The 144,179-nt window shown below is 33.3% G+C and overlaps 1 protein-coding gene across 1 annotated transcript; it reads left to right on the forward strand.

Annotated features, from left to right (window-relative positions):
- Positions 1–6,780: 6,780 nt before the first annotated feature.
- Positions 6,781–102,255, forward strand: LOC127557049 (ferritin light chain-like). The gene is given in 4 exon segments (XM_051990530.1): positions 6,781–6,972; positions 98,806–98,894; positions 101,637–101,802; positions 101,805–102,255. Coding segments are annotated over 4 exon segments (846 nt in total). The 3' UTR covers positions 102,204–102,255.
- The last annotated feature ends 41,924 nt before the right edge of the window (positions 102,256–144,179 follow it).

The raw sequence follows: 144,179 nt of genomic DNA on the forward strand, positions 1-144,179 counted from the left end.
TTTTAAAAATGATAAGTAAGCTTCATTTTGAAAATTTGCTTCAATTGATTATAAAAAATGATACTTATGACAATATTAATAGACTAGTAAGTTTTGCACAGTCAATAATTTATTTGGATGAAATCTTTTAGGATATGATCAGGGCCAAGATGGAGTGTTATACTTGTACGTAGTCAAGTTACATGGATTAAAAAATGGGTGAAAGACATGATGTAAATAGGACTGATTCATGAATCCATAACAGATTGAAGGAAGTATTTGCTGGTCCAACATATACTGTGCCTGGCTAAATTTTATTCAATATGTTTACTTGTGACTCAGATACAGAGATAACAATTTTATTAATAATATGAATTATAAAATTTAATATGAATATGGAGATTTTCGGTTGTCATCTATAGACATACTATTTTCTTTGATGACTCTAGCACCTGTTTGACATTTGCCATCTCCTTTTCAATCACTAATATTAGTTTGGCCATTTTAATTCTCTCTCTAAGCCAAACATCCTAGTAATAATACCATATATTTTCTATTGCTCAAACTGCTCCAATTATTATTTACTTATTCAATAAACAATTGTAAAGAATTATAATAGACACATCACTGTGCCAGTTATTGGAGAAAAATGATCCAGTCTATGAATAAGAATGACTACTGGGGGGAGGGAGGGAGGATATACTAGTGAATTGGTTAAAAAGATGGCTAAGAATTAAAGAGTGCAATAGGAAATAGTGGACCAGCTGACACTATCACTTGACAAGATATGAGAAGAACTGGGTAGCACTACTAGAAATGGAAGGAATAAAATATGCAGGGTACAGGTATGGAAGGGGAGCAGAGAAGATACATAACCTGTATGAAAAACTGATATCCAAGATGCACAAGAAATTGTTATCACTTTATTAAAAATACAGACTATTTCCAATAGATATGATGAATAGACAATTTTTTAAGAACATAAATTCAACTTTTCATATTAGTCCCTCAAAAGATCCAGCAATAAGAACAATGCAATTTAAAACAACTATAATGCACTACACTCTTTCAATTTGCCAAATAAACATGCAAAAATATGGAACAATTAAGTATTTGAAAAATTACAACAAGATGGGTGAAATAATCCACTTCTGCTAGATAGGTGAATTAATTCATTTGCTCTAAGAAATAATTTGATATTACACCAAATTATTAATATATATTATATACCTTTTAATCCTGAAATCCAATGACTGACATTATAGGGAAAAGATGTTATTGACAGGGTGGAGGGAACTGGGATGGCATAGTAAAACCCAAACCTGTGAAACTCTCCAAATATCTTTAATAATTACTTTAAGCAAATTCTAGAACAGCAGAACCCACAAAAACATAGAAGGAAAATTTTTTTCTGGTTCAGGACAACTTGAAAATTTAGTAGGAAAGCTCTGTCACACACCACAAAACAGATCACAATCCAGCAAAGGTGGAGCCAGAATATCCCAGACCCAACAGACCAGGAACAGAACTCAAAGAAACTTAAAAAGTGTGAACAGGGTAGAAAAAATGTTTTACAAATTAGAGGCCAAGAGAGTGGTAAACACATCTTTTTATGGTTTAACAACTTGGATGAACTAAAAGTTTACAATTTCCTAGAAGTATCTTTTTTATTATAGCTTTTTATTTACAAGATCTATGCATGAGTAATTGTTCAACACTGACCCTTGAAAAATCTTCTGTTCCAACTTTTCCCCTTCTTCCCCTTACCCTACACCCCTGCCCCCCCAAGATGGTAGATAGACCAGTACATGTCAAATATGTTAAAATATATGTTAAATACAATATATGTATACATATTTATACAGTTATTTGGCTGCACAAGAAGAATTGGACTTTGAAATAATGTAAAATTAACATGAGAAAGAAATAAAAAATGCAAGCAGATAAAAACAGAGGGATTGGGAATTCTATGTAGTGGTTCACACTCATTTCCCAAAGTTCTTTCTCTGGATGTAGCTGGTTCTATTCATTACTGAACAAATGGAACTGATTTGGTTCATCTCACTGTTGAAGAGAGCCACATCCATCAGGACTGATCATCATATAGTATTGTTGTTGAAGTATGTAATCTCTTGGTGTTGCTCATTTCACTCAGCATCAATTCATGTAAGTCTCTCCACGACTTTCTGAAAACTTCCTGCTGGTCATTTCTTACAGAACAATAATATTCCATAACATTCATATATTAAAATTTATTCAGCCATTCTCCAATTGATTGCCATCCATTCAATTTTCAGTTTGTAGCCACTACTAAGAGGCCTGCCACAAATGTTTTTGCACATACAGGCCTCTTTCCCTTCTTTAAGATCTTGTTGGGATATAACCCCCGTAGTAACACTGCTGGGTCAAAGGGTATGCACAGTTTGATAACTTTTTGAGGCATAGTTCAAATCGCTCTCCAGAATGGCTGGATTTATTCACAGTTACACTAACAATGTATCAGTGTCCCAGTTTTCCCACATCCCCTCCAACATTCAGCATTATCTTTTCCTGTCATTCTAGCCAATCTGACAGGTGTGTAGTGGTATCTCAGAGTTGTCTTAATTTGCATTTTTCTGATTAATAATGACCTGGAGATTTTTTCATATGGCTAGAAATAGTTTCAATTTCTTCTGAGAATTGTCTCTTCATATCCTTTGACCATTTACCAATTGGCGAATGGCTTGATTTCTTATAAATTAGAGTCAATTCTCTATGTATTTTGGAAATGAGGACTTTATAAGAATCTTTGTAAAAATGTTTTCCCAGTTGAATGCTTCCCTTCTAATCTTGTCTGCATTACTTTGTTTGTACAAAAGCTTTTCAATTTGATAAAAATCAAAATTTTCTATTTTCTGATCAAAAATGATCTCTAGTTCTTCTTTGATCACAAATTCCTTCCTCCTCCACAAGTGTTTCCTATGTCTTTCTAATTTATTTATAATCTCATTCCTTATGCCAAGATGATGAGCGCATTTTGATCTTATTTTGGTGTACAGTGTTAAGTGTGGGTCAATGCCTAGTTTCTGCCATACTAATTTCTAATTTTCCCAGGAGATTTTGTCAAATAGTGAATTCTTATGCAAAAGCTGGGGTTTTGGGATTTGTCAGACTCTAGATTATTAAAGTTATTGACTATTTTGCCCTGTGAACCCAACCTATTCCACTGATCAACTAGTCTATTTCTTAGCCAATACCAAATAGTTTTGGTGACCACTGCTTTATAATATAGTTTTATATCTGTTACAGCTAGGCCAGATTTCATTTGATTTTTTTTTTTTTTATCCCTAGAAAATCTTGACCTTTTGTTCTTCCAGATGAATATTGTTGTTGTTTTTTCTAGGTCATTAAAGTAGATTTTTGGGAGTTTGATTGGTATAGCACTAAATAAATAGATTAATTTAGGTAGTATTGTCATCTTTATTATATTTGCTCGACCTATCCAAGAGCACTTAATATTTTAACAATTGGTTAGATCTGACTTTATTTGTGTGGAAAATGTTTTGTAGTTTTGCTTTTATAGTTCCTGACATTCCCTTGATAGATAGATTCCCAAATATTTTATATTATCGGCAGTTATTTTAAATGGAATTTCTCTTTGTATCTCTAACTGTTGGATTTTGTTAGTGATATATAAGAATGCTGATGATTTATGTGGGTTTATTTTGTATCCAGCAACTTTGCTAAAGGTGTGGATATTTCTAATAGCTTTTTAGTAGAATCTCTAAGGTTCTCTAAGTATACCATCATATCATCTACAAAGAGTGATAATTTGGTTTCCTTATTGCCTACTCTAATTCCTTTAATCTCTTTCTCGACTCTTATCGCCAAAGCTAGCATTTCTAATACAATACTGTATATAATGGTGTGAGTAGGCAATCTTGTTTCATTCTTGATCTTATTTGGAATGTTTCCAGTTTATCCCCATTACATATGATGTTTGGTGATGGTTTGAAATAGATGCTCCTGACTATTTTAAGGAGAACTCCATTTATTCCTATACTCTCAAATGTTTTTAATAGGAATAGATATTGAACTTTATCAAATGCTTTTTCTGCTTCTATTGAGATGATCATATGGTTTTTGGTAATTTGGTTATTGATATAGTCAATTATGCTAATAGTTTTCCTAATATTGAACCAGCCCTGCATTCCTGGTATAAATCCTACTTGGTCATGGTGTATTATCCTGGGAATGATTTTCTGTAATCCTTTTGCTATAAGATTTTAGCATCAATATTCACTAGGGAGATTGACTTATAATTTTCTTTCTCTGTTTTCAATCTACCTGGTTTATGTATCAGCATAATGTTTGTGTTATAAAAGGAATTTGGTAGGAGTTATTCATTCCGTATTTTTTCAAATAGTTTTACATAACATTGGAGTTAATTGTTCTTTAAAAGTTTGGTAGAATTCACATGTAAATCCATCTGGTCCTGGGGATTTTTTCTTAGGGAGTTGATTATTAGTTTGTTCTATTTCTTTTTCTAAAATGGGACTGTTGAAGCAATTTACTTCCTCCCTTGTTAATCTGGGCAATCTATATTTTTGTAAGTATTTTTCCATTTCATTTAGGTTATCAAATTTATTGGCATAAAATTGGGCTAAGTAACTCCTAATTATTGCTCTAATTTCTCTTCATTGGTGGAAAGCTCTCCCTTTTCATTTTTAAGATTAATGATTTGATTTTCCTCTTTTCTTTTTCTAATCCGATTTAACGAATGTTTATCAATTTTGTTGGTTTTTTTCATATAATCAACTCTTAATTTTATTTATTAATTCAAAAGTTTTTTTTTTACTTTCAATTTTATTACTTTCTACTCTTAATTTTTGAATTTCAAGTTCTTTTTTTAAATTTTTAAAATTTTTTTAAAAATGTGTTCTTTCTTCTAGCTTTTTATGTTGCAAGCCCAATTCATTGGTCTTCTCTTTATTTTATTCAAGTAAGCCTCTAAAGATATGAAATTTCCAATTATTACTGCTTTGGCTGCATCCCACAAATTTTGTTATGTTGTCTTATTGTTGTCATTCTCTTGGGTGAAATTATTAATTGTGTCTATTATTTGCTATTTCACCCATTCATTCTTTAGGATGAGACTATTTAGTTTCCAATTACTTTTTGTTCTATTTACCCCTAGCTTTTTGTTAAATGTAGTTTTTATTGCATCATGATCTGAAAGAATACATTTACTATTTCTGCCTTTTTGCATTCAATTTTGAGGTCTTTATGTCCTAATATACAGTCAATTTTTGTATGGGATCCATGAACTACTCAGAAGAAAGTGTAATCCTTTCTGTCTCCATTTTGTTTTCTCCAGAGATCTATTATATCTAACTTTTCTAGTATTCTATTTATCTCCTTGATTTCTTTTTTATTTATTTTGTGGTTTGATTTATCTAATTCTAAGAGTGTAAGGTTGAGATCTCCCATTATTATAGTTTTACTATGTATTTGTTCTTGCAACTCTCTTAACTTCTCCTTTAGGAAGTTAGATGCTACACCACTTGTGCATATATGTTTAGTATTGATATTGCTTCATTGTATATGCTACCTTTCAACAAGGCATTGTGCCCTTCCTTATCTCTTTTAATTAGATCAATATTTGCTTTTGCTTGATCTGAGATAAGGATGGCTACCCTGCTTTTTTGACTTTACCTGAAGGTTAATAGATTCTGCTCCAATCTTTTACCTTTACTCTATATGTATCACCTTGTTTTAAATGTGTTTCCTGTAAACAACATATTGTGGGATTCTGGCTTTTGATCTAGTCTGCTATCCACCTCTGTTTTAGGGAGAGCTTATCCCATTCACATTTACAATTAAAACTACTAATTCTCTATTTCCTTCCATCTTATTATCCCCAGATTTTGCATTTCTTTTTCTTTCTCCCTTTACCCCTCCCCAATGTTAAACTTATGTGCACAACTTGCCTCATGCAGCACTTCCTTTTTACAATCATTCCCATCCTCTTTGTGTCCCTTCCTCTTTCTTATACTTTCCCCTTATTACTATTTTCCTTTTCCCTTTTCCTCTCCTACTTTTTTATGAGGTGAGAGAAGTTTCTCTGTAAACAAATATGCCTGTTATTTTCTCTTTGAGTCAAATCTGATCAGAATAAGATTCACACAATGTTCCTCCTCCTCCCTAAATTCTCTCAGATATGATAGTTTCCTTTGCCTTTTCATGGGATGTAATTTCCCTCTACTTATCCCCCCTTTTCCCTTTTTCTGATACTACCTCCTTTCCACTTCTACTTCCCATTTTTATATTATATCAGTAAAATCAAATTATATGTGTACTCTTTATGTGTTTCCATAACAGAAATATGGTTCTCAAGAGTTCTTTTTACTTTTTATGCTTCTCTTGAGACCTATAGTTGGAGGTCAATTTTTTTGTTTAGCTCTGTTTTTTCATTGGAAACAAATGGAATTCACCTGATTTGTTAAATGTCCATCTTCTTCCCTGAAAGAAAATGCTTAGCTTACCTTGGTAGTTTACTTTTGGCTGCATTCCAAGTTCTTTTGCCTTTTGGAATATCAGATCCAGGCCCTTTGATCCTTTAATATCGAAGCAGCTATATCTTAAGTGATCCTTATTGTGGCTCCTCGGTAGTTGAATTGTTTTTTGTTTTTTTGTTTTTTTCTGGTTGCTGGTAATATTTTTTCCTTAGTCTGGTAGTCTGAAATTTAGCCACAATATTCCTTGGAGTTTTTATTTTAGAGTCTCTTTCAGAAGATATTTGATGTCACTGCCCTGGGAAGCATGGCCATGAAGCAAAAGTTCCACTTCCCCAGGCAAAGCCCTCCTTTCCCCATGCCCCTGAAGAATTATGGTTGCCCTGGGAAGAGTACCCCTGCTGTACAGAAGTGTGGCTACCCTGGGCAAAAACCCCTCACTGCAGAATGTGGCTCTGCAGCTGCGCTGCGGTTTGTGCTGAGTCACTTCCAGTGCTGGGTGTGTATAGTCAGAACTTGTTAAGCTCTGGGGTTTTGGGTACACGCTGTCTTTGGCATTCATGTAACTTCTCTGCTGATCTACTGATTTGCAACCAAAGCAGAGCAGCCAACTTGTGGTAGAATTTTCCCTGCAAATTCTCCATTCACTGAGACCACCTGCATCCCAGGTCTGCTCAGTGTGCTAGCTTCTGTGCCTCCTTACCTGTGCTGGCCTCCTCCCTCCCAATCAGGACAAATCTTTTTTGGTGATCTTCCAGATTATCTTAAGCTGGCAATTTGTTGTACTCACAATATTTGTGGATTTTTACCAGTTAAGCACTATTTCTGAGCCTGAATTTGGTAATTAGTACTGAGGGTAGAAGAGGAGCTTAGGATGACTCGTATGTCTTCTCCACCATCTTGGCCTAGAAGTATCTTTAAAAGCAGCTGTACAAAACTTTTAAGCATGAAACAGTACAAACTTCACCCAGAAAGCAGATCTCTTCTTTTACAAAAGAATGAAAAGTCAAGCAACACTCAGGGAAAATGAACAACAGGAAAAAAACTCTGAATATAGAAAATTACTACAGTGACAAGAAAGATTGAGACACACAAGCAGAAGATAACTTATTCAAAGCTCCTATACCCTAAGCTTCCAAGAAAAATATAAATTGACCTCAGGCCATAGAAAAGATTTAACAAGATTTTTAAGATCAAGTAAAAAAGTACAGGAAAAATGGAAAGTAAAATAAAGTGATGAAATAAAATCATAAAAAAATGAGTCAAGAGATCAGTAGAGGAGACACCAAAAATATTGGAGAAAATAAGAGTTTAAAAAAAATTCAGGTTGGGCGTAGAACCAAAAAGGTGGAGATGTCACACATTTCTCTCTGACCTCTACATCCCTGACACTAATTACAAAATCCAGCCTCTGAATTAGCTCTGGACTGTCAGAACCCACAAATATTGGGAGTGCAACAAATTATCCACAGAAGATAATTTTGAAGATCACCAGAAAAGGTCTGTTTCAATCAGAAACAGGAGGGAGGCAGCAAGGCACAAGCAGCTGACCACAAACATCAGCACAAACAGCACAGAGTCCCAGAACAGTGTACAGTCTGCTGGTCAATGGACTCTACATGGCAAAGAATCTACAGGGAGGAATCTATAAGAATCTACAGCAGTGTTGGCTAGTCTGCCCTGGTTGCAAGCCTATAGATTGGCAGAGAAGTTATAAAACATCCAACATAAACACAAAAGATCAAAAGAGAACCCCCAAAGCCAGAAGCTTATATGACCGGCTATACCCCCTCAGTACCAGAAGTGAATCAGCACTGACCCACCACTGCTGCAGCTCATTGGAAAACTTCCCCATTCTAAAAACAGATCTTAACTTTTTTTTTTTAATGGGTAAAAAAGTAAAGAGGACCCTAACAATTGACAATTTTATGGAGAAAGAGAAGAACGGATTTAAAACCCTGAGGAGACTAAAGGCAACTTGTCTCCAGATGAAGCCCCAAAATGTGATATAACCTGGTATCTATCATACAAAAAAATTTTAAAAAGGAGCTTTAAAAAGAACTATAAGAAAAATGGGGAAAGAAAATGAAAAATTGCAAGAAGGTTGGGACAAGACAACAAAGAAAGTATCTGAAGAAAATTCACTACAAAAGAGACTTAATGAAATGGCAAAAACATATAACTCTTTAAAAGATAAAGATGATAAAATGTAAAAAGAAAGCAACTCCTAGAAAAACAGAATTTGTGAAACAGATAAAGAAAATGACTCCTTAAAGAACAGAACTTTTGAAATGGAAAAAAAATCCCATTGAACAAAACAACCCACTTAAAAATTCAATTGTACAAATACAAAAAGAAATAAAAAAGTACATGAAGAAAATAATTCACTAAAATTCAGAGTAGAACAAATGGAAATGAATGACTCAATGAGACAACAAGATTCACTCAAACAAAACCAAAAAATGAAAAAAATAGAAAAAAATGTAAACTATCTAATTGGGAAAATAATCAACCTGGAAAATAGATTTAGGAGAGACAATATAAGCATTATTAGATTCCCTGAAATACATGATTTAAAAAAGAGCCTAGATACTGATTTTCTTTCATGGAAGAAGATGGACATTCAATGAAACTGTAGAATTCCATTTATTTTTCATGAAAAGACAAGAGCTAAGCAAAAACTTTGACCAACAAATATAGAACTCATGAGAAGTATAAAAATGTCAAAAGAAAAAAAAAACTTTTGAGAACTGTATTTCTGTTATGGGTATACATAGAGAAATCATGAAATAAAACTGCTTGGATATTAAAAAATTAGAAGGTAAAATGACAATTGAAAGAATTCAATGAACACCTCCTGAAAGAGACCCAAAAATTAAAACCCCAAGAAATATCATGGTTAAATTTGCAAACTATCGGATCAAGGAAAAAAATATTTGAAGGAGCCATAAAGAAACAATTGAAATACTGAGGAGCCACAATAAAGACTCAGGACTCAGCAGCTTCCACTTTAAAGGATCAAAGGGCCTGGAATCTGATATTCCAAAAAACAAAGGAACTTGGAATGCAACTAAGAATAAATTACACTGCTAAACTAAGCATTTTCTTTCATGGAAGAAGATGGACATTCAATGAAACTGTAGAATTCCATTTATTTTTTATGAAAAGACAAGAGCTAAGCAAAAACTTTGACCAACAAATATAGAACTCATGAGAAGCATAAAAATGTCAAAAAAAAAAAAACTTTTGAGAACTGTATTTCAGTTATGGGTATACATAGAGAGTACATGTATTTTCTGATTTTGCTGTTATAATATAAAAAGAAACTAGAGGTAGAAAAGTTATAGTGATAGAAAAAAGGGGAAAGTAGATGTAAAATGAGGGAAATTACATCTTAGGAAAGGGCAAAGAAAGTCTATTATAATTGAGGAAAATAAGGCAGGGTGAAGAATATTGTGTGAATCTTACTTTCATCAGGTTTGGCTCAAAGAAAGGATATTAGATATATATATTGCTTTCACCGAGAAACATCTCTCAACTTGTAGAAAAGTGGGAGGGGAAAGGGGAAAAGTAAAAGGATAAGTGAAATAGAAAGGAAGGGGGGAATAGTAGGGAAAGACATAAGAAAGGGGAAGAGTGTCTAAAAGGAGAAGACTGCTTGAGGCAGGTTTTGCTCATAAGTAAAATACTGGATAGGAGGGAAAAAGGGAAAGGAAAGTATAATTTGGGGTTAGTAAGGTAGCAGGAAATACAGAGTTAGTAATTTACATTGTAAATGTGAATGGGGTGAAGTCTCCCATAAAACATAAGCAGATAGCAAACTGAATTAAAAAAAAACAGACTCCTACAATATGTTGTTTACAAGAAACACATTTAAAGCAAAATGACATACAGAGTAAAGGTAAAAGGCCGAAGAATAATCTATTATATTTTGAATAAATTAAAAAAGAAAGCATAGCCATTCTGATCTCAGTTCAAGAAAAATCAAAAATTGATCTAATTAAAAGAGATAAGGAAGGAAACTGTATCTTGGTAAAGGGTACTATAGATAATGAAGCAATATCATTATTAAACATATATGCAACATGTGGTGTAGCAGCTAAATTCCTAAAAGAGAAAGAGGGTTAAAAGAGATTCAAGAAGAAATATACAGCAAAACTATAAAAGTGGGATATCTCAATCTTGCTTTCTCAGAACTAGATAAACCACAATACAAAATAAATAAGAAAGAAGTTAAAGAAATAAATAGAATATTAGAAAAAACTAGATATGATACATCTTTGGAGGAAACTGAATGGAGACAGAAAGGAGTACACTTTCTTCTTGGAAGTTCATGGAATCAATACAAAAACTGACCATATATTAGGACATAAAGTCCTCAAAATCAAATGCAGAAAGGCAGAAATAGTATATGTATTTATTTTCAGATCATGATGCAATAAAAATTACATTCAGTAAAGGGCCAATAGTAAATAGACCAAAAAGAAATTGGAAACTAAATAATCTCATCCTAAAGAATGATGGGTGAAACAGCAAATCATAGACACAATCAACAATTTCATTCAAGAGAATGACAATTATAAGAACCACCTGCCAGTGGCTACTCAAGGTCTAACTCAGACCTATAGAATGGATCTCTTCATGTGAGAGGATGATGATGGTGATACAAGGAGACTGAAAGGGATTTACTATAGTCACATTGTCTGACATTTCTCCTCTTCCCTCTGCCTCCAATTTATTTCATTCCCAATCTATTAAGCAACATCTGTGCCAGTAAAGGCTGCTTTCCAACTTCTCCAAATGTTATGATCCACAGCTCTGGAAGCTCTTGGGAAATTAACCTGCCCCTTCATTTACACATAGTCCTTAATACACAATAATGAGACAACATGCCAAAATTTGTGAGATATAGCAAAAGTGATAATAAGTGGAAATGTTATATCTCTAAGTGCTTAATTATATAAAATACAGAAAGAGAAGATCAATAAATTGGGCTTGCAACTAAAAACTCTAGAAAAAGAATAAATTAAAAAAAAGCCATGAAATACCAAACTTGAAATTCTAACAATAAAAGAGATATAATTTAATATATATTTATATATTTATAGGATATATACATATATATAATTGAATATATAATTGAAACAAAAAACCCTATTTAATTAATAAATAAAACCAAAAGTTGGTTTTATGAAAAAACAACAACAACAAAATAGATAAACTTTTAGTTAATTTGATTAAAAAAGAAAAGAGGAAAATCAAATTGTTAGACTCAAAACTGAAAAGGGAGAACGATCCACCAATGAAGAAGAAACTAGATTAATTATCAGGAGTTACTTGCCTAACTTTATGCCAATAAATTTGACAACTTAAGTGAAATGGAGGTATACCTACAAAAATACAGATTGTCCAAATTAACAGAGGAAATAAGCTACTTAAATAGCCCCATTTGAGGAAAAGCATTAGAACAAGCTAGTAATCAATTCCCCCAAAAAAATCCCTAAGACCAGATGGATTCACATTTAAAGAACAATTAACTCCAACACTACATAAATTATTTGAAAAAATAGGGAATGAGGAACTCCCACAAAATTCTTCTTATGACACAGACATGGTACTGACACCTAAACCAGGTAGGATGAAAACACAGAAAAAAAAATTATAGGCCAATCTCCCTAATGTATATTGATGCAAAAATCTTAAATAAAATATTAGCAAAAAGATTACAGATAAACTCCCCCAGAATAATACAACAAGACCAAGTAGAATTTATACCAATAATATAGGACTGGTTTGATATTAGAAAAGTGTTAACATAATTGACTATATCAGTAACTAAATCAACAAAAACTATATGATTATCTCAGTAGATGTAGAAAAAGGCATTTGATAAAATCCAATACCTATCCTGTTAAAAAACCCTAGAGAGTATAGGAATAAATGGAGTTCTCCTTAAAATAGTCAGGGGCATCTATTTAAAACCATCAGCAAACATCATATGTAATGGGGAAAAACTAAAACCATTCCTAATAAGATCAAGAATGAAACAAGGATGCCAACTATCACCATTACTATTCAATATAATATTAGCAATGCTTTTGCTAATAAGACTTGAAAGGAGTTCAAAGAAATTAGAGTAGGTAATGAGGAAATCAAATTATCATTCTTTGCAGATGATATGATGGTATACTTAGATAATCCTAGAGAATCAACTAAAAAGCTATTAGAAATAATCTACAACTTTAGCAAAATTGCAGGATACAAAATAAATCCACAAAAATTATCAGCATTCTTATATATCACTAACATAATCCAACAGCAAGAGATATAGAGAAAATCCATTTAAAATAATTGTTATAATATAAAATATTAGGGAACTTATCTGCCAAGGGAAAGTCAGGAACCATATAAGCAAAACTATACTTTCCATACAAATAAAGTCAGATATAAGCAATTGGAAAAAAATAATGTCAAGTGCTCATGGATAGTTCATGTGAACATAATAAAGATGACAATACTCCCTAAACTAATCTATTTATTTAGTGCTTTACCAATCAAACTTCCAAGAAACTATTTTACTGACCTAGAAAACAACAACAAAATTTATCTAGAAGAACAAAAGGTCAAGAATTTCAAAGGAATTAATGAAAAGAAAAGCAAATGTAGGTGGCTTAGCTCTAACAGATCTAAAACTATATTGTAAAGCAGCGGTCATCAAAACCATTTGGTACTGGCTAAGAAATAGAAAAGTGAGCCAGTGAAATAGGTTAGGTTCACAAAACAAAATAGCCAATGTTATATAACAATCTAGTATTCAACAAAACCAAAGGCCCCAGCTTTTTGGAAAAGAATTTGCTATTTGACAAATACTGCTGGGAAAATTGGAAACTAGTATGGCAGAAAGTAGGCCTAGACCCAGAACTAACACCGTATACCAAGATAAGGTTGAAATGGGTTCATGATCTAGACATAAAGAATGATATAAACAAACTAGAAGAACACAGGATAATTTACCTCTCAGATTTGTGGAGAAAGAAATTTGTAAACAAAGAAGAACTACAGACCATTTTTGATCATAAAATATATATTTTTGATTATATTAAGTTAAAAAGTTTTTGTACAAACAAAATTAATGCAGACAAGATTAAAAGGGAAGCAATAAACTGAGAAAACATTTTTACAACCAAAGGAAATGATGAAGGCCTCATTTCTAAAATATATAGAGAATTGACTCAAATTTATAATAGTTCAATCCTTTATCTAGTTGATAAATGATCAAAGGATATGAACAGTTTTCAGATGAAGAAATTGAAACTCTTTGTAACCATATGAAAAGGTGTTCCAAAGCATTATTAATCAGGGAAATGCAAATTAAGATAACTCTGAGATACCATTTCAAAGCTGTCAGATTGGCTAAGGTGACAAAAAAAGATAATGACAAATGTTGGAAGGGATATGGGAAAACTGGGACACTGACATATTGTTGGTGGCACTGTGAATGGATCCAGCCATTTTGGAGAGCAGTTTGGAAATATACTCAAACAATTATCAAACTCTGAATACTTTTTGATCCAGCAGTGTTTCTATTGGAATTATAGTCCAAAGAGATCATTAAAGGAGGGAAAGGGAACCCCATGTGCAAAAACATTTGTGGCAGTCCTTTTTGTAGTGGCTAGAAACTGGAAATTGGATGGATGCCCATCAATTGGAGAATGGCTGAATAAATCATGGTGTATGAATGCTATGGAACATTTTTGTTCTGTAAGAATCAACCAGCAGGATGATTTCAGAAAGGCTTGTAAAGACCTACATGAACTGATGCTAAGTGAAATGAGCAGAACCAGGAGATCATCATACATGGCAATAACAAGAGTACATGACGATCCATTCTGGCGGACATGGCTCTCTTCAACACTGAGATGATTCAAACCAGTTCCACTTCTTCAGTGATTAAGAGAGCCATCTACACCCATAGAGATAACCATGGAAGTAGTGTATGGAATACAACATAGCATTGCCACTCTTTCTCTTGTTATTTGATTGCATTTTGTTTTCTTTCTTAGATTTTCTTGTGTTTCCTTCTTGATCTGATTTTTCTTGTGCAACAAGATAACTGTATAAATATGTATACATATATTGTGTCTAACATGTATTTCGACACATTTAACATGTAATGAACTACCTGCCAGATAGGGGAAGGGGTGGGGGGAGAAGGGGAAAATTTGAAACAAAATGTTATGCCAGAGTCAATGTTGAAAAAATTACATATGCATATGCTTTATAAGTAAAAACTTTTAATAAAATAAATCCAGGTCAAATGGTAAAGGAGATAGCAAAAATGGTGGAAGAATGCTTCACAGTGCAGAATTGTTCAAATGGAAAGAGAAGAACAAAAATTACTAAGAAAAAAAAAAGCTTCTTTAAAAAGTATAATTAGCCAAATAGAAAATGATATACAAATGTTTCCTGAAGTAAACAATTACATAAAAATCAGAATTCAGCAAGTGGAATCTAATGGCTTTATTTTTTTGGTTTCTTTTATTGAAATTTTTTATTTTCAAATCTTATGCAAAGATAATTTTTCACCATTGACCCTTGAAAGATCTTGTGTTCCAATTTTTCTCCCTTACCACCAGTTCTTCTCCGAGATGGCAAGTAATCCAATAAATGTTAAATGTGGTAAAAAAAAAAATCTATACATAAATACAATATAGGCCTACATAGTTATACAGTTATCTTGCTGAACAAGAAGAATCAGCCCAAAAAGTAAAAAAAGAAGAAGAAATCAGAAAGAAAATAAAATCGGCTAACAACAAAAAAGTGAAAATGCTATGTTGTTATTGACAGTCAGTTCCCAAAGTTCACTCTCTGTGTGTACACAACTTCATCATAATAAGATCACTGGAACTCACCTGAATTGTCTCATTGTTAAAAAGAGCTACATCCATCAGAACTGATTATCATATAATCTTGCAGTGGTCATGTACAATGAAATCCTGGTTCTGCTTATTTCATTTAACATTAGTTCCTTTAACTCTCTCCACACCTCTCTGAAATCATCCTGCTGATCATTCCTTATAGAACAATAATATTTTAATAATAATATTAATATGAATAACATTCATATACCATAATTTATTCAGCCATTCTCCAATTGACACGCATCCACTCAGTTTCCAGTCTGTTGCCACTATAAAAAGGGCTGCCACAAACATTTTTTCACATGTGGATCCCTTTCCTTCCTTTAAGATCTCTTTATATAATCCCAATAGAAATACTGCTAGATCAAAGATTATGGATAATTTTGAACTTAATTAACCTTTTGAATTTTTCCAAATTGCTCTCCATAATTGTTATCCATTCATAATTACAGAAACAATGTCTGTGTCCTATTGTTCCCACATTCCCTCCCACATTTGCCATTATCTTTTCCTGTCTTCTTAGCCAATCAATTGGATATGATACTACTAGTGGTATCACAAAGACATCTTAATTTGCATTTCTCTGATCAATAGTAATTTGAAGCCCCTTTTCATATGACTAGAAATGGTTTCAATTTCTTCATCTGAAAATTATCTTTTCATATATTTTTACAATTTTTCAATTGGAGAATGGATTGAATCTTTGTAATTTTGAGTCAATTTTCTATATATTTTAGAAATGAGGCCTTTTTCAGAACTCTTAAAGGTCAAAGTGTTCTCCTATTTTATTGCTTCCCTTCTAATCTAGTCTGCATTAGGTTTGTTTGTTTGTACCAAAATTTTTGACATAATATAATCAAAATCATTTTTTTTTTTTGATGTTCAATAATTATTTCCAGTTCTTTGGGCACAAATTCCTTTCTTCTCCACAGATCTGAGAGGTAAGCTATTGTATGTTCTTCTAATGTGCCTATAATATCACTCTTTAGGTCTAAATCATGAACCCATTTCAAATTTAACTTGGTACATGGTGTGAGTCATTGCCTACTTTTCACCATACTAGTTTGCAATTTTCACAGCAGTTTTTGTCAAATAATGAGTTCTTATCCTAAAAGCAGGGTTGTTTGGGTTTGTCAAATAGTACATTTCTGTAATCATTTGTTATTTTGTCCTGTGAACTTAACCTACTATGCTAATGGACTTCTCTTATTTCTTTTCCAGTACCAAATTGTTTTGATGACGCTCCTTTATAATATAGTTTTAGATCTAGCACAGCTAGGGTATCTTTATTAGCACTTTTTATCATTAATTCCCTTGATCTTTTGTTCTTCCAGATGAACTTTGTTATTATTTTGAATAGGTCTGTAAAATAAATTCTTGAAAGTTTGATTAGTATGACACTAAGTATATTAATTGAAGTAGTATTGTCATTTTTTATTATATTGGTGCAACCTACTCTTGATCACTTCATATTTTTCCAACTGATTAGATCTTATTTTATTTGTGTAGAAAGTGATTTGTAGTTTTGCTCATATAGTTCTTGACTTTCCTTTGGGAGATAGATTTCCAAATATTTTACATTATAGACAGTTATTTTGAAGTGTGTTTTTTTTTTTTAATCTCTTGCTGCTGGACTTTGTTGGTAATATATGAAAATGCTGGTGATTTATGTGGATTTATTTTGTGTCTTGCAGTTTTACTAAAATTGTGGATTGTTTCTAGTAGTTTTTTTTAAGTTGGTTCTCTAAAATTCTCCAAGTATATCATCATATCATCTGCAAAGAGTGAGAATTTGGTTTTCCCATTGCCTGTTCTCATTCCTTTAGTCTCTTTTTCTTCTCATTGCTAAAGCTAAAATTTCTAATACAATATTGAATAGCAATAGTATCAGTGAAACAACCTTGTTTTATCCCTGATCTTATTGGGAATGGTTCTAGTTTTTCCCCATTACATCTGATGCTTGCTGATGGTTTAAAATAGGTGCCACTGATCATTTCAGAAAAACAGTCTGTTTATTCCTATGCTCTCTAGAGTTTTTAATAGGAATGGGTGTTGCATTTTGTCAAATGCTTTTTTGCATCTATTGAAATAATCATATGATTTTTGTTAGTTTGATTATTGATAATAGTCAGTTATACTAATAGTTTGCCTAATATTGAACCAGCCCTGCATTCCTGGTATAAATCCCACTTGGTCATAGTGTATTATCTTGGTGATGACTTTCTGTAATCTCGTTGCTAATATTTTATTTAAGATTTTTGCATCCATATTCATTAGGGAAATTGGCATATAACTTTCTTTTTCTGTCTTTATCCTGCCTTATTTAGCTATTAACACCATATCTGTGTCATAAAAGGAATTTTATAGGACTCCTTCTTTCCCCACTTTTTCAAATAATTTATATAGCATTGGAATTAATTGTTGTTTAAATATTTGTAAGAATTCACATGTAAATCCATGGCCTTAGAGCTTTTTTCTTAGGGTGTTGATTAATAGCTTGTGGTATTCCTTTTTCTATAAGGGGACGATTTAAATAATTTATTTCCTCTTTTGTTAACCTGGGCAATCTATATGTTTGTAGCTATTCCTCCATTTCTCATAGATTATCAAATTTATTGGCATTTAGCTTGGCAAAATAACTCCTAATTATTGCTGTGATTTCCTCTTCATTTTTGAGACTATCAATTTGGTTTTTCTTTCCTTTTTTAATCAAACTAACTAAAAGTTTATCTCTTTTGTTGATTTTTTTCAAGGCTGCACTTTGAAGGGCAGCCAGCACGAGGAGGAAAGGGGAGGGGTACTGGAACTGCGTTGTTCTCCCAACCTGAATCTTCCTTCTCCCAGTCCTTCTCCTGGACATCACTTCCCATCCTTTTGAAAACAAACCCCACGAACACTCTTTGACCGCATTCCTTCTGAAGGGTGCTGCAGACCTGACTTGGATCTAGCCATGTCTTATGGCCTATGACAAGCTCCTCCTGAGAGGTGAGCTGTGTCAGGCTCAGGGGCAGTGATGTGGACCCTTGGCATAGCCTCCTCTTCTGAATGTATAGGGAGTCCATAAAATCTTGACTCCACATATCTTCTTTCCTGTCCCCTGTCCCCATAAATGCATGGAAATTAGTTCTGGTTTTGAAATACTGGTGCAGTTTCCCCTTTTCCCTCTGCATGTGTCAAGATTGAATATTTTTCATAAAATTATTTCATAAAATTTCATAAATTTTTTCATAAAATTATTTCATAAAATTATTCATAAAAATCATGACTGACTTTTTCACAAAACCAACTCTTAGTTTTATTTATTAGTTCAAACACTTTCTTATTTTCATTTTATTAATCTCCCCTTTTATTTTCAGAATTTTATATGTGGCATTTAAACAAGGGTTTTTAACTTGTTCTTTTTCTAGTGTTTTTAGTTGTAAGCCCAATTCACTGTTCTTCTCTTTGTTTATTTTATGCAAGTAAGCATCTAAAGATATAAAATTTCCCCTACTAACTGCTTTGGCTGCATCCCAGAAATTGATTGCTAGGTTATTATGGTCAGGTCTTGTGTTCTTCCAAGTCTCAATGACTTATAATTTGTCTTTTGTATTTGCTTTTGGGTGATTTACAATAAATCAGCTAAATCTCTTGCTTGCAAATAGGACAGAGCAGCCTAAGAGCTCACAGAAGATTCCCTGATGCATGGAAGGCCCAAAGCTCTGGCTCCCTATCTCAGCTATTTGCCCCAGGCACTCTTTGTGTAGTCTTGACTCAGCAGACTTTCCCCCTGCCAGATTGAAACAGACTTGCTCTGAAGTTCTTCCAAAGTATCTTCTGGAAATGTGCTGCACTTCAAATATTTGTGGCTTCTGTCATTCCTGAACTAGTTCAGAGACTTAATCTGCTGTTGGTTTGAGAGAAGGTCAGAGGAGGTCAGATAGAGATTTGTCTACTCTGACATCTTGGTTTCACCCCTTAACTAAGACTTTATGAGATATCAAGAAACAATAAAGTAAAAAACAAAAGAATGGAAAAAAGTAGAAAACTGTGATAAAAAAAAAAGGCCAGATATAATTTGTCAAGAAATTATCAAGGAAAATTGTGTTAATATTCTAGAACCAGAAAGTAAAATAGAAAATAAAAGAATCCATTGGCTACCTGCTGAAAGAAATTCCAAAATGAAAACTCCCAGGAACATTATAGGCAAATTCTGGAGTTTCCATGATCAATGAGAAAGTAATGCAAGCAGCCAAAAAGAAATAATAAAGTATAGGGGAATCAGAGACTGAATAGCAGATTTGACAGCTTCTACATTAAAGGACTGAAGAACTTGGATTGCAATTTTCCAGAGTACAAAGGAACTAGTATTTCAAATAAGAATCATGTAACCCAGCAAACCTGAGTATAATATTTCAGGGGGAAAAATACACATTCAGTGAAATGGAGAACTTCTATATTTTCCTAATGGAAAGACTAGAGCTGAATAGAAAATTTGACTTACAAATGAAAGATGCAGAAGATACATTAAAAAGTAAACAGGAAAGGTACTTAATAAATGACTTAATAAAGTTAAGCTATTTACATGCCTACATGGGAAAATGATACTTGATATTCATAATTTTTTTTTTTTCACTATTAGGGAAGCTAGCAGGAGTATATGTAGATAAAGGACACATGTGTGAGTTCAATTTGAAGGAATAAAAATGCAAAGAAATGGTAGAGTATAATAAATAATTTCACATAAAAGAGTCAAGAATTCTGGGATCTTCTCAAAGTCCCCCAGTTTCCCTCAAAAAATCACATGAAATCGGCTCCTGACTTCCGGTCAAGATGGCGGAGAGGAGGCACACTGCTGTGTAGCTCCACGTTTTTCTCTCACTATCCATTTCATTACAAGCCTCTGAATTGATACTTGACTGAAAAAAACCCCACAAATAGTTACCAAGAGAATCCATCCTTGAGATTTGCCAAGAAAGGTCTGTTTTTGCGTGAGGGCTGGGATGGTTTTGGATCAGGCACAGGGTGCAGACAGGCAACTGAGAGCATGGGAGGTGGCTCACAGCCAAGCAGACTGGAGAGGGGGTGGGGTGTGATCGCAACCGTCTCTGAGGAGAGAGCTTTGCTACAGGTTTGGATACTTTGCTCCGGCAGCAAGCCAGCAGCCCAGCAGAGAAGCTAAAAACACCGGGGTGAAGAATACAACCCCAAACAGCTGGAGTCTCTTGGGACCTGGCCACCACCCCCACCCCCCCAGTGACTCAGCACGCTCTGGGATCTCAGAGTGCAGGTGCAGCACAGTAGGGCTAGTGCCTCACTGCTACTGCCCCCGCTGTCTGTAGAGGAAGCTCAGTAACACACAACCCAGCCCCTCCCCCCAAAAAGCAGACTCCAAATTAGGGGTGATTTCTTTTTCTCTTTTTGCTAGTTTGTCTTTGATTCTTTGACATAATGAGCAAAAAACTGAAGAGGACTTTAACCCTTGACAGCTTCTATACAGAAAGAGAGCAGACTCCAAATCCTGAGGAGACTAAAAACAGACAGTCCCCAGGTGAATCCCCAAAGGAGGAGATCATCTGTTCCTCAGCACAGATGAACCTCATGGAAGTAATTAAAAAGGGTGTCACAAGGGAACTAAAAAAAAAATGGGAAAGGAGAGGGAGGCTTGGCAAGAGAGTCTGGAGAAGTCATCCCACTCAGTTAAAGAGAGACTGGATAAATAAATAAAATCCTTAAAAAATAGGATTAGTGAACTGGAAACAGAAAATAGCTCTCTAAAAAACAAAATTGGTGAAATGGAAAAAAATTCCACAGAACAAAAGAACTCAATGGGACAATTAGAAAAAGATTTTAAAAGAGTAAGTGAAGAAAACACTTCATTAAAAATCAGAATCGAACAATTGGACTTGAATGACTCGAGGAGACAAGAAGAACCAGTCAAGCAAAGCCAAAAACATCAAGCAATGGAAAAGAATGTGAAATACCTTCTGGGGAAGACGACAGACCTGGAAAACAGATCCAGGAGAGACAATCTGAGAATCATCGGACTCCCAGGAAAGCATGATGAAAAAAAGAGCCTGGACACTATTTTCCAGGAAATTATCAAAGAGAACTGCCCAGAAATCTTAGGAACAGAAGATAAAATAGACATTGAAAGAATTCATCGATCACCCACTGAAAGGGATCCTAAAATCAAAACACCAAGGAATATAGTGGCCAAATGCCAGAATCTTCAGACGAAGGAAAAAATATTGCAAGCAGCTAGAAAAACCCAATTCAAGTATCGAGGAGCCACAACAAGGATCACTCAGGATCTGGCAGCATCCACATTAAAGGATCAAAGGGCCTGGAATATGATATTCTGAAAGGCTAAAGAACTTGGAATGCAACCAAAAATAACTTACCCAGCTAGAATGAGCATCTTTTTCCAAGGAAGAAGATGGACATTCAACAAAGTAAGTGAATTTCCCCTATTTTTGATGAAAAAGCCAGAACTTAACAAAAAGTTTGATCTACAAATATAGGAATCAAGAGAAATCTAAAAAGATAAAGATTAATCTTGGGAACTATATTTCTGATATAAAGAGGTATAAAGAATACATGTATACCTTGTGCTAGAAAGTAGATGTAGAAAGGACATTGTACCACAAAAAGGGTAAAGTGGGAGTACTACATCTCATGAAGAGGCAAAGGAAACCTATTATATCTGAGAGAAAGAATGGAGAGGGATGAATATAGTGGGTATCTTACTGCCTTCAGAATTGGCTTTAAGAGAAAAATTTTAGACATATTTAATTTATGGTGAAACTTCTCCCACTTCATTGAGAAGTGAGAAAGGAAAAGTGAAAAGGGAAGGAATAAGCTAAGTGGAAGGGAATACAGTAACTGGGAGGGAAAGGGTTTAGATGGGGGAGGTAATCTAAGATGGGGGGGAGATACTAAAAAGGGAGGGCTGTGAGAAGCAAGTGCTCACAAGCTTAATGCTGGGAAGGTGGGTAAGGGGGAAAGAAGGGAGAAAGGCATTAAACAGGGGTTAACAAGATAGCAAGTAATACAGAATTGGTCATTTTAACCCTAAATGTGAATGAGGTAAACTCCCCCATAAAGAGGAAGTGGTTAGCAGAATGGATTAAAAGCCAGAATCCTACAATATGTTGTTTACAGGAAACACACCTGAAGTGGGGAGATACATGCAGGTTAAAGGTAAAAGGTCGGAGCAAAATCTACTATGCTTCAGCTGAAGTCAAAAAAGCAGGAGTAGCCATCCTGATCTCAGATCAAGCTAAAGCAAAAATTGATCTAATTAAAAGAGATAAGGAAGGGCACTATATCTTGCTAAAGGGTAGCATGGATAATAAAGCAATATCACTATTAAACATATATGCACCAAGTGGGGTAGCATCTAATTTCTTAAAAGAAAAATTAAGAGAGGCTGCAAGAAGAAATAGACAGCAAAACTATAATAGTGGGAGATCTCAACCTTGCACTCTTAGAATTAGATAAATCAAACCACAAAATAAATAAGAAAGAAGTCAAAGAGGTAAATAGAATACTAGAAAAGTTAGATATGATAGATCTCTGGAGAAAATGTAATGGAGACAGAAAGGAGTACACTTTCTTTTCAGCAGTTCATGGAACCTATACAAAAATTGACCATATATTAGGACATAAAAACCTCAAATTCAAATGCAGTAAGGCAGAAATAGTAAATTCATCCTTTTCAGACCACGATGCAATGAAAATTACATTCAACAAAAAGCCAGGGGAAAGTAGACCAAAAAATAATTGGAAACTAAATAATCTTATACTAAAGAATGATTGGGTAAAACAGCAAATCATAGACATAATTAATAATTTCACCCAGAAAATGATAATAATGGGACATCATACCAAAATATATAGGATACAGCCAAAGTGGTAATAAGGGGAAATTTCATATCTCTAGAGGCCTATTTGCATAAAATAGAGAAAGAGAAGCTCAATGAATTGGGCTTGCAACTAACAATGCTAGAAAAGGAACAAATTAAAACCCCCCAGTCAAATACTAAACTTGAAATTCTAAAAATAAAAGGAGAGATCAATAAAATTGAAAGTAAAAAAACTATTGAATTAATTAATAAAACTAAAAGTTGGCTCTATGAAAAAAACAATGAAATAGACAAACCCTTAGTAAATCAGATTAAAAAAAGGAAAGAGGAAAATCAAATTGTTAGTCTTAAAAATGAAAAGGGAGAACTCGCCACTAACGAAGAGGAAATTAGAGCAATAATTAGGAGTTACTTTGCCCAACTTTATGCCAATAAATTTGACAACTTAAGTGAAATAGAAGAATACCTCCAAAAATATAGCTTGCCCAAACCAACAGAGGAAGAAGTAAATATCCTAAACAGTCCCATCTCAGAAAAAGAAATAGAACAAAGTATCAACCAACTTCCTAAGAAAAAATCCCCAGGACCAGATGGATTTACATGTGAATTCTACCAAACATTTAAAGAACAATTAACTCCAATGCTAAATAAACTATTTGAAAAAATAAGGATTGAAGGAGTCCTACCAAACTCCTTTTATGACACAGACATGGTACTGCTACCTAAACCAGGTAGGTTGAAAACATAGAAAGAAAATTATAGACCAATCTCCCTAATGAATATTGATGCTAAAATCTTAAATAAAATATTAGCAAAAAGATTACAGATAATCATCCCCAGGATAATACATCATGACCAAGTAGGATTTATACCAGGAATGCAGGGCTGGTTAAATATTAGGAAAACTATTAGCATAATTGACTATATCAATAACCAACCAAACAAAAACCATATGATCATCTCAATAGATGCAGAAAAAGCATTTGATAAAATCCAACATCCATTCCTAATAAAAACACTTGAGAGCATAGGAATAAATGGACTTTTCCTTAAAATAGTCAGGAGCATATATTTAAAACCATCAGTAAGCATCATATACAATGGGGAAAAACTGGAATCCTTCCCAGTAAGATCTGGAGTGAAGCAAGGTTGCTCACTATCACCAATATTATTCAATATCGTATTAGAAACACTAGCCTCTGCAATAAGAGTCAATAAAGTTATTAAAGGAATTAGAGTAGGCAATGAGGAAACCAACTATCACTCTTTGCAGATGATATGATGGTATACCTAGAAAACCCCAGAGATTCTACTAAAATGTTATTAGAAATAATTCACAATTTTAGCAAAGTAGCTGGATACAAAATAAATCCCCATAAATCCTCAGAATTTTTATACATCACCAACAAAATCCAACAGCAAGAGATACAAAGAGAAATTCCATTCAGAATAACTGTTGATAGCAGAAAATATTTGGGAATCTATCTACCAAAGGAAAGTCAGGAATTATATGGACAAAATTACAAAAAAGTTTCCACACAAATAAAGTCAGACTTAAATAATTGGAAAAATATTAAGTGCTCTTGGATAGGCCGAGTGAATATAATAAAGATGATAATACTCCCTAAACTAATCTATTTATTTAGTGCTATACCAATCAGACTTCCAAGAAAATATTTTAATGATCTAGAAAAAATAACAACAAAATTCATATGGAACAATAAAAAGTCAATTCTCTCAAGGGAATTAATGAAAAAAAAATCAAATGAAGGTGGCCTAGCTGTACCTGATCTAAAATTATATTATAAAGCAGCAGTCACCAAAACCATTTGGTACTGGCTAAGAAATAGATTTGTTGATCAGTGGAAAAGGTTAGGTTCACAAGACAGAATAGTCAACTATAGCAATCTAGTGTTTGACAAACCCAAAGATCCTAACTTTTGGGATAAGAATTCATTATTCAATAAAAACTGCTGGGATAACTGGAAGTTAGTATGGCAGAAATTAGGCGTGTACCCACACTTAACACCATATACCAAGATAAGATTGAAATGGGTCCATGACTTAGGCATAAAGAACGAGATTATAAATAAATTGGAGGAACATAGGATAGTTTATCTCTCAGACTTGTGGAGGAGAAGGAAAATTGTGACCAAAGATGAACTAGAGACTATTACCGATCACAAAATAGAAAATTTTGATTATATCAAATTAACAAGCCTTTGTACAAATAAAACTAATGCAAACAAGATTAGAAGGGAAGCAACAAACTGGGAAAACATCTTCACAGTTAAAGGTTCTGATAAAGGCCTCATTTCCAAAATATATAGAGAACTGACTCAAATTTATAAGAAATCAAGCCATTCTCCAATTGATAAATGGTCAAAGGATATAAACAGACAATTTTCAGATGATGAAATTGAAACTATTACCACTCATATGAAAGAGTGTTCCAAATCATTATTGATCAGAGAAATGCAAATTAAGACAACTCTGAGATACCACTACATACCTGTCAGATTGGCTAAGATGACAGGAAAAAATAACGATGTATGTTGGAGGGGATGTGGGAAAACTGGGACACTGATGCATTGTTGGTGGAACTGTGAACGAATCCAACCATTCTGGAGAGCAATCTGGAATTATGCCCAAAAAGTTACCAAATTGTGCATATCCTTTGATCCAGCAGTGTTTCTATTGGGCTTATATCCCAAAGAAATACTAAAGAAGGGAAAGGGACCTGTATGTGCCAAAATGTTTGTGGCAGCCCTGTTTGTAGTGGCTAGAAACTGGAAATTGAATGGATGCCCATCAATTGGAGAATGGCTGGGTAAATTGTGGTATATGAATGTTATGGAATATTATTGTTCCATAAGAAATGGCCAGCAAGATGAATACAGGGAGGCTTGGAGAGACTTACATGAACTGATGCTAAGTGAAATGAGCAGAACCAGGAAATCATTATACACTTCAACAATGATAGTGTATGAGGATGTATTCTGATGGAAGTGGATTCCTTTGACAAAGACTCAATTTCAACTGATAAATGATGGACAGAAGCAGCTACACCCAAAGAAAGAACACTGGGAAACGAATGTGAACTATTTGCATTTTTGTTTTTCTTTCCGAGTTGTTTTTTACCTTCTGAATCCAATTCTCCCTGTGCAACAAGAGAACTGCTAGGTTCTGCACACATATATTGTATCTAGGATATACTGCAACATATTTAACATATATAGGACTGCTTGCCATCTAGGGGAGGGGATGGAGGGAAGAACAGGAAAAATTGGAACAGAAGCGAGTGCAAGGCATAATGTTGTAAAAAAATTACCCTGGCATGGATTCTGTCAATATAAAGTTATTATAAAATAAAATAAAATATTAAATTCAAAATAAATAAAAACATGAAATCAAGCCTATGAAAAAATTATGATGAAACATTCTTCATCTCAACATAGATTGAAAAAAAATTTAAGAAAGGTCAGTCTCACAGGGGTGAAAAGGACATTCAGCTCAGTTCCGACAGAGTCTGGAAAGCTGGTGAGAGGATCATACATTGAATACCCTACAAACAGAAGAGATCCTTGTGCTCAAAGCCATAATTGGTCATATCAATAACAAAAACAATCAAAATCTTATGATAATCTCAGTAGATGCAAGAAAAAAATCTTTTGACAAAATATGGCAACCATTCCTACTAAAAAACATTAGGAAGCATAGGGACGAAGGAATCTTTATTTAAAATAATAAGCAGTATCCTCTAAAGCCAACAGCAAGCACTATTTCTAATGGAAAGAATCTTAATACATTCCCAATAAAGATCAGGAGTGAAACAAGGATGCTCATCATCACCCCTAATATTTAACATTGTACTAGAAATACTGATTTAGCAATAAAAAACAAACAAAAAAATGAATTAGAATTGGCAATGAGGAAAAAATATAACTCTTTGAAGATGATGTGATGACATAGAGAGAGTCCTAGAAAATCATCCAAAAACATACTTTATATCAACTTAGAAAAAACAAATGAATTGCTTCTGGTCACACAATTTAAAATTCTCATAGGATTAATTCAAAGCCAGTTATTTCTTCATCTTAAGTCTAACCAGATTTCTACTTTACATAGCTAGATTTGGCAATTAATGAAATTTTCTGCACTTCCTGTTACCATTACAGAATCAAGGAAGGATATAACCAGAAAGAAATTCAATAATAACCTCTAAGAAGAAGCAGTCAGGTAAACAAATGTAAGCATGTTTTAAACTGAAGTAGGAGAGAGAGAAAAAAATGGAGATAAAGAGGAGACAAAATGAATTATAAAGAAGATTCATAATAATCCAGTTTAAGAGCAACACACTTGGAAACAATAATAGTATGAAGATTCATTTAATGTTTTTTTTTTAAATTTAATTTTATTTAATAATAACTTTGTATTGACAGAATCCATGCCAGGATAATTTTTACACAGCATTATCCCTTGAAATCACTTATGTTTCATTTTTTCCCCTCCCTCCCTCCTCCCCCCCCAAGATGGCAAGCAGTCCTATATATGTTAATTATGTTGCAGTATATCCTAGATACAATACACATTTGCAGAACTGAACAGTTCTCCCGCTGCACAGGGAGAATTGGATTCAGAAGGTAAAAATAACTCAGGAAGAAAATCAAAAATCAAATAGTTCACATTCATTTCCCAGTATTCCTTCTTTGGGTGTAGCTGTTTCTGTCCATCATTTATCCAATGAAACTGAGTTAAGTCTCTTTGTCAGAGAAATCCACTTCCATCAGAATACATCCTCATACAATATCGTTGTCAAAGTGTATAATGATCTCCTGGTTCTGCTCATCTCACTTAGCATCAGTCCATGTAGGTCTCTCCAAGCCTCTCTGTATTCATCCTGCTGGTCATTCCTTACAGAGCAATAATATTCCATAACATTCATATACCACAATTTACCCAGCCATTCTCCAATTGATGGGCATCCGTTCATTTTCCAGTTTCTAGCCACTACAAACAGGGCTGCTACAAACATTTTGGCACATACAGGTCCCTTTCCCTTTTTTAGTATCTCTTTGGGGTATAAGCCCAATAGAAACACTGCTGGATCAAAGGGTATGCACAGTTTGATAACTTTTTGGGCATAATTCCAGATTGCTCTCCAGAATGGCTGGATTAGTTCACAACTCCACCAACAATGCATCAGTGTCCCCATTTTCCCGCATCCCCTCCAACATTCATCATTATTTTTTCCTGTCATCTTAGCCAATCTGACAGGTGTGTAGTGATATCTCAGAGTTGTCTTAATTTGCATTTCTCTGATCAATAGTGATTTGGAACACTCTTTCATGTGAGTGGTAATAGTTTCAATTTCTTCATCTGAAAATTGTCTGTTCATATCCTTTGACCATTTATCAATTGGAGAATGGCTTGATTTTTTATAAATTTGAGTCAGTTCTCTATATATTTTGGAAATGAGGCCTTTATCAGAACCTTTAATTGTAAAGATGTTTTCCCAGTTTGTTGCTTCCCTACTAATCTTGTTTGCATTCATTCTGTTTGTACAAAGGCTTTTTAATTTGATATAATCAAAATTTTCTATTTTGTAATCAGTAATGGTCTCTAGTTCATCTTTGGTCACAAATTTCTTTCTCCTCCACAAGTCTGAGAGATAAACTATCCTATGTTCCTCTAATTTATTTATAATCTCGTTCTTTATGCCTAGGTCATGGACCCATTTTGATCTTATCTTGGTATGTGGTGTTAAGTGTGGGTCCTTGCCTAATTTCTGCCATACTAATTTCCAGTTATCCCAGCAGTTTTTATCAAATAATGAAATCTTATCCCAAAATTTAGAATCTTTGGGTTTGTCAAACACTAGATTGCTATAGTTGACTATTCTGTCTTGTGAACCTAACCTTTTCCACTGATCAACTAATCTATTTCTAAGCCAATACCAAATGGTTTTGGTGACTGCTGCTTTATAATATAATTTTAGATCAGGTACAGCTAGACCACCTTCATTTGATTTTTTTTTCATTAATTCCCTTGAGATTCTCGACTTTTTATTGTTCCATATGAATTTTGTTGTTATTTTTTCTAGATCAATAAAATATTTTCTTGGAAGTCTGATTGGTATAGCACTAAATAAATAGATTAGTTTAGGGAGTATTGTCATCTTTATTATATTTGCTTGGCCTATCCAAGAGCACTTAATATTTTTCCAATTATTTAAGTCTGACTTTATTTGTGTGAAAACTTTTTTGTAATTTTGCTCATATAATTCCTGACTTTCCTTTGGTAGGTAGATTCCCAAATATTTTATGCTATCAACAGTTATTTTGAAAGGAATTTCTCTTTGTATCTCTTGCTCTTGGATTTTGTTGGTGGTGTATAAGAATGCTGAGGATTTGTGGGGATTTATTTTGTATCCTGCTACTTTGCTAAAATTGTGAATTATTTCTAATAGCTTTTTAGTAGAATCTCTGGGGTTTTCTAGGTATACCATCATATCATCTGCAAAGAGTGATAGTTTGGTTTCCTCATTGCCTACTCTAATTCCTTTAATCTCTTTCTCGACTCTTATTGCAGAGGCTAGTGTTTCTAATACAATATTGAATAATAATGGTGATAGTGGGCAACAAGATTCATTTAATGTTGTCAGCCATGCATACATAACCTAAAAAAAAAGGATAAGTGACAGTGGATCATCAGCATCATATTTCAAGGAGCCAAAGACTTTGAAACCTTTTCCACAGGGTTTTTGCAATAGAATAATTTATGATTTGTCTCTAATGGCTGTATGATTATTCGTTTTTAATACCTTTCAATTACAGAAATATAATTTAAGTTTCCACAATATGCAGAATACTGTTCTGTAGGAGATGCCAGAAGAAGTAACTACAACCATGGTCTTTGCTTTATCAAGTTGTCAAAATAACAGATGAACATGTAAACATGAAACAAACATAAAACATATGAGGAGGATATTAGAGAGAGTATGTATTCTTTTTGAGATTTGTAAAAAGAAACATGATTAACAACTGGATTGTTGTTGGAAGACTTCATAAGAGTCAAGGGACATGAGGAAAAACTTGGGGGATGAGTAGAATCTTAATATGTAGAGACAGAAAATGAAGAGTCATCTCAGGAATAGAAAATGACTTAGGCAAAGATATTGTGGTGGGAAAATTGGTAGGAAAAAGTGGGAGATGCCTAAGGAGTAATTAGTTAAATAATTTGGCAGGGAGATTGAAAATGTCTATCGAATATATTAAGAAAAGTGTGAAACAGGGAATAAAATAGTATCAGAACAATAAAAAGTGAAGGACCATAGATGTGGATCTAAATAATTTCAGATTTACTCAGAAATTATAATCGATAATATATAGATAAATAGATATAGATATAGTAACTTAAGATTTGTAACTTATTTTTCATATATTTGTTTTACATATACTCCATTGTGCAGGTATTATTGTGTAAATTTAACAAAGGGAGATCAATGGTTAAGTGATTTAGGAATGGTCATATTGCCATGAAGTGTCAGAAATCTGAATCAAACACAAGTCTTTTGGGTCTTAAAGACCTTAAAGACTGGTTCTTCTAGGATACCAAGGTAGAAAAAAGGCAAAAATTAACAACAACAAGAAGGAAAAAAAAATAATTTAGTGATAGAAGAGAGAGAAGAAACTAAATGTGCTTAAGACAGATTAACAGGGCAGTGCTTTGAATAATAGATTACAGAAAAAAATGGACAGTGGGGAGGCTGCTTGAAAAGATATTACAATAGCACACAGAACATTAACAGTAGGAAGTTGAAATAAATGATTAAGAACTTTTCAGTAATAATTAAAATCCAATATTTATGATTTTAATATATAAATTTAAATTTCACCTCTTAATTCAAATGTTTATAAAGTATATTTTCCCAAGAAATTTTTCATTTGATTTGATTAATACATGATTTAAATATATTGATATTTTCTGGCACCTCTCAGAGTTGTTCTACCTTTGTTGTATTGCTTATAATGCTAGATTTTCAAAGGTTGCTGAAGTACAATAAATATTACAAACATTATTATAAACAAGGCATCCCTCACTGTCATATCTAGAAATATGAGTTATGTACCATGTGTAAAGATTCCATTCCAAAATATAGATTTTGATCTTAGATAAATGAGCATACAGTGCTTTTTTCCATTAGAAAATTTTTGCAAGATATCAGGTAAAGCATGCCTTACTATCTGAATCCAAAATCTTTTACTTTCAGATAATACTCATTTTAATCACTTCAAAATAGTTTCTATTCTATTCTATTCTGTTCCTCCCTTACCCCTTACACACAACTTTTCTGCATCTTATGTTAAAGATTTTAATTTTTGCTCAAAATTTCTTTTGGACTATTTCTAGAATTTCTTCAATTTAAAAACCTAGAAAATTATAGATACGATGTTAAGACCAAAGTACAATTGCCTTCAGTAAGATCATACTGAAAGAAAGAGAATAAATTGATGAAAAACTGATTCAGCTTCAGATATGGCCAACACAAGTGTGTATATGGGTTCAGGTAACATGAAAATCTTGATACTGTACTGAGAATTGCTGAAGTACAACATTCTAAATAAGTTAAGATCAAATTAAATTAGGACTGTAGTTATTCTATATAAGGACTGTAAAAGTGTTCATTTTCTAAATACTATTAATCCTTATACATTAAATCTACATGAATATGAATAGTTTTTAAAAGCCAGAATGGGATTAGAGTTTCTGCCACTATTCAATATCTCTACTGTTCAGTGTCAGATCAACATATTCCCTTATGTAATTACAGAAGGAAATGCACACAATGAAAATTCCTGATTTTTAAGCCACATTGTTATTTATTTCAAATTGCTTTTCTTACTTTGATAGATAGCTGATGGAGCCAAATGAAGTCATCACCTGCTGACCAACCTTCTGGTAATGAAACTCTCTAGCCTAAATGCTAGACTGGCACATTGTTCATAAGAATTTTTCCCATTTATTCACTGACATGTTGCCTATCACTGGGCCAATATTACAGATCTTCCAACTTGGGAGGATATCTCAGACTTTGTGCTTTTCTGGCATGACATTTAAGAAACTCAAACCTGTAAGTCATCTTCTTGCCACAGTGAGATACTGGCCTAGCAACCATTAATCTTTAACTCCTAATATCTAAACCCTGATCCAACAAGTATGGATTCTGTTTTCTAGATGGGCAATTTTTGGTTTGGAAAAAAATCCATAAGCTGCATAAAAAGATAATATTTTTCATTCTTATGTTTTCAGATTCTGAGGCAAGAAATAAATGAAATACAGAGCTTTCTTCAATGTCACTAACATTGTAATAACATTTTTACAATAAGATCAAGATGCTCAGTAGCCCCTGAGATGTGTAACTCTGAATATAGTGAATAGTAATATATCTACATAATCTCCAACATCTGGATGAAATGTGCAAAAATACTATGACTTGGATGAGTTTAATATGTAAGTATTCTTAATGACCACACAGAATCTGTCAATTTGAGCCTTCATTCCAATTGGCTCTCAGACAGAGAAATGAGCATGCTATTGTTCTTATCTGCTCTCTATCCCTAATTCAGGGTACAGATGAATCCTTGCTGATTAAAACAAACAATGGGCCTTTTTTTTTCTCATCCAGGCTCCTAAAAGGAGCCATGTGGCTCCTAAAAGGGCTTGACTATGTACAACCACAGTTCCCTTATGTGAAGCTGTGTCATTTCCTTTTTAATTTGATTTTATTCTGGTTAAGTTTCTAGGTAGAGCAGTGTGTATTTTCCTAAAAGTTAATGAATCTGCATCTCAGATGAATGTCACTTTTTGATTTTATTTTGGTAGCATTTTGCCTCTGTTGATGGCTTTCTGGTTGAAGGTAGCATTGTCAAACTTGTCTCTTTATATTCAAATTGCTTTGAATTAACAGCAGAAATCTCTAATGTTTGTTTCAACATGATGTATTTCCTTTACAATACTATTTATGTTTTGCATTATTTTTATAAATTTTAAAACATTCTAAGGAGATCATAGGGTTCTCTCTATTGCCAAAGATATCCATCACAAACACATATGTGAAAAGTAAAAGCCATGAATCAGAAATCAAAGTTAAAAATTAAATAGAATTATATAAGCTGAAAGGATCAACACATAAGAAGTTCCAGAGGCATTTGTTGAAATGGTATAAATTTTTGCTCACCAGACAATATTTGGTACTTTTGCCTGTCCCTAAGGCATATGTATTTGATCAATATCTTCTCTATGAATATAGGAGGTAAATTAGGAGCAATATTGATACTCAATCACTATTGATACTCAATCACTAGTACTTTATGTATTCTTAAATGAAAGTCAAAGAGATTAAAAAATCCTTTCTGAATTTTGAAATCAAGTACTACTTCTGCTGCTCACAAAAGATGGGTATTTCCAAATGGGTTGTGTTTTAGATAACAAAAAGAAAGCTATTAGAATGACACATTCATATTATAAACCTACTATCTCCAAACATATCTTCATCCGCTGGCTGCTCCTCATATTATGTGAGTTTCTTGATGTTTTCAATATTTCTTTGCATTATCAGTAGCTAGCATAGTCATTTGCATATTATAGGTTCCTAAAAATATTTATTGATTTGAATTGGAATGATTGGATATAAATATCTTTTTGTTTGTTGTCTTCCCACATTAAGTGATATGATCCATCAGGGTAAATACTGTCTTTTAGTTTATATTTGTTTGCATTGAATTTAGTATACTGTCTGCCTCTTAATAAGTGTAAGCTCTTAATAAATAAAAAAATTATAAATTTTGCCTTATTTTGCTTATGTTCCTTTACTCATGCTCTGTCTCCCTTTTAAAATTAAAGGGATGATTTTGTTTTTGTTTATTTGTTTGTTCTATTTTGTTTTTCCTTATCCTTTGATTCTATCATAGTGCTTAACATCTACTAAGTTTTTAAATGCTTGTATATCCATTGGTTGAAAATGCACTGCATTCTAACTTCATTTATTTATTTCTAGAAATCATTCAGACCCAATTCAAATGCCACTTCCCTGTGTAGTGTTTCTGATAAATTCCCTTTGAGAAATGAGCTTTTCATCTTCTGAACTAATTCAGTGACTTGGGTCTTTCCTATTATACTTTCACATGAAACTTTACATTATAATGATGTAAGGATGTTCATAAGTTCTTATATCCTCTTCTGCAATTTAGACTCCTGATGGATAGGCACTATATCTTACATTATCCAAGACATTTAGTACAGTCCCTTGAATATAATAGATACTAATATAGTAGATATTCAATAAATTAATCAAATTAATTCAACAGATCTATAAAGCAAAGAACAACATGGTGTTATAACAATATTTCTTACCATTTTGTTGATTATCCCAATTGGAACAAAACAATGATTCTGAGTTGTAATCATCTTAATTATCATTGTGGAATTCAAAATATTCTGATTTTTTTTTATTTCTCTTCTAACCCCATTGTTAGTTTTGAAATTGATGAGATTATGTTATCATTTTTTAAGTAGTGATTTTTAAAACAGATTTTTGTTTGTACCATTTTGGTTTGGTCTTCTGATGAAGTTCCTTAGACAGCCATATAAAGACTGGAAAAGTTAAAATTCTATTTGGACCATTATTAAAATATTTTAAGTAGTTCATGACTTGCCCAAAACTATTTCAGTCAACCCAATTGTTAGCATTACTTCTAAAACTGGCACTGGCAGAATTTTCCATGAAAGAATTGATACTCATGAATACAGTATACACACACACACACGTAACATACCCATCTATAATATATATATATGTATATATATATATACATATATATATATCCATCTATATTACATATGCTGTAGTCCACGTATTATGTGTACTTGTATACATACTGCTATATATAAAAGTTATAACATAGTTAAACTATAACTATGCACATAATTATATACAAAATAGGGGTAGATTTCATTATATTTATTCTAGTTTATGGTCACTATATTTGACTCTCAAAAACCATTACTAAATTTACATAAACACCCTTTTCAGTGTTTAGGTATTCTTAAAAACAAAATGAATAGAGAGAAATAAGCATCCAAAGGCAATATCAAGTGAATTTCAAGCAGCAATGTCCCAATTAGTTACTTTTAATCCATCTCTTTTCCCTTTTTGTAGGTCTTAGAAGGAATATTCATGTGTAAAAAATTATAGACAATTACTCTGATTATTGAGTATTAATAGTTAAAGTAACACTTGCTGCCAGTCTGCTATATCCACCTCCAGCCTCTTATATAATCTAGTAACTCCCAGGATTTTGAAAACTGGCGACTCTTTTATTAATATAACCTTTCAATTTCTCATGATTCTCAACTCAAAAATATTCTCCTGAATTCAAAGTTCTGACGTGACCAGACTTTAGAGCTCACCAACTCCTCAGAAATAGAATATGATAATTTTCAGAGTTTTGAAATTTAACTTTTCAAACTTATCCTACCTTCCTTCTAATTCCATCAAGTCTATTTTTGACTATGATTCCTGGCTTTTAAGAAAATAAAGAAAGAGAGAAAAGAGAAGACAGGATAACACATAAATGAATCGATGCAGCCATCTTCCCTGAGAAATTCATTTAGTGTCTTCATAGGTCATGAACCATTTTTGCTCAAGAGAACAGTCTATAGGCAATTTCCTGTTGGTATCTAAAATATGGATGTATTATGAAATGTTGTCAGATTACTCTGAAAATAAACTAAATGCAAGATGCAAAATTGAAACAAAAATGTAAATGTGCTTAAAACCATATTGTGCTACTATAGAATTATTCTGACCTAAAGAGGTCTTCTTCTATAATGCCATTTTAATATTATTTATGATATTTGTAGACTTCCATTAGTCTTCAACTCATTCTGGGGTAGAATATTCACTAAATATTTAAATAAGATGGATGATTCTGTGAAAGTGCTATTGAGTTTAGATTCTGCCTAAAAGAATCATATGAAAAAAATTTTGTTTGTCTGGGGCAGCAGTCTCTCACCATGGAATCGAGTAGAATGAAATATTACAGGCACAGCAGATGTATTGGAATGCTTAGCAGCAAAGCACATTTGCTCAAATGTCAAGTATGATGCGCCAACTCTCGTTAAGTGCTGCGTGCTAAATGAAGGATAGAAGTTCTGTAAGTGTTTCAGATCTCTCTCTAAAGGACAGGTCTGGGCAGTTTATGGGTGACTAGACTGATGATATGATGGACTTTATAGTCCTTGCCTCGTTATTGCAGTCACGCTCTGATTTCAATTTCACTTCTTTGGTCTTCTTAAGGGATCTGGCTTCAGACATTAGGAAAACGGTGTAACTCCTTTCTAGTGACATTGAACTATTTTGGCTTGTGCTAAGTTCATTTTACATTATTGGCAGAGTCTCTTTTAAGGAATTTTGTTTTATAAGTGACTATGTTCTCAGTCAGATGATGTAACTTCATTTCTCAAAAGCCCAACCTACCTTTCCTTATTTCAATACTTGGTTTCATACTTCCTTTTATTTTCAATTAGAAATCTAAAGTTACCATCTACAAATGCTTTCAAAGCCAGCTTGGCTTTTAGCTTACCCTGTAATTGGCACTGGACATATTGATGAATTAATCTAGCCATCTTGAGTATGTTTATTCACTGCTGGCTTCCCAATGATTCCAAACTCCATCAAAGTAGTTCTGATTCAGGGATGTTATGGTGAAGCCCTCTGGTTGGTATGAAGGATGCTTAATTACCTGCCCCAGCTGCACTTACTAAATGTAATGATTACAACATCTGTTCTTCTATTTGTAAAATATGTTTTAGTACTCAGTCTCCAAGAGTAATATTATTGGATGGATACTTGTTTATTTCGGTCTCTATTGGATGGAGCAATCTTCTCTAATTAACTTCCCTGCTGATATTTACTGGCTGTGTGTCACTGGACTACAGAAGTAGAATACTGCATAATAATCAACAGTCCAAGTTCCCTGCAGTGTTCTCTGAATATAATTTTGTGAAACATCAATCCAGAATAAATGTATTGTTCTATTAGATAAATAATGATTTAATTCCTACTCTAAGTATTACCAATATAGTATTGTCCTGTATTCATTTCATTTCTTTCTGTGTTTTCCTTTTCCAATGTCTCAATTTCAGTTTTATATGATAGTGATGATGATGATGATAAATTTGACTATGCAATGAAATTGTACATATTTAAAAGTTAAATATCAATCATGTGAGTATCAAAGTTTATCATGGATCTATGTATTATTTCTTTTTTATAGAAATCAGTGTCTTAATAAAAGTAAATTCAAAACTAAATTTGTTTCCAATAAATGAATTACATTGTGGCTCCAGGAGACTTTCTTTTTGTTATTGTTGTTATTGCTGCTGTTGTTGTTGTTGTTGTTTTCTACATTTAGCTACTAGAATTAACATGACTCCATTATTTTCTCTGAAAATTCCAGGTTGACATTTTGAGATGATGACAAAATAAATGTTAAAGAACAGTTCTAATTGTTCGAAAAGAGTGCTGTATTACTTTCCTTCAAGCCATGACTTAACAAAAAAAAAAAAAAAACACTTGGAAGCAAAGAAAAAGTAATAATCATCGCTATAAATTAATGAGTTAAAATCTGAAGAATATGTTTAACTCTTCAAATAAACTTTTACAAAAATTATAATCTACTGGCATCTCAACTACACTTCTCTACAGAAGAGAAATTCTTGATTTTAAGACCATAACATGACCAAATTATAATACTGCAAAGTGTGAAACTTTTTTCTTGTGGCTTGAGATTAGCTATGTTTTTATTCAGACCTTCACATTTTACCCCACAAAGCCAAAGTAGCCACTATCACTACTTTTATTAAATATGTCACTAAAAATTCTAGCTATGAAAAAAGACAAGAAAAAGAAATTGAAGTTATTTAAAAAAGCAATGAGGAAACAAAGATATCACTTCTTGCATATAATGTGATGGTACACTTAGAGAATCCTAGAGAATCAACTAAAAAAAGTTGAAAATTTTAATAAAATTAGATGATATAAAATAAGCCTACATGAGACATCAGAATTTTTAATCTTCATATAACAAGTTTAAAGAGAGAAAAAAACAGAAATTCAAATTTATTCAAAATAATTGCAGAAAATAGAAACTACTTGGGAATCAACCTGCCAAAAGAATTCCAGGAACTATATGAAGATAATTATAAAATAATTTTTACACAAAGACATATACAGATAATTATAAAATATTAATTGCTCCTGAGTTTGATAAGCAGATAAATGATATTTTAAATTAATTTACTTATTTGGTGGCATCTCAATCAAGCTATCAAAAACATTTTATACAATATATAAAAAATTTAATAACAAAATGTGAATGGAAGAAGAAAAGGTTGAATATCAAGTGAATCAACAATTATGAAGGTATGTGGCCTAGAAAAAAAAGCTTATCTCAAACAATATTACTATATTTAAAAAAAGGCAAACAAACAAACAATGTGATACTAAAAGTTAGAGGAATAGGTAGGATTTATAAGAACAATAGCAATGACAAGGGCCCCAGACACAGTTCCATGTAGAAAAGGGTGGTTGGGATCATTCATAGATAAAAGCAAGATACCACCTTGAAAGAATTGAAACTTAAGAGATTCCCAGAATTAGCTCCAAAAACTTTTACTCTTCTGAGACCTGAGAGTAATTTATTTTTTCTTCTTTGAGACTTTCTCTGTAGATGCTTTCATTTAATTTTCTTCTTCTTAGTTTGTGTTTTGTTCTCCTCATCACCAAAATAATTTTCTATGATCTATTTTTTGTTGTTGTTGTTGTTTGCTTTTGTTTCAGCCTATTTCTTCATTTTTTAACTAAATGTTAAGGTTAGGCTGTGCTCCTTAGGGTAGAGAGGACTTTGCCACAAATTTCAGATTTTTTTACAACAGTTCATTTCTTTCAACAGTTACTCACCATTATAGAGAATATTTGCTGATGATTTTTGATAGATATTGCCTATAATTTTATCCCTATGTTCTATGTGGTGTTTTTAATATGAATTAAGTGCTATTTCTTATTAAAGGCTTTTTCAGCAACCAATGAGCTAAGCATATGATTTTTACTGATTTCCTCATTGATATGGTCAATTATGTAAATGGCTTTTCTTAATACTGAACCAATCCTGCATTTCTGTTATAAATCTAATCTGTTCATAATGTATAATTCTTGTGCTATATTGTGATAATTAATTAATTAATTTGCCTTGCTAAAATTCTGTTCATTTTTTGTTTCAATATTCATTAGAGAAATTGGTTTAATATTTATTTCTCTGTTTTATCTCTTCCTGGATTAGGTATCAGCATCATATTTGTGTTTTAAAAGAAGTTTGAAAGGGATTCAGTTTTGCATATGTAATATTAGAATTAATTATTCTTTAAATGCTTGGCAAGATTCATTCATGAACCTATCTGGCCCTACAGAAATTTTCTCAGGGAGTTTATTAATGGCTTTCTCGATGTCTTTTTTTAAGATAGGACTATTTTGGGTTTCTATTTCCTGATCTTATAATCTAGGTAAGTTACATTTTTGTAAATACTCATAAATTTTGCTCTGATTTTTACCTTTATTGGCCTATAATCAGCTACAGCGTTTTCTAATATTGGAGTTGTAAATTGAAGCTTACTTTTTTAAAACTTTATTTTTCTTATTTTCTGCCTCATTTTTTAATGTGGGCTTTTTTTTTTCTTACAAAATGACAAAATGAAGCAAGGAGGAAGGAAGGGAGAAAAACAATTTGGTACCCATAAGATTAAAAAATTTTAAAAATTACATGAAATTGTAAAAACTAAAATATCATGATGGATCAGTAGAATAGGTTAGGGCACAGTGCACAGTAGTGACATAAAATCTAATATTTGAAAACAAACAAATACCAAGCTTTTGGGAAAAGAACTCACTGTATCCTAGAAAAATTGGAAAGAAATTTGCTAAAAATAAGGAAATATAATATAATATCAAAATGGGCACATGATTTAGACACAAAGGGTGATATTATGAGCAAAAGAGAAGAACAAAAAATTGCCCCTCAGAACTATGGAAAGGGAAGAATTAATGATCTAATAAGGGATATAATGGATCACATGAAGTAAAATAAATTTAAAAGATTTTGTATAAACTGTACTAATGCAAACATAAATTATAGGCTAAGTGGGATGTGTGGGAGGAGTTTTTCTGATAAAAAGTTTTTTCTGATAAAAGCCTAGTTTCTCAATTATATAGAGAACTGATTCAAATTTATAAGAATATGTAACATATTTCAGTTGATAGTAGAGATAGTCAAAGAATATGAACAGGCATTTTCTGAAAAAAGAAATCAAAGTAATACATAATCATATAAAAATTCTCTGCATTACTACTGATGAAACAAATGCAAATTACAACTCAGAGGCACCACCTCACAGCTACCAGATTGTTTAATATAATATAAATGGAAAATGAGAAATGTGAGAAATGTTGGAGGGGATATGGAAAAATTGGGACACTAATGTACTGTTGCTGGAATTACACACACAAGTCTGTGCATATGTATGTGTCTGTGCATTTATGTTCATCTTTTTAAGATTTTAAAAATAAATAATAAAAATAAATGAACAAATACATAAATGAATAAACAAATAACTAAATCTAACCCCACTTCTTCAGTAATCACTTAGGGTTATGTATCAAATTTGTTGTAACATGAGAGTGATGCAATGTAGAAAGCAAATCAATTTTTTTCTCAATTTTTTAAAATAATTGCTTTTTATTTTCAAAATGTATTAAAATATAGTTTTCAACATTAACTCTTGTAAAACCTTGTTTTTCACATTTTTCTCCCTCCCTGCCTCTTACCCCCCTTCCTAAACAGCAAGTAATCCAGTATAGGTTAAACATATGCAATTCTTCCAAACATATTTCCACATTTATCATGCTGCACAAAAAAAAAAAAAAAAAAAAAAAAAAAAAAAAAAAAAAAAAAAAAAGATAAAAAAGCGAAAATAATAAAAAAAGGTGAAAATACTATGTGGTGATCCACATTAAGTCTTCATAGCCCTCTCTCTGGATGCAGATGGCTCTCTCCATAACAAATCTGTTGAAATTGGCCTGAATTACATCATTGTTGACAACAGTCAAGTCCATTATAGTTCATCATAATTTTGTTGTTTCTGTGTACAATGTTCTCTTGGTTCTGTTCACTTCACTTAGCGTCTGTTAATATAAGATTCACCTGGCCTTTCTGAAATCAGGCTGCTGAAGCAAATGAGATTCTAAGAAGATGGAAAATAGAGAACAAGGACTTGGAACAGGGCTGTTAGAGGTAGGAATTATGTATATATTCCAGGAATTCAATTAAATTCAGCAAGCATTTGTTAAGTAACTATTATATAACAAGTACTACTCTAGCTGTAGATGTTACCATGAACAAAAACAATACTTTACCTCAAAGAAATAACATTGAAGTGAGAAAGAAAATGAGTAGAGTGGGAAGGAAGTAGGAATGTGCACATAAGTGTAAATAAAGCATAAATAGAAAGTAGATTCAGGGAAAAGGGATTATTCTATCAACTAGAGGATTAGGAAAAGTTTAATTTAATGAGGGGGTAGTTAAGCTAAGATACAACAGGAGTTAACAAATGTTATAGTTCTAGTTTGGAACATATGGGATGACAGAAAAAAATAGTACTTGCTCCTGATGAAGAAATAAGTCCTGATGGAGAAACATGACTATACCAAATTCTTGCTGAGTTAAGAAAAGAAAAGATTCTTATTCAAATGCCCCTTTTATTGCATCTAGCTAATTTGGCCTATGCATTTTTATTCTAAAAATGTTTTAAGTTCTTTGATTGTAGAAGCCATGCATTATTTAATCCTTTTTGCCCCTTAGCCCCTCACAGAAAAGAAAATAAAGTCACAATTTTAAAGTGACAAGGGAAGTTGGGTCATCAAGTCTTTTCCTCTCACTTTATAAATAAGGAAAATAAAACCCCAAATAAGTGATATTTTTTAACATTACATTATTATTTAGTATCTTAAATGGAATTTGAAATAAGGTCTTCCTGATTCTTAGTTTAGGGCCCTAACCATTAGGTATAGTTTTTTTTTTTTTTTTTCATACTGTTGAAGTGAAAAGTGTGGTATAGTAATAAAAATATTGATTTGATATTGAGAAGATATAGTTTCAAATCTCATTTTTAAATCCCCATCACTGCTGCAAATTTGAGTCCAAAACTTCAAAAGTTTTAATATTTTCTGTAAAACAAGAAATTTGTATTTCAATACCTTTATTCACTTCTATCAATGAATCTTAATATCCTAATAATCCTAATTATCAATGCCTCGTTGAATGATAAATGAATATGGCTTATTAAAGCAAATCATTTCAATAGAATTTTAGATAAAGGAGATCAAGTCATCAAAACCTAAGCCTTAAAAGATAGTCCTGATGGATAAAGTACCAGTGGCAAATTCAAGAAGACTCGAATTCCTTTTTCAGACACTTAATGGCTATGTCACCTTCCAAGTCCTATCACCTCTTTATATCTCATTTTTCTCAATAGAAAAATAGGGATAATGTTAGTGTCCACCTCTTAAGATAGTTCTGGAGATCATATGAGATAATGTTTGTACAGCATTTGGAATAATGCCTAGCACATAGTAGGAACTACATAAATACTAGCTATTGTTAACAAGTTGCTGTGCTCAAAATTTCTTCAGAAAATGCATGCCTTCATTTTTGGTCTGCATTGCAAGTATCCCTGCCCATCATATAAATTACTTTAATCTACTTTGATGAACAAAGATGCTGATGGTTTTACACTGTAATTATAAACATCCGCAGCTTGACTCTCTGGTGTCCTAAAAAACAAGGGACTTTGATGAAGACAAGGCAGCTGGCATGATTAAAATGACTTTGGACATTTTAAGCAAAGAAAATGGGTGCACCTTACTCTGACCTTCACTCCTCTGCAGGTATCCTTTTGTTAGCAAAATCCAGTATGTTAATCAAAGCTACCTTAAAAAACATTGTATCATTTATGGTCCTTTCAACAGATCTATTCTGATTTACTAAGGTGCAGAATCCTGTAGTCAGAATCCAAGAAGCATCTGGAATCCAAGAGGCAAAAGAAACATGTCCTCTTATTTAACTGGAATTTTGGGGGTTTTCATATGTGATCAATGAAGGCCAATGCAACAATTTATAGTCCTGTTACTTTTGAGCACATAATCATCATTGATTAGCACCTGCTATGTGCAAGGCACTGTACTAAGTACTAGGATACAAAATATTCTATATATACTGAATTTACTTATGTGTTTGTATGTAGGGGTATGCTGGTGATATTTTCTACTATTCTAATATACCATGGTAGAAATACAATTGTTTTAGAGCAGGAATTATTTCAACTTTCATTTTTTTGGCTCCCAAGTGCTTGGTAAAGATTTTTGAGTATGCTAAATACTTAATAATTGTTTGTTATTTTTAATTGAATGTTCTGTTACCACCCCAGCCCTCTTACTTATCTTCTAAGTATTATGTGTATTAAGTCTAAGTCAGCTATATATAAGTACCCTATATATCCACAGTATTCTTCTTAGCATAGTTCTCAGTATGCAATCCATGGAGACCCAAAAGAGCCATCAACAGATTTCAAGAGACATATGGACAAAAATTAGAAAAAAATCACTTAAATATAATTATTTTATTTTGTAATATCCTGTATTACAATGGAAACATTTAAAAATATTATTCTTAGGAAATGCTCAAGGATTTCACTAAACTACCAAAGGGGTCCATGCCAAAACAAACAAACAAACAAGCAAACAAAAAGAAAACAGTTTAAAGACACATTATTTAGACATATGTTTCTTTTCTTTATCCTGGTTGTTTCTATTAGATGATGTTTCTCAAAACATTTTAGGTAATAGAATTGTGCTTTCATGTTCTCTATATAATATATAATTTGATATTTTGAGGTGTGTGTCAAATTATGCTGGTTTTCCTTCCTTCTCTATCATGAATTTTAAGATGGACAGGTTATTTAATATCAAAACGTCCTCAACTGCCTCAGCAAAATATATATGTGTGAGTGTGTGTGTGTGTGTGTGTGTGTGTGTGTGTGTATCTCAAGAGGTCCATCATTTCTATTTTAGGAAACAGTTTCTCTTTTTTGTCTGGAATCAGATCCAGATAAGATATATTTTTCATGGATGCTTCATTTAAAGAACTAATGACATGAACTTCTAACTTCTTAAAGGATCAGAATCTTTTTTTCCTTGAAGAATTAATGATATAAATTTCCTACTTGCTAAATGATCCAAATCTCTGATATATACCAAAGATTCTGCTCTGTATATCAAAAAGAAACCTTCTTCTTTCTAGCCTTCTGACCTTAGATTTGGTTCTACTAATGAACCACTCCCCCTATTTTCTTTGTTTATGAGACCAGTATTAGAGCAGACTAAGCCTAAATAGAACTTAAAATTTTCAAATCCAACTTTGTATGACAGTTTCCAGGTACAATAAATATAATTGTTTTCCATGACAGTAAGAACCAATCCCCAATATGCCATAATTTTATGTAATGGGCTGAGGCTTGAGTTGATGCACTGAGGTCCCAAGAACATGAGGCTAAATAATAATTGGACCATACTCTATTAATACATATGCTTGGAGAAAGAATGGCCCCTGCCCACTCTTTGTGCAAGTCCTGATGTGTTGTATAGGAAATTACGTTTTTGGTGGGTGGAGGCAGGGGAGTGGAAAAGGAAGGGGAAAGAGAGACTGCTGGCTGGCGTCTTGTCACAGCTGCTCATATTGCTATTGCGACCGCCCTTGACCTCTGATCCCCCTCTGCTAGCTGGCTTCCTGTCACAAGCTGCCCATATTGCTATCACAATTTTATACCCTGAATAACTTTTAAAAATTTCATGGTTTGATATAAGTATCCAGTAATGCTTTAAACAAAATCCTGATAGAGACAAATATTCTCTATGGCTATCAAACTGGCACTTTATTGACCAATCTTATAGTTATCATATACCTATATTTTTCTAGACAGCACATTTCTTTCTTTCACTCAATGTCAAGAGCCTAACAGAAGAATCTTTTCATAGTTTTTGAAGTTTCAAACATATTGAATTTTCTCCACAAAGCTTTTGGATTCAATAAAAACCATACAAAATCAATATGAAAGACATATTGGATATTCCGAATTTATTGTTAAGACCTACTAAATGATTCTCCTTTGCTCTTTTCAAAATCTTTTTTTCCTGGGGACTTAGATCCCTGCTTATATTCATTCTACTGAAAAAGAGGTGTTCTATATTCCCCCTATTTTACTGCCCTAAGTATGTTTCATCACTTTTTCTCCAATTTTTTGTATCTTCAGTCTGTCCTTATTAGGAAGTTTCTCTCCTTCCTTCCTATAAACATATTCTAGTTGCACTTATATTTTTATCCTTTTCTAGCTGAAATGTACTTCAACACAGTTTTCATTTTCTTTCTTTTTTCCCCACCAGCAGTGCCATATAAACTCTTTGCTCCTTCTTCCTCACCATGACTTCTTTGCTTCTTTCAGACTGACTTTGCTTCCTACCTTTCACCTTTAAGCACTCTACTGAGTTTGGTCTCATGGAGGTTTTCTTTGATCCAATCTAATCATGTTATTCTCTTTGATTCTCTGGCCCTTCTGCTAAAGGCTAGATATATAACATTTCAGTCATCCCCACTTGGTTCCATGGATTCCTATTTAGATTGGAAGATCTCTTGTTATTGCCATATCCTCAAACCCTTATTGATCTTGTCCCTTCCCAATTTTAGGGAATCTAGACTACTCCATTCCACTTAATTACACACATCAAATTAATCCTTTAATTTTTTTTTTTTTTTTACTTCAGAAGCACAACAAGAATAGATATACAGACATTCTCCTTAACATATAAGGCACATGACTCTACCCTGGCACTCACACACAAACACACACACACACACACAATTTTGAGTATACAGCCAATTTAGTTCCTACATAACATCATTGCCACTGAGTTCTATTTGCTTCCCCAACCCCAGTCTTGCTTCCCAGGTCCTGATTTCTCTGTGCTGGACTGGTTTCAACATTCAGCCTAAAATTCTAATATTTCTATAGCTCCAGTTCTGGGGTCAGGAAACAAATCCCTATATCTAGAATTAAAAAGGAACAATGAAAAATAAAACAGAACAAAATATAAAAGACCTCACTTATGAGGACTTACAGATCAAAATTTCAAGCCCACTTCTCTGGCTATTCTGGGCTGGGGGAAGGAAATAATGGATCTGGACTTTCTACTATGTGTATTGTATTCACACCAATATTTTGTGAGGTTTTGTATTCATATCCTTCATCCCTAGGAGCCACTCTGGAAAAAAAGCAACAATGCTTTAGCCAGTTTCAATTCATTCAGTTTCAATAAAAACAAATGAAAAGATGCCACTAAAATATTTTGATTGGCTTCCCACTCCTAATACCACTCTTATTTTTTTCCTGAATCTTTCCTTTCCTCCCATTTAGTAAACTTTAGATATGCTTCAATGTTCAGTATGTCATCATCTTCTATTGGTATTTGTCTGCCTATACATGTATGCTATCCCTCAATGATTATGGTCATTTCTGTGGCTTTAAACTATCTAACTGCCATATGAATAACTTGCAAATTAACATCTTCACTCATGACTTCTCTACTAAACTTTAATATTCTGTTCTCTACTATCTTCTAGATTTTTATTTCTCTTGGATTTTTACCACAAATTTAAATTGTCTATTTTCCTCACTGGATTTTTATGAGGAAATATTTTAGTCATAAGTTGCTGCATATATGAATTATGATTAATATGTTAATAGCTTTTTATATACAAGTTATATGTATGGATAATTTTACAACATTGACAATTGCCAAACCTTTTGTTCCAATTTTTCCCCTCTTTCTCCCCACCCGCTCCCCTAGATGGCAGGGTGACCAGTAGATGTTAAATATATTAAAGTATAAATTAGATACACAATAAGTATATATGACCAAACCGTTATTTTGCTGTGCAAAAAAAAATCAGCCTCTGAAATATTGTACAATTAGCCTGTGAAGGAAATCCAAAATGCAGGCAGGCAAAAATATAGGGATTGGGAATGCAATGTAATGGTTCTTAGTCATCTCCCAGAGGTCTTTCGCTGGGTGTGGCTGGTTCAGTTCATTACTGCTTCATTGGGACTGATTTGGTTCATCTTATTGCTGAATATAGCCAGGTCCATCAGAATTGATCATCATATAGTATTGTTGTTGAAGTATATAAGGATCTCCTGGCCCTGCTTGTTTCACTCAGTATCAGTTCGTGTAAATCTCTCCAGGCCTTTCTGAAATCATCCTGTTGGTCACTTCTTACCAAACAATAATATTCTACAATATTCATATGCCACAATTTATTCAGCCATTCTCCAATTGATGTGTTTCCAGCTTCTGGCCACTACAAAGAGGGCTGCCACAAACATTTGTGCACATACAGATCCCTTTCCCTTCTTTATGATCTCTTTGGGATATAAGCCCAGTAGTAACACTGCTGGATCAAAGGGTATGCACAGTTTGATAACTTTTTGAGCATAGTTCCAAATTGATCTCCAGAATGGTTGGATGTATTGACAATTCCGCCAACAATGTATTAGTGTCCCTTTTTCCCACATTCCCCTCCAACATTCCGCATTATCTTTCCCTGTCATTCTAGCCATTCTGACAGGTATGTAGGGGTATCTCAGAGTTGTCTTAATTTGCATTTCTCTGATTAATAATGATTTGGAGCATCTTTTCATATGGCTAGAAGTAGTTTCAATTTCTTCGTCTGAAAACTATCTGTTCATATCCTTTGACCATTTATCAATTGAAGAATGGTTTGATTTCTTATAAATTAAAGTCAATTCTCTATATATTTTGGAAATGAGTCCTTTATCAGAAACTTTGAATGTAAAAATATTTTCCCAGTTTATTGCTTCCCTTCTAATTTTGTCTGCATTAGTTTTCTTTGTACAAAAACTTTTCAATTTGATTTAATCAAAATTTTCTACTTTGTGATCAGTAATGATCTTTGATTCTTCTTTGGTCATAAATTCCTTCCTCTTCCACAGGTCTGAGAGATAAACTATCCTGTGTTTCTCTAATTTATTTATAATCTCATTCTTTATGCTTAGGTCATGAACCCATTTTGACCTTATCTTGGTGTATGATGTTAAGTGTGGGTCAATGCCTAGTTTCTGCCATACTAGTTTCCAATTTTCCCAGCAATTTTTGTCAAACAGTAAGTTCTTATATGATTAATATTTAAAGAAAAATATCATTTTAAGATTTTGCATATATAAGATACTTAATAATGTTTGTGAATTAGAACTGAATATTCATCCAAGTAGCTCTTTTTCATTGAAGTCCCTATTCCTATCAGTTTGTGTTCATAACCTCCAAGTCATATTTGATTCCACTCTTCTCAATCCAATCAATAACCAAGTTCTAGAGATTCCTATTTAGTAGTACTACTTGCTTCTATCATATCCTTAAATTTTTATTGCCTCCTTAATTTGGGCAAATATTGTTTCATAGATGGATTGTTAATATAACCTTATAACAAATTGTGGAAATATTTCCTAAATACATAATAATGCCGTTTGCACACCTAAAATTCAATTAAATTTTTTTTAAAAAAAGAGATAATACACTTTCCTGAAATTCTGGATTTACACAACATGGCCTTTTTTTTTCTATCACTAACATATTACTTATACCCCATAATTAATTGATATTCATAATATAAATTTTCTTTGTTTCCTTTGCTCCTTCCATTCCCATTTATTGGGGAGGATTGAAGAGGGGAAAGAATAGAGAAAAGTACAATCTAAGGATAATAAGACAGCAAGAAAAAACAGAATTAGTAGTTTTAACCATAAACATAGGTTTCCCTTCCCATAAAAAGGAAGCAGATAGCAAACGGGAGTAAAAGCTAAAATTATACAATATCTTGTTTACAAGAAACACATTTAAAGCAGAGTGATACATACAGAGTTTTTATTGAATCAAAAAGGGAAAAGGCTGGAGCAGAATCTATTATGCTTCAGGTGAAGTAATAAAAGTAGGGGTAGCCATCCTGATATCAGATCAAGCAAAAACAAAATATGATCTAATTAAAAGAAATAAGAAACAAAATTATATTGTGTTAAAGAGTAATGAAGCAATATCAATATTAAATGTAATAATGAAGTAATGAAGCGATAACAACATTAAACATATATGCACCAAATGGTATAGCATCTAAATTCCTAAAGGAGAAGTTAAGAGAATTGTAAGAAGAAATTGATAGCAAAACTATAATAGTGGGAGATCTCAATCTTGCTCTCTCAGAACTAGATAAACCAAATCACAAAACAAATAAGAAAGAAATTAAAGAGGTAAATAAAATACTATAAAAGCTAGATATGATAGATCTTTGGAGAAAATTGAATGGAGACAGAAAGGAGTATAATTTTGATTTTGCAGTTCATGGAATCTTTACAAAAACTGACCATATATTGAGATATAACTTCAAAATCAAATGTGGAAAAGCAGACATAGAAAACATATTTTTCAGATCATGATGCAATAAAAACCACATTAAATAAAAGGCCAAAGGAAAATAAACGAAAAAGAAATTGGAAACTAAATAATCTCATCCTAAACAATGAATGAGTGAAACATATCATAGACACAATCAATAATTTGGTGCCAGAGAATGACAATAATGAGACAACAAACCAAAATTTGTGTTTAAAATGGAAATTATATATCTATATATCTATACATAGATATAGATAGGTTGATAGATTCTTACTTGCATAAAATAGAGAAAGAAATCAATGAACTGTGCTTGCAACTAAAAAGGCTAGAAAAAGAATGAATTAAAACCCCTCATTCAAATAGCAAACTTGAAATTCTAAAAATAGAAGGAGAAATCAATAAAATTGAAACTAAAAAAAATGATTAAATTAACAAAACAAAGAGTTGGTTTTATGAAAAAAAAAAACAACAAAAAAGATAAACCTTTAGTTAATTTGATTAGAAAAAGGAAAGGGGAAAATCAAATTGTCAGTCTCAAAAATGAAAAAGGGAGAACTATCCACCTAATGAAGAGGAAAATAAAGCAACTATTAGGAGTTACTTTGCCCAACTTTATGCCAATAAATTGGCAATCTAAGTGAAATGCAGGAATGCCTATGAAAATATACATTGCCCAGATTAACAGAAGAGGAAATAAATTACTTAAATAGTCCCATATTAGAAAAAAGAAATAGAACAAGCTATTAATCAACTCCCTAAAAAAATTTTCAGGACCCAGATGGATTCACATGTGAATTCTAACAAACATTTAAAGAACAATTAATTCCAATACTATATGAATTATTTGAAAAAAATAAGCAATGCAGGAATCCTACCAAATTCCTTTTATGACACAGACATGGTACTGATTCTTTCTTAAAATTTTTTTAATGGCTTTTTATTTACAAGTTATATGCATGGGTAATTTTATAGCATTGACAATTGCCAACCTTTTGTTCCAATTTTTCCCCTCTCTCCCCCCACCCCCTCCCCTAGATGGCAGGATGACCAATACATGTTAAATATATTAAATATTTTAAATTAAATTAAAAAAAAAACAAAATAAGTATACATGTCCAAATTGTTATTTTGCTGTACAAAAAGAATTGGACTCTGAAATATTGTACAATTAGCCTGTGAAGGAAATCAAAAAAATGCAGGTGGGCAAAATATAGGGATTGGGAATTCAATGTAATGTTTCTTACTTATCTACCAGAGTTCTTTTGCTGGGTGTAGCAAGTTCAGTTCATTACTGCTCCATTAGAGCTCATTTGGTTTATCTCATTGCTAAAGATGGTCAGGTCCATAAGAATTGATCATCATATAGTATTGTTGTTGAAGTATATAAGGATCTCCTGATCCTGCTCATTTCACTCAGTATCAGTTCGTGTAAGTCTCTCCAGGCCTTTCTGAAATCATCCTGTTGGTCATTTCTTATGGTACTGATTCCTAAATCAGGTAGGACACAAACAAAAAATTAAATTATCGACAAATCTCCCTAATGAATATTGATGCAAAAGTCTTAACTAAAATATTAGCAAAAAGGATTATAGAAAATCATCCCCAGAATAATACACAATGACCAAGAAGGATTTATATCAGGAATGCAGAGCTGGTTCAATATTAAGAAAACTATTAACATAATTGATTATAACAATAACTAAATTAACAAAAACCATGATTAACTCAATAGATGGAAAAAAAGCATTTGATAAAATGTAACACCCATTCCTAAAAAAAAAACACTAGAGAGTATAAGAATAAATGGACTTTTCCTTAAAACAATTAGTAGCATCTATTTATAACCATCAGCAAGCATAATATGGATATACTGGAAGCATTTCCAATAAGATCAGGGGTGAAACAACATTGCCCACTATCACCATTACTATTCAATATTGTATTAGAAATCCTGGCTTTGGCAATAAGAGAAGAAAAAGAGATTAAAGGAATTTAATTAAATGTACTTAAAAAGATGATGAGGCTTTTCCCCTCTCTAACAGAGAAATGAAAATTGATCATTAAAATGTAGTTGGTGCCAGGCAAAAATGGAAGGACAAAATGCTTAAATATAATAAAGGAAGTACTCCTTTCCATATTCAGAGGCTAATACTAATTACAACTAATTACATATTTCATAACCTCTAGGAGTGCAACATCCAGTGAAACATTTAAAAATCTATATTTAAAATATATTGTATACAAATCAAGATAAAATCCAAACTGTTTCCGGGTTTGTCACTAACCTTCATCAACAAGGTCATCTGTTAAGAGTTCAAATGTTGGAGTTTGTTCTCAGAGGACAGCCGGTTTAGAGGCTTAGAGCCCTTCGGATGTCTCCAAATCCAAAGGTTCTGTCCTTCAGCCTCTGCCTCTGCCTTCTTCTGCCTCCAACAGAGATGGAAGATCTCTCTTATCTCCTTCTGGGGGGCCCAGGCACCAATTTGCCGCGGAGAGAGGGCTTCTGGCGTAGCTCCACTGAAGTCCGTCAAAAGTGTTCTCTGCAGCAGAGTCGTTTCTCTTGAGTCTAGCGCGATCAGCCAGCCAAGAGGAAAAAATGTATTCTGCCATAGATCCTTCATCGCTGGCTTTTTATCTGCCTCTTCTGAGAGAATGGGATTATGGGTTTTCTCCCATAGTGCTCTCTGGCCCAATGACTTTAAGGGAGGTGTGAACTCTCTTGAAGTTAGAAAGTGTACTTTGTGAAGCTAGCATACTTGTGGAGTCCAATGAGTAAAGGTGGGAACACAAGCCTTGTCTTGATTAGTTCTACTTAGTACCTTGTTTCAGGTTCTGGCCAAAACAACTTCTTGTAAGATTAGATCAACTCTAATTACTTAGCAGTTAGTAAGGATTCCAACATCTCCCCCTTTCTTTTGTTTTAAAACATAGGGGGTTTCTGAGGGGGTACACATAAATCCATCAATATGGGCCAGAACTTTGTAACAGATATACATGGTATACATAAATCCATCAATATGGGAGGCATTATACATAATTTACATGAGCACATAGCAATATAACACAGGCTAGTAGTAATGTAACAAATAACAAGAATCAATCTGAAAATTTACACATGTCCATAAGTCCTAGAAACAGTCCAATAGGATTCCATTGTCCATTAGTTCATGTGCCAGGAATCTAATAATTCTTATGAGCACAATCAGCAACAGAACCACCCGATATTTCTTGGGTCTTCTCCTTTGTTTCAAGGGTCTGCTCCATCTTTCTGCGATGGACAAGGCGAATGCGGCTCGTAGGCACCCATCTGATTCCTTCTCCACCTGTAGAGATGCAAGCAAATCCTCTCCCCCAAGCAGTTAGTCTATCTGGTCCCTTCCATTCACCACTTTCTGGGTCTCTCCACATCACCTGACGATTATCTAAAGATAGTGGAGCTGCTCGCACTGGACACTGCTCTTCTGGTGGGTTATAAAATCTGTCTGCTGGAGCCAGTGCATCTTTATCAAAGATTAAAAAATTAATGGTATAGAGAACTAAATTTAGAAGTTCTCTAGGGTTACCCGTGGCTCCTCCTTTCTTTTGTTTTTGGAGGAGTGTCTTAATGTCTCTGTTTCTTCTTTCTACTATTGCTTGACCTTGAGGATTGAAGGGTATGCCAGTAGTGTGTAGAATCTTATACTGTGCACAAAAGTGTTCAAAATGTTTGGAGGTATATGCCGGTCCATTATCTGTTTTTATTTCTTGTGGCACACCCATAATTGCGAATGCTTGAATGAGGAATTCAGTGACCACTCGGGCTGTCTCTTTTGCTGCTGGTATGGCAAAAGTGAATCCTGAAAAGGTGTCTACCACAACGTGGATAAAAGACAGACGACCAAAAGATTTATAATGAGTCACATCCATTTGCCAGATTTCATTGGGTCTCAAACCACGAGGGTTCTTCCCTGGAGGCAGTGTAGGAGCGTGGAAGGGAAGGCAAGCTGTACAGCTTTTCACTATGCTCCTAGCTTCTTCTTTTGTAATCCCAAACTGTAAACGCAAAGCTCGAGCAGCCTGATGGTATTTAGAATGGGATTCCTGGGCCTCCTGAAATAAAGGCGTACTGGCCAACATAGTTAAAAGGCTATCTGCCTTTGAATTTCCATCAAAAATAGGACCTGGAAGTCCACTATGTGAATGGACATGCAGGATATAAATCTTTCCTGGATGCTTTCTCACTTGCTCTTGAAGTTCCTTAAAGAGCTGATATATATTAGAAGCTGCAAATTTTATTTGGGCTGTGGCAGTTCTTTGTACCACACCTACTGAATAGGCTGAATCAGATATTATATTTATGTCGCCTGGGTAATAAGTGAGAGCTAGCATGATCGCATATAATTCGTTCTGCTGAGTGGACTGAAAAGGAGTTCTGACTACTCTTTTTACGGTTAGATCATGAGAGTATACAGCACAAATATTTTGTTTGGCTGCATCTGTAAAGATGGTTGGTCCTTCAAGAGGAACCTTAGAAACCTTCTCTTCAAAAATCCATTGCCAATTATGCAGTAGTCTGGTTATCTTTAATGGAGATCCATGTGCAAAATTTGGAGCCATGGCCAATAAAATCTGCCACTCTGGGATGGTTTCACAGCATACATTAATTTGTGCATTTGTATAGAAGGTATATATTTTGTCAGGTCTTGTCCCAGATAATTGTACTACTCGCTTAATGGCCTTTAATAGAATTCTAGCCACAAGCACTGGGTAAGGCGTAAGGCTTTGTTCTGGTTGTGCTGGGAGGTTCACCCACTCTATCACACTGTCTCCTTGATGAAGGACTGCTGTGGGTGCTTCTTTTGTAGCAAAAACGGATATTTCCAAGGGTTTTTGAGTTACTCTCTCAACTACATTGGATAAAGCCAGTTCAACTTCTCTCAAGGTCTCTTGAGCTTCTTTTGTAAGCCGGCGTGGTGAATTTAAAGCAGTGTCTCCCCTTAAAATGTCATATAGGGGTTGCAATTGATTGGTAGTTAAACCTAATACTGGACGCATCCATTGGATATCTCCTATTAATTTTTGGAAATCATTTAAGGTGTTCAACCTCTCTGTTCTTAAAGACAGTTTTTGTAGTGTAAGTGCCTTAGGATATATTTCATATCCTAAATATTGAAAAGGAGCATGTCTTTGAATTTTTTTCTGTGGCGATATGAAGTTTGTAGTATCTTAGTGTTTCTATGGTTTTTTGTAGACATGCTTCTAGAATTTGTTCCTCCAGTGCACATCCCAAAATATCATCCATATAATGTAATAGCATAACTTTTGGAAATGCTTTTCTTATTGGAGCAAGAGCAGCAGCAACATACATTTGACACATAGTGGGGCTGTTCTTCATACCCTGTGGCAAAACTGTCCATTCATATCTTTTATAAGGCTCAGCTAAATTGACACTGGGCACCGAAAAGGCAAATCTCTTCATATCCTCCTTATCCAGAGGAATGGAATAGAAACAATCCTTGATGTCTATAACCCAAAGAGGCCATTCTCTAGGAAGCTGAGTAGGAGATGGAAGTCCAGGCTGAAGAGTTCCCATAGTTTCCATCTGTTCGTTCACTTTTCTTAAATCAGTGAGCATCCTCCATTTTCCCGATTTCTTTTTTACAACGAACACTGGTGAATTCCAAGGACTTAGAGAAGGTTGTAAATGCCCTTGTTCAAGCTGCTCCTGTACTATATCTAATAAGGCCTGAATTTTATCGCTACTTAAGGGCCACTGTTCTATCCACACTGGTGTATCAGTTTTCCATTGGATAGGAATAGGTGAAAGTGTTGGCAGGCCTTCAACAGCAGCCCTGCTTAAAAAACCGAAGTACTCATTTTTAACCCTAATTGTTGTAAAACGTCTCTTCCCCACAGATTGATGGGGATTTTTTCAACTATAAAAGGAGTAAAAACTCCTGTTTTGCCTTCAAAAGTCCATCTCATAGGGGCAGCACTAACTTCAGCTGCTATTGATCCTCCTACTCCAGACATATAGGTATCTGCTTTAATCTTTGGCCAGTGACTGGGCCAACTGGCACCTCTAATAACTGTACGATCCGCACCTGTGTCTACCAATCCTTCCAATGGTAGGCCATTTATATAGATAGTGAGCATAGGTCGGTCAGCCGTTACTGCTGCTGTCCAGTATATTTCTGGTTTTTGTGGTCTGGAGTCAGAACCTGGGTGACTATCACGAGGCTGCTTATTAGGATTCTGTATGAGTAACCCTGATGCTACTACGTCTCCTGGGTGATAAGTCACACATTGACTACCTGTATTAGTGACTGGGATATTATCTACACATTCCCCAGTTTCCCACATCAGTGTGTGGATGGACACTGTTTTGTACATACAAGAAGGTGAAATGGTCAAGCCTACTGTGCCTGGAGGTAAGGGATCCATAGGCTGGAGAGGAACAGATTTCACCTCTCCAGGGGGTATCTCAGTTGTCCCAGCTGCATATAGCTCTATTCTCCCCAATTGTAATTCCCTTCTGCCATCAGGTTGCTTCCTGGCTGGTTGACTGTGTAATCCCCTTCTCCCATCGTATGGCTTTCTGGCTGATTGGTCATGTCTGGGTACTGGACTTCTAGGCACTCTCTGGGTGCACCATTGGCTGCCATCATGCCCCAAGTATTTTTTGCCTTGGGCCCTGGGGCTGGGCCCCTCATCCCGTTTCCCTGAATCTGTCTGCATTCTGAGGCCCAATGGAAGCCTCTGTTGCATTTTGGACATGGGGTTTGGGGTCTTGTTCTCCCACCTTGTCTTCCCATTCTATCTCTATACCAACATTGAGCTTTCAGATGTCCTACTTTTCCACACTGAAAGCATCTACGAGTCTCTCTGGAAGTCCCTTGCCAAGAGGGATTCTGTCTTCTCATGTTTGGATTTTGGGAAGTCTGCATCATAGCCTGGCTATAAAAGGCACCTGTGTCCACTGTGGCACAGCGTCTTATGAGTTCCTCTAAAGGAGCATCCTTGCGCAGTCCTAGTATAATTCTTCTGCAAACCTCATTAGCATTTTCCTTAGCAAGTTGCCTTATCAAGATGTCTGTTATTGCATTTTCTCCATTTGTTCTTATGATAGCTGTCTGCAAGCGTCCCACAAAGTCAGCGAAGGGTTCATTTGGCCCTTGTGTTATTTTTGTGAAGGCCCCCCCTTTGTCGTCTTTATTGTGAAGAGAAGCCCACGCTTTGATAGCATTATCAGCAATTTGCTGATATGCTGCTACAGAATAACCAATTTGTGCTGCGACATCTGCATAAGGACCTGTACCTGTTAGTAGGTCACAGGTGATTGCAGTATGAACTCCACTTTGAATATTTTGTTGGGCTTGTATCCTACAGAGCTCACTATATTCAGAAAGCCACAAGTAGTTCTGTCCAGGTTCTAGGCATATTTTTGCTATCGATTTCCAGTCATTAGGGGTCAAGATTTCAAAAGACAAATTTTGCAATAGCATCTTAACATAAGCTGATGTAGCCCCATAAAGAGTGCAAGCTTTTTTCAGGTCTTTGAGGATTTCTATATCAAAAGGTGAGTATCTTCTACTTTCTTGACCTGAAGAATTAAACTGTTGAATTACAGGAAAAATGTGGTGTTGAAATTCTGCTACATTTTTCCCTTCTTCTCTGGCCTTAATTAGTCCCTTTTGCAATCTAGTCAAAGGAGCAGCTGGATGCTGGGGGGGAGGTGCTGGATGCCGGGGAGGAGGTGCTGGATACTGGGGGGGAGGTGCTGTTGCTGTCACTGCCCCCCCCACTACCCCTCCTCCCTCCATCCAGGAGGGTGGAGTTGATGAAGGAAAGTCAATTACCTGCTCCTCAGGTGGGGCTGAGGCTGCCTCAGATTCACCCCACCCTTGAGCCTCACTTAAGTCTCCCTGCCCTGTGGGGATATGGCCATTAATCTGTTCTTTGTCTTCCTCCTTTATCTCAGGCTTCCCCTTTTGGCTATTCCTAGAGTTTTTTCCTTTTTTCCTAGAACAAGTACGGTATTTTAAGGCCATCTGTATCGTATTATATAAAAAGAATACTTCAATGGAAACTGAACGAGGACCGTTTTCATTGTAATATGCGGAGAGCTGTTGACCAACCAATGCCCAGTTTTTTAGAGAGATTTTCTCTTCCTCTAAGAGCCAAGGGGAGGTGCGTTTTAATGTAGCCAGAAGTCTAGCTGCTTGTCCCCAAGTTACAAGTAGCCCTTGATCTTCTATCAGCTTAAGCAGGCTTTCTATAGCACCACTCCTGGGTGGGTCTGGGGTTGGGGGGGTTGGGGTGGGGGATGGAGAATCTTTACCTAGGATCTGTCCCATTTCAGCCAAAAAAGGTTGTACTCACTCAGTTCCTGGTCACTGGAGACTTCTTGTGAAAGTAGGGTCCCTGTTCGGGCGCCAAATGTTAAGAGTTCAAATGTTGGAGTTTGTTCTCAGAGGACAGCCGGTTTAGAGGCTTAGAGCCCTTCGGATGTCTCCAAATCCAAAGGTTCTGTCCTTCAGCCTCTGCCTCTGCCTTCTTCTGCCTCCAACAGAGATGGAAGATCTCTCTTATCTCCTTCTGGGGGGCCCAGGCACCAATTTGCCGCGGAGAGAGGGCTTCTGGCGTAGCTCCACTGAAGTCCGTCAAAAGTGTTCTCTGCAGCAGAGTCGTTTCTCTTGAGTCTAGCGCGATCAGCCAGCCAAGAGGAAAAAATGTATTCTGCCATAGATCCTTCATCGCTGGCTTTTTATCTGCCTCTTCTGAGAGAATGGGATTATGGGTTTTCTCCCATAGTGCTCTCTGGCCCAATGACTTTAAGGGAGGTGTGAACTCTCTTGAAGTTAGAAAGTGTACTTTGTGAAGCTAGCATACTTGTGGAGTCCAATGAGTAAAGGTGGGAACACAAGCCTTGTCTTGATTAGTTCTACTTAGTACCTTGTTTCAGGTTCTGGCCAAAACAACTTCTTGTAAGATTAGATCAACTCTAATTACTTAGCAGTTAGTAAGGATTCCAACAGTCATCCTAAAAGGGTTTAATCAGGGTAATTCATACTGTGACCCCAAACCAAAATAACAACATAAGATTTTCAGAGTTTGAATGTAGGTAATGTGGGTAATGAGGAAACCAAATTATCACTCTTTGCAAATGATATGATAGTAAATTTAGAGAACCCTAGAGAATCAACTGAAAAACTAGTAGAAATAATCTACAACTTTAGCAAAACTGAAGGAATCAAAATAAATCCACATAAATCATCAATATTTTTATATATCACTAAGAAAATCCAACAACAAGAGAAAGAAAGAGAAATTCCATTTAAAATAACTGTCAACAGTATAGAATATTTTGGAATCTCTCTACCATGGGAAACTCATGAACTACATGAGCAAAACTACAAAACACTTTCCACACTAATAAAATCAGATCTAAGCAATTGGAAAAATATCAAGTACTTGTGGATAGGTTGACCAAATATAATAAAGATGATAATACTCTCTCAACTAATCTGTTTATTTAGTACTATATCAATCAAACTCCCAAGGAACTATTTTATTGAACTAGAAAAAATAACAACAAAATTCATCTTGAAGAACAAAAGGGCAAGAATTTCCAAGGAATTAATGAAGAGAAAAGCAAATGAATGTGGCCTAGCTGTACCAGATCTAAAATTATATTATAAAGCAGCAGTTATCAAAACATTTGGTACTGGCTAAGAAATAGAGAATTTGATCAGTGGAATAGGTTAGGCTTAGAGAACAAACTAGCTAATGATTCTAACCATCTAATATTTGACAAACCTAAAGGCCCCAGCTTTTGGGATAAGAATTCACTATTTGATAAAAACTGCTGGGAAAATTGGAAACTAGTATGGCAGAAAATATGCATAGACCCACATCTAACACCATATAGGAAGACAAGTTTGAAATGGGTTCATGATTATAAACAAATAAGAACATAGGATAGTTTACCTCTCAGATTTGTGCAGGAGGAAGTAATTTGTGACCCAACCAAAAAAAAAAAAAAAAACTAAATTATTGATCACAAAATAGATAATTTTGATTATATTAAGTTAAAAAGTTTTTGTACAAACAAAACTAAGGCAGGCAAAATTAGAAGGGAAGCAATGAACTAGGAAAACATTTTTTCATCCAAAGGATCTGATAAAGGCCTCATTTCTAAAATATGTAGAGAATTGACTCAAATTTATAATAGTTCGAACCATTCTCTAATTGATACATGGTCAAAGGATATGAAACAAACAATTTTCAAATGAAGAAATTGAAACTATTTTTAGTCATATGAAAAGATGCTTCAAATCACTAATGTTCAGATGCAAATTAAGAAAACTCAGATACCACTGAACACCTGTCAGATTGGCTAAGATGATAGGAATTGATAACGATAAATGCTGGAGGGGATGTGGGAAAACTAGGACACTGATACATTGTTGGTGGAACTGTGAACCGATCAAACCATTCTGGACAGCAGTTTGGAATTATGCTCAAAGTTATCAAACTGTGTATACCCTTTGATCCAGCAGTGTTTCTACTGGGGTTATATCCCAAAAACATCTTAAAGAAGGACAAGAAACCCATGTGTGCAAAAATGTTTGTGACAGCCCTTTTTGAAGTGGCAAGAAACTGGAAACTAAGTGGATATCCATCAATTGGAGAATGGCTGAATAAATTATGCTAGATGAACACAATGGAATACTATTGTTCTTTAAGGAATGCCAGCAGGATGAATACAGAAAGGCTTGGAGAGACTTACATGAATTGAAGCTAAGTGAAATGAGCAGAACCAGGAGATCATTGTACACAACAACAAGAGTATGCAAGGATCAATTCTGATGTACATGGCTCTTTTCAACAATAAGATGATTCAAACCAATTCTACTTGTGCAGTGATAAAGAGAGTCTTCGACACCCAGAGAGAATAATGGGAACACAGTGTAAAATACAACATAGCATTCTCTCTCTGTTTTTATTTGCTTACATTTTGTTTTCTTTCTCAGTTTTTCTTTTCCTTCCTTCTTGATCTGATTTTTCTTATGCAGATAACTGTATAAATATGTATATATAAATGTGTATATATATGTATAAATATATGTGTGTTTATATATATATATGTGTATGTATATACATATTTATTGGATTTAACATGCATTTCAAGATATTTAACATGTATTGCACTACCTGACAGTTAGGGGAGGTGGGGGGGGGGGGGAGAAGAGGAAAATTTGGAACAAAATGTTTTCCAAGGGTCAATGTTGGAAAAATTACCCAGGCATATGCATTGTAAATAGAATAAATTAATTAATCAATTAATTAAAACAAAAAGAAATGTGAATTCTATTTCAAGTTATGGTCTATCTACCATCTCCATTAGCTTTCTTTCTTTAGTTCACTTTATTCTGGTGAATTTCCCCTATGCACTACTATCCTTCCTGTGGAAGGATAATCTCATCATTTAATATCACCATACTTCTAACCAAATTATACACACTACCTCCCTCAGCCTCCTTTTTTGCTCAGATTATTTTAGAATTCTTGCTCTGAATTATTTTAGCAAAATGCATACATTTTCCACCAGAAATGTCACTATTGGGCATGTTTTCCCAGGAGAATAAGTCAACAAGAAAGTCCTTATCTTTCCAAATGCTATTTTTTTTAATAGTAGATAGTTTTTATGCTTTTACAAAACAAGCAAAACTCATGCCTGGAAATTAGAAAATGGCAAATCAATTTTTGCTTTTTTAATAAATGTAATATTATTATGTTATAAGGAGATGACAGGAAGTATTCTAAAATTTGAGAGGAGAAATATGAATTCAGAGGGAGTGAATACAAGGCAGAAGATAAAGTAAAGATAGAGAGATGGTAATATTTAATTAAAAAATGAATGTTATTACCAAAAGTGGTCTTAGAAAAGAAATAATTATACACTGTTTGCTGATGGAAAAGGGAAGGATTAATTTTCAGGATCATTTCATATGCCATTAGACTAGAATATTTGTTGATTGATTTTGTTTTCTTTTATTGTTGCATAGAAGTTGTATGAGGGAGTGTCTTAAGAAATTTAAGAATGTTTGATTCGCTCCTATAAATAACGCTCCGAGACTCAAAGCATAAAAGTGAAAGTAAAAAAAACCCAATCTATTCAAACAGGCAAGGGCACGGATAGCTTTGATTTACACACACACACTATACTATAATACAAATGATTAAAAATACAATAATTAGAGATAGAAATATAAGAAATAGAGGAAGGTCATACTTCAACAATTCAAAGAAACCTTTAATCTCAGAGGGCTGGGAGTCCCGTTTCAGCCTGATCAATTTGAATTGGGACAAGATTCCCACGCGAAGCATCCTTCCATGGGTGAAGCTCGGCTGTGGCTTGGAGCACAAGCTTTTTATATGTTTTTTAGACAAAAAAGGCCCTCAGCCAAAATTAGTTACCTAAGGGGTTTTAGCACGTATCCACAACATATGCAGCTAGCGTAACTAAAGTTAATATTTTATCCCTATCCATATCCCGATTGACGTATTCCAGACCCTGGGCTTGACAAGTCATTTATTAAATGTCTATGTTCAAGGGAGGAGCCACCTACCTTTGAGCATAAATAATTCCAGGAGTGGCGAGTTCCTGATATTAGTGCCAAGAACATACAGGGTCCAAGGAACGATCAAATTAAGGACTCAGATCTATTAGATTTGAATGATATTACTATTTTTAATAAGAAAGCTTAATTTCTTATTCAGGAAGTATAATAGAAAGTGATTATGGGACAAAAACTAAAAAAAAAAAATCCACATTTTAATAAATAAATAAATAAATATTAATTTCTAAAAAAGTTAAGAAACAAACAGATAAATTAAAAATAGATAGTAGATGATTAGTATAGTTAATTTGCCTCCAAAAAAACTAACTCTCAAAGATCTGGCTGATAAGTATCATCATAACAAACGTGATGAGTCCTAGATGAACAGAATATCCTCTATGCCATATTATTATGTCACAAAGAGTTAAGTTTTTTTTTCTTCTCTAATAATGGAATTGAACTCCTTGATCTCTAATATTCCTTCTACCTAAACATATGACTGTATGAATGAAAAAAAAGGTCGTATTATTTGATAGGGCCATTTTATATGAATACAAGGACCCCTTGATTTCTTAAGGTATGAATGATTCTTTAAATCTTTATCTTAACATTTTGACTTCATGGAGAAAATAAAATAAATATTGAAAATAAATAATTTTCAAAAAAGAGAAAATGTAAGTATAAGAAATGATGCTTTGAAAATATTCTTAAATTGCCTAGACCCCCAACAGATAAAGTATTATATTTATAGATAAATAATTAGAAAAAGTAACATGGTAAATATTATTAGATTTAATTAAAGAGGGGGAATAATAATAATCTTAACTAACTCTACAATTTTGCTATAAAATTACTAGAATGCATTAAAATAGTCTATTCTTTAAAATAAAATAACATTAAAATAATACCATAGGTTATTAATTCCATTGGCATTTAATGTGATAACATTAATCATGGTATTTTCAATCATATTGATAGTACTTTCACAATACATTCAATAATATTTTCAATTTAACATTAATCAACTGAACTATTATTTTAAATAATAAATGATGGAATTTTGCTCAATATAACATGAAAATACACATAATTGTGTGTATTTGTACATATAGCTGGGATTGTTTGCTCTTATTTTAGCAAAAGATTTTAAGTGGTATTGGGGTTTTATATCTCATAGAAATAAAACTAAGACGTTTAGGGAATAATTGCTTTTAGAAGAATAATCTCATGAGGAATGAGCTTGTGTTTTTGTAAGTACATAGGAAATATGCTTTAAATTAAATATTAAAAAGAAATATATATCTTTGTGGAATAATTAAAATAATTAGATGTTGAATGAAAATATTTTGACAAGCTCCAAAGTAGAAAGCTTTGGCTCTATTTCCCACTGATGTTGTTTATTTCCCAGGCACTAACCTAGATACTCTTTTTTTCCCTCTACTTAATTTAGTAACTTCATCATCTTCCTTTTGATTATTATCTGTATGTTAATCCAACTTTTACCCTCTCAAATCACTTCTTCTACTGTCTTTTAGAAGTATCAAACACATGTTCTATAGATATCCTGAAAAATGTTAAAAATTGAATTCCTTATCTTTCCCTGAAAATCTTTCTCTTTCCTAATTTTTCTAGCTCATCTTTTATCTTATCCATACCACATACTCTGTGGCTTCTTGAAACTGTACTTCCTGCTCTTTCTCCCCCCCCCCCCCAAAAAAAAAGCAAAAGAAACAAACAAACAAAAAACACTCCATTTCCTTACCTGATGAATTTTCATTGGGTGTTCCATATGTGTGGGATATCTAAGGGCTGCTTTTTTTTTTTTTTTTTGCCTTTTTTTAATCTTCCAAGCTTAGCAGGTATCTGATTCATCATAGTTGCTTAATAAATGTTTATTTTCTGAATGGCTGCATTACATTGGCAAATACAACCAAAATAATCTAATCCTTTAACATGAAACAAATAAAAGCAAAAATAAAAGAAAAAGAAAGAAAAGAGATTTTATATTGGAAAAAAGAAAATCTGACATCATTTTCTATTAAAATGTTCATTGGAGAAATTATAACTTGCAAAGTATGTGACTTATTTAATATGTTTTTTAAAGTTACAACTAAGAAGAATGGGAAAATTACATAGAGGTGCATTTTGACTCAATTTAGGGCCAGGTTTTCTAATAATCAAAGTAATTATAAAAGTAAAAATTAGGTTTGGAAAAATAGGAAGAATCACAGATAGCATTTATGAGTGACTAGATGACCACCTATCAAAGATGTAGTAAAACTAAACGCTTCTTTGGAGGGACACTGAGAAAAAAATTACCTTTAAGATAACTTCTAATAATATGACTACAATTTTGTAACCATTTAATTAGTGAGTTGCTATAATATATTATCTGACTCATCATGCCATTAGAGTACATGATTTTAGACAAAAATACAGAAAAGAAGGTCTTTCTTTAAAAAAAAAAACTTTAAATAAATTTAACTTGGGTTCTTTAGGATAACATATCATTAGTTTTAATATCATCTTTGTGCAACATTGTCAAAAATAGATTGTTGCATAATAGAATACTTTTAGAGTTTGAAGTGATCACAGCAGCCATCTGAGGCAATTATTTTTCTTCTATAATCTCAAGTTTTAGCTCAATATAAAGGCTAAGGGGTGGGAAATATCTCATTATGGGATCTCTAAGATCCTTTTTAGGTATAAAGCCTATCATCTTTTGAATGTATCAGTGGAAGGGGAGAAGCAAAAGAGGAAATAAGCAGTTTTGATGGATTCATCAGTTGATGCCGAGAGGCACCCACAGTGTCAGACAATATATGTTCCCAAGTCTGCCTGATTTCAAACCCTGTTGCATATCTATTTTGTATAGAAATAAGGAAAGAGTAAAATATTTGGAGAGCAATAGGCATCTCTTTCATTATATATTTTCTCTCCAAATCATGTCTATATATTTATATCTACATCTATATTGTTATTGGATGTTTTTAATTGTTTTGAAAAAGAATGATCAAATTTTAATAGAGGAATTAAAATGAATTACATATATAGACAAAGAGAATAAATAAAACACAAAAAGACTAGAACATTAGAAATACTTTTAACCAGCATGAATTCCCTTTGACCTGGTATATTCTTCCTTATCTTGACTGTGAATGAAGATACAGAAAGAGAATATGGATTTTTGTAACATCCCTAATGATGACTTTCAGAACAGTCATGTTTCTAAAGGTAATGTAAAAAAAATTGTTTTGCATTTTTCTATATAAGAACTTAGGTAGAAGTCACAACCTCTTCAAGAAAAGTCACCAGAAAACTATTTCAAGTAAATATTACACAGAATTGTAGTGGGATTCCCAGAATCATTATCTAATTATCATAAGATAAAAGACTGGTGATTATCTGGTCTGGTAGATGATATAATGTTGCTATTTATCTATAAAGTTGTATAAATATAAATTGTAGGAAATATTAAAGTTGGTGCATTCAGTGTTACTATTTTGGTGGAAATTCATAAAGTCAGGGTGATGGAGTATGAAGTGATAGTTGAAACTTATTTTGTCTTCATTCTGAAAGAAAAAATTTTTTTCTATGGGGAGGGGAGGGCTACAGGACCATTTCTCATTTCTTTTCAGTATATATATACATATATATATATTCTACAAAAATACTCAACCACTTTTCATTTTTTATGTATTTTTAGATTTTAGAAATGTAATAGTGCTTTGTAAGTGACATAGTTTAATTATATACAGTGCTGATGTCTCTGAAAAAGACTTGGAGTGAAACAATATGATATTTTTAATTTAGAGAATTCTTTTGTTTCTTTAATTTAGTTTTATACATATATCAGATCTTGACTGATATATTCTGTCAATGTACTTACATTCATGCCGCTATTGGTGTATAGTCAACCAAAGGAGTAAGGTTACACTGCCTTGCCTATATCATTAACTGTATGTTATTTGTTGATCTTATGTGCATTGATTTTCAACTCTAATATTTCATGGTTATGTGCCTGGCCTTTGACTTCTCATTGACTACATTAGCAGAGTGCAAATTACATAGCCCTATGGATAGAATGATTAAAAATATTACATAAAGAATTTTTCCTAAAGTATTTGAAGGCTCATTACACACACAAAAAAAAATATGGTTAACAAATAATTATTTTTCTCCCTTCTGAGCACTTAAAGGATACTTATTAAGGTAAGGTAAAGAAGGCATGGGCATGGAAGCAGAGATAAGATGGTAGAGAGGATACACCTTACTTTCTAACCTTTTCTCATGACCATAAGACTAATTACCAAATCCAGCCTGTAAAGTAGTTCTAGACTGGCAGAACCTGTGACTATTGAGAGCATAAAAATTACCAGCAGAATATAATTTCGAAGGTCACCAGAAAACATCTGTTTCAATCGAGCATGGAGGGAAGTGGGCCAAACACAAGCAGGCTGAGCACAGATGCCAAGTGAAGGCAGAGAACAGACCCGAGGCAGTGGGAGCTCTGCATGATGGAGAATCAATGGGGAGGAATCTATAGCAGTGTTGGCTACTCTGACTTGGTTGCAAGCCAGTAGAATAGCAGAGAAGTTATAACACATCCAACACAAACACAAAAGGTAAATAATGAACACCAAAAAGCCAGAGATTCACAAGCCACATGCACCCAGGTAACCCAGTGAGTTAGCATGGACTCAATGCAGCTGCTGCTGCCTGTCGAAAAAGCTTGAACAATCTCTCTTACCCTAAAAGCAGATCTCAACCTTAAAAATAAGTAAATAAATGAAAAAGAACTCTGACTATAGTTTTTTTATGGTGAAAGAGAACATATTTCAAACTCTGAGGAGACTAAAAGCAGATCATCTCCAAAATTGGCCTTCATCACACAGGGCTCACCTAGAAGAAATTGAAAAAGATCTTAAAAGAGAAATGGAAGAAAAATGGAGAAAGAAAATGAGAACTTTAAAAGAAGGATGGAAAAGAAATTATCTGAAGAAAATTTGTTACAAAATAAATTTAGTGAAATGGAAAAAAGCATATAACTCCTTAAAAAATAGATTTGACAAAATGGAAAAAGAAAACAGCCTCCAGAAAAACAGAATTTGTGAAATGGAAAAAGAAAATAATTCCTTAAAAATAGGATTTATGAAATGGAAAAAAATTCATAGAAAATAAACAACTCATTTAAAAATTCAATTGGACAAATACAAAAAGAACTAAAAAAGTAAATGAAGAAAACAATTCACTAAAAAACAAAATTGAACAAATGGAAATAAGACATCAAAAATCAGTCAAGCAAAACAAAACAAAACAAAAAAAAAATAGAAGTAAATGTAAAATACCTTCTTGGGAAAACAACTGACCTAGAAAATAGATCAAGGAGAGACAATGTAAGGATTATTGAACTTCCTGAAAACCATGATGACAAAAAGAGCTTAGACATTATTTTTCAGTTAATCATCAAAGAGAACTGCCCTAATATCATAAAAGTTAAAATAGCCACAAAATGAATTCACCAAACACCTCTTGAAACAGACATCAAAAGTAAAACTCTAAGGAATATTATGGCTAAATTTCAGAATCATCAGACCAAGGGGAAAAAATAGGGCAAGCAGCCAGAAAAAAAAATCCTCAAATACCCAGGAGTCACAATAAGCATTACTCAGGACTTAGAAGCTTCTAACTTAGAGGATTGAAGGCCCTAGAATCTGATATACCAAAGACAAAGGAACTTGGATTGCAGCCAAGAACAAACAACTCCACTAAAGTGAACATTCTCTTTCAGGAAAGAAGATATACATTCAACAAAACAGGTGAATTACATTTAATCCTGATGCAAAGCCCAGAGCTAAACAAAAAGTTTGACCTCCAAATATGGAACTCAAGAAAAGCATAAAAAGTTAAAAAGAAAAGAACTTTTGAGAACTGTATTTCTGTCATGTATATACATACAGAGTGACTGTATAATTTTATTTTACTGTTATAATATAGGAAAGAAATTAGAGATGGAAAGGGGATAGAACTGAAAAAAAGGGGGAATATGCAGTTAAAATGAGGAAATTACATCTCACAAAGAGGCAAATAAAATCTATTGTAACAGAGGGAAAGAAGGGAGGGGAATGAACATTATGTGAAGCTTACTCTCATCAGATTTGGCTCAAAGAGAGAATATTAGACATATTTGATTTACAGAGAAACGTATCTCACTATATTAAAAAGAGGGAGGGGAAAGGCAAAAGGAGAAAGGTGGGCTAAATAGAAGGGAATACAGGAATAGTAAGGGAAAGGTATAAGGGGGGATTACAAAGGGGGAGGGCTTGAGCCAAGTGATGCTCATAAGTTAAATACTGAAGAGGAGGGAAAGGAGAAAAGGAAAGAGAAAAGTATAATTTGGGGTTAATAATATGGTGGGAAATACAGAATGAGTAGACTTAACTGTAAATGTGAATGGGGTGAACTCTCTCATAAAGCATAAACAGATAGCATACTGGATTAAAAGCCAGAATTCTACAATATGTTGTTTACAAAAAACACATTTAAAGTAGAGTAATACATACAGAGTAAAAGTACAAGCCTGGAACACAATCTATTATATTTCAGGTGAAGTTAAAAAAAAAAAAAAAAAGCAGGGATAGCCATCCTGATCTAAGATCAAACAAAACAAAACAAAACAAAACAAAACAAAAATGACCTAATTAGAAGAGATAAGGAAAGAAACTATATCTTGCTAAAGGGTAACATAAATAATGTATATGCACCAAGTGATATAGCATCTAAATTCTTTATCATTATCATCATCATTATTATTATTATTATTGTTGTTATTATTAAAGTTTTTTTTATTTACAAAGCATATGCATGGGTAATTTTTCTAAAATTGACCCTTGTATAACCTTTTGTTGCAAATGTTCCCCTCCTCCCCCCCACTATCTCCCCTAACTGGCAGGTAGTCCAATATACATTGAACTGCATGTAAGAGCCAATATATATCTACAAATTTATACAATTATCTTGTTACACAGGAAAAATCAGATCAAGAAGGAAGAAAAAGAAAAACTAAGAAAGAAAACAAAATGCAAGCGAATAACAACAGAAATAGTGAGAACGCTATGTTGTGTTCCACACTCTGTTCCCATGGTTCTCTCTCTGACTATAGATGGTTCTCTTCATCACATACAAGTGGACCTGGTTTGAATCCTCTCATTGTTAAAGAGAGCCACATCCATCAGAACTGATTGTTGTATAGTCTTCTTGTTGTTGTGTATAATGATCTCCTACTTCTGCTCATTTCACTTTGCATCAATTCATGCATTTAAATTCTTAGGGGAGAAGTTAAGAGAGCTGCAAGAAGAAATAGACAGCAAAACTATAATAGCAGAAGATCTCAAACTTGCTCTCTCAGAACTAGATAAATCAAAAAACAAATAAATAAGGAAGAAACTGAAGTAAATAGAATACTAGAAAAGTTTGGTATGATAGATCTTTGGAGAAAATTGTATGGGGACAGAAAGGAGTACACTTTCTTCTCAGCAGTCTATGGAATCTATTCAAAAATTGAATATATGTTAGGACATAAATGACTCAAAATCAAAAGCAGAAAGGCAGGAATAGTAAATACATTTTTTTTGCATCCCAATGCAATAAAAATTGCATGCAGTAAAAGGCCAGGGGAAAATAGACCAAAAAGTAATTGTAAACTAAATAATTTTATCCTAAGAATTAATAGGAGAAATAGCAAATCATAAACACAATCAGTAATTTCATGCAAAATAATGACAATAATGAGGCAACATACCAAAATTTGTGGGATGGAGCCAAAGCAGTTTTAAGGGGAAATTTTATATCTCTAGATGCTTATGTGCATAAAATAGAGAAAGAGACCAGTGAACTGGGCTTGCAATTAAAAAAAGCTAGTAAAAGAAAAAATTAAAAACCACCAATGAAATAACAAACAACATTCTAAAAATAAAAGAAGAGATTAAGAAAATTGAAAGTAAGAAAATTATTGGATTAATAAGTGAAAATAAGTGTTAGTTTTATGAAAAAAAAAACAACAAAATAGATAAACCTTTAGTTAATTTGAGTAGAAAAAGGAAAAAGGAAAATAAAATTGTTAGTCTTAAAAATGAAAAGGAAGAACTTTCCAACAATGAATTAGAACATTTAGGAGTTATTCTGCCCAATTTTATGCCAATAAATTTGATAACTTAAGTGAAATGGAGGAGTACCTACAAAAATATGCATTGCATAGTGTAACAGAAGAGGAAATAAATTACTTAAATAGTACCAATTCAGAAAAATAATAGACCAAGCTATTAATCAAATACCTAAGAAAAAAACCCCAGGACCAGATGGATTTACCATCTGTTACATGTGAACTCTATTATTTATTTAAATTACAATTTACCCCATTTAAGAACAATTTTTTAAAAGAACAATTAACTCCAATACTATATAAACTATTTGAAAAAAATAGGGAATGAAGTACTCTACCAAACTCCTTTTATGACAAAGATATGGTACCTATATTTAAACCAGGTAGGATGAAAACAGAAAAAGAAAATTATAGACCAATTTCCCTAATGAATATTGATGGAAAAATTTAAATAAATTAGTGGCAAAGAGATTACAGAAATTCATCCCGAAGATAATACACCATGATCAAGCAGGATTTATATCAAAAATGCAGGACTGGTTCATTATTAGGAAAATTATTAACATAATTGACAATAACCAAATTGACAAAAACAATATGATTATCTCAATAGATGCAGAAATAGCATTTGAGAAAATCCAACACCCATTTCTATTAAAAACATTAGAGAGTATAGGAATTCATGGACTTATCCTTGAAGTAGTCTCTAGCATCTATTTAAAACTATGAGCAAGTATCATGTGTAATGGGGATAAATTGGAATCATTCCCAATAAGAGCAAGGTTAAAACAAGTTTGCCTACTACTGCCATTATTATTCAATATTGTATTAGAAATGCTAACTTTGGCAAAAGGAGATGAAAAAGAGATTAAAGGAATTAGAGTAGGTAATGAGGAAACCACATTATTATTCTTTGCAGATGGTATACTTAGAGAATCCTAGAGAATCAACTGAAAATCAGCTATTAAAAATAATCTACAACTTTAGGAAAATTGCAGTATACAAAATAAATCCACATAAATCATCAGCATTTTTTTACATTACTAACAAAACACAACAGCAAGCAATAAAAAAGGAAATTTCATTTAAGATAACTGTCAATAATATAAAATATTTGGGAATCCATCTGCCAAGGGAAAATGAAAGTCAGGAACTATATGAGAAAAACTACAAAACACTTTCCACACAAATGAAGTCAAATCTAAACAAATGGAAAGATATCAAGTGCTGTTGGATAGATCAAGTGAATATAATAAAGATGACAATACTGCCTAAACTAATCAACTTATTTAGTGCTATACCAATCAGACTCCCAAGAAATTATTTTACTGACCTAGAAAGAATAACAACAAAATTCATCTGGAGGAACAAAATGTAGGGAATTTCAAGGGAATTAATGGGGAAAAAAAAAGCAAATGAAGGTGGTTTAGCTGTACCAGATCTATAACTATATTATAAAGCAGTATTCATCAAAACCATTTGATACTGGCTCAGAAAGAGAGCAGTTGAGCAGTAGAATAGGTTAGATTCACAGAGCAGAATAATCAATGACAATAGCAATCAGTACTGCCAGTAATGGCAGTAATAGGCAATTTAAATAAGAAAGAAATTGAAGAGGTAAATAGAATACTAGAAAAATTAGGTATGATAGATCTCTGGAGAAAACTGAATGGTGACAGAAAGGAGTATACTTTCTTCTCAGCAGTTCATGGAACCTACACAAAAATTGACCATATATTAGTTCTTTATGTCCTTTATTAGGACATAAAGACCTCAAAATTAAATGCAGGAAGGCAGAAATAGTAAATGCTTTCTTTTCAGATCACAATGCAATAAAAACTACATTCAACAAAAAGTTAGATGTAAATAGACCAAAAAGTAATTGGAAACTAAATAATCTCATCTTAAAGAATGATTGGGTGAAACAGCAAATTATAGACACAATTAATAATTTCACTCAAGATAATGACAACGATGAGACATCATATCAAAATTTATGGGATACAGCCAAAGCAGTAATAAGGGGAAATTTCATATCCTTAGAGGCTTACTTGAATAAAATAGAAAAAGAGAAGATCAATGAATTGGGCCTGGAACTTAAAAAGTTAGAAAAAGACCAAATTAAAAATTCCCAATCAATTACTAAACTTGAAATTCTAAAATTCAAAGGAGAAATTAATAATATAGAAAGTAAAAAAAAAAAAACTATTGAACTAATAAATAAAACTAAGTTGGTTTTATGAAAAAAACAATAAAATTGATAAACTCTTGGTAAATCTGATTAGAAAAAGGAGAGAGGGAAATCAAATTGGCAGTCTTAAAAATGAAAAAGGAGAACTTTCTACTGATGAAGAGGAAATTAAAGAAATAATAAGGGGTTACTTTGCCCAACTTTATGCCAATAAATTTGATAACCTAAGCAAAATGGATGATTACCTCCAAAAATATAGGCTTCCGAGATTATCAGAGGAGGAAGTAAATTGCTTAAATAGTCCCATTTCAGATAAAGAAATAGAACAAGCTATTAATCAACTCCCTAAAAAAAAATCCCCGAGACCAGATGGATTTACATGTGAATTCTACCAAACATTCAAAGAACAATTAGCCCCAATGCTTTATAAACTATTTGAAAAAATAGGGATTGAAGGAGTCCTACCAAACTCCTTTTATGACACAGACATGATACTGATACCTAAACCAGACAGGTTGAAAACAAAGAAAGAAAATTATAGATCAATCTCCCTAATGAATATTGATGCTAAAATCTTAAATAAGATATTAGCAAAAAGACTACAGAAAATCATCCCCAGGATAATACACCATGATCAAGTAGGATTTATACCAGGAATGCAGGACTGGTTCAATATTAGGAAAACTATCAGTATAATTGGCCATATTAATAATCAAATTAACAAAAACCATATGATCATCTCAATAGATGCAGAAAAAGCATTTGATAAAATCCAACATCCATTCCTATTAAAAACTCTGGAGAGTAAAAGAATAAATGGACTTTTCCTTAAAATAATCAGTAGCATCTATTTAAAACCAGCAGTAAGCATCATATCTAACAGGGACAAACTGCAACCATTCTCAATAAGATCAGGAGTGAAACAAGGTTGCCCACTATCACCATTATTATTTAATATTGTATTAGAAATGCTAGCTTTGGCAATAAGAGTTGAGAAAAAGATTAAAGAAATAAGAATAGGCAATGAGGAAACCAATTATCACTCTTTGCTGATGATATGATGGTATACTTAGAGAACCCCAGAGATTCTACCAAAAAGTTATTAGAAACAATCCACACCTTCAGCAAAGTTGCAGGATATAAAATAAACCCACATAAGTCATCAGCATTCTTATATATCACTAACAAAACCCAACAGTTAGAGTTACAAAAAAAATTCCATTTAAAGTAACTACTGATTGTATAAAATATTTAGGAATCTATCTGCCAAGAGAAAATGAGAAACTTTATGAGCAAAACTACAAAACACTTTCCACACAAATTAAGTCTGATCTAACCAACTGGAAAAATATTAAATGCTCTTGGATTGGGCAAGCAAATATAATAAAGATATTACTGCCTAATACTACCTAAATTAATCTGCCTAAATTAATCTATTTATTTAGTCTTATACCAATCAGACTCCCCCAAAAACTACTTTGATGAACTAGAAAAAATAACAAATTTCATATGGAAAAACAAAAGGTCAAGAATTTCAAGGGAATTAATGAAAAAAAAAAATCAAATGAAGGTGGCCTAGTTGTACCAGATCTAAAATTATATTATAAAGCATCAGTTACTAAAACCATCTGGTATTGGCTAAGAAATAGACTAGTTGATCAATGGAATAGGTTAGGTTCAAAGGACAAAACAGCCAATAACTGTAATAATATAGTGTTTGACAAACCCAAAGACACCAGTTTCTGGGATAAGAATGCATTATTTGACAAAAATTGCTGGAAAAATTGGAAATTAGTATGGCAGAAACTAGGCATTGACCCACACTTAACACCGTACACCAAGATAAGATCAAAATGGGTTCATGACCTAGGCATAAAGAATGAGATTATAAATAAATTGGAAGAGCATAAGATAGTTTACCTCACAGACCTGTGGAAGAGGGAGGAATTTATGACCAAAGAAGAACTAGAGATCACTATTGATCACAAAATAGAAAATGTTGATTATATCAAATTGGAAAGTTTTTGTACAAACAAAACCAATGCAGACAAGATTAGAAGGGAAACAATAAACTGGGAAAACATTTTTACAATCAAAGGTTTTGATAAAGGCCTCATTTCCAAAATATATAGAGAATTGACTCTAATTTATAAGAAATCAAGCCATTCTCCAATTGATAAATGGTCAAAGGATATGAACAGACAATTTTCAGATGATGAAATTGAAACTATTACCACTCATATGAAACAGTGTTCCAAATCACTAATGGTCAGAGAAATGCAAATTAAGACAACTCTGAGATACCACTACACACCTGTCAGATTGGCTAAGATGACAGGAAAAAATAATGATGAATGTTGGAGGGGATGCGGGAAAACTGGGACACTGACTCATTGTTAGTGAAGTCGTGAACAAATCCAACCATTCTGGAGAGCAATCTGAAATTATGCCCAAAAAGTTATCGAATTGTGCATATCCTTTGATCCAGCAGTGTTACTTCTGGGCTTATATCTCAAAAAAATACTAAAGAAAGGAAAGGGACCTGTATGTGCCAAAATGTTTGTGGCAGCCCTGTTTGTAGTGGCTAGAAGCTGGAAAATGAAAGGATGCCCATCAATTGGAGAATGGTTGAGTAAATTATGGTATATGAATGTTATGGAATATTATTGTTCTGTAAGGAATGACCAGCAGGATGAATACAGAGAGGAGTGGCGAAACTTACATAAACTGATGCTAAGTGAAACGAGCAGAACCAGGAGATCATTATATACCTCAACAACGATACTGTTTGAGGATGTATTCTGATGGAAGTGGATCTCTTCGATAAAGAGAGTTTTAATTGATCAAAGATGGACAGAAGCAGCTACACCCAAAGAAAGAACACTGGGAAATGAATATAAACTGTTTGCATTTTTGTTTTTCTTCCCGGGTTATTTATACCTTCTGAATTCAATTCTCCCTCTTCAACAAGAAAACTGTTCGGTTCTGCACACATATATTGTGTCTAGGATATACTGTAAATTATATGCTCGTTTCACTTAGCATCAGTTTAGGTAAGTCTCGCCACTCCTCTCTGTATTCATCCTGCTGGTCATTCCTTACAGAACAATAATATTCCATAACATTCATATACCATAATTTACTCAACCATTCTCCAATTGATGGGCATCCTTTCATTTTCCAGCTTCTAGCCACTACAAACAGGGCTGCCACAAACATTTTGGCACATACAGGTCCCTTTCCTTTCTTTAGTATTTTTTTGAGATATAAGCCCAGAAGTAACACTGCTGGATCAAAGGATATGCACAGTTCGATAACTTTTTGGGCATAATTCCAGATTGCTCTCCAATCAACATGTAAAGGACTGCTCACTATCTGGGGGAGGGGGTGGAGAGAGGGAGGGGAAAAATCGGAACAGATGTGAATGCAAGGGATAATGCTGTAAAAAATTACCCTGGCATGGGTTCTAGCAATAAAAAGTAAAAAAAAAAAAAAAAAAAAAAAAAAAAAAAAGACAATAGCAATCTAGTATTTGACAAACTCAAAGACCCTAGCTTTTGGAATAAGAATTCACTAGGCACTGACACATACCTAACATTGTATACCAAGATAAGATCAAAATGGGTTCATGATGTAGACATAAAGAATGGTATTCTAAACAAATTAGAAAAACATAAGATAGTTTACCTCTCAGATTTGTGGAAGAGGAAAGAATTTGTGCCCAAAGAAGAACTACATACCATTATTGATTATAATTACAGAATTATTTATTATAATTATATATACATAATAAATTATATAATTTTGATTATATTATGTTAAAAAGTTTTTGTACAAACAAAACTAATACATACAAGATTAGAAGGGAAGGAATAAACTGTGAAAACATTTTTACATTCAAAGGTTCGGATAAAGGCCTTGTCTCCAAAAATATATAGAGAATTGACTCTAATTTATTTCAAGCCCTTCTCCAATTGATAAATGGTCAAAAGATGTGGAGGGACAATTTTCAGATGAAGAAATTGAAACTATTTCTAATCCAGAAAAGATGGTCTAAATGACTATTGATAAGGGAAATGCAAATTAAGACAACTCTGAGATACCACTACATACCTCTCAGATTTGCTTAGATGACAGGGAAAAGATAATGACAAATGGTGGATGGGATGTTGGAAAACTGGGACACTAATACATTGTTGATGGAACTGTGAAGAGATTGAACCATTCTGGAGAGCAGTTTGGAACTATGCTTAAAAAGTTATCAAGCTGTGTATACTCTTTGATGCAGCAGTATTACTACTGGGCTTATATCCCAAAGAGATCTTAAAAAGGGGAAAGTGACCCTTATGTGCACAAATATTTGTGGCAGTCCTCTTTGTTGTGGCAAGAAACTGGAAATTAAGTGGGTTCCCATCAATTGAAAAATGGCTAAATAAATTATGGTATATGAATGTTAGGGAATACTATTGTTCTGTAAGAAATGGCCCACAGGATGATTTCAGAAAGGCCTTAAGAGACTTACATGAACTGATACTAAGTGAAATAAGCAGAACAGGGGCAGCTAGGTTGCACAGTGGTTAAAGCATTAGCCCTGAAATCAGGAGGACCTGAATTCAAATCTGACCTCAGACACTTAATACTCCCTAGTTGTGTGACCCTGGGTAACTCACTTAACCACAATTTCCTTCGGGGGAAGGGGGAAGGAAAGAAAAACAAAAAGAAATGAGCAGAACTAGAAGATCATTATACACAGCAACAAGAAGATTATATGATGATCAATTCTGATAGACATGGCTCTCTTCAACAATGAGATGCTTCAAACCATTTCCAATTGTTCAATGATGAAGAGAGACATCTACACCCAGAGAGGATTGTGGGAACTGAGTGTGGACTGTAACATAGCATTTTCACTCTTTATTTTGTTGCTTACTTGCATTTTCTTTTCTTTTTTTTTTACTGGCTTTATTTGTTATTTTTGTGCAGCATGATAACTGTATAAATACGTATTCATATATTGAATTTAAGGTATATTTCTACCATGTTTAACACATATTGAACTATTTGTTATCTATGGAAGGGTGTGGGGGAAGGGTGGAGGAAATTGAAACATAAGATTTTGCAAAGGCTAAGGTTAAAAAATCGTCCATGCATGTTTTGAAAAATAAAATGCTTTAATTAAAAAAAAAAAAGCATGAACACTGATGAAATCCAAAGATCAGTGATGTACTGACACATAATTATTTTTATTTAATATTTGATTTAATTTAAAAACAAATAATTATTAATTACATAGCTATTATATACTAAACATCATTTTAGATATTGGTAATACAAAAAAGACAATCCACTCCCTCAAGAAGCTATAATTAAAAACAGTGTGTTTGTTGGTGGTAATGAAGATCATATCTTTCAATCAATTTGAAAATTATGTGGAAGTATGTATTTGCTTCAATTCAACTATTTTACCTCATAAGGAAATTTATGAGAATTATAATGACTAGAACACTAGATCAAACATTAGTAGGGGAAAATAACTTGTTGAATCATTGTTTTTTAGCAATAATTTTTAAATTTTGATTTTGTCCCTTTGTACAAACCCACATTCACACAAGAATGCTGCTATTTCATCTTTATAATTAGACACTATATTTTTTCCTCTGTTACTTAGTTTCCTAGATTTTCTCACAGTATATCCTACAGTAGTTTTTAATTGTTATAGAACTACATGTGCGAATTGCTGACTATATAAAATGTTAAAATTATTTTGAATGGGTTCACGAATCGAGACTTTTGACTCATAACATGCTGCAGCTTTGGACCACAGGAAAGCCAAGGAGAGATCCTGAGAGCAAGCACTCAATAGTATGAATAACATGGATCTTTAAATTACAATGGATTTTCTGCAAACCTAAAATTGATTTATTCTCTAGAAAGAGAAAAAGCAATAAGAAGACAATCCATGAAGATGAGAAGAAATACATGGAATATGATGTTCAGAATTTTCTCTTCCAATCCAAATTTTATCCCTTTTGTGGCAAATTTGAAAAGTGGACATTGAAAAGCATCTTGGCTGTTAGATAGGCAATCTGTTGCTCTTGATTTTGTTATTATAGTTCTTGGCTACAGCATCAATGTTACACTATCAACATAAATATATTTTATGCTGTTGAGTTATAGATTTTGTCCTGGAAAGGACCTTAAAAGGAGATGAACAATTTCCCTTCATTTTGGCTTTTTATTCCCATGATTCTATTGAAACAGGCTTTTCTCAGGCCTTTAATGATTACCTTATTTTCAAATCAAAAATATTTCCTTATATATACTATGTAATATCTCATTCTTCTTGGCTCCCATTATTATGATGATTTTATTTCCCCCTTAAAATCCTCATTGATCTCTCTCAGTCTGTCTGTCTCAATTTCTTCCCTTCCCTTTTCTCCTCCCTTTGTCATTCAATGTCTGATTTCTCTCAGTCTCACTCTCTGATTTCATCCCTCATGTTTTTTTCCTTCTCGTTAATTCCATGCATTCAATCATCACCATGACACAGATGACTCATAAATCTATATCACTATCATTTTAATGTTTGTTAAATTTCAATAAAACATCTTTTTTTCCTGTAGAGTTTGATGTTTTTATTTCATGTAGTTCAAAAGTACAATGGAAAACTACCATGTCTGTGAGACTAAATTTTAGGCCTTATTTTTATATGCTCTATAATGGGTGATTCTGTATTTCTTGATCTTTCAATTTACCACTGTACATATTAATGATTATGATGTTTTGCAGTACCCTTTAAAAAACAGGATGAACCATTTATTCAAAAAAAATTTAAATAATTAAGATATTTCATTCATTCTACAAGTATCTCGTGGTACAAAAGTATTAAAACATTCTAATTATCAATTATTTCTCAAATACTTGCTATGTGCCAGGTGCTGGGAATTATTAATATAAAACTGTTTTTGCCTTCAAAGAGCTTACTTACTTTCTACTATACCTTAGAGTCAAATACATTTCTAAAGTTAAATGTTTCTTAAATTATGTAGAAAGATATCTTCCACACTAGCTAAGTCTGATCATTTTTAAAAGATGCAAAAAAGTGATTCAAGTAGTGATAAGAGAGTATTTAAACTTTAGAGGAATTGAATCATTTTCATCTTTATCATCAGTCTCTAACAAGTGCCAAGAATATGGTAGGCATTCAAGTATTTGTCAGACTATGTAAAGAGAGATGAAAACCAAAGGTCCATGAAGGCTAGAGAACCTAATTCTATAATAAAATTTTGGGCAACAAGATTTCATAGTATGTAAGTTTAGGAAAGATAAAGAAAACTGAGTTCTGAAGATCAGTATAAATGGGAATGGAGAAACAGTATGCTCTTTATTGATAACCAGAACATGTGAAAATCAAGGAGAATGGCAAAAATAGAAAGGAGTAGAACAGAGGTATACAAAATTCCTAATAGGAGACTGAGAAAGAAAATGAAAGAAACTTGGTGTTAGGAAACTCACAGATAGGGATTCCACAATAGTCATAAAGAAATATGACAAAAAGAGGAATAGAGACAATGAGATATTGGTTATCATAGTTGAAAGTACAGACTTAGAAACTTGATCCTGAGTCAATAGCATTTGAAGTGAGAGTCTTTTAGTGTTCCCTGCCTGTTTGTTAAATATTTCTCCTTAATCTAAACATACAATCAATCCTAATGAAGTATCAATGTGATAAATTTTAAAAAATTATAGATACCTATTACCTAATCCCTAAACTACATTCCTCAATTGATACTCAAGTTTTGATAAAGTTGCAAAAAAGTACTGATGGATTGTTACTTTGGGCACACTCAAAAATTCCCCTATAAAACTGCTATAATTTATTCAAACTAACCATGTCCTATGTTTCCACTTTACAATTGTGAGACTATAAGCAACAAACCTTAACTTTATATATTTACTATGGCCCTGTGCAGCAAGGTACCAGCAAGGTACCAGAGGTACAGCATGCTAAGAACGGTATCAGGAAAGGGCCCAACGGTGTGGCTAAAGAGAGCAATGGTCACTTAGTCATAGAAATTAGCCACAAAAGGAAAAAGGGAAGGGAACCCATATGTGTGAAAGGCTCCACCAAGGCTAAGGGAAACAGGACTGATATAAAACTGAAATCAGATCTGTTCCTCCATCTATTCATCTAAAACTCATTTGTAACAGATGTTAAGATTAATGAAAGTGGGAGGAAGCTGAGATTAATAACTTTTGGATCTAGTTCTTTGGTTAATCCATCTTGAAAGGTAAAGAAATCAGAAAATAATGTGGGAAAGACTAAAATTTTCAAAATTCTCAGAAATGAAAAACCTTGAGCATAAGCAAGTAAACTAACAGGGGAAAATAAGAGAATATTTTCTTTAGATAATCTAAGTCAGGGTTTCTTAAATGGTTTTCTACTCCTGATACATTTATTCCCAAAAAAGTTTATGTGGCACCAAGTAGAGAGGGAAAAATGTAAACAACTCAAACATTTTACTGATAATTAATCATAATGAAATTTATTTTAAAACAATTCCTTACACATATAATTTTACCATTTATTACAAAACAAAAGCACATTTACATACTAATGAGTTGACTGGACTTTTTGCATAAATAATTAAATCTTGACAGAATATTTGATACTGAAGAAGACAGTGAATTCAGAAAGTTTTTACTGCTGCCAAATTTTTCATGACCCTTACATTCAGTTATGTGAACCCATATGGCATCATGCCCAACAGTTTAAGAAGCTTTGATCTAAATGAACCTAAACATCTCTGAATAAACATTGCAATAAAAAGGAAAACATATAACCTGTTGAGACAAGTGTCCTGTGGATTACCCAAACAAAGTATGGAAGCAAAGCAAAATGTTATGAAAAAGTTCTAGAGAAAAATGAGATTCGTGAAAGAACAGTGGAAGGCAACTAAGAAACAAAGGAGAATTGCTGATTTGGGGATAAAAAACCCAAAGAAAATAGAGAACAATAAATAAGAAGGGAAGCAAAAAGCAATTCTATTAAAATAGAAAATGTTATCTCCAAAAACAAAACATGATTTCTGAGAAAATATACATAGATACAATTGTCAGAGTAGAGTAGGAACAAAATGCCAATTTAAACAATCCATAGATTGCTTCCAGATGTTCCTGCACAGTTCAGCAACTATTGGAGGTAGTATTGAGGACATAGATAGAATCAAGTAGTAGTACATTACTAGAATAAAAATGGAGACAAAGGTGGTTTCAGAAAGAGAACATTGAAGATTGAAGAAAACAGTAAGCAATCAGATCATTTCTTCCCAGAACATCAGGGTTTCTTTTTATATTTGGCTGGAGAAATATCCCATCATTATTGGTGTTGATTGTTACAAATAGGGTCATTTTTTAGAAATCATTTGGTCTTCTGAGGAGAATGACAAGATACATTGCCTAAGATTATACTGTACTGTTTTAAAATAAGTATATACCTCCTTTCTCAGAAATGACAATGTTTCCTGAGCCAGTTGCTTTTATAATTCCCAGCATTATTTCTCATAGAATTCTAAAATTTTCAATACATTTTATATGCACTAATTCATTTGATAATTTAGATAAACCTATTCTTTAAATTATAATATTCTTGCAGGCAGAGACTAATTTTTACTTCTTTTGTATGCCTAAAATTAGAACAAGTTCTGACATATATTGCAGTAGGTGTTTAATAAATGTTTATTTACTGATCAACTAATACAATCACATAATTTGCATCTTAAAACGAGGAAACTGAAACTTGTAGAATTGTTATAAGCCTAAAAAATACACTTTTTTATTATTGTCATGACAGTTTTATAGAAAAATGAATCCTTTATGCTGTTATACTTATTATAATTCTCAAGCTCTAATAGAAAGACACTCAAGTTATTATCGAGCATTTATATAATGGCCCCTGCATAATTTGGGTATTGTATTGAATATTTTAAACATAATCTCTGCAGCAAAAGAGAGCATGAAGAACAGAAGAATATATATTGAGTAAGCACAAAATAAGTTAGAGAAATGTTTTCAATTCAAACATCATAAAAGCACATTCTGAATCATGCTGTTTTGTACCATGAGCAATGCTGTAGCTTTGAAATCATATACGTTTTAGATGAAGTAGCTCTGAAGGAGTTCTCCAATACTGAAATTAGTGTCATTTTGGCATATCAATATTACCTCTGATGACATTAACTGACCTCTACTTTAACATCAGAACTCAGCATAACCTTTCAGCTGTGGTTTGGAGCATTAGACTGATAGACTGAATAACTTCAATTTGTCTTTGAACACAACCTTTGCAGAATGAACACAAAAATGCTCCCAGGCTTCCTTTCTATCCCTTTATCACGGATGAATGACTTAAAGATCACATCATCATAAGCCTCAGAAACAGCCTTTAACTGAGTGGTAGATAAAGCCTGCATAATTCTCCAGCTCAGTTTCTATATGAAGTATGCATAAGTGCCATTGATTTCAGGTTTTTTTTATTATCTAAAATTTAATTTAGGCAGCTGAGTGATCATCAGGGCAGATTCAAGTAGACTACCCAGCATTCCTCGCTTTATGTTAACATAGTTTATATATTTTTCTTTGCTCTACTTATTTTAGGCAGTTTTTAATGCAGATTTTATTCAATAAAAGAAATCATCATTTAAAAAATAGTCAGGAATAAATAAAACTTAGAATAACATTTTCAATTTTATGTAGTATATAGCCTTCTCCATCAGAAAAAAAAAAAAAACTATGTAAATAAACATCATTCCATGTGTACAAAGACAAAAATGTTTTGATGTTAGCCTTTATATTCTGGGCTTGGATATTGTTTCTTTTTTGAAAATTGGAATAATTTTGCCATTTAAAAATGTATACTCATATTTGAAATAGAGGAACAAGAAGATTTTAGAATCAATAATTCTAAGTTTTTGTAGCAAAGGATTGATGTATTTTCCTAGGTTTTATTTACATCATATTATCTTTTCTTTATACTGAAGTGGTCAAGCTTTTAAAAATTATTTCTTAATAAATTAATACTTTAGTACAAAGTATTAAAAATACAGACCAAAACAAACAAACAAAAATTACATAATTATAGCAGCTATGAACTTCTCTACCCAAGCCTAGGTCTGCAACACACACACACACACACACACACACACACACACACGCACGCACACACACACGCACGCGCACACACACACACACAAAGATTGCACAATTCTGTAGAAATATTGAATTTAGTTAAGCCAGGTAATAAAAGGTGCCTCAAAAGCAACAAATGAAAGGCTCTGAGCAAAACCCAACCACAAGTCATCCCTGCAACTTCAGGGAAGAAGACAATGATCTCAGCAACTAGAGGAATGTGTAGAAAGTCAGAGCCCATTAGATTAGGAGGTAGAGAGAGAATTTGAGGAAAATACAGAAGGATATGAATAAGAAGTACTCAAAAAATTATCTAAGCTATCAGCCACAAAAAGATATGCTTAAATTAGTAATTATTACCAAAAATACAAATTAAGGAGCTTCTCGTGATTTATGCGTAACACTGACAAAGATGACAAAGGAGGAAAATGCTAAATAGTGGAAAAGAACTCTACAATTTTTTCAAGAGAAAGAGGAGTATCAAATGATCTACTATTTAAGTTAAAATTAAGGTAAGAATATGTAGCCAGAAGCTGAAGGTCAAGAAATTACCCTATCAGGTGACCTGCCCTAATTTTTTTTTCACAATTTTTTTATTCTGGTTTCACTGTAAAAGTAAAAAAAAAAAAAAAAAGAGTCTGAAAAACGACATCAAAAAAAATTGTATTTGAATGGCATCCTTAAGGCAGGGACAGACTTCCAGAGAACCACAATGAATAATCAGGGAATTCCCATCTTGCGGAATATTAATAAAGGCACAGAGTGGAGAAATGAAGTAAAATATATGGGAAACAGAATACAAAATAGATTTACTTGAACAAAGAATACAAAATAGATAAATGTGATATGTAATCAACCTAGAAAGATTTTTTAAATTTAAGTATGAGATTTTATAAGTTGAAGATTTAAAATTACCAAACAGATAAGTTTAATATTTTAGGAATTAAAATACAATGTGGTTGTTTTTGTTTGTTTGTTTAAATCTGTCCTCAGACATCTATGAGGTATGTGCCCTGGCCAAGTCACTTTTCTTAATCAAAACATGGGAATTATAATAGCCTTCCTGCCAGGGTTCTTGTGAGGACCAAATAAAAAAATACATTTCTATTTAATAAGGTACTACATTATTTGATTCTAATAATAATAGCTTTTTATTTTTCCAAATACATGCAAACATGGTTTCCACAATCATCTTTGCAAAATCTTGTGTTTCACATTTTTCTCCTTCTCTCCAGCAACCCTCCCCTAATAGCAAGTGATCCACTATAAGTTAAACATAGGCAATTCTTCTAAACATATTTCCATACTCATCATATTACACAAGTAAAATTGATAAAAAGGGAGGATAAAACAAGAAAAAGAAAAAAAAAAACAAGCAAGCAAAAAAAAAAAACAAACAAACAAAAAAAAAAAAAACTACACCACCATGAAAAGGTGAACTTATTTTATTGTTATCAATTAAGGGATGGCTTGTATTCATAAATTTGAATAAATTCTCTATAACTTCTAGAAATAAGGGAAGGATTCTGATAAGATGGTGGAGTAGGTTAATAAATTTCAAGCTCTCCCAATCCCCACTCCCCCCAACAAATAGAACAAATTTGTGCCTAAGGACAAACATAGATTGGTGAAAAATCAAGAAGACATTTCACAACAGAAGTCTTCCTGATACATCCCTAAAATATCAGAAGAAAGAGCCCAGGCAGGGATTAATATGACTTAAGTGCAAACACCTCCAAGCTGGCTGCACAAAAATGCCATGTAGGGATCCCTTGGAGGAGCTGGGTGTGGCTGGAGCCTGAGCAGGAGCCACAGAAACGTTCACCTCCTAAATTGTTTGTGAAGTGGGGGGTTGACTACAAGAGGACTGACTGTACACACACACACACACACACACACACACACACACACACACACTTTCTTGACCTAATAATTTGTTGTTATATATTTTGAATCCTCCCTGATAATCTGCTGGGCACATAACAATGCTCCCTCTTGCTTTGTTTTATTTTGTTTGTATTCCTTTTTTGTTTTACTTTTTTTTTTCCACACTGTTATTTAAAATAAATTATATGAAAAAAAAGAAGTGAGATTAGAAGAGAAACAATAAACTGGGAAAACATTTTTACAGTCAAAGGTTCTGATAAAGGCCTCATTTCCAAAATATATAGAGAATTGACTCTAATTTATAAGAAATCAAGCCATTCTCCAATTGATAAATGGCCAAAGGATATGAACAGACAATTCTCAGATGAAGAAATTGAAACTATTTATAGACATATGAAAATATGCTCCAAATCATTATTAATCAGAGAAATGCAAATTAAGACAACTCTGAGATATTACTACACACCTGTCAGATTGGCTAGAATGACAGGAAAAGATAACATGGAATGTTGGAGGGGATGTGGGAAAACAGGGACACTGATACATTGTTGGTGGAATTGTGAACACATCCAGCCATTCTGAAGAGCAATTTGGAACTATGCTCAAAAAGTTATCAAACTGTGCATACTCTTTGATCCAGCAGTGTTTCTATTGGGCTTATACCCCAAAGAGATACTAAAGAAGGGAAAGGGACCTGTGGCCAAAATGTTTGTGGCAGCCCTGTTTGTAGTGGCTAGAAGCTGGAAAATGAATGGATGCCCATCAATTGGAGAATAGTTAAGTAAACTGTGGTATTTGAACGTTATGGAATATTATTGTTCTGTAAGGAATGACCAGCAGGATGAATACAGAGAGGACTGGTGAAACTTACATGAACTGATGCTAAGTGAAATAAGCAGAACCCGGAGATTATTATATACCTCAACAACGATACTGTTTGAGGATGTATTCTGATGGAAGTGGATCTCTTCGATAAAGAGAGCTAATTCAGTTTCAGTTGATCAAGGATGGACAGAAGCAGCTACACCCAAAGAAAGAACACTGGGAAATGAATATAAACTGCTTGCATTTTTGTTTTTCTTCCCGGGTTATTTATACCTTCTGAATCCAATTCTCCATGTGCAACAAGAAAACTGTTTGGTTCTGCACACATATATTGTATCCAGGATAAACCGTAACCTATTTAACATGTAAAGGACTGCTTGCCATCTGGGGGAGGGGGTGGAGGGAGGAAGGGGAAAAATCGGAACAGAAGTGAGTGCAAGGGATTATACTGTAAAAAATTACCCTGGCATGGGCTCTGTCAATAAAAAGTTATTAAAATGAAAAAAAAATAAAAAAATAAAAAAAGAATGTGACATATATTTTGACACAAAAAAAGAAAAAAATAAATGAGACCTTTATCAGATACACTGACTATAAAATATTTTCTCAGCTTTCTACTTCCCTTCTAATTTTTGTTGTTGTTTGTTCAATTTTTTTAATACAATCAAAATTATCCACTTTTGCATTTTATAATGTTCACCAGTATTTCTTTGGCTATAGATTCCTCCCTTCACAGATCTAAGAGGTAGAGTATTCCTTTTTTTTCCTAATTTGCTTATGACATGTCAAGAGCTTTTGCTCAAAATCATGAACCCATTTTGCCCTTATCTTGGTATAGGTTGTTAGTTGTTGGCCAATGCCTAATTTCAACCAAAGTATTTTCCAGCTTAAACATAAATAGTGAAATCTTATTACAGAAGCTTGAGCTTTTGCATTTATCTAACATCAGATAACTATAATTATTGACTATTGTGGCTTGTGAATCTCACTTATTCCAAGTACTCACTACTCTACATTTTAGTTAGTGCCAAATGGTATTGATGACCACTGCATTCTAATATGTTTCTAGGTCTGGTATAGATAGGCCAAATGTTGTTTCCATTTTTAGTTGTTAATTTCATTGAAATTCTTGATTTTTGTTCTTCTGGATGAATTTTGTTATTTTTTCTTGTTCTGTAATTTCTTGCAACTTTGATCAGTATGGGAGTAAATAAGAATATTAATTTAGGTAGAATTCATTTTATTTTATTATATATAATATATTATATCATATTAGAATGAGCTTATTATATTAACTCATCTTACACATGAAAACAAGATATACTTCCAATTAGTTAGATCTAACTTTAGTTGTGTGAAAAGTATTTTATAACTGTATTCATGTAGTTTCTCTCTTTATTTCAGCAGACAGAATCCCAAATATTTTATAATATCTACAGTTAATTGAAATAGGGTTTCTCTTTCTAAATCTTACTGATGGCCTTTGTAAGTAACATAAAGAACTTCCTATGAATTATGAGAGTTTATTTTGTATCCTGCAAACTTGCTAAAGTTTTTTTAACTGTTTCTAGTAGATTTTTAGTTGAATCACTAGGATTCTCTAAATACATCATCATATCATATGCAAAAAGTGATAAGTTTGTTTCTTCATTACCTAATCTAAATTTTCAATCCTTTTTCTTCTCTTATTGCTAAAACTAACATTATATTTTCAGTGCAAATATGTTTGTGGCAGCACTCTTTATGGCAGCCAGAAACTGGAAAGTAAGTGGATGCCCCTCAATTGAAGAATGGTTGAATAAATTGTGGTATATGAATCTTATGGAATATTACTGTTCTGTGAGAAATGACCAGCAGGATTTCAGAAAGGCCTGGAGAGACTTACATAAACTGATACTGAGTGAAATGAGCAGGACCAGGAGATCATTATATACTTCAACAATAACACTATATGATGATCAGTTCTGATGGACCTGGCCCTCTTCAACAATGAGATGAACCAAATCACTTCCAATGGAGCAGTAATGAACTGAACCAACTACACCCAGTGAAAGAACTCTGGGAAATGACTAAGAACCATTCATAGAATTCCCAATCCCTCTATTTTTTTTTGCCTGCATTTTTGATTTCCTTCACAGATTAATTGTACACTATTTCAAAGTCTGATTATTTTTGTGCAGCAAAATAACTGTAAAGGTATGTATACATATATTGTATTTAACATATATTTTAACATATTTAACATGTATTGGTCTACCTGCCATCTGGAGGAAAGTGTGAGGGGAAGGAGGGGAAAAATTGGAACAAAAGGTTTTGCAGTTGTCAATGCTGAAAAATTACCCATACATATATCTTGTAAATAAAAAGCTATAATAAAAAATAGAAAAATTTTTCAGTCCAAGATTGAATAGTAGTGGTGATAATGGGCAACCTTGTTTTGCTCCTGATCTTATAGAGAATACTTCTATCTTATACCCATTACATATGATATTTGCTGGTTTTAGAGAGATGCTGTTTATCATTTAAAAAAATCATTCCTATTCTCTCTACTCTTTTTTTTAAATTAAAGCTTTAAAAAAAATTTACAAAGCATATGCATGGGTAATTTTTCCAACACTGACCTTTGCAAAACCTTTTATTCCAAATTCTCCCCTCCTTCCACCCAACCCCTCCCCCCCGTTGGCAGGTATTATGTTATGTTAAATATGTTGAAATACATATTAGATTTAATATATGCATGCATATTTATAGTTATCTCTTTGCCTAAGAAAAATCAGATCAAGAAGGAAAAAAAAGAAAAACTGAGAAATAAAACATAATACAAGAAAATAACAACAGAAAGATTGACACTTCATCATTGAGCAAGTGGAACTGGTTTGATTCATGTCATTGTTGAAGAGAACCACGTCCATCAGAATTGATCTTGTTGTTGCCATATATAATGATCTCCCATTTCTGCTCATTTCACTTAGTGTCAGTTCATGTAAGTCTCTCCAAGCCTCTCTGTATTCATCCTGCTGGTCATTTCTTATAGAACAATAATATTCCATAACATTCATATACCATAATTTATTCAGCCATTTTCCAGCTGATGGACATCCATTCAGTTTCCAGTTTCTCACCACTACAAAGAGGGCTGCCACAAATCTTTTTGCAGATGTGGGTCATTTTCCCTTCTTTAAGATCTCTTTGAGATACAAGTCCTGTAGTAACATTGCTGGATCAAAGGGTATGCACAGTTTGATAACTTTTGAGCATAGTTCCAAACTGCTTTCCAAAATGTTTGGATACATTCACAGTTCCACCAACAATGTATCAGTGTCCCAATTTTCCCACAACCCCTCCAACATTCATCTTTATCTTTTCCTATCATCTTGCCAATCTGAGAGGTGTGTAGTGGTATCTCAAAGTTGTCTTAATTTGCATTTCTCTGAATAGTGATTTGGAGAACCTTTTCATGGGCTACAAATAGTTTTAATTTCTTCATCTGAAAATTGTCTGTCCATATCCTTTGACCATGTATCAACTGGAGAATGGATTGAACTATTATAAATTTGAATCAATTCTCTATATATTTTAGAAATGAAGCCTTTATCAGAACTTTTGATTGTAAAAATGTTTTCCCAGTTTATTGTTTCCCTTATAATCTTGTCTGCATTAGTTTTGTGTATACAAAAAAAATTTAACAATATAATCGTTATCTATTTTATGATCTATAATGATCTCAAGTTCTTCTTTGGTCACAAATTACTTCCTCCTGCACAAATCTGAGAAGTAAATTATCTTATGTTTTTCTTATTTGTTTACAATATCATTCCTTATGTTTAGATCATGAACCCATTTCAAACTTGTCTTGCTATATCATGTTAGATGTGGGTCTATGTCTACTTTCTGCCATACTAGTTTCCAATTTTCCCAACAGTTTTTGTCAAATGGTGAATTCTTATCCCAAAAGCTGGAACCTTTGTGTTTGTCAAATACTAGGTTGTTAGAATCACTGGCTATTTTGTTCTTTGAGCCTAACTTATTCTAGTAATCAAGTTCTCTTATTTCTTAGCCAATACCATATGACTTGATAACAGATGCTTTATAATCTATTTTTAGATCTGGTACAGCTAGGCCACCTTCATTTGCTTTTCTCTTCATTAATTCCTTTGGAATTCTTGCCCTTTTGCGGATATTCCAGATGAATTTTGTGGATATTTTTTCTAGTTCAGGAAAATAGTTTCTTGGGAGTTTGATTGTTATAGCACTAAATAAATAGATTAGTTTAGGGAGTATTATCATCTTTATTATATTTGCTCGACCTATTCACAAATACTTGATATTTTTCTATTTGCTTAAATCTGACTTTATTTGTGTGGAAAGTGTTTGGTAGTTTGGCTTATATAGTTCCTTACTTTCCCTTGTCAGATAAATTCCCAAATATTTTATATTATCAACAGTTATTTTAAGTGGATTTTTTCTTTGTATCTTTTACCATTGGATTTTATTAGTGATGTATAAAAATAGTTACGTTAAATGGAATTTTTCTTTTTATCTCTTATTGGTGGATTTTGTCAGTGATATATAAAAATGCTGATGATTTATGGGGATTTATTTCATATGCTACAACTTTGCAGTGTTTGAGTTAATTGTTCTTTAAACATTTGGTAGAATTCACATGTAAAGCCACATGGTCTTGGGGATTTTTTCTTCAGGAATTGATTAATAATTTGTTCTATTTCTTTTTCTTAAATGGGACTATTTAAGTAATTTATTTTCCCTTCTGTTAATCTGAGCAATCTATACTTTTGTGGATATTCCTCCATTTCACTTAGGTTGTAAATGGGCAAAGAAACTCCTCATAATTGCTCTAGTTTCCTTATCATTGTTGGAGAGTTCTCCTTTTTCATTTTTAAAACTAACAATTTGATTTTCCTCTTTCTTTTTTTAAATCAAAATTAACTAAATATTTACCTATTTTTTTTTCATAAAACCAACTCTTAGTTTTATTAATTAATTTAATGTTTTTTTTTTTTACTTTCAATTTTATTAATCTCTTCTTTTATTTTTAGAATTTCAAGTTTAATGTTTGATTGGGGGGGAGGTAATTAGTTCTTTTTCTATCTTTTTTAGTTGCAAGCCTAGTTCACTGAGTTCTTTCTCTATTTTATGCCACTACGCATTTAGAGATATAAAATTTCCTGGTATTACCGCTTTGGCTGCATCACACAACTTTTGGTATGTTGTTTTTTTGTTGTCATTCTCTTGGATGAAATGATTGATTATGTCTATGATTTATTGTTTCACAAATTCATTCTTTAGGATGAGATTATTTAGTTTTCAATTTCATTTTGGCTATTTTCCACTGTCCTTTTATGGAATGTAATTTCTATTGCATCATGATGTGAAAATAATGCATTTACTATTTCTGACTTTCTGCATTTGATTTTGAGGTCTTTATGTCCTAATATATGGTCAATTTTTGTATAGGTTCCATGAACTGCCAAGAAGAAAGTGTACTCCTTTCTGTCTCCATTCTATTTCCTTCATAGATCTATCATATCTAGCTTTTCGAGTACTCTATTTATTTCTTTAACTTCTTTCTTATTTATTTCATGGTATGATTTATCTAGTTCTAAGAGAGCAAGGTTGAGATCTCATATTATAATTTTGCTGCCTAGTTCTTCCAACTCTCTTAACTTCTGCTTTAGGAATTTAGATACTACACCACTTGGTGCATATATGTTCAATATTGATATGCTTATTATCAATGGTGCATTTTAGCAAGATAGAGTTTTCTTCCTTATCTCTTTTAATTAGATCAATTTTTGCTTTTGATTGATCTGATATTAGGATGGCTATCTCTGCTTTTTTATTTTACCTGAAACACAATTGATTCTGCCCCAACCTTTTACCTTTGCTTTGTTTGTATTGCTCTGCTTTAAATATGTTTCTTGTAAACAATATATTGTAGGATTCTAGCTTTTAATTCAGTCTGCTATCCACTTAAGTTTTATGGGAGAGTTTACCCCATTCATGTTTACAATTAAAACTACTAAGTTTGTATTTCATGCCATTTTATTTACTTCAAACTTTACTTTTCCCTTTAATTTTCTTCTTTCCCTCCTTCCAAGTATTTTTTCTAATGAGCACTACTTGCTTCAACCAAAGCTCCCCCTTTAGAGAACCTCCCACTTCCTTATACCTCTTCCCTATTTCTCTTTTCCCTTCTATTTAGCCTCCCCTTCCATTTTCCCCTTTCCTCTCCCACTTTTCTGTAAGATGAGAGATGTGTCTCAGTGAAATCTTATATATCTAATAGTCTTTCTTTGGGCCAAATCTGATGAGAGTAAAATTCACACAATATTTGTCACACTCCTTTTATAATGTTTTCTTTGACTCTTCCTGAGATGAAATTTCCTTCGTTTTACCTCCATTTTATCCTTTTTTTCTTTTACAATCCCCTTTCCATGTCTATTTTCTTTTTATAACAGTAAAATCAGATTATACATGTGCTCTCTATGTATATTCATAACAGAAATGCAATTTTCAAGAGTTTTTGTTTGTTTGTTTTTCTTTTTATCTTTTTACACTTTTCTTGAGTTCTATATTTGGAGATCATTTTTTTTTTTTAGCTCTGGTCTTTTCATCAATAATAAATGGAATTCACCAGTTTCATTGAATATCCATTTTCTTCCCTGAAAGAAAATGCTCAGTTTAGCATAATTTATTCTTGGCTCCACTCCAAGTTCTTTCCCTTTTCAGAATATCAGATTCCAGGTCCTTCATTCCTTTAATGTAGAATCTGTTACCTTATCATAGCTCCTCAGGATTTGAATTGTTTCTTTCTCACTGCTTGGACTATTTTTTCCCTTGGTGTGATAGTTCTCAAATGTAGCCACAATATTCCTTGGGGTTTTAATTTTGGAATCTCTTTCAGAAGGTGTTCAGTGAATTTTTTCAATGGTCATTTTACCCTCTGATTCTGTGACGTCCAGGCAGTTCTCTTTGATGATTTCCTGAGAGATAGTGTCTAGTCTCCTTTTTTCATCATGTATTTCAAGGAGTCCAATAATCTTTAGTATGTCTCTCCTAGATCTGTTTTCCAGGTCAGTTCTTTTGCCAATTACATATTTTCCATTTTTTCCTATTTTTTTATATATTTTCTTTTTTGGTTTTGCTTGACTGATTCTTGCCCTCTCATTGAATCATTCATTTGCATTTGTTCAGTCCTGAATTTTAGTGAATTATTTTCTTCATTTACTTTATTTACTTCTTTTTGTATTTGTCCAATTGAGTTTCAATGAGTTCTTTTGTTCTATGGATTTTTTTTTCCATTTCACAAATTCTGTTTTTTAAGGAGTTATTTTCTTTTTTTTGTTTTCTAATTCACAAATTCTGTTTTTAAGGAGTTATTTTCTTTTTTCCATTTTATACACAGATTCTGTTTTTCTGGGAGTTGCTTTCTTTTTCCATTTAAAAAAAATCTATTTTTAATTAATTATATGCTTTATCCATTTGACTATGTCTATTTTGTAGTGAATTTTCTTCAGATAGTTTCTGTGTCACCTTTTCCAAACCCTCTTGCAGAGTTTTCCTTTCCTTTCCCCACTCTTTTAAGCTCTCTTTTAAGATCCCTTTTAATTTCTTCTATGGGAACCTTGTTTGATGGGGACCAGGGGCTTTAGGGGCTTCATCTGGAGACAATCTGCCTTTAGTCTCTTCAGGTTTTGAAATTTGTTCTTCTCTTTCACCATAAAAGCTGTCTTTCTTCAGAGCCCTCTTTACTTTTTTACTTATTTTCTTTTTTAAGTTAAGTTCTGCCTTAGTGTGGAGGAAGTTTTTCAAGAGGCCACAATTGTAGTGGGTCAATGTTGATTCACTTCAGGTGCCGGTTGGACTTGGCCATTTCATGTGAGATTCTGACATTTTGGGGTTCATTATTGATCTTTTGTGTTTGTGTTGGATATTTTCTAACTTCTCTGCTCTTTATTTTTTTCTTCCAATTTTTCTTCAGTCTCTCTTTTAAGGTCTTTTTTTTTTTTTTTTACCTCTCCTAAGAGAGCCTTTTCCACCTAAAGGCATGCATTTTCCTTTGTTGTCTGTTTCTGGGTTTGTGTTCTTGTCTTCCCTATTTCCACAGTATCTTTTTATGATCATGCCTCTTGTTTTGTTCATTTCTAAAAGCTCTGCTTCCAGGGCACTGGAGAAATTGTCCAAGACTTTTTTTGCAAGTAAACAAAGACCTTTCTCTGGCTGCACTGGGCTGGGGCTGGGACTGGGATATGTGGCACTGTAGGCTTTCCCACTCTGCTATGTGGGTCTGGCCAAGTTCTGCCTGTTATGCTGGGGTTTGGAGGCTCAAAATTTGCTTTTTGTACTTGCATTAGAGGTCTCACAGTGGTCTGCTAACTACCTGGCTTTCTGAAACAGGACTAAAACTGCTGGACTTTGCCTAAAAGTCTTTTTGCTAGATTCCCTGAACTAGGCCTACCCACATCCAGCCTACCTACAGCCAGGCCTCTCTATGCTACACTTGCACTTAATTATGTCCCCGCACCCCACATCCAAAGAGATAGACTTTTCCTAAGTCCCTCCTAGCTATCCTAATCTGAAATAGCATCACATTTTGAATGCTTGTGTATTCTGTCATTGCCAAATCAATTCAAAGCTTGATATAGTGTTGATTTTGAAGGAAGTCAGGAAAAGTTCAGGGAATAACATGTCTCTTCTCTGTCCTCTTAACTCTGTCCCTGAGAAAATATTTGTAAGGTTATCATATTTAATGAAACATAGTAAGTGCATAATAAATCCTTTCTCCTTTTCTTCCTTCCTCCCTCCCCCTCTCCCTTCCTCCCTTCTTCCCTTCCTTCCTTCCTTCCTTCCTTTCTTCTTTCTTTCCTTCCTTCTTTCCTTCCTTCCATCCTTTCTTTCTTCCTTCCTTCCTTCCTTCTTTTCTTCCTTCCTTCCTTCTTTCCTTCCTTCCTTCCTTCCTTCCTTCCTTCCTTCCTTCCTTCTTTCCTTCCTTCCTCCATTTTTTCCTTCTTTCCTTTCTTCCTTCCTCAATCACACCAACTAATTGGGTTCTTCTTCATTTGATTATATGTCTATGATTAAAACCTGTAAACATTAAGTCCATTTAGTAGGGCTCTCTGTGTATGAAGAATATTCTATTCTTCATAATTGAAAAAACAAAAAAATTTTTTTTTGGAAAAAATTGCCCCTAGCAATAAGAAGTTACTGTCTTCCATTAAAATCACTTTACCTGATAATGTTTAGTCATGGTTATGGTTTGATAACCTCACACAAACAATCATAGTTAAGAAAACAAAGTTGCTGTAACTGGTATGATAAATGGTATCAGTATTCAAAAATTTGTCTATTTACTGATCTGAAAATAGCTAAATCACTATAGCCAAATTCAGAAAGCCATTTAAACACATTCAGTATCATTAGGACTATTATCTATTCTTTGAGGTTCAGCTAAGGAAGAAGATTCACTTTTTTGACTGGAAATGATTTGTCTTGCCTTCTTCTGTCCTAGAAAATCATCAAAAAACAAATGTATTCCCTGAGTCATTTTTGATTTTTTTCTTATGAGGTCACTATTAATATTTGTTCTAGTTATCACACATCATAGTTAATGTGACATTTGCATTTCTCACATTCTTTTCTCAACACATGTTGATACTTACCTTGATTTTACATGAATGGCCACACAGAGTCTTTACTTTGGACAGCACTAAACTAGATATTATCTGTGTGTGTTTAGGTGTGCCTATGTGTGCAAGGTAAATTCATTTTATTAATGGATAAAATAATTTACACAATGCCAATATATCATTACAAAGATTTTATATTATTGATATAATCAAAACTATCAAATACTTTTAATTGTATATACTATGTATAAGTGTCATTTATGGAAAAGAATGTGATTTGTATTTTTTAAAATTTCACTATACTGTAAATACTAACATTGTTTTTTAGCCACCTCTATTACCTTTCTTTCTTTCAGTCTCATGTCTTTTAACTATGTAAAAGACATCTAAAACTTGGTATCTTATACATATCTTAAACTCATTATGTCCAGAACTAAACTCAGGAAGTATTCCTTTTACCATTCCCTCTTCTGAACATCCCTATAACTTTTATCTTCATAGTTCCCAAAAATTATAATCTATGTGACATTTTTGACTTCTCATTCTCTCTCTCACTCAACCAAACTCTTAAGAAGTCCAGTCTATTCTGTTTTCAGGTCCATTTTCATATATGTCCCTTTATTTTCTTTGACATAGCCATCACACTGTTTAGACTATGCTCAAGAGTAATAGACTTCTGGTTAATCTATCTATCTTATACTCCCAATACTGTGTTATTGATCTTCCTAAGACAAAATTCTGACCATGTCACCACTCCGTTAAAAAAATTCCAGTGTATCACACACCACACTCCAAGATTAAATAAAATTTCATATTTGTTGTTCAAAGAACTTCATAATCTGACCACTTCATACCTTTCCAATCATGTTATATGTTCCTCATCCCCATATACTTTGTCATCTAATGTCATTAGCCTCCAAATTCTAGGATCCATGAATTTTCACTAACTTTTCCCATGCCTGTAATTCTCTTCTTCCCCTTCTGCCATTCTTGGCTTCTTCCAATGACTAGCTTAATTGTTACCTTCTACAAGCAGCATTTCCATATCTCTCCCATTTCTAATATTATGTCTCTCTTTTCATCTCCAATTTCTCCTGCCTATATCTTTCTTTACTTTTCCCCATCTCTTCCCCTCTTCTCTGTTCCTCTCTACTCCCTTCCCCTCCCTTCCCCTCTCCTCCCTTCTCCTTTCTTTCCTTCCCCTCCCTTTTCTTCCCCTCCACTCCCCTGCCCTCATTTTACCTCCTTTAACTTTCCCTTCCTCCCTCTACTTGTCTGAGTTCCTATTCATTTTAAGATTCAGATTCCCCAAATAATGAACCTGACTCTAGATGAATTACATATTGATGGGTAAAAGGAACAGACAGTTAAAATGTACAATAATTTATTTAGTTTTAAAGATTTCCATGCATTTATGAATGTACTTGTGTATGTGTGCATGAGTATGTGTGTGTGTTTATGCATAGAAACACAGTTACTTTTTTTTTCTGTAAACAAAAATAATCACACAGTGTCTCTACTTGAGAATCCCTTTGGCCTAATTTGTAATGTGATATTTCACCAGTGTTCAGCTATGAATAGCACATTGTGAATTGGATCCACTTTTTCAAATGAAGCTATTCAATCACCTGTTTAATTCTTTTCAGTTGTCATTCTTATGAAGTTGTAATTGTATTTGAAATTGTACATGCATTTTAACTACTGACTAATTTGTGTATTTTATGTGTGTTTATCATTATTTAATAGCCTAGAATAACTAAAACATAAATAATACATTGGGGGGAATAAAAATATCACCTCAGAATATTTTAACTGAATAATTTTAAGTAAAATTATTCTAGAAACATAATAACAAAAACAGTTAGGAAAGCAAAGTCACATTATTTTTCATACTGTTTGGAGAAACATTTCGCATATACAAATACACAGATATTTATGCATACATATACGTATATGTGTCTATAATTATGGATATATATATTATATATAGCTATACATATATATGTATATATGTGTGTGTATATATATATATATATATAAAATAAGATTTTTTTACTCAAACCTCCAGGAATATATGCTATTGTGAAATGTATTATATTACAGAATGGATAAAATAACAACTATAAAAAAATTCTTTAGTTTTGTAATAGCTAATATTTAGTAGCTATCCTTTCCATTTCCAGTCTGTTTTTATAATGTCAGGACACCGCTACTTAATGTTGTTGTTCTAATTATATGTTATTGTTGTAGCTGTGTGTGTGCTTTAAAAAAAAAATCAAGCACTCCATTTTCCAAACATAGTTTGCATTTTGGGGAGTAACCTCCTGGAATGTTCAAAAGTTTCTTTTCCAAGTATTGTTGTTTTTGTCCCTAAGAGAAAGCTTGCTGTGCTCATTCATAGAGGCAAGAATTGCATCCTTGAAAAAACAAGAAGTCAGAGGGAGCAGAAGATTGGCAATGGAAGGTATGTGTCCGTTTCTCTCCAATATACATTGTCAAAACAAAGGTCTATTCAGCATACACTTGGCATCTGCTTATTACTGTTTCATTTGAAACTTATTTTCAGTTTATGTGGTCCAGCTTTCTTTCTACTTTTCCATTGTTTTATTTATTCTATCACTTTTCTGTCAGCTTACCTACTGTGGCTTCTAGCTGTTTCATTTTCAAAACTTTTTTGACTTTCCCTTACATGCTATGTTTACTACATTTGGATTCAACCTGCCTCCCCCAAGTTTCAATTTCCTGGCAAGGCTAAACCTTTACTGGTATTCAGTAAAGCAGTTTCTAGGACTGATAAGGATACTGAGGGAAGAAGAGCAATACTTCATTATTATCTGCCCACACTGAGCTATACATCTCTAATTATGAATATCAGTTGTCTAATTTGTAGAAAATTGACATTTTCAAACATTCAAGATAATTTCTTATATAATATTATATGTTAAGCATACTCTTTTAAAGATAGATAGGTCAGAGTAACAACAATGCCCAAGCCTTGAATTTGAAAGATATAGATGAAGTTTTATCTCTGTTATTCATTTGTTGTGAAACTTTGGATAATATATCTTTTTTGATTTTCAGGATATTATTGGAAAAATAGAAATAATAGTTCTTACAGTTTATGTCTCACAATTTTGTCAGGACCAAGCAAGTTAATATAAAATTTTAAAATGATAATGAATTAATTGTTCCTATTCACCGTATAAATGGCAAAACAGGATTTATAATCCATCCTTTCAGAGTACAAGTGCTAACTCTCATGTAAGACATTGGTTTCACCAATAGTATTAAGGTTCAACATTAATGATCCTTTCTTTTAGTGAATACTTTTCTGAATACCTCAGTAATAAGCATTCTGTTGGAAACTAATATGAAGTACTTTTCAAAAGACACACATGAATATTTTGTGAGTAGTGATAGATCTGGATTCATGAGATAACTAAGTTAAAAATACCTGTTTTGATATCTATCAGTTGTGTAACCCTGAATAAGTCAGGTAATGTCTCTGAGCTTCATAAATAATGGGATTACTCTTAGTACCTCCTTTCTGAAAAATTAAAGTTACTTCTAGTATTTACCTCCACAGCTCTATGGAGAGGATAGAATTAGATAATATGTATGCAGAATTTTGAAACTACATAGTACCTGCTATTAATAAACTTAGATTTCATCTTGGTTTCTAGAGTCTGGAAAATTCATTTTTATTGAAACTCAAAGGATAAAATTTAATGAAAATAATGCAATATGAATAATTATATATTTTGGTTCTGAATCTGTGATTATGGTTGTGACTCCCATGTATCACAATCTATTTACTGGAAAGTATATAGTTGAAACTTGCATCTAAATGAAATACTTTAAAATATATATTATGAAATATGTTAAGAAATAAAATCATAATCATAAAGGATCTTATTCCTATATTTTAGTACCAAAAAATAATATAAGTAAGAAGAACAAGGCTCTTCACTTGATTTTATATGTCAATTCATAGCAAAGCAATACAGAAGTACTATACAATAGGGGAAAAGCTTGTTGCCTGAAGTTAAAGGTCCAAAATCCATTTCAGATGTTTACTACCTATGTAATTTCAAATATATCATGTTACTTCCATTTACTTTAGTTTCCTCAAGTGAGATCTCTGAAATCTTTTCCAATATTATCTGTATTTTACTGTAATATAGTGAACAGAATTTGAAACTTGAAATGGAGGAAATTTGTTTTCAAATTCAACACATTACACAAACCAAATATTCAAGGACAGATGACTAATCTTTCTTGAACCTTAGGATACCCTAATAAGATATATATTCTATAACTTAGATCTGCAGGTAGATGAAGTTGCCACAATAAAAAAAAATTACCAGTCACTTGAAACATATTATCAGTCATATTCAATATATACTAAAATAGCATTTAAGTACAATATTGGGTTCACCAAAATATTAATTTTGTGCATTTTATTTAATCCAATAGAAATATATAAATAACTGAACACAATAAATACATTTCTATAATTTCTGGTAGTTAGTCTCTGAGGTTTATTTTTTTCCTTAGTCATTTCAGCTATATTATGACCTCATAACAATTTTGTATCTTCTTTGTGGACTTGTCATATCTTAATTTATAACCTGTTTGTTTATGTCCTCTTTCACTCTGCTCCATTGTAACATACTTGGGTCTATTCTCTTTAAAATTCTATCAGGATTACTTGCATAAAATAATGAATACATAATGAATGATTAAATTTAATCTGAGTTTTATTTTTAAATGAGTTATTTTATTTTAACTTTTAACCATATCAAATTAGCAATACTTGTGGACCTAGAAAATGTAATCTTACATCCTAGAAAGTACTATCATAGGCTCAAGTAGTCAAGTTGGCAAATTTACTCAGACTCAACCCACCAATTCAATGAGATGGAAAAGAAATTGTTATATGAGTTCTTTTACATTACTCAGCAGAAAGACATATAAAAGATTATTATATACTTAAGGAAATTACTTACCAATGACTCTTTTTTGAAATAACTAGCCTGCAATGTCAATGGCATGTTTGGAGATTTGATGAACATATGCTCATAGGTGCACTATGAAGAGGCATGTAAGTATTATAATTGGGATGAACAGGAAAAATATTGAAGAGGCAGCTCTTCTCCGGCTCTCATTGTTACTTCAACAGAGTTCTGACCTCGTCTTCCTGCAGTCCGCCAGTCCCCGCGACCAGCCGTGCGGACCAGCCGCCTCCTCCCTTCTCAGTCGGTGCCATCAGCTCTAGTTCCCAGCTCCGGCAAAACTTCTTTGAGGACGAGGCTGTGCTTAACTGCCGGTCTACCTTCCACCTGCAGACTTCCTACCTGTCCTTGGGGTTCTAAAATTCGGGACAATGTCTCCCTGCATAGTGTCACACTTTTTCCGAGAATTATCGAGGGTCAAACTGGAGGGTGCCGAGCACCTCAAGAAGCTCCAGAACCAGCATGAGAGCCGGGTCCTCCTGCAGGCTGTGCAGAAACCTGCCCTAGATGAGTGGCACTGCAGTTTGTACCTCATGGAGGCTGCCCCAAACCTGGAGAAGGGTCTCAACCAGGCCCTCCTGAAGCTGCAAGCCCTGAACTGGAACCAAAGAGATTCCCAACCTTGCGATTTTCTGGAAAGCCCCTACCTGTGCGAGGAAGTGAAGTTGATGAAGCACCTGACCACCTTGCGCCACGTACAGGCCGACCCCGGGCTGGGCGATCACCTAGTGGAGAGGTTGAACCTGAAGCAGCATTAGGAGGAGAGGCGGTAGGCCAAAGTGAGTACTGCCCCCAACCCACAGGGCACACTCCAATAAAGCTCACTAGAATGTTAAAAAAAAAAGAAGAAGAAATTGATTACTTTATATAAAAAGGCTATTTTCTTAGTCAATCTAAAGTTAAGTTAAATTTTGTCCCAGAAGTCCATCAGTGAGCATAACTCATTTAATAGACTCAATAATGATGAAAATCTCAAATGCTACTAGTCTTGAAGGATTTAGGTACAATGATATGCTAACATTTTTTCTTTACAAGTACTGAATGCTAAAAACAACTCATAAAAGATGACAAAACTGTCAAAAAGAATGGAAACAACATAAACAAAACTGGGGGAAAATATTAACAATAAGTACAGTTGGATTATACTAGCATAAAACTCTCAGAATATTGGTTTCATCATTGATTTTCTCCACATACAGAAAACATTTCTTATGGTTGGTCTAATTTTACTCCAGTGTATGACAGTATTAAGTGAAAAAGATATGGATAGATATGTATAAGTCTGTATACATATGCAGATATTTATTCAATATATATTTACATACACATAAACAAAGAGAGAAAAAGAGAAAGAAGGGCAGACAGAGTTTTGTTGTGACTATTTTATTTATTTTGGCCCCCCTTGAATCATTCCTTTATTGTGATGAAGGGGCTTGCATAATCTGATAAAGTTTTTAGCTGAACCTTACAATTTTCCACCAAATGGACAACACACATTGTCAAATTATGACAAAAAGGGATCCAATGGAGAAGAAAATGGCATACCACACCAGTATTGTTGCCAAGAAAACCTCATAGACAATATTAAAATGATAAAAGATATAATGGTAGAATTTAAGCCCTTAGATTGGAAAATGTCCAAATAGCTACTGGGAAACTATATAAGAAAAATGACAAGTAGATCCAGAAAGAAGGAACTTTCTTGGCCAAGCCAAAAGGAAGCTCACTTGTAGATAAGTGAGTTGATGAAAGGATGAAAGTGCTATAAAGATCGTTGTTGCATAGGATCTTGGTAAGCATGTTCTACGTAAAAGTAAGCTGGTTGTTTAAATAGGAGTTTGAAATATTAAGTATCAACATGTTAGACATCTTTGAACTTAAATGGGTGTAAAAGATACATCAAATTCAGATGATTGCTACAAATATTCATGGGAGAAAGACTCCATTAAAAGAAACAGAATAGCTTTCATACTCAATAAAAAGGTAAAAACTAACAAAAACAACAGATCGATATGTTTCAAATTCAAGACAAATTATTCAACATCACAGTAATATAGGTAACCATCAACCACTAAGGTCAAAGAGGACAAAGTTAATTAGTTCCCTGAAGATCTACAATGTTCAGAAAAAAAAATAAAAAAAACAGCAGTAAATAACTAAATACATAAGCAAATTATTGAATCAATGAAGAAATAAATAGAGAACATGTCATTCATCATATCAAACATCAATCAGGAGATTGGAATGTTAAATTAGGAAATCAAAAGATAAATGGAATAACAGTTAAGCTTTGACATGAAGTACAAAATAAAACAAAGTAGAGACCAAATATCCTGGTTATAAGAGACATTGTTTTTCAATAATTCAAAAGGCAACTCTACATATGGATATCGTTATTATCATATTTTTCAGTCAAAGGCAGAAAAGTTCTATATCAGGGATAGGGAATGTCCAGCCCACAAGGCTCATAAGGACTGCAAAATCATTTGCTAAAACATCCACAGGCAATGATGAGCTGAGAGCTAGATACAATTATCTCCCACTGCTTGAGTTTTTTAAGCTGATAATTTGTGTGGCACACAGATGATGTTATAAATTCCCAAATCATGCTTGCTTAATACATTAAGTTAAAGTAAGAGTAGAGATAGCGGTGGCTTTAGCTGTGAACTTCTTATTGCAAAATTCAGTTTAAATTGAGGAAAGTAGGGACATTATCAGACAATGACATCCCTTGCAAATATGAAGTGGGACTGATGAATTGCTATAAGAGCATAATAGATCTGGTAGATAAAGTGTCTGAAGAACTATAAACAGAGATTTGTGATGTTGTATAAGATAACAACAAAATTCCAAAGAAAAGGCAAAGCAAGAAAAGAAAATTGCTGTCTAATGAAACTTTACAAACAGTTGAGGAAAGAAATCCAAAGGGAAAGGAAAAAGGAAAAATATATCCAGTTGAATGGAATTCCAGTTAACATAAAGGAGACAGAATAATGTTTTCTTAAATAAATAATACAAAGAAATAGAAGGAGGGGGCAGCTAGGTGGCACAGTGGATAGAGCACCAGCCCTGAAGTCAGGAGTGTCTGGCCTCAGACACTTAATGCTTCCTAGTTGTGTGACCCTGGGCAATTACCTAACCCCACTTGCCTCAGGAAAAAAAGAAAACAATATAATGAGAAGGCAAATTAATTAAACTTAATTAATTCTAGAAAATTAGAGATATCAAGGGAATATTTTATGCACAAATGATGATAAAAATAGAAAATGGAAGGGGATTCATAGAAGTAGAAGAAATTAAGAAAAAGTGGCAAGAATATACTAAAAAACTATGCAAGAAATATATTAAAATCAATAATAACTGTGATGGTATGGTTACTCATATAGAGTTATACATCCTATAGAATGAAACCATGTAGACCCTAGGAAGCATTGCTAACAGTAAGGCTTGTAGAGCTGATAGAATTCTAGCTGAGCTATTTAACGGATGATGCTGCTAAAGAGCTTCACTCAATATTCCAAAAATTTGGACAATTCAACAGTAGCCACTGGATTGGAAAAAAAACAAGTTTTGTTCAAATCATCAAGAAACACATGGCAAAGAATGTTCAAATGACCAAAAAAGGTGCTTTTTTCATACCAACAAGGCAATACTTAAGATTTCACAAGAAAAGTTTCAGCAATATATGAACTGAGAATTGCCAGAAGTCATTGTTTTTAAAGAGGCAAGGGAAGTGGAAACTAAATTGCCAATAGTCATTGGATTGTGGTGAAAGGAAGTAAATACCAAAAAGACATCCTATTTCTGCTTCATTGACTACACTAAGCTTACACTTAGTAGATTACAGCAAAATATCACAATTCTTCTAAAATATGCGGGTACCAAATCACCTTGCTTCTCAACTGAGGAACCTGTATGCAAGTCAAGAAAAAAACAGTTTGTTCTAAACATAAAAATGATTAGCTTAATATTGAAAAAGTAGAATGACAATGCTGTATATTGTTACCTTATTTTTTAACTTATATGCAAATTACTTCATGAGAAAATATTTGTTTTCCAGACCAAATAAATCAAAAGCCAAAATTAAGGTTGCTTGGAGAAAAGCAATCTCAGATATGCATATGATGGCAAATAGTGGAGAAGAATTAAGAAATCCTTTGATGAGAATTCCATCTTACTACCACTATGACATTAAACTATGACCCAAACTATAAATATATTATATAAATTTTTAAACGAAGGTATTTTAGAGGGAAAATTCAAGATAGAAGACTATAAGTTATAATAAAAAGCATGATAGATTTGGAGAGGACCTATGATTGATTTATAGTTTTGTTGTCTACAAGCTGTATGACTTCATGTATGTACTTCATTTAATCTCTCTGAAACTTAGTTTCTCCATCTGAAAAGAGAGAGTTGACCTAGGTTGTTTCTCAAGCATCTCCTTTCCTAAATCTTAGATGCTGCAATTAATAAAAAGGAGAGGGAAAAAGCTAATGCTAATAGGTAGAAGAAAAAGACATTTAGATAAAATAATTTTTGGTACGAAGAAAGGGAAAAAGATAAAAGGGTGATTTGTTTACAGCAGCTAGATGAAAAAAAATCTGATATATTTCTATTATACTTATTCTTAGACAAAGGTTGCATCAGAGACTTTACCTATCAGTATCTTGATCAATAAGAAATTAATCTATATGGAATAGTCTCTATCATAAGAAATAATTGTAATTTTATTTAAACCAAAATTACTTGTTAAAATATGCAAATAGTGAATTTAGTTCATGGGAATGGGAGAATGAAATGCTACATTTGCATAACCAGTCAAGGTATTAAAACACACACACACACACATATAAACCCAATGTGCCCAATAAATGCACTCTGCAGTCTGGTCATAGAAGTAAAGCACCTGTACATGGCTTCGAGATGTGGTGTATTATTTTCAGCAATGATAATGTTTACCAATAAGAAATCCAATTGTGCTTTCCCCATCTTTGAATTATATATTTCTATTATTTAAATAAAGTACTATGGGATCATTTTTGTAATATCCAATATTTCTGACATTAGCTTATGAAGAATCATAAAAATACAAATATTTCTTTGAAAAACCATGCTATGATCGGAGATGCTTTGAATCAGTCCTTACAAAAAGCATGTTGTTTCTACAAAGAACAGCCAATTTGGACTGTGAGTGATAAAGTGGATAGACACCAAAGAATTCACTTTTACTTACAACACAATCTCCCATAAAGCATAAGACGGTTTCTTCAGTTTAACAGAGGAAAATGTATCTCAGAGAGATGCAGGATTAACAAGCAAACTATCACTAATGTCAGAGGAATTATCCAGAAATCTGGGAAGGTTCATACAGCATAGTATGCATTACCTGTTGTCAAGTATCAATTACCTTTGGATTACTACTCAGGATACTTCCAGAGACCCCACAGTTAATATACTTTCTGTCACCCACTACTCCTACTATTGAATGCTACACATCAGAGCATTAATCAATATATTTTTCTCCTCTGAAACAGCCCCAATTATGACAAAATTTGCAAGTTTGACATTGCTTTTCCAGTGAGGTTAGGTAGATAGGTTGCTGTAAAGTCACAAGTCAAGCAAATGAAATTAAGTTTGAGTTACCATTATGAAATAAAGTAATAAAAAAAATTTCATACCAATGTTGTTTGATATAAAACAACAAACCCTGTTTTATGATTCCAATGACTTTTAAAGATCATCAACTTCCACAAAGTTTGGGGGTGTGGAGGCATAGCTAATGTATCAGGTATTACATAGAAGGGTAGATGAATCCTGTGGAGTTCAATGTGAAAATTAGCTGAGTTTAATGTTCAAGAAATTCTTACATTCAGAGACTGTGATTATAGTATTGAATTATAATTACTTCCACTGGGAAGTGAGAATGAAGGAGCTCTTAATCTTGTGAGTTGTGAACTCAACTGGGGTTAAAGTATTAATTCTAGCACCAATGTGGTGAGCATGGAGAGCAAGGGGCCTCCAAGCTATCAAAGTGGGGAGGAGGGTGTCACATAAGTGTATGTGACAAATAGAGCAGGTCAGAATCACTGTACTTATCAGAAAGGAGATTGGGCCCATGAGTTGTAAGTTGTACTTTTAAAAAAAATAATTATAACGTTTTATTGACAAGAACCCATGCCATGGTAATTTTTTACAACATTATCTCTTGCACTCACTTCTATTCCAATTTTTCCCCTCTCTCCCTCCATGCCCTCTCCCAGATGGCAATCAGTCCTATACATGTTAAATATGTCACAGTATATCTTAGATACAATATATGTGTGCAGAACCGAAGAGCTCTCTTGTTGCACAGGAAGAATTGGATCCAGAATATAAAAATAACCCAGGAAGAAAAAACAAAATACAAACAGTTTACATTCATTTCCCAGTGTTCTTTTTTTGGGTGTAGCGGCTTCTGTCCATCGTTGATCAATTGAAACTGAGTTAGGTCTTCTCTTTGTCAAAGAAATCCCATTCTGTAAGAATACATTCTCATGCAATATCGCTGTTGAAGTATATAATGATCTCTTGGTTCTGCTCATTTCACTTAGCATCAGTTCATGTAAGTCTCTCCAAGCCTCTCTGTATTCATCCCACTGGTGATTTCTTACAGAACAATAATATTCCATAAAATTCATATACCACAATTTATACAACCATTCTCCAATGAATGGGCATCCATTCATTTTCCAGTTTCTAGCCATTACAAACAGTACTGCCACAACCATTTTGGCACACACAGGTCCCTTTCTCTTCTTTAGTATCTCTTTGGGGTATAAGCCCAATAGTAGCACTGTTGGATCAAAGAGTATGCATAGTTTGATAACTTTGGGGGCATGATTTCAGATTGCTTTCCAGAATGGTTGGATTCATTCACAACTCCACCAACAATGCATCAGTGTCCCAGTTATTCCACATCCCCTCCAACATTCATCATTATTTTTTTCCTGTCATCTTAGCCAATCTGACAAGTGTGTAGTGCATTTTTCTGATCAATAGTGATTTGGGACACTCTTTCATATGAATGGAAATAGTTTCAATTTCATCATCTGAAAATTGTCTATTCATATCCTTTGACCATTTATCAATTGGAGAATGGCTTGATTTCTTATAGATTTGAGTCAATTCTCTATATATTTTGGAAATGAGGCCTTTATCAGAACTTTTAACTGTGAAGATGTTTTCCCAGTTTGTTACTTCCTTTCTAATCTTGTTTGAATTAGTTTTGTTTGTACAAAGGCTTTTTTATTTGATATAATCAAAATTTTCTATTTTGTGATCGGTAATGGTCTCTAGTTCATCTTTGGTTACAAATTTCTTCCTCCTCTAAAAGTCTGAGAGATAAACTATTCTATGTTCCTCTAATTTATTTATTATCTTGTTCTTTATGCCTTAATCATGGACCCATTTTGATCTTATCTTGGTGTATGGTGTTAGGTGTGGGTCCATGCCTAATTTCTGCCATACTAATTTCCAGTTATCCCAGCAATTTCTGTCAAATAATATATTTTTATCCCAAAAGTTAGGATCTTTCGATTTGTCAAACACTAGATTGCTATAGTTGAATCTTCTGTCTTGTGAACCTAGCCTATCCATTGATCAACTAATCTATTTCTTAGCCAATACCAAATAGTTTTGGTGACTGCTGCTTTATAATATAGTGTTAGATCAGGTACAGCTTGGCCACCTTCATTTGATTTTTTTTTCATTAATTCCTTTGAGATTCTTGATCTTTTATTGTTCCATATGAATTTTGTGGTTATTTTTTCTAGATCATTAAAATATTTTCTTGGGAGTCTGATTGGTATAGCACTAAATAAATAGATTAGTTTAGGTAGTATTGTCATCTTTATTATATTTTGTAATTTTGCTCATATAATTCCTGACTTTCCTTTGGTAGAGGGATTCGCAAATATTTTATGCTATCCACAGTTACTTTGAATGGAATTTCTCTTTGTATCTCTTGCTGTTGGATTTTGTTGGAGATGTATAAAAATGCTGAGGATTTATGGGGAAACTTTCATAAAGTTAATGGATACAACATAAATCCACATAAATCATTACCATTTCTAAATGTTACCAACAAAATCCAACATTAAGCAATACAAAGAGAATTCCATTTAAAATATCTGTAACTAATAGAAAATATTTTGGAGCCTACTTGTTAAGACAATGTCAAGAACTATATGAAAATAATTACAAAACACTTTCCACAAAAATAAACTCAGATCTAATCAATTGGAAAAAAATATCAAGTGCTCATGACTAGACTGAGCCTATATAAAAATGATAGTACTTCTTCAATGCCATACCAATCTAACTCCCAAAAAATAATTTTACATATCTAGAGAAAATAATATCAAAGTTCATCTTGAAAAACAAAAGGTCAAGAATTTCAAGAGATTTAATGAAAAAATACAATAAAAGTGGTCTAGCTGTGCTAAACCTAAAAGTTTATTATAAAGTAGCAGTCAGCAAATCCATTTGGTATTAGCTAAGAAACAGGCTAGTCTATCAGTGGAAAAGTTAGGTTCACAAGCCACAATAGCCATTGACTATGGTCATTTAATGTTTGATAACTCAAAGACCCAAGCTTCTGAGATAAGTTTTCACTACTTGACAAAAATTGTTTGGAAAATTGGAAATTAATATATCAGAAATTTGGCATTGACCCACATCTAACATCCTATACCAAGATAAGGTTGAAACGGGTTCATGATTTAGAAATAAAGAGTGATAGTATATGCAAATTAAAGAACAATGAAAAGTCTTCCTCTCCTATCTGTGGAGAAAGAAGAAATTTGTGACCAAAGAATAACTAGAGTAAATTAAGGAATGCAAAATGTATAGTTTGAATTATCTTAAATTAAAAAATTTGTCCACAGCAACAGCAAGAATGTATGATGATCAATTCTGATGGATGTGACTTTTTTCAACAGTAAGATGATTCAGGCAAATTCCAATGGTCTTACCATGAAAGCAGTGCCATCTGCACCCTTAAATAGGACTGTGGGGACTAAATGTGAGTTGTAACACAGTATTTTCACTTTTTTGTTTGCTAGCATTTATCTCATCTTTTTCCTTTTGATCTGATTTTTCTTATTCAACATGATAATTGTAGAAATATGTGCAGAAGAACTGCATATGTTTAACATATTGGATTACTTGCCAATTCAAAATTGGGAGGGGTGAGGGAGAGTTGAGAAAATATTTGGAACACAAGGTTTTCAAGGATGAATGTTGAAAATTATTTATGCTACATGGTGCAGTGGATAGAGCACCAGCCCTGAAGTCAGGAGAACCTGAGTTCAAATCTGGCCTCAGACACTTAAAACTTCCTAGCTGTTCTGTGATCCTGGGCAAATCTCTTAACCCCAATTACCTCAGCAAAAAAAGAAAAAGAAAAAGAAAATTTTCTATGCATATTTTTTGAAAATCAAAAGCTTTAATAAAAAATAAAATCTACTACCTTCAACTTCCACCTGTTGTTTTAATTGCTATTCTTAAAAAAGATACAATATATGAGTATATATTATACATAAGATACATAAAAGCAAATTAAATACCTATGCAGCAGAGAGATTCACTCCTCTTCTGTTGGAATCTTTACAAACTACTAACTAATTAGAGTTGATCTAATCTTACAAGAAGATGTTTTGGGCAGAACCTGAAACAAGGTTCTAAGTAGAACTAATTAGTACAATGCTTGTGTTTACACTTTTACTCATTGGAGTTCACAAGTATGCCAGCTTCACAAAGTAAACTTTGTAACTTTGTGAGTTCACACCTCCCTTGAAGCTCTTTGGGCCAGAGAGCAGTATGGGAGAAAACCCATAATCCCATTCTCTCAGAAGACTCAGATATAAGGCCAGTGAAGAGAGACCTATTAGAGAATATATTCCACTTGGCTGGCTGGTCGCGGAAGAGAGTTCAGCTAGATTGGAGAGGGGCACTCTGGTGCAGACACAGAGCATTGTACTAATTAGTTCTACTTAGTACCTTGTTTCAGGTTCTGGCCCAAAACATCTTCTTGTAAGATTAGATCAACTCTAATTAGTTAGCAGTTTGTAAAGATTCCAACACGCTTCCACCCTCAATTAATGACATTAACAAGATTTGTTCTTTGTCTTGATCATTTTTTTATGTGATAAATCCTCTCTGAATTACAGAATCAAAAGTCTAAAATAGTTCTGAACAATTTTTAGACAAGAAATGTACTGAATCATTATGGATATATAGCAGTGAAAAACAAGTTTAATAAAGTTGGATAAAAGTATTTAAAGTGATTGGATGAAGTTAGTAGAAACATATATTGGTATTAGTTGAATAACTGGGCATACCTCTTGGACTATATTTTTAGATAAACAAATTCCAACAGCAGATTTCATCAATTGCTTTGAGAGATAAGTTTGAAGAAGTACAGAATATTATGTGGTACCAGAACTTTTTAAGAAGGCAGAACCTGTAAAAGTATCCTGGACATTCATAATCTTATTTATTGGCCTGAATCATCTCAATGTTGAAAAGAGCTAAGTCTATCACAATTGATCACCATGTAATCTTGTTGCGGCTATGTACAATGTTTTCTTGGTTCTACTCACTTCACTTAGCATCAATATAAGTCTCTCCAGGCCTTTCTGAAATCACCCTGCTGATTCTTATAGAGTAATAATATTTGACTGCATCCATATACTATAGCTTACACACACACACACACACACACACACACACACACACATCAAAATTGAGCTTCATAGCAAGCAGTGTGGTAAAAACAAAAAAGAGTTGTGGCAAAACAGTGTTTCTCCTGGGACTATCTGAGAAGAACTGAAGAAAGCTATTAGAATAGAGGATTGACCTATTTGAAATATAAATACTTCTTTGCTAGTTCCCCTGGAACAGCAAGCAGTTAGCTCTGGGGTTATCTGGGTTGGAAGGATGCATTAGCCTAGCCATAGAATTTTTTTTTCCTGGACAGTAAGGGGAGTCTGGCTTCTACTTCAGGGAAGATTGAAATTTGAAGGAACTTTTACTGATGAGGGACACAAGACCCACACATGGTGCTGAGACATGGCCCTAGATGAGAAGGAAAAACAAACAAAAAAATTAAGGAAAGATAAGAAGATTGTGAAAGGAATGTCAGCCAACTAGAAAAGAAGATTCATTACCTTTAGGAAGAAAATGATTCTTAAAAATTAGAACCAAAGGAGAGAAAGTCAGCAAAATTAAGAGACCAAGAAATAATAAAACAAAATATAAAGAATGAAAAATAGAGGAGAGTGTGATACATCTCATTAGAAAAACAATTGCTCTGAAGAGCATATCAAGAAGAGAAAATATAGGAATAAGACTACCTGAAAACTAGGATCAAAAAAGAAAAAGAATCTTGATAGAATAATTCAGGAAATTGAAGAAAAATGTCTTCAAGTATTAAAAGAGGAGAAAGTAGAAATACAAGAAGTTCACCAATCCACAAAGCGATCCTATGACAAAAACCTATGGAACACATTCCAGATGTGATATGAGGAAGAAGTGACAAAAAGGCATTAGATGGGGATGAGTACTGACAATCTAAAACTTTGCTCTCATAAGGAATGAGTTAAGGATGGAAAAATACATATTTATCTAGAAGTGTATAAAGTCTTTTAAATTTATAAAGCAGTATAAGAGGGTATAAGAGGAAATAGTGTAAGGGGGTATACAAGAGCATGTAGAATAACAGGAATGGGATAAAGCATGTAGATTAATGCGTGATGGATAAAGAGAGAGGGGAAAGGTAAGGAGAGAGGATAAGGAAGGGATCTTTGTAGGTAGGGTAAGTTAAGAAATAGCAAAGCAAGATAATGAGCAGAAGTAAAGCAAAGGAATCAGCAAGGCATGGAAAATAAAAGATACATACAAACAATAATAATGATCAAGAGTACAATTTATTAGGGGGAAAAGTTAGTAATCATTGATCTCAGAGAAAGCTAAAATAGACTTAATCAAAAGAGAAAAAATAGGGAAACTAAACTAAATGACAGTCAACTGACCTGAAAAATAGATCGAGAAGAGACAACATCAGAATCATTGGATTGACTGAAAGCTATAACCAATAGGAAGACCTTAAAAAAATTATCAATGAAAATATGCTGATTTCCTGGTAATAGCTGGCAAAATCAATATTGATAGAATGCAATTATTACCTCATGAAAGATATCCTATAATAATAAATCCAAGGGAAATTATGATCAAATTTGAGAACTATGGCTTCAAGAGGGATACAATGAGGGTCCAGAAAGAAACAGTTCAAATACTGGTGAGATATATTTGGCATTGCACAGGACTTGGAAGCTCAATATTAAGAGTGGAATTCCTGTACCATGGTATTATGAAAGGCAAAGGGGTTAGTATTACAATCAAGTTTTACCTACTAGCCAAAATTCATCATAATACATATAGGGGAAAAAAGTCATAAAATGATATGACAGATTTCAAGCTTTCAAAAGGATAAAACTAGAACTAAACAAAAAAAAAAAAATAAAGCCTTTTGTTTTCAAAACATATGCATCGTTTTCAATATTCACCGTTGCAAAACCTTGTGTTCTGAAGTTATTCTCCCTTCCTTCTCCCCAACCCCTCTCCTAAATAGCAAATAATCTAATGTTTGTTAAATGCATGCAGTTATTCCGTATTTCCACAATTATCACACTTCACAATAAAAATCTTATCAAAAAGAAAAAAAATTAGAAAGAAAACAAACAGCAAGCAAACAGCAATAAAAAAATGAAAATACTATACTGTTACCTCACTCAGTCCCCACAGTCATCTTTCTGTGTGCACATGGCTCTCTCCATCACAAGACCATTGGAATTGGCCTGAATCCACTTTGCTGTTGAAAAGAACCATGTCGTCTTCCGGTTAAGATGGCGGAGAGGAGGCTCACAGTTGCATAAGCTCCGCGCTTTCTCTCACTATCCACTTCATCACAAGCCTCTGAATCAATGCTTGACTGAAAAAAACCCACAAATAGTTACCAAGAGAAGCCATCCTTGAGATCCGCCAAGAAAGGTCTGTCTTTACTGGAGGGCTGGGGCGGTTTTAGATCGGGCGCAGGCGGCGGGCAGCGGCAGTGAGAGCACGGGAGCAGAGCTGAGAGGGGGTGGGGAGTGATCGCAGCCGGCTCTGCGGGGAGAGCTTCGCTACAGGTTTGGAACCTGCAGCAAGTCAACAGCCCAGCAGAGAAGCTAAAAACACCGGGGCTGAAGAACACAACCGCAAACAGCTGGAGTCTCTCAGGACCTGCCCCCCCCCCTTCCCCCCCCTCAGTGACTCAGCACGCTTTGGGATCTCAGAGCGCAGGCGCAGCACAGTCCTGCTAGTGCCTCACTGCTGCCCCCTGCAGTCTGTAGAGGAAGCTCGATAACACACCCAGCCCCCCCCAAAGAAAGACTCCAGTTTTTTCTGTTTTTCTTTGGTAGTTTGTCTCTGATTAATAGACAGAATGAGCAAGAAGCTGAAGAGGACTTTAACCCTTGACAGCTTCTACACAGATAGAGAGCAGACTCTAAATCCTGAGGAGACTAAAAACAGGCAGTCCCCAGGTGATTCCCCAAAGGAGGAGATTGTCTGTTCCTCAGCACAGATGAACCTCATAGAAGTGATTAAAAAGGCTCTCACAAGGGAGCTAGAAGAAAAATGGGAAAAGGAGAGGGAGGCTTGGCAAAAGGAGAAGGAAGCTTGGGAAAAGGAGAGGGAGGCTTGGCAAAAGAGCCTGGAGAAGTCAATTAAAGAGAGAGTGGATAAAGAAGTAAAATCCTTGAAAAATAGGATTAGTGAACTGGAAAACAAAATTGGCGAAATGGAAAAAAATTCCACAGAACAAAAGAACTCAATGGGACAATTAGAGAAAGATTTTAAAAAAGTGAGTGAAGAGAATACTTCACTGAAAATCAGAATTGAACAAGTGGAATTGAATGACTCGAGGAGACAAGAAGAATTAGTCAAGCAAATCCAAAAAAATCAAACAATGGAGAAAAATGTGAAATACCTTCTGGGGAAGACAACAGATCTGGAAAACAGATCCAGGAGAGACAATCTGAGAATCATTGGACTCCCAGAAAAACATGATGAAAAAAAGAGCCTGGACACCGTCTTCCAGGAAATTATCAAAGAGAACTGCCCAGAAGTCATAGGAACAGAGGAAAAAATAAACATTGAAAGGATTCATCGATCACCCACTGAAAGGGATCCTAAAATCAAAACACCAAGGAATATAGTGGCCAAATGCCAGAACCCTCAGATGAAAGAAAAAATATTGCAAGCGGCTAGAAAAACCCAATTCAAGTATCAAGGAGCCACAATAAGGATCACCCAGGATCTGGCAGCATCCACATTAAAAGATCGAAGGGCCTGGAATATGATATTCCGAAAGGCTAAGGAACTTGGTATGCAACCAAAAATAACTTACCCAGCGAGAATGAGCATCTTTTTCCAGGGAAGAAGATGGACATTCAACGAAGTAAGCGAATTTCATCTATTTCTGATGAAAAAACCAGAACTTAACAAAAAGTTTGATCTACAAATATAGAACTCAAGAGAAATCTAAAAAGGTAAAGATTAATCTTGGGAACTATATTTTGACTATATAGATGTATAAAGAATACATGTATACCTTGTTCTAGAAATTGATGTGGAAAGGACATTGTACCAGAAAAAGGGTAAAGTGGGGGTAGTACATCTCATGAAGAGGCATAGGAAACCTATTATATCTGAGAGAAAGAATGGAGGGGGATGAATATAGTGGGTATCTTACTGCCTTCAGAATTGGCTTTAAGTGAAAAATCTTAAGACATATTCAATCTATGGTGAAACTTCTCCCATCTCATTGAAAAGTGAGAAGGGAAAAGTGGAAAGGGAAGGAATAAGCTAAGCGGAAGGGAATACGGGAACTGGGAGGGAAAGGGGTAAGATAGGGGGAGGAACTCTAAGGCGGGGGGAGGGACACTAAAAAGGGAGGGCTGTGAGAAGCAAAGGGTGCTCACAAGCTTAATACTTGGAAGGGGGGAAAGGGGAAAGAAGGGAGGAAAGCATAAACCGGGGTTAACAAGATGGCAAGTAATACAGAATTGGTCATTCTAACCATAAACGTGAACGGGGTAAACTCCCCCATAAAGAGGAAGCGGTTAGCAGAATGGATTAAAAGCCAGAATCCTACAATATGTTGTTTACAGGAAACACACCTGAAGCGGGGAGATACATGCAGGTTAAAGGTAAAAGGTTGGAGCAAAATCTACTATGCTTCAGGTGAAGTCAAAAAAGCAGGAGTAGCCATCCTGATCTCAGATCAAGCTAAAGCAAAAATTGACCTAATTAAAAGAGATAAGGAAGGACACTATATCTTGCTAAAGGGTAGCATGGATAATGAAGCACTATCTATATTAAACATATATGCACCAAGTGGGGTAGCATCTAAATTCTTAAAAGAGAAACTAAGAGAGCTGCAAGAAGAAATAGACAGTAAAACTATAATAGTGGGAGATCTTAACCTTGCACTCTCAGAATTAGATAAATCAAACCAGAAAATAAATAAGAAAGAAGTCAAAGAGGTAAACAGAATACTAGAAAAGCTAGATATGATAGATCTCTGGAGAAAATGTAATGGAGACAGAAAGGAATACACTTTCTTTTCAGCAGTTCATGGAACCTATACAAAAATTGACCATATATTAGGACATAAAAACCTCAAACTCAAATGTAGTAAGGCAGAAATAGTAAATGCATCCTTTTCAGACCACGATGCAATGAAAATTACATTCAACAAAAAAGCAGGGGGAAGTAGACCAAAAAATAATTGGAAACTAAATAATCTCATACTAAAGAATGATTGGGTAAAACAGCAAATCATAGACATAATTAATAACTTCACCCAAGAAAACGATAATAATGAGACATCATACCAAAATGTATGGGATGCAGCCAAAGCGGTAATAAGGGGAAATTTCATATCTCTAGAGGCCTATTTGTATAAAATAGAGAAAGAGAAGGTCAATGAATTGGGTTTGCAATTAAAAATGCTAGAAAAGGAACAAATTAAAAACCCCCAGTCAAACACTAAACTTGAAATTCTAAAAGTAAAAGGTGAGATCAATAAAATTGAAAGTAAAAAAACTATTGAATTGATTAATAAAACTAAGAGTTGGTTCTATGAAAAAACCAACAAAATAGACAAACCCTTAGTAAATCTGATTAAAAAAAGGAAAGAGGAAAATCAAATTGTTAGTCTTAAAAATGAAAAGGGAGAACTCACCACTAACGAAGAGGAAATTAGAGCAATAATTAGGAGTTACTTTGCCCAACTTTATGCCAATAAATTCGACAACTTAAATGAAATAGAAAAATACCTCCAAAAATACAGCTTGCCCAAACTAACAGAGGAAGAAGTAAATATCCTAAACAGTCCCATCTCAGAAAAAGAAATAGAACAAACTATCAATCAACTCCCTAAGAAAAAATCCCCAGGACCAGATGGATTTACATGTGAATTCTACCAAACATTTAAAGAACAATTAACTCCAATGTTATATAAACTATTTGAAAAAATAGGGATTGAAGGAGTCCTACCAAACTCCTTTTATGACACAGATATGGTACTGATACCTAAACCAGGTAGGCTGAAAACAGAGAAAGAAAATTATAGACCAATCTCCCTAATGAATATTGATGCTAAAATCTTAAATAAAATATTAACAAAAAGATTACAGAAAATTGTCACCAGGATAATACACTATGACCAAGTAGGATTTATACCAGGAATGCAGGGCTGGTTTAATATTAGGAAAACTATTAGCATAATTGACTATATCAATAACCAAACAAACAAAAACCACATGATCATCTCAATAGATGCAGAAAAAGCATTTGATAAAATCCAACATCCATTCCTAATAAAAACACTTGAGAGCATAGGAATAAATGGACTTTTCCTTAAAATAGTCAGGAGCATATATTTAAAACCATCAGTAAGCATCATATGCAATGGGGAAAAACTGGAACCTTTCCCAGTAAGATCTGGAGTGAAGCAAGGTTGCCCACTATCACCATTATTATTTAATATCGTATTAGAAACACTAGCCTCGGCAATAAGAGTTGAGAAAGATATAAAAGGAATTAGAGTAGGCAATGAGGAAACCAAACTATCACTCTTTGCAGATGATATGATGGTATACCTAGAGAACCCCAGAGATTCTACCAAAAAGCTATTGGAAATAATTCATAATTTTAGCAAAGTAGCTGGCTACAAAATAAATCCCCATAAATCCTCAGCATTTTTATACATCACCAACAAAACCCAACAGCAAGAGATACAAAGAGAAATTCCATTCAGAATAACTGTTGATACCATAAAATATTTGGGAATCTATCTACCAAAGGAAAGTCAGGAATTATATGAGCAAAATTATAAAAAAGTCTCCACACAAATAAAGTCAGACTTAAATAATTGGAAAAATATTAAGTGCTCTTGGATCGGCCGAGCGAACATAATAAAGATGACAATACTCCCTAAACTAATCTATTTATTTAGTGCTATACCAATCAGACTTCCAAGAAAATATTTTATTGATCTAGAAAAAATAACAACAAAATTCATATGGAACAATAAAAAGTCGAGAATCTCAAGGGAATTAATGAAAAAAAAATCAAATGAAGGTGGCCTAGCTGTACCTGATCTAAAATTATATTATAAAGCAGCAGTCACCAAAACCATTTGGTATTGGCTAAGAAATAGATTAGTGGATCAGTGGAAAAGGCTAGGCTCACAAGACAGAATAGTCAATTATAGCAATCTAGTGTTTGACAAACCCAAAGCCCCTAACTTCTGGGAAAAGAATTCATTATTTGATAAAAACTGCTGGGATAATTGGAAATTAGTATGGCAGAAATTAGGCATGGACCCACACTTAACACCATATACCAAGATAAGATCAAAATGGGTCTATGACCTAGGCATAAAAAACGAGATTATAAATAAATTAGAGGAACATAGAATAGTTTATCTCTCAGACTTGTGGAGGAGAAAGAAATTTGTGACCAAAGATGAACTAGAGACCATTACTGATCACAGAATAGAAAATTTCGATTACATCAAATTAAAAAGCCTTTGTACAAATAACACTAATGCAAACAAGATTAGAAGGGAAGCAACAAACTGGGAAAACATTTTCACAGTTAAAGGTTCTGATAAAGGCCTCATTTCCAAAATATATAGAGAACTGACTCAAATTTATAAGAAATCAAGCCATTCTCCAATTGATAAATGGTCAAAGGATATGAACAGACAATTTTCAGAGGATGAGATTGAAACTATTACCACTCATATGAAAGAGTGTTCCAAATCATTATTGATCAGAGAAATGCAAATTAAGACAACTCTGAGATACCACTACACACCTGTCAGATTGGCTAAGATGACAGGAAAAAATAATGATGAATGTTGGAGGGGATGCGGGAAAACTGGGACACTAATGCATTGTTGGTGGAGTTGTGAACGAATCCAACCATTCTGGAGAGCAATCTGGAATTATGCCCAAAAAATTATCAAAATGTGCATATCCTTTGATCCAGCAGTGTTTCTATTGGGCTTATATCCCAAAGAAATACTAAAGAAGGGAAAGGGACCTGTATGTGCCAAAATGTTTGTAGCAGCCCTGTTTGTAGTGGCTAGAAACTGGAAAATGAATGGATGCCCATCAATTGGAGAATGGCTGGGTAAATTGTGGTATATGAATGTTATGGAATATTATTGTTCTGTAAGAAATGACCAGCAGGATGAATACAGAGAGGCATGGAGAGACCTACATGAACTGATGCTAAGTGAAATGAGCAGAACCAGGAGATCATTATACACTTCGACAACGATATTGTATGAGGACATATTTTGATGGAAGTGGATGTCTTTGACAAAGAGACCTGAGTTTCAATTGATAAATGACGGACAAAAGCAGCTACACCCAAAGAAAGAACACTGGGAAACGAATGTGAACTATCTGCATTTTTGTTTTTCTTCCCGGATTATTTATACCTTCTGAATCCAATTCTCCCTACGCAACAAGAGAACTGTTCGGTTCTGCAAACATATATTGTATCTAGGATATACTGCAACATATCCAACATATAAAGGACTGCTTGCCATCTAGGGGAGGGGGTGGAGGGAGGGAGGGGAAAAAAAATCGGAACAGAAATGAGTTTCAATATAATGTAATTATTAAATAAAAAATTAAAAAAAAAAAAAAGAAAAGAGCCATGTCCATCAGAATTCATAATCTCATAATCTTGTTGTTGTTTTTTTATGTACGAAATTCTCTTTTCTACTTACTTCACTTAGCATCAGTCCATATAAGTCTGCCCAGGCTTTTCTGAAACCATCTTGATGTTCATTAAGAAAACTGAGAGATGGTGTGGGGGATGGTATGGAGAATAAAAATGTTTAGTAGGGAAATCAGATTGGGAAGGTGGTAAACAGAAGTAAAATACTGGTGAGGAGAGAATGAGTGAAAATATACAGAGGATAAAGAAAAGAAATGGAATATGCAGGTAGTAATCATAACTGTGATGATGAATGGGATGACCTCTCTATTAAAACAGAAGCAGAGAATTAATTAAGACACAACTAAGAATGGTAAAAAAAAATATTTTATACAAAAAACATACTTGAAGTAGAAACACACATGGAATAAAGGGAACTAGCTAGAGTAGAATCTTTTGTGCTTTGGCTGATGTAAAATAAGCAGGAGTAGAAATTAAGAAAAATCTTCTTAGGGAATTCAGATTTCATGAATTTTTTAATGAAAAATCCTCTACTAGAGTTTCTTAAAAGCCCTTTTGAAGGAAATATCAAGGAACCAGAAAATTAGAAAATGAAAGTGGTCTTTTTCAATATTCCATACTATTTTAAATATAGACACACAAAAATACAAGTGAAATATTTGCATGTGTATTAATGTAATTAATTGAAAACCTTATTGACAATAAAATAATGTGCAACTGACACCACTATGAAAACAAATCATATCAAATCAAAACAAACAAATCAAAGTATATAAGATAAATAAGACTAGAAACATGCTAGAATACATAAAGAAACAAACACACCTACCAACATAATATACTTGGTCATCAAAAGAAAAAAATAGTGTCTCGTGAAATTTTAATCAAAATTCCCAAATTGGCTATGATAAAATAACTTATGTATAGATTGAAAACTGACTGGAGGATAACAAATTACTGACAATGTAATTAATGGAGTGCCATAGGGATAAGTGTTGGGGCTGATCTTATTTAATAACTTAATTAATGATCTGGAAGATAGAAAAAACATAATGTTAATACATTTTAGAGATGATATTGTTAAAAGTTTTGAAAACACTAATTAAGGTGAAAAGATTATAAAATTGTATCTAGAAAGTTTGGAATTTTCATGATGGAAAAATAAACCACGTGCTAGATTTGTTTGATTATTTATTAAGCAATGACCTTTGGGAAGAATGACAGCACATAGTTTGAATTCAGTTGAAAGTGTGATGACTTTAAATTGTAGAAAGAAAAAACATTTTGTAAACATGGTGAGTACAAAAATGACAAAGAATAGACAGAGATTGGATCTTTTCACTCTCTGTGATAATCAAACAGCAAATTTTCCTGCCTAATGTATAAAAAATTGAAAACTATGAATGCTAAATTAAATGAAAATCAAAATAAGAAAATTCAAATAACAATTATGATAATGAAAGTAGGGGGTTGAATTAGCATTTATGTAATTGACTGAAAACAGAAGAATAAAAATTTATCTAATGCTTTGTACTTTTTTAGTTAAAAAAAAGTTGATAAAAATCAACTCAACTGATTTATAGTGATAAATTACTTAAGAAAGCATTTTAAGCAAAATAGTTAACACCTAAACTGGATTTAGGAAGAGAGATAATGGTGGTAAGACAGTGTTAAAGAAAAAATGTTAATACTGTACTTTGCATTTTAGGCATGTCCATAACAAATAATTTCGATGAATGTATCCTCAATCTACATCCAAGCACTTCTAATTTAGAGAAATACCCAAATTGTAATAATGCTCCTCTCCCTAGTACGCACATAAAAACATGAATATTCCTCTTAGCCTAACATAATTTGATGTAACTTTTTCAGGAATCTGTTACCAGGAAAATGTTTAAATATGATAAATAGGAATATCTAGGTCAAACAATGGATAAAGCACTGGACCTGGAGTAAAGTGGACCTGAGTTCGAATCTGAACTCAGACATTTGACACTAGCTATGTTTTCCTGGGTGAATCACAACTCCTTAAGGACCAAAAGGGATTCATCTCTAATCATTATCAATATCAATCCTTTCTTAACAGAAAGTTCAGCACCAGTTTAGAGAGGTCGTAGCTATTATTATTTTCTATAGTCTTCTTCATGAAAAATGTATTGAGCACAGTAACCAAGATTAATTCTTGCCTATTTAGTAATATTGCTTTGTTGGCTCTGTGATAAGTAACAGATGAAATGACTTATTTTTAAGTTCAAGCTTCCAAACAATTTCAATTATTAAGCAATCATGTTTTTCCCTGAAAAATCAGTACCAGATTCCACCCTCAGCTTCAGTACTGGACCCTAAGTACAGGGAAAGATAGACTTATGTATTAAAGACCATTGATCAAAAATCATTAATTAATTAAAAGAAAGCAATTAACCAGAAAACAAAATTAGATAATCTGATTTATAATTAGAGGGAAAACTAAGGACTTCCCATGTTAGGAGGGGAAAAGTGAATAGGTATAATTCCTTGGCATCAGAATAAGATATATGGCACCCTTCTTAATTTATTTTAAGTGAGAAATATTTTACACAATAATAAATAGTCAATAAACATTTTTTAAAAGCTTACTATGGGCCAAGAGGTAAGAGAAAAAAGCCAGACTTGTACCAAAGGAATTCATAAGAAACTAAGGAGAGATAATACATAAAAAGATGAAAATGGAAGGATACTAAGTTAGGAGACAAGAGGGATATGATAATGTCCTATAAAAAGGGGAGAATTAATGAGGTGATTAGATAACTACGGTGTTCATACTCCTTAAATGAAGGGTTTTAGAAGAGTTCTCCTATACCCCTCTTCACCAATCAAGGAGAGCAAGTGGTCCCAGGAGCAAGGAGTACTGAAGACAAATGAGTTTAAGAGTTGATGGCGTCTTTCAGTATGATTATCTGGAGAAAATGAATTCTAGAAAACAATGTAGGTGAGAAATAGTTCTACTCAATTTTAAAGGAAAAGTTTAGAAAAAAATTTTAAGTTGGAAGAAATATTCTTCATAATTTTAGTTGAATAAAAAAATGTGTTAATGTCCTTGCAAAGCAACCAATTATGTAAAATTTAATTTTCCATTTTCCCCATAAAAAAATCACACTCTAAGTCATAAGAAGAACCTAAGTTGTTACTAAATATTAATCTTAGTATGGCACATGTGGAAGTTCCTTGAAGTAGTATATGATTGTTTGAAGAGCAATAACATTTAATGATTAAATGACAGTATACTATGTCCAGTATTCATGCACCTATTACTTGACAATGGAGTCAATGAAGTCATGTGTATGTGTGTATGCATACATACACATATGCATCAATATACACATTAGAAGGGCTGAATGATACTTGGACTGATAACCAAATCTAGAAATTGACTTTAATCTTCTAATAGTTTAAAAAAAAAAAAACTACTTCTAAAAATAAAGAAAGCAGTTAGGTGACTTAGTAGATGGAGTACCAAGCCCAGAATCAAGAGAACCAATTTCCAGATTTCAAATCTGTTTTCAGAACCTTATTAGCTATATGAGCCTGGAGAAGTCATTTAACTTTACTTGCTTCATTTTGTTCATCTGTAAAATGTGATAGGGAAGAAAATATCAAACAACTCCAATTTCCTTGGATAGAAAAGCCCAATGAGAATATGAAGAATTGGGCATTATTCAAAAATGAATTTCTGAACAACAACAGAGTCATAGATAATAGCTTTGGAAAAGATTACAGTGGTTAATTGTTCTAGATTTATCTTGGAAGCAAGGTATAAAAGTATTAAGTTCTGCGATAATGTAGAGTACTATAGGAGGAGAGACCACCACATAAAACTTATATCCTTATTGAATACTTGTATTGGAAAAAAATATAAGAAGTATTTTGGTGATGTAATTTAATGCAACAATATAATGCTTTGTAAATAACTAAATATACATTTATGTCCTATATAAGGCATTAGTATTGTTATCTTATTATTTTTATTTCAATTTTATCTAGCTTATTAAAGACTATGTGTTCTCTAATTACTTCAAAAGTAGGTTCGTCTGACAGAGTTTTGTTTTCAACCATGTAATTAAAAGGTAATTTAAGCAATATTAGCATTGTTGGTATCTGACAACTCTTATGCTAATAATATATGGGCTTAAAATATGGTAAACAAAGTGATTGAGTTCATATTTTAATGTTTACAAATCTGAAATTTAACATGAAGTTGAAAAATAGCTACTGGATGTTCCTGGCATTTTACTAGTAATACAGGAAATTCAGGTGGCTTAAAATTTAGTTTATCAGAATTCTTATCCCAAAAGCTGAAGTCTTTTGGTTTGTCAAATACTAGATTGCTATAGTTATTGAATATTTTTTCTGTGGACCTAACCTTTGCAATGATCAAGTACTCTTTTTCTTAGCCAGTACCAAATTATTTTGATGAATGCTTATTTATAATATGGTTTTAGATCTGGTACAGGTAGACCACCTTCATTTGATTGTTTTTCATTAATTCCCTTGAAATTCTTGACCTTTGTTCTTCCAAATAAATTTTGTTATTTTTTTCTAAGTCAGTAAAATAGTTTCTTGGGAGTTTGATTGGTGTAACACTAAATAAGTAGATTACTATAGGTAGTATTGTCATCTTTATTATAATCCCTAGACCTATTCAAGAGCATTTGATATTTTTACAATTGTTTTGGTCTGACTTAATTTGTGTGGAAAGTGTTTTGTAGTATTGCTCATATAGTTCCTGACTTTTCCTTGGCTAAAAGATTCTCAAATATTTTATACTATTGAAAGTTATTTTAAATGGAATGTCTCTTTGTATCTCTTGCTGTTGGATTTTGTTAATGATGTAAAAAATGCTGCTGACTTATGTGGATTTATTTTGTATCCTGCAACTTTGCTAAGGTTGTGAATTATTTTAAATAGCTTTTTAGTTGATTCTCTGGGTTTTTCTAAGTATACCATCATATCATCTGCAAAGAGTGATAATTTGGTTTCCTCATTACCTACTTTAAATCATTTAATCTCTTTTTCATCTCTTATTCCAAGGCCAGCATTTCTAATACTATATTGAATAGTAATAGTGATAGTGGGCAGCCTTGTTTTAGTCCTGATCTTATTGGGAATGGTTCCAGTTTATCCCCATTACATATGATGCTTACTGATAGTTTTAAATAGATGATACTGACTATTTTAGGGAAAGGCCCATTTATTCCTATACTCTCTAGTGTTTTAATAGGAATGGATGTTGGATTTTATCAAATGCTTTTTCTGCATCTATTGATATAATCATATTTTTAAAATTTTGATTATTGATATAGTCAATTATGCCAATAGTTTCCCTAATATTGAACCAACCCTGCATACCTTTTATAAATTCTACTTGGTAAATGGTGTATTATCCTGGGGATGATTTTCTGTAATTTCTTGGCTAATATTCTACTTAAGAATTTTGCATCAATATTCATTAAGGAGATTGGTCTATAATTTGCTTTCTCTGTTTTCATCCTACCTGGTTCAGGTATCAGTACCATATCTGTGTCATAAAAGGAATTTGGTATGAGTCCTTCATTCCCTACTTTTTCAAATAGCTTATAAAGTATTGGAGTTAATTATTCTTTAATTTTTTGTTAGAATTCACATGTAAATGTACCTGGCCATGGGGATTTTTTTCTTAGGGAATTGACTAATAGTTTGTTTTAGTTCTTTTTATAAAATGGGACTATTTAAGGGACTATTTCTTCCTCTGTTGATCAGGGCAACCTATATTTTGTAAGTATTCTTCTATTTCACTTAGGTTATCAAATTTATTAGCATAAATTTGGGCAAAGTAACTCCAAATAATTGCTCTAATTTCCTCTTCATTAGTGGGAAAGTTCTCCTGTTTCATTTTTATGACTAAGAATTTGATTTTCCATCTTTCCTTTTTCTAATCAAATTTACCAAAGGTTTATCTATTTTGTTGGTTTTTTAATACCACCAGTTCTTAGTTTTACTTATTAATTCAATAAATTATTTTTTTACATTCAATTTTATTAATCTCTCCTTTTATTTTTAGAATTTTAAGTTTGGTATTTGATTGAGGTTTTAATCTGGTCTTTTTCTAGCTTTTTTAGTTGCAAGCCCAATTCAGTGATCTTCTCTTTCTCAATTTTATGCAAGTAAGCCTCTAGAGATATAAAATTTTCCCTTATTACTTTGGCTACATCCCACAATTTTTGGTATGTTGTTTCATTGTTGTCATTCTCTTGCATGAAATTATTAATTATATCTATGATTTGCTGTTTCACTCATTAATTCTTTGAGATGAGATTATTTGTTTCCAATTTCTTTTTGGTCTATTTTCCCCTGGCTTTTTATTGAATGTAATTTTTATTCTATTGTAATCTGAAAAATGCATTTATCATTTTTGCCTTTCTGCATTTGATTTTGAGGTATTTATACCCTAAATATGGTCAAATTTTGTAGAGGTTCCATGCACTGCTGAGAAGACAGTGTACACCTTTCTGTCTTCATTCAATTTTCTGCAAAGATCTATCATACCTAACTTTTCTAATATTGCATTTACCTCTTTAACTTTTCTCTTATTTTTGGGGTTTGGTTTATCTAGTTCTGAGGGAGCAAGTTTGAGATCTCCCACTATTATAGTTTTGCTGTCTATTTCTTATTGCAGCTTTTAATTTCTCCTTTAGGAATTTCAATGCTATACCACTTAGGGCAAATATGTTTCTTATTGATATTGCTTCATTATCTATGTTACCCTTTAGGAAGATATAGTTTCTTTCCTTATGTATATTTTTTTAAATCAGATCAGTTTTTGCTTTTGTTTGATCTGAGATAAGGATGGCTACCCCTGCTTTTTATGTCACCTGAAGCCTAATCTATTCTGCTCAAGCCTTTAACTTCACTCTGTATGTATCACTCTGCTTTAAATGTGTTTCTTGTAAACAACATATTGTAGGATTCTGGCTTTTAATCCAGTCTTCTTTCTGCTTCTGCTTTATGGGAGAGTTCACCCCAGTCACATTTATGATTAAAAATACTAGTTCTTATGCTCAAAATGTTATCAAACTGTGCATACCCTATGACCCAGCAGTGTTTCTACTGGGCTTATACCCCAAAGAAATACTAAAGAAGGGAAAGGGACCTGTATCTTCCAAAATGTTTGTGGCAGCCCTCTTTGTAGTGGCTAGAAGCTGGAAAACAAATGGATGCCCATCAATTGGAGAACGGTTGAGCAAATTGTTGTATATGAACATTATGGAATATTATTGTTCTGTAAGAAATGACTAGCAAGATGAATACAGAGAGGACTGGCGAGACTTACATAAACTGATGCTAAGTGAAATGAGCAGAACCAGGAGATCATTATATACCTCAACAACGATGTTGTATGAGGATATATTCTGATGGAAGTGGATTTCTTCGATAAAGAGAGCTAATTCAGTTTCAACAAATCAAGGATGGACAGAAGCAGCTACACCCAAAGAAAGAACACTGGGAAATGAATGTGAACTGTTTGCATTTTGTTTTTTCTTCCCAGGTTATTTTTACATTCTGAATCCAATTCTCCCTGTGCAACAAGAGAACTGTTTGGTTCTGCACACATATATTGTATCTAGGATATACTGTAACCTATTTAACACGTAAAGGACTGCTTGCCATCTGAGGGAGGGAATGGAGGGAGGGAGGGGAAAAATCAGAACAAAAGTGAGTGCAAGGGATAATGTTGTAAAAAATTACCCTGGCATGGTTTCTGTCAATAAAAAGTTATTTAAAATACTAGTTCTGTCATGTTATTATCTCCAGATTATGCTTTTCTCTTTCCTTTTCCCCTTTTCCCCCTCCCCAGTATTTAACATATGAGTACCTTTTGCTTCAAGCAGCCCTTCCCCTTTAGAATTATTTCCCCTTTAGAGTCCCTCCCTCTTTTTTACACCTTTACCCTACTATTTCTGTATTCCCTTCTATTTAGCCTACCCCTTTCCTTTTTGTCTTTCTCCTTCCACTTCTCAATCAGGTGAGAAAAGACAAATATGTCTAAGATTTTCTCCTTGTGCCAAATCTGATGAGAGTAAGATTCCCACAGTGTTCAACCCCCTCCTTCTTTCCCTCAAATATAATATGTTTACTCTGCATCTTCCCCCATTTTACCTTCACTTTCCCCTTTTTCTAGTATAGCCCCCATTCTATCTCTAGTTTCTTTTTTATATTATAACAGTAAAATCAAATTACATATGTACTCTCTGTGTATACCTATAACAGAAATACAATTCTCAAGAGTTCTTTTTATTTTCTTATGCTTCTCTTGAGTTCTATATTTGAACTCAAATTTGTTGTTAAGCTCTGGTCTTTTCGTCAGAAAGAAATATAATTTACCTGTTTCTTTGTATGCCCATCTTCTTCTCTGGAAGAAAATGCTCGGGTTAGCAGCATAGTTTATTCTTGACTGCATTCCAATTCTCCTTGCCTTTCAGAATATCAGATTCCTGGTGCTTTGATTCTTTAAGGTGGAAGCTGCTAGATCCTGAGTAATCCTTATTTAGGCTCCTTGATATTTGATTTTTTTTTCTGGCTACTTGTAATATTTTTTCCTTGATCTGATACCTCTGAAATTTACCCACAATATTCCTTGGACTTTTACTTTTGGGGTCTCTTTCAGGTAATGTTCACTGAATTCTTTCAATGGCTATTTTACCTTCTGATTTTATGACATCAGGGTACTTCCCTTTGATGATTTCCTGAAAAATAGTATCTAGGCTCTTTTTTCTATCATGATTTTCAGAGTGTTCAATAATTCCTAGATTGTCTCTCCTAGATCTATTTTCCAGGTCAGTTGTTTTCCCAAGTAAGTATTTTAATTTTTTTTTCCTTTCTTTTTTTTTTTTTTTGGGGGGGGGGGGGTTTGCTTGACTAATTCTTGCTGTCTCATTAAGTCATTCATTTCCATTTGTTCAGTTCTGATTTTTACTGAATTGTTTTTCTTCATTTACTTTTTTAGTTCTTTTTGTATTTTTCCAATTGGATTTTTCAATGAGTTGTTTTGTTCTTTGCAATTTATTTTTTTACCATTTCACAAATTCCATTTTTCAGAGAGTTGTTTTCTTTTTTCATATTGTCAATTCTCTATTTTAACTAGTTATATGCCTTTTCCAAACTCTCTTGCAACATTTTCTTTTCCTTTCCCCTTTTTTCTTCTAGCTCTCTTTGGAAATCCTTTTTAATTTCTTCTAGGAGAGCCTTGTAGGATGGGCCCAGGTTAGGGCCTTCATCTGTAGGCAATCTTCTGTTAATCTTTTCAGGGTTTGAAATCTGTTCTTCTCTTTTACCATAGAAACTATCTATACTTAGACTTCTCTTTACCTTTTTACTCATTTAAAAAAAAATGTTAGGATCGGCTTTTAGGCCAAGGAAGGTTTTTCAAGCTTCTTCTACAGACAGCACCAAAGCAGCCACAACTCAGATGGGTCAGTGCTATCTCATTCCCAGCTCTTGGTGCGAGTGGCCAGATTCTGAAAGACTCCAGCTTTTTGGGATTCTCTATTTATCTTTAATGTTTGTGTTGGATGTTTTATAAGTTCTTTGCTGATCTGCTGACTTGCAACCAGTGCAGAGTAGCCAACACTGGTGATGTGCACCACCTTGGGGATGCACAGTGTGTTTTGGCATTTGACACTTGGCTGCCTCTTCCTACACCTGACCAAAACAGACCTTTTCTGGCAATCTTCAAAATTATCTTCTGCTGGTAATTTGCTCCATTACCAATATTCAGGTACTATAACAGTCCAGAGTTAATTCAGAGGCTGGGTTTTGTAATTAGTGTGAGGGTAGTAGGAGAAGTTCAGAAAGAAATGGGTGTCCTCTCCGTCATATTGGCTCTACCCCCTGTATCTCACATTTCTTCTTAGGTAATTCAGTTTTGCTTTGCTTTGCTCATCGAGCATATCACCTTTTCTGATAAGGGCATGCCATGTTGGATAGTGCTGTGCCAGTGTGTCTCATGTCATACAATCAGTTCTAATATTCTTAGAAGAGATGATGAGTTTACTGGTATTGCTTTTTCTGACCCTTCCCCCCCCCAAAGTGATTGCCTTATGGGAGTTCTCCATAAAGTAATCTTTTTGGCAAGAGTATATTTGCCATTCAAACAATATTGGACAACCCAGTATCTGCAATAGAGTTTAAATGCTTGGCAATGTTATTTAGCGAAAGGACCAGAGTGTCTGGTATTTTATCTGATCTTCAAAGCCTTCCTAAGACAATTCAAATGGAATCACTTCAGTGTCTCAGCATGGTGCTGGTAAACTCTCTAGATTTTGCTGATATACAACTACGAGATCAGCACAATATATCTGTCTGTCTAAAACTACTCATATTCCAAGCTCTCCTATGTAGCCTTCCAAACACTGAGCTAACTTTGGTAATGTGTGTGTTAATTTCATCATCAATGTGTACCTTCCTGTAAAGTATATTGCCAGGGTAAATGAACTTATCTACAGCATTAGAAACTTCTTCATTTGCTGTAACCACTGATTCCACATATGACCAAAGACAAATATCAACAATTCATAAAGTAAAATTCTGTCCATGTCCAGATAAAGAACTGATGAACTCAGAATGCAGCTTACAGCATATATTTTTTTTTCATTTACTTTATTCTTTTTCATGTTTTCCCCCTTTTGATCTGTTTCTTCTTTCACAACTATGCTTAATATAGAAACATGTATTACATAATAGCACATGCATAACCTATATGTAATTTTCAGAGGAGGGAAGGGTAGGGAGGCATGGTGGGAGAAATATTTTAAACTCCAAAATTTGTAAAAATGAATCCTCAATTTTTTTTTCTTTGCATGTAATTTCAAGGAAATATGCTTAAAAAGAAGAATGGTGTATTTGATAACTTATAAAAATCCTTAAGCAGATATAACCTAGGTTCATATTGAATTAGGAGAAGGTGATTTTTATGGTCCCAATTATTTTTCTTTTTAGGATTAAGAGAATAAAGAAAATCAATTCAATTGACCTCAGTGAATATTTAGTAATTCTCTACTAACCTGGTAGCTAATGAAATTATTGGTAGAAAATCAGTCTCAAATCAAAATGATTTGTGTCCAAGTACTACTTTTGGCGCAAAAATGGGTGTGGGACTCTAGACTAATCACTTCTCAGTTCTCTAAATTAATTATCTAAGGCTGTAAGTTGTACAGAAGGTGCTGATTTATACTGGTAAGAAAGAATTTCCTTCATTGAGAGTTCTGTAACTTAACAAAATTACATGCTCTGGCCCAATCCCTATCTATCACGTATCAAGCACTGTTCAGTGAAACAAAAGTAACAAGTGGTACAGTCTCTCACCTCTTAGTTAATTCAAAGATACAGGAATATGTCTTAAAAACATAACACATATCAGCAAAAAAAGAAAGAAAGCTGTTATTTAACTAAGAGAATATTCTGAATAATATTGACAGGACCTCTTCTTGACTTAAAGCTGTTTTTGATGCCTGAAACTCCAGTATTAGAGATACATGATTGAATTAAGGAATAGGAAGAATAACTTAAAGCTTCTCAGGGGGTCAATACCTTTATGTAAATGAGTTTATAAGATCCAATTAAAATGATAGGTAGCAAATTAAGAGGATCCCTTGCAATAATGGAAAATGGAGATAATTTTAAAAGTGAAAAAGAAATAAAAACAGTCAGTTTGAACAATTCCAACACAGCAGTGGGAGGCTGATAGGCCACAGAATCACCCGAGGCAGCATAGATGGAAAATGCAGGATTTAGAGGCAAGCATTTTAGGTTCAAATATTAGCTAGACATGGATGATTCATCTATGTTATGAGTTAGTTGTACTAGACTAGTTTCAATTTTGTGATCACATGATCTATAGATTTTAAACATATTGTGTGATCAAGGGAAAAAAAGAAGAGGATTAGAGGAAAGGGGGTGAGAGGCTTAAATAAGCATTTTCATGACTTTCAATTTATTCCCCAAAAGACCTTGCTTATAAAAAGTCCATAAGGAAGATAGTGAGATTAGGACAATTCTAACGATCAAAGCAAGCAAAACCATCAATTATGTATTTTAATTAACCATGGAGAATTAAGACCCCCCTCATCTTCATAGCATTGAAAGCTAAGTAAAATTTGCATGGTTTCTGGATGCAAATGCACTTCAAGCTAGAATCACTTAATAGAGTGACTGAGAAATAACATAAGTCCTTTCCCTTTTTAAAATTGACTTTCTTAACTGTCAAACATATTTACTAACAGAAAGTTCATCACACTATTATGCAGCACAAAGTGACGTTCCCAGGATAACTAATGTCTGTAGGCATTGGAGCTGGGAAAACAAACTTTCAGAAGGTGTTTTGAGAGTGCCATTCACTGGCATTAACTTATGTTGCAGTATTTTCTGCATATTGACCTCAGAACCTGCTTGATATGCATAACACTTCAGTCTGTCTTCAGAATTTGTTGGCCAAAAGTGTCCTTGTCTTGTCCTCTCCCTTCATACAGTGTAGGAAAGGTAGGTGCATTATTCTTGTTGATAGGCTCTCTGAATTTGTTGATAGGCTTGGAATTTGTACGCTCATTTTTAACTTAGAGGCAGTCCTCAGCAATGGCATTTCATGGCACTCACCCATGCTTACACATTCTGGAAAACAGATCACTGGATTTGAATTTGGAATATTGCTCTGTCCTTGGTGGCAATGTTAAGTTGAGCCCCATTGATAAGAAAGATGATCCTTCTATAATAAAAAAGAGAAAAAAGAGAAAAAAACTTCTTCTTCCATCTTTCTTCTACTTTTTATCCCTCAAAAGTTAGGAGATTTTCTCAGTTAACAATGTGAGATGCATTCAGGAGCCTTGAAATCATAACATCAGGTCATGCACACAATGTACTACAAAAAACTACAGGAGCAGGACATGATTTAATACTACGAAAGAGGATGTCAATTTTTCTACTATTAGAATAGATTATAAATCCCATAAAGGATGAACAAAGGGTAGAAGAAAATGCCTCATGTCAATGATTTATTCAGCACCTGTAAAATTGTGCAGTGAGTTGTCTAAACAGCAGTAGATCAGAAAGGAAAGCTATCTGCCTGAATAAGGGTCTTAAGATCTACTTACTAAACTCAAAACAGTTTATATCCTTACAGATCAGAAGATTACAGCAAATGAAGGTAAAGATTACAATTTTCAGGGCCTTTAGAGATCATTCTAAAGGCAGGACAATGTAGTACAAGTGACCTTGAAAAAAAAAGACCTGTATTCAAATTTTGCCTGACATATACTAGGTGACGAAAATTGACTATAACATTAACTTCTCTGGGTCTCAGTTGCCATATCTATAAAATAAGGTGTGCAACTCCCTAAGAAAAAATCTCCAGGACCAGATGGATTTATATGTGAATTCTACCGAACATTTCAAGAACAATTAACTCCGATGCTATATAAACTATTTGAAAAAAGAGGGATTAAAAGAGTCCTACCAAACTCCTTTTATGACACAGATATGGTACTGATACCTAAACCAGGTAGTCTGAAAACAGAGAAAGAAAATTATAGACCAATCTCCCTAATGAATATTGATGCCAAAATCTTAAATAAAATATTAGCAAAAAGATTACAGAAAATCACCCCCATTATAATACACTATGACCAAGTAGGATTTATACCAGGAATGCAGGGCTGGTTCAATATTAGGAAAACTATTAACATAATTGACTATATCAATAACCAACCAAACAAAAACCATATGATCATCTCAAGAGATGCAGAAAAAAGCATTTGATAAAATCCAACATCCGTTCCTAATAAAAACACTTGAGAGTATAGGAATAAATGGACTTTTCCTTAAAATAGTCAGGAACATATATTTAAAACAGTCAATTAACATCATATGCGATGGGGAAAAACTGGAACCTTTCCCAGTAAGATCTGGAGTGAAGCAAGGTTGCCCACTATCACCATTATTATTCGATATTGTATTAGAAACACTAGCCTTGGCAATAAGAGTCGAGAAAGAGATTAAAGGAATTAGAGTAGGCAATGAGGAAACCAAACTATCACTCTTTGCAGATGATATGATGGTATACCTAGAGAACTCCAGAGATTCTACTAAAAAGCTATTAGAAATAATTCATAACTTTAGCAAAGTAGCAGGATACAAAATAAATTTCCATAAGTCCTCAGCATTTTTATACATCACCCAATAAAATCCAACAGCAAGAGATACAAAGAGAAATTACATTCAAAATAAATGTTGACAGCATAAAATATTTGGGAATCTATCTACCAAAGGAAAGTCAGGAATTATATGAGCAAAATTACAAAAAAACTTTCCACACAAAAAAAGTCAGACTTGAATAATTGGAAAAATATTAAGTGCTCTTGGATAGGCCGAGCCAATATAATAAAGATGACAATACTCCCTAAACTAATCCATTTATTTAGTGCTATACCAATCAGACTTCCAAGAAAATATTTTAATGATCTAGAAAAAATAACAACAAAATTCATATGGAACAATAAAAAGTTGAGAATCTCAAGGGAATTAATGCAAAAAAATCAAATGAAGGTGGCCTAGCTGTACTTGATCTAAAATTACATTATAAAGCAGCAGTCACCAAAACCATTTGGTATTGGCTAAGAAATAGATTAGTTGATCAGTGGAATAGGTTAGGTTCACAAGACAAAATAATAAACTATAGCAATCTAGTGTTTGACAAATTGAAAGATCCTAACTTTTGGGATAAGAATTCATTATTTGATAAAAACTGCTGGGATAACTGGAAATTAGTATGGCAGAAATAAGCATGGACCCACACTTAACACCATATACCAAGATAAGATCAAAATGAGTCCATGATTTAGGCATAAAGAACGAGATTATAAATAAATTAGAGGAACATAGGATAGTTTATCTCTCAGACTTTTGGAGGAGAAAGAAATTTGTGACCAAAGATGAACTAGAGACTATTACTGATCACAAAACAGAAAATTTTGATTATATCAAATTAAAAAGCCTTTGTACAAACAAAACTAATGCAAACAAGATTAGAAGGGAAGCAACAAACTAAGAAAACATCTTCACAATTAAAAGTTCTGATAAAGGCCTCATTTCCAAAATATATAGAGAATTGACTCAAATTTATAAGAAATCAAGCCATTCTCCTATTGATAAATGTCCAAAGGATATGAACAGACAATTTTCAGATGATGCAATTGAAACTATTACCACTCATATGAAAGAGTGTTTCAAATCACTATTGATCAAAGAAATGAAAATTAAGACAACTTTGAGATAACACTACACACTTATCAGATTGGCTAAGATGACAGGAAAAAATAATGATGAATATTGGAGTGGATGCGGGAAAACTGGGGCACTGATGCATTCTTGGTGAAGTTGTGAACGAATCCAACCATTCTGGAGAGCAATCTGGAATTATGTCCCAAAAGTTATCAAACTGCGCATACCCTTTGATCCAGCAGTGTTACTTCTGGGCTTATATCCCAAAGAAATACTAAAGAAGGGAATGGGACCTGTATGTGCCAAAATGTTTGTGGCAGCCCTGTTTGTAGTGGCTAGAAACTGGAAATTGAGTGGATGCCCATGAATTGGAGAATGGTTGGCTAGATTGTGGTATATGAATGTTATGGAATATTATTGTTCTGTAAGAAATGACCAGCAGAGATTTACATGAACTGATGCTAAGTGAAATGAGCAGAACCAGGAGATCATTATATACCTCAACAACGATACTGTTTGAGGATGTATTCTGATGGAAGTGGATCTCTTCGATAAAGAGAGCTAATTAAGTTTCAATTAATCAAGGATAGACAGAAGCAGCTACACCCAAAGAAAGAACACTGGGAAATGAATATAAACTGCTTGCATTTTTGTTTTTCTTCCTGGGTTATTTATACCTTCTGAATCCAATTCTCCCTGTGCAATAAGAAAACTGTTTGGTTCTGCACACATATATTGTTTCTAGGATATACTGTAACCTATTCAACATGTAAAGGATTGCTTGCCATCTGGGGGAGGGGGTGAAGGGAGGGAGGGGAAAAATCGGAACAGAATTGAGTGCAAGGGATAATGCTATAAAAAATATCCTGGCATGGGTTCTATCAATAAAAATGTATTTAAAAAAAAGTATTTTATTCACTGAGAAAAAAAAAAAAGAAAAGAAATGACCAGCAGGATGAATACAGAGAGGCTTGGAGAGACTTACATGAACCGATGCTAAGTGAAATGAGTAGAACCAGGAGATCATTATAGACTTCAACAATGATACTGTATGAGGGTGTATTCTGATGGAAGTGGATTTCTTTGACAACGAGACCTAACTCCGTTTCAACTGATAAATGATGGACAGAAGCAGCTACATCCAAAGAAAGAACACTGGGAAATGAATGTAAACTATTTGCATTTTTGTTTTTCTTCCCAGGTTATTTTTACCTTCTGAATCCAATTCTCCCTGTGCAACAAGAGAACTGTTCAATTCTGCAAACATATATTGTATCTAGGATATACCGCAACAGATTTAACATATATAGGACTGCTTACCATCTAGGGGAGGGTGTGGAGGGAGGGAGGGGAAAAATCGGAACAGAAGTGAGTGCAAGGGACAATGTTGTAAAAAAAATTACCCTGGCATTAGTTCTGTCAATAAAAAGTTATTATAAAATAAAATTAAATTTAAAAAAAGAGAGAATGATACAAGGTAATCGTGAAAAAAAAAGTCAATATCTTATGAATGAGACTTACACAAAAAAATACAAAAGATAAAACTATAAAAAAAGAAAAAGAAAAACAGACTAGGTCAAAAGGTAAAAGCCAGTGAAGAGAAGAATGCCTTAAAAAGTAAAATTGGTCAAATGGAAAGAGAGTTACACCCATTCGCTGAAGGAAAAAATCAAAATTAGAACTGGTTAAATGGGAAAAAATTTGCAAAAGCTCACTAAAGAAAATAATTCCTCAAATGATTTTATAAGAAATCAAAAACAATAAAAGAAAACCAAGAGAAGAAAAAAATGGACACCTCATCTGGACAATAGTTCTGAATAGACAATTTAAAAACTTTTGTACCACATAAAAGCCATGATTTTAAAAAGAATGCAAATATAATCTTTCAAGAAATTATCAAGAAAACTAACTTCATATTCTAAAAACAGAGAGTAGAACATAAATTTAAAGAATTCACTGATTACCTCCTAAAAGAAATATCAAAATGAAAACTCCCAGAAATATCAGAGTGAAATTCCAGAGCCCTGAGGTTAAGTAGAACATATGGTAAACAGAAAGAAAAAAAAATTGGAGCCACAATCAGAATAATACAAGAGTTAATTTCTATATTAAAGAATCAGAACTCTTGGAATACGATATTCTTCCGGGAAAAAGGAGCTCAGATTAGAACGAAGAATCACCTGCCATGATATTTAATGAAATAGAATACTTTCAAGTATTTCTTGATGGGAACAAATAAAGCGCTTAAGTGAAAAATTTTCTTGCAAATATTGAACTCAGGAGCATGATAAAAAGGTAAACAAGAAAGAGAAATCTTAAAGGACATAATAAGATCAAACTGCTTAAATCCTACATGGAAAGATAATACTTGTAAGTCATATTTTTTTTAATTATTAGGGCAATTAGAAGTTGTATATATAGCAGAGGGTACAGATGTGAGTTGAAGGTGAAGGGATGATATCTAAAAAAATAAAATTATGAGAAAAGTCAGGAATGTATTGGAAGAAGGGAAAGAAAAAGGTAGAACGGAGATAAATTAATTCATAAAAAAAGAAGCAAGAAGAAGCTTTTACAATGAAAAGAATGACAAATCATATGCATCAATGATTATTGATGGAATTGTGATTTGGTGCTACAATTCTTTACAGAAGCTTGGAACTATGCCCCCAAATATGCAAATCCTTTGACCTAGCAATATCACTACTAGGTCTGTATCTAAAAACAAAAATATGAAAAAGACCTACATATGCAAAACATATTTATTCTCTGTTGAGGGAGATGTCCATCAATTTGGGAGTTACTGAACAAAGAGTCGTATCTGATAATAGTAGAATAGCACTGTGCTATAAGAAATGATGAAGAATGTGCAATTAGAAAAATCTGGAAAGATTTCCTTGAGCTGATGTAATGAAATGGTACAAAATAACAACAATGATGTAGGGTAATGAATTATGAATAAACTATATTAACAAAACAATGATTCAAGGTAACTCTGAAGGACTTATGATGAAAAATGCACAAAGTACATAAAGACAGTGTAATGGGCTGAGGCTTGAGTTGATGCACTGAGGTCCCAAGCACATGAGGCTAAATAGTAATTGGACCATACTCTATTAATATATAAGCTTGGAGAAAGAATGGTCCCCACCCACTCTTTGTGCAAGTCTTGATGTGTTGTATAGGAAATGACGATTTTGGTGGGTGGAGGCAGGGGAGTGGAAAAGGAAGGGGAAGGAGAGACTGCTTGCATTGCCATTGTGACGGCTTTTCAGCTCAGATTCCCCTCTGTTAGCTGGCTTCCTGTCGCAGCTGCCCATATTGCTATCGCAATCTTTCTTGCCCATATTGCTGTCGCAATCCTTATTCACCTCTTCACTTTAATAATTGAAGATTTTTCCCTTAACCTGAATTCCTGACTCCAGTTGATTTTAAATACATGGTCATTACAAGATAGTAACCTCATTTTGATATTTCCAAAATAACCCAGTCCACTTAAATAAATAAAGCCAATTTCTTATTATTATAGGCCATAGAATCTGATTTGATAGTGAGAATTTAGGAAAGTACCACTTGCAACAATAAAATCTTTAGCCACAATTTTTGATGAAATTGATAATGGTTAGGAGTGTAATGTACTCTGATATGGGGAATGTAAGCCAGATGTTGATGCTTTTCAAGGCTTTCTTTTTAATCTGTGTACCTAAAAATCTCTACACAAAGCTTCCAATGACAATCAAAAAAGAATAAAGAAGACTTCAAATTTTGTTGCCAAGGGCCAAAACATGAATTTATAAGCTGAAGTCACCTTAGTCTAGTCATTTTAGAATAGCTTTATGTGTGGGACTCCCCCCATGGATACACAAAACAAAGAGGGATAATGTCATATTGATACAAAAGAAATCTTGTTTTAGAAACAGACTGTTAGCCCTACTAAAAATTGTTTCATTCTAGATCTTTTGATTTGCCTTCTTTTCAACACAAATCTCTCAGCTCATACAATATGTTAAAGTAGGTTAGAACAAATTTTGATACCCAGACATTATTCAATAACATATACTTCTTTTTTTTCATACTTAAAACTTTTTAATGACACAAGCCATGCCAGGGTAATTTTTTACAACATTATCCCTTGCACTCACTTCTGTTCTGACTTTTTTCCTCCCTCTCTTCCCTCCCTTCCCCAGATGGCAAGCAGTCCTATACACGTTAAATATGTCACAGTTTATCCTAGATATAATATATGTGTGCAGAACTGAACAGTTCTCTTGTGGTACAGGAAGAATTAGATTCAGAAGGTAAAAATAACCCGGGAAGAAAAACAGAAATGCAAACAGTTCAAATTCATTTCCCAGTGTTTTTTTTCTTTGGGTGTAACTGCTTCTGTACATCATTGCTCAATAAAAACTGAGTTAAATCTCTTTGTCAAAGAAATCCACTTCCATCAGAACACATCCTCATGCAGTATCATTGTTGAAATATATAATGATCTCCTGGTTCTGCTCATTTCACTTAGTATCAATTCATGTAAGTCTCTCCAAGCCTCTCTGTATTCATCATGCTGGTCATTTCTTACGGAACAATAATATTCCATAACATTCATATACCACAATTTACTCAACTATTCTCCAATTGATGGGCATCCATTCATTTTCCAGTTTCTAGCCACTACAAACTGGGCTGCCACAAACATTTTGGTACATATAGGTTCCTTTCCCTTTTTTAGTATCTCTTTGGGGTATAAGCCCAGTAGTAGCACTGCTGGATCAAAGGGTATGCACAGTTTGATAACTATTTGAGCATAGTTCCAAATTGCTCTCCAGAATGTCTGGATGTATTCACAATTCCACCAACAATGTATCAGTGTCCCAGTTTCCCCACATTCCTTCCAGCATTCACAGGTGTGTAGTGGTATCTCAGAGTTGTCCTAATTTGCATTTCTCTGATTAATAATGATTTGGAGCATATTTTCATATGGCTATAAATAGTTTTAATTTCTTCTTCTGAGAATTGCCTGTTCATATGCTTTGACCATTTATCAATTGGGGAATGGATTGATTTCTTATAAATTAGAATCAATTCTCTATATATTTTGGAAATGAGGCCTTTATCAGAAGGCCTTTGACTGTAAAAATGTTTTCCCAGTTTATTGTTTCCCTTCTAATCTTGTCTGCATTAGTTTTATTTGTACAAAAATTTTTCAATTTGATATAATCAAAATTTTCTATTTTGCGGTCAATAGTGATCTTTAGTTCTTCTTTGGTCATAAATTCCTTCCCCTTCCCCAAGTCTGAGGTAAACTATCCTATGCTCTTCCAATTTATTTATAATCTCATTCTTTAGGTCATGAACCTATTTTGACCTTATCTTGGGGTATGGTGTTAAGTGTGGGTCAATGCCTAGTTTCTGCCATACTAATTTCCAATTTTCCCAGCAATTTTTGTCAAATAGTGAGCTCTTATCCCAAAAACTGGGGTCTTTGGATTTGCCAAACACTAGATTATTAAAGTTAAACTTAAATTTAAAATTAAATTAAATTAAAAATTAAAAAAAAATATTGGCTGTTTTGTCCTTTGAACCTAACCTATTCCATTGATCAATTTGTCTATTTCTTAGCCAATACCAGATGGTTTTGGTAACCCCTGCTTTATAATATAATTTTACATCTGGTACAGCTAGGCCACCTTCATTTGTTTTTTTTTTTTTTTTTTCATTAATTCCCTTGAAATTCTTGACCGTTTGTTTTTCCATATGAACTTTGCTATTTTTTCTAGGTCATTAAAATAGTTTTTTTGGGAAGTCTCTTTGGAATAGAGCTAAATAAATAGATTAGTTTAGGCAGTATTGTCACCTTTATTATATTCACTTGACCTATCCAAGAGCATTTAATATTTTTCCAGTTGGTTATATCTGACTTTATTTTTGTGGAAAATGTTTTGTAGTTTTGCTTATATAGTTCCTGACTTTCCCTTGGTAGATAGATTCCCAAATATTTTATATTATCGGCAGTTACTTTAAATGAAATTTCTCTTTTTATCTCTTGCTGTTGGATTTTGTTAGTGATATATAAGAATGCTGATGATTTATGTGGGTTTATTTTGTATCTGGCAACTTTGCTAAAGATATGGATTATTTCTAATAGCTTTTTTGTAGAATCATCTACAAAGAGTGATAATTTGGTTTCCTCATTACCTACTCTAATTCCTTTAATCTTTTTCTCGACTCTTATTGCCAAAGCTAGCATTTCTAATACAATATTGTATATAATGATGTGAGTGGGCAATCTTGTTTCTTTCTTGATTTTATTTGGAATGTTTCTAGTTTATCCCCATTACATATGATGCTTACTTATGGTTTTAAATAGATGCTACTGATTATTTTAAGGAAAAGTCCATTTATTCCTATACTTTCAAGTGTTTTTAATAGGAATGGATGTTGGATTTTATCAAATGCTTTTTCTGCATCTATTGAGATGATCATATGGTTTTTTGTTAATTTGGTTATTAATATGGACAATTATACTGATAGTTTTCTTAATATTGAATCAGCCCTGCATTCCTGGTATAAATCCTACTTGATCATGGTGTATTATGCTGGGGATGGTTTTCTGTAGTCTTTTTGCTAATATCTTATTTAAGATTTTAGTATCAATATTCATTAGGGAGATTGGCCTATAATTTTCTTTCTCTGTTTTCAACCTAACTGGTTTAGGTATCAGTATCATGTCTGTGTCATAAAAGGAATTTGGCAGGACTCCTTCATTCCCTATTTTTTCAAATAGTTTATATAGCATTGGGGCTAATTGTTCTTTGAATGTTTGTAGAATTCACATGTAAATCCATCTGGTCCTGGGGATTTTTTTTTTTTTTAGGGAGTTGATTAATAGCTTGAATGACATACACTTCTCATGTAACTATAAAGTAGGAGAGAAATCATTATCTAATTCATGATCTTGTCCTCAAATTGTTACAACATAATTTTTTTTTTATTAGACTTTAGGCAAAAGTATGAATTCTAACTTTTTTTTATACTTCTGCATACATTTTCATTGTATACATGCTCCTCTGTCCTAGTATTGTTATCTTTATTATTAAAGAATATCAACAAGTATTTTCAAAAAAGCTTCAGATTATAGGATCATAAATTTTGAAAGGCCATTAATGGACTTGTCTATGATCAAACAGCTCATAAGAGTCTGAGGAGAAAGTCAAGCTCAGGGATTCTCCTTCCAAGTTCATTGTTCTCTTCATTAAGACAGATGTTTATGCTATTTTGGGATATCAGAATGGAATCATTGTAATCATTTAAGAGCTTAATTGAGGAAGGGGGCATTTTTTCATGAATATAACTAATGATTAATTTTTACTATGTCCTTTGCATATCCACCAAATAGATTTATAATTATATTTTATATACAGGAGAATAAACTGAGCAAAACAGCACTAATCATGAATAATTTATAAAAATGTTTATATCAATTAATAAAATTTTAATTTTAAGCATTACTATTAAATATGATCATATTATTTGTAAGTACATGTTATGAAAATCACTCTAAAATATAAACTGAAACTCAATCTTCTTTTGTTCCTCCTACATTTATAAGTGCTGGCAACAAAACAGCATGAGGGGATATAAGCTACTATGAACCACATAATTTTTAAACATCTACAGGAATTCATATATTTTGATTCCTTTAATGTCAAATCTTGTTTGAATAACCAAGTAATTGATCTATTATTGGTGGAGGATCAAATATATCCACAATGTATTTCTCTACTAAGCAGAGAGGCAAATGTTGGAGTTGTTGTAAAAGTCACATAGTTTCATTGTTCCTTTGGCTATCTCATCTAACAATGTTGATACTTATTAAAAAAAAAAACAATAAACCATCTTGAAGACAATTGTGATTTATTTTCTAATACTTGTTTTTCAGAAAAGGACAAAAAGCAAGAGAATGCTTGAATAATCTGATAAGATATTTCCCTAATTTGAATTTATATATTGATATTCATTAACATCAGTACAAAGATTGTCACGGAGAATAAAGTCAAAAATGTACTCCAATATATTTTATAGACACAAAATTAAAGGTTTTTACATATTTC

Source organism: Antechinus flavipes, chromosome 3 (assembly GCF_016432865.1).
Source record: "Antechinus flavipes isolate AdamAnt ecotype Samford, QLD, Australia chromosome 3, AdamAnt_v2, whole genome shotgun sequence".
NCBI lineage: Eukaryota > Metazoa > Chordata > Mammalia > Dasyuromorphia > Dasyuridae > Antechinus > Antechinus flavipes.